The sequence below is a fragment of the Chiloscyllium punctatum genome, chromosome 1 (genome assembly GCF_047496795.1).
Source record: "Chiloscyllium punctatum isolate Juve2018m chromosome 1, sChiPun1.3, whole genome shotgun sequence".
Taxonomy (NCBI): Eukaryota; Metazoa; Chordata; class Chondrichthyes; order Orectolobiformes; family Hemiscylliidae; genus Chiloscyllium; species Chiloscyllium punctatum.
In genome coordinates, this window is record NC_092739.1 from 48375975 (window position 1) to 48520153 (window position 144179).

The window sequence follows — 144179 nt, forward strand, 5'->3', positions numbered from 1 at the left end:
GAAGCTTACTGAGATATTAAAAACCAAAACAACGGCCGATGCTGTAAATCAGAAACTAAAACAGAAGTTGCTGGAAAAGCTCAGCAGGTCTAGCAACATCTGTGAAGAGAAATCAGAATGAACGCATTGGGTCACTTTTCTCAGAAGGGTGACTGGACTTGAAATGTTAACTTTGATTTCTCTTCACGATGCTGCCAGACCTGCTGAGCTTTTCCAGCAATTTCTGTTTTTGTTTACTAGAATAATGCCTGGATAGGAATGTATTAGCTATAAGGAAAGGTCGGACAAACTTGGATTGCTTTCACTTAAGCTTTGGAGGCTGAGTGCGGGGTGGTGGGGGGGGGGGGGGGGAGGTGGTGCCGTTCGCGACCTGATGTAAAATTATGATGGGCAAGGATAGGGTGAATAGAGTCTTTTTTCCGAGAGTATAAATGTCAAGTACTAGAGGTTATAGGTTTAAGATGAGAGGGGAAACCTTTTACACAGAGATTAGTAGTTGCCTGGGACACAGACCCAGGATTGGTGGTAGAAACAGATACAATAGCAAAGTTTAAGAGGCATTTAGACAGACAAATGCACAGGCAGGGAGTGGACTGATATGTACCACGTGCAGGCAGATGGAATTAGTTTAGAATAGCAACATGGTTAGCACAGACATGATGGGCTGAAGGATCCGTACCTGTGCTGTACTATTCTGTATTCTACGTTCTAACTCCTAAGATTTCAAACATCTTCAAGATTAGACATCAAATCAAATGAGGCCCTGTCATGACAGGGGCTGCTTTCAGCACAGTCAACCTATTTTCACCTACTTATGGTCCCATAATCAGCTTTTCTTCCTTCCTGGCTTACTATCAACCATGGCCTTAGCTACCTGACTCTTCCTCTCTCTGGGCTCAGTCTCCACTAATCCACTCACTTCTTTTTCCCTCTATCATTTGTTATCAACATATATACCGCCTTTTCCTAATTACTATCAGTTCTGAAGAAGGGTCATTGGACTCAAAACATTAACTCCACTTTCTCCCTACAGATGCTGTCAGCTCAGCTAAGTTCCTCTAGCAGTTTCTGTTTTTGTTTCAGATCTTCAGCATCCACAGCTTGTTGTTTTATTAAATCAAATGAGGTACAGGCTAGCACCCTTCTCTACTATTTGAGTAGAATACCAGACAATAATGATACAAAGACAAGTGGAGAGACAGGAAGTGTTGAGGAACCGGCAGGCTGCAGAGGAAATGGTCAGGCTAGGAGACTGAACAAAGAAGTGGCAGATGGAACACAATGTGGGAAACTGTGAGGTTATGCACTTTGATAGGAAGAATAAAGGTGTAGACTATTTTATAAATGGGGAAGGCTTCAGAAATCTGAAACATAAAGGGACTTAGGAGTTCTAGTTCAGGATTCTCTTAAGATTGACATGATGGTTCAGGTGGCATTTAGAAAGTCAAATACAACATTAGCATTGATTTTGAAGGCTAGAACACAAGAACAGGGATGTACTACTGAAGCAGTATAAGGATCTGGTCAGGCCACATTTGGAATATAATGAGCAGTTTTGGGTTCCGTGTCTAAGGAAGCCTTGGATGGGCGCCAGAGGAAGTTCAAAAGAATGATCCCGGGAATGAAGGGCTTGTCATAGGAGTAGCAGTTGAGGGGTCTGAGTCTGAACTCAATGGAGCTTAGAAGGATAAAGGGGGATCTCATTGAAACTTACAAAATACTGAGTGGACGTGGACAAGATGTTTCCACCAGTTGGAGAGACTAACACCCAGGGGAACAGCTTTAGAGTAAAGGCATGACCTTATAGAACTGAGGTGAAGAGTAATTACTTCAGCCAAAGCTCATTGCTGCAGAAGGCTGTGGAGGCCACCTCATTGACTGTCTTTAACACAGATATACATTCTTGATTAGTAAGGGGATCAAAGGAGCAGGCAGGAGAATAGAGTTGAGAAACATGTGAGCCATGATCGAACCTTTTCACAGCAGAGAACGGCGGGAGCTGGGCGGAAGTAAAGTCGGAGCGCAAATCCAGTCGGGAAGGTAAGTGATTGCTATTAGAGTGGGTGTGTTCTAGACCTACAAAGTAGGGCCTCCCCCCCCACCCTCCTCCTTTAACCTAAATTAAAAGTCCACAGACTTGCCCCAAAAAGAGGGTCCAAGGAAGTTCCTGTGGATTGAAGAGTGAGGCTTTAGCTCAGGAGTCTTTGACAAGGAGGCTGAATGAAGTGATTATGCCACAGTTGAAGAGGGTGAAGACATGACTGCCAAGCTGGTTCAGTGTGCTACGTGCTTGATGTGGGAGGTCAACGACTCTGGTGTGTCTGGCTCGTATAAGTGTGGAAAGTGTGTGCACATTCAGCTACTGACAGAGCATATTGCAGCACTGATGAAAGAACTCGAGGACCTTAGATACATCCGAGAGAACGAGATCTTTCTGGACAAGACCTTCAGCGAGGTTATTACATCTACTATGCCAGAAGAGAGCAGAAGATGAGGAAGGCAGGGAGAAGACAGGTGCAAGAGACCCCGGGGGAAGTACCTGTCAGGAACAAGTTGAATCTTTTGGAAACAGTAGAGACAGATGACACTGCCAGTCCGCGAGGCGGCCAGGTCTGTCAATCAAAAGTTGGCGTGGAGGCAGAGCGGAAGAGTCGGACATCGCACAGAGCCGTGGTAATAGGGGACTCCATCGTGAGAGGAACTGACCGGGGTTTTTGTGGCAGCAGGCGGGACTTAAGGATGGTGTGTTGCCTTCCTGGTGCCAGGGTTAAAGACATCGCAGACAGAGTGCAGGAAATCCTCAAGGACGAAGGTGAAGAGCCAGAGGTAGTGGTACATGTCGGCACAAATGATGTTGGGAAGAAGAGGAGGAACATACTACAATGGGACTTTGGAGAACGAGGAAGAAGGCTGAAAAGCAGGAGTTCCAGGCTGGTTATCTCCGGTTTGCTTCCAGTTCCTTGGGCTGGTGAGGCCAGAAACAGATAATGGACTTGAATGTGTGGCTGGGGACCTGGTGCAAGAAGCAAGGATTTAAATTCTTGGATCACTGGGGTATATTTTGCGGTAAGCATAAATTATATAAGAGAGATAGTTTGCACCTTAATAGGTTAGGGACCTGCATTCTGGCAGGCAGGTTTGCTACTGCAACACAGCTACGTTTAAACTAAGTAGCGGGGGGGAGGGGACAAACTGGATGTTTAAGAAGGAAATTGAAGGGAAAGTTAGAACAAGGGAAGTCAAGAAAGATAACTGTATCAATAAGGCAGAAAACTCAGAAAGGGATCATGCTGTAAGGTTGAGTGAAATAGGAGTTGATGGGAAGGGTGAGGGCAGTAACAAATTAAAAATACTATACATGAATGCACGAAGCATTAGAGATAAGATGGATGAGCTTGAGGCCCTTTTGGAAATTGGCAGATACGATATTGTGGGGATAACTGAGACATGGCTTCAAGTGGACAGGGCCTGGGAAATGAATATTCAAGGCTACACGTGCTTTCGTAAGGACAGACTGACGATCAGAGGGGGTGGGGTGGCCATGTTGGTAAGGGATAATATTCAGTCCCTTCTGCGGGGGGACCTAAATCAGGGGATGCAGAGTCAGTGTGGATAGAGCTGAGAAATACTAAGGGTAAAAAGACCCTCTTGGGAATTATCTACAGGCCCCAAACAGTAGTCTGGATGTCGGATTTAAGTTGAATCAGGAGCTGAAATTGGCCTGTCGCAAAGATGTTACTGCAGTTGTTATGGGGGATTTCAACATGCAGGTAGACTGGGAGAATCAGGATGGTATTGGACCTCAAGAAAGAGACTTTGTGGAGTGCCTCCGAGATGGATTCTTAGAACAGCTGGTGCTGGTGCATACCAGGGAGAAGGCAATTCTGGATCTGGTATTGTGTAACGAACCAGAATTGATCAGAGACCTCGAAGTGAAGGAGCCATTGGGAAGTAGTGACCATAATACAATAAGCTTCAATCTGCAATTTGAGAGGGAGAGGGTACAATCGGAAGTGACAATATTTCTGTTGAATAAAGGGAACTATGGAGCTATGAGGGAGGAACTGGCCAAAGTTCAATGGTGCAATACCTTAGCAGGGATGACAGTGGAGGAACAATGGTGGATATTTTTGTGTATAATGCAGAAGATGCAGGATCAGTTCATTCCAAAAAGATCCTAGGAGGAGGCATGGGATGCCGTGGCTGACGAGGGAAGTTAAGAAAAATATAAAGTTAAAAGAGAAAATGTATAACATAGCAAAGATAGGTGGGAAAATGGAGGACTGGGAAGCTTTTAAAGAACAATAGAGGATTACTAAGAAGGAAATACGCAGAGAAAAAATGAGGTACGAAGGTAAACTGGCCAAAAATATAAAGGAGGATAGTAAAAGCTTTTTTAGATATGTGAAAGGCAAAAAAATGGTTAAGACTAAAATTGGGCCCATGAAGACAGAAACAGGGGAATATATTATGAGGAACAAAGAAATGGCAGAAGAAATGAATTGTTAATTCAGATCTGTGTTCACTGGGGAAGACACAAGCAATCTCCCTGAGGTAACAGTGGCTGAAGGACCTGCACTTAAGGGAATTTATATTTGCCAGGAATTGGTGTTGGAGAGACTGTTAGGTCTGAAGGTTGATAAGTCCCTGGGGCCTGATGGTCTACATCCCAGGGTACTGAAGGAGGTGGCTCAGGAAATCGTGGATGTGTTGGTGATTATTTTCCAGAGTTTGATAGATTCGGGATCAGTTCTTGCGGATTGGAGGATGGCTAATGTTGTACCACTTTTTAAGAAAGGTGGGAGAGAGAAAGCAGGAAATTATAGGCCAGTTAGTCCGACCTCAGTGGTGGGAAAGATGCTGGAGTCTATTATAAAGGATGAAATTATGACACATCTGGACAGTAGTAACAGGATAGGTCAGAGTCAGCATGGATTTATGAAGGGGAAATCATGCTTGACTAATCTTCTAGAATTTTTTGAGGATGTAACTCTGAAGATGGACGAGGGAGATTCAGTAGATGGACTTTCAGAAAGCTTTTGATAAAGTCCCACATAGGCGGTTAGTGAGCAAAGTTAGGGTGCATGGTATTGGGGGCAAAGTACTAACTTGGATTGAAAGTTGGTTGGCTGACAGGAAACAAAGAGTAGTGATAAACGACTCCATTTCAGACTGGCGGGCAGTGGCAGTGGGGTACCGCAGGGATCAGTGCTGGGACCGCAGCTTTTTACAATATATATTAATGATATAGAAGATGGTATTAGTAATAAAGTTAGCAAATTTGCTGATGATGCTAAGCTGGGTGGCAGGGTGAAATGTGAGGAGGATGTTAGGAGATTACAGGGTGACCTGGACAGGTTAGGTGAGTGGTCAGATGCATGGCAGATGCAGTTTAATGTGGATAAATGTATGCTTATCCACTTTGGTGGCAAGAACAGGAAGGCAGATTATTACCTAAATGGAATCAATTTAGGTAAAGGGGCAGTACAAAGAGATCTGGGTGTTCTTGTACACCAGTCAATGAAGGTAAGCATGCAGGTACAGCAGGTAGTGAAGAAGGCTAATAGTATGCTGGCCTTCATAACAAGAGGGATTGAGTATAGAAGCAAAGAGGTTCTTCTGCAGCTGTACAGGGCCCTGGTGAGACCACACCTGGAGCATTGTGTGCCGTTCTGGTCTCCAAATTTGAGGAAAGACATACTGGCTATTGAGGGAGTGCAGCGTAGGTTTACGAGGTCAATTCCTGGAATGGCGGGACTACCTTATGCTGAAAGACTGGAGCGACTGGGCTTGTATACCCTTGAGTTTAGATGACTGAGAGGGGATCTGATTGAGACATATAAGATTATTAAAGGATTGGACACTCTGGAGGCAGGAAACATGTTTCCGCTGATGGGTGAGTGCCGAACCAGAGGACACAGCTTAAAAATATGGGGTAGACCATTTAGGACAGAGATGAGGAGAAACTTCTTCACCCAGAGAGTGGTGGCTGTGAAGAATGCTCTGCCCCAGAGGGCAGTGGAGGCCCAGTGTCTGGATTCATTTAAGAAAGAGTTAGATCGAGCTCTCAAGGATAGTGGAATCAAGGGTTATGGAGATAAGGCAGGAACAGGATACTGATTAAGGATGATCAGCCATGATCATATTGAATGGTGGTGCAGGCTCGAAGGGCAGAATGGCCTACTCCTGCACATATTGGCTATTGTCTATTATCTATTGAATGGTGAAACAGACTCAATGGGCTGAATGGCCTAATTGTGCCCTTATACCTTATGGTCTTATGGTCATATGTTACGTAGAGAATAGATTGATGAGAAGCTAAAGGAGAATAGGAATTGGTGGAGAAATTGAATCAGTACTTTGCTTCAGTTTTTCAGTAGAAGACCCTACCTAATAGCATTCAAGAAATGCCAGCAATCAAATGTCAAAATGGGGAGAGGAAATAAATACCATAACTTTCACTAGAAAAAGTACTAGGAAATTTAATGGGGCTAAAGGCCAATACGTCCCCTGAATCTGACAAGTTGCATCTTACGATATTAAAGGAAGGAGCTAAGAGGTAACAAATGCATGACTACTAATCCTCCAAGAATCCTTAGAGTCTGGAAAAGTCAACAAACTGCCAATGCAACACCCCTATTCAAAAATAAAGGAAGGAAACAAAAAAACAGAATGATAGGCCAGTTAACTTAACATTTGTCATTGAGAAGGTGTTAGAGTACATTATAAATGATGTAATCAAGCAAAGTCAGAATGGCTACATGTAGAGGAAATCATGCCTGACCAATTTATTACTATTCTTTGAGGAGGTAACAGGCAGGATAGATAAAGGAGAAGCAGTGGATTTAATAAAGTTGAATCACTGCAAGTAAGCCTATTTGATAAGCTAAAGGCCCGTGGTGTTGGATATGAGGGGCATTTTCAGGTTGATAATCTGTAACTAGTAGAGTGTCACAGGGATCAGTGCTGGGGCCACAATTATTTACAATATATTAATGACTTGGATATGGGGAATTAATCTACCATCACTAAGTTTGCAGGAGACAAAAATTGATGGGAAGGTAAGTGGTGAGGGTGGTACACTGATGCTGTAAAAAAAAAGTAAACCTGGGTAACTCATTTGAGAATGCACATAGATTTTAACCAATCTTTATGATGGGAGGGATTAGCTTGGGGAAGGCTTGCTGAATGTTGGGAAGTGCTTAAAGACCCTGGAATAACCTTGCAATTATGACACAGAGGTGCTCCTCACTGGACATAAGTCTCAAATTATTGCCATGCCTCATTCAAATCATCTTGTGCTTAGTGGATGACTCCAGAATGCTAATGATCTGGATTCTACTGATGATGGTGCTTTAGAAAATTGGGTGAGATGACAGGCTTTTTCTTGTTAGAAATGTTCATTAGCTACAATTATTAGACATAAAGGTTAACTTGTGTTTCCTGAATGTTTTTTGTCAGCTGTAGCTTAACTGTTATCCAGATCTCGCTGTGAGTTGGCAAGTACTGCTTCACTATCAGAGGAGTGATAGATGGAACTGGACACAGTAAAATCACCAGTAAACATTTCACGTTTGACTCTACAATGAAGGCAAGATCATTAATGAAGCATGAATTGTGCATTCATATAGACTCCTTGACATTGTGTGCGGTCTTCGTCTCCTTATCTGAGGAAGGATGTCCTGGCTTTGGAGGAACTGCAATGAGGGTTTTTCTAAACTGACGCCTGGGATGGTAGGACTGAGGTACAAAGTTAAAAATTAAACAACACCAGGTTATAGTCCAATGTGTTTAATTGGAAGCACTAACTTTCAGAGTGTTGCTCCTTCATCACGTGGTTGTTTCCAAAAGCTGGTGTTTCTAATTAAACCTGTTGGACTTTAACCTGGTGTTGTGTGATTTTGAAGTTTGTACACCCCAGTCCAATACCGGCATCTCCAAATTGTGAGGACTGAGGTAGGAAGAGAGATTGGATTGGTTAGGACTGTATTCACTGGCCTTTAAAAAATGAAGGGGGGAATCTCACAGAAATGTATAAAATTCTAACAGGGCTACACTGGGTAAACACAGACTAATAAGCTAGGAGTCCAAAACTGGGGATCGCAGATTAAGGATATGGGGTAGATCATTTAGGACTGAGATGGTGAAATTTCTTTGCACATAGAGTGGTGAGCCCATTGAATTCTCTGCCACAGAAAATGGTTGAGACCAACACACGGCATGTTTGCAAGAAGGAGGTAGACATAGTTCTTAGGGCTAAAGAGATGGAAGCATATGAAGAGAAAGTGGGAACTAAATTTGGTGATCAGCCATGAGCATATCAAATGTGGAGCAGATGCAAAGAGCTGAATGACCTACTCTCATTGCTGTTTCTATTTTTCCTTTTTCACGAAATTGGTTTGGCATTTCTGTTTTGAAAGTAATGTGCAGCATCCAGGACAAGGGCAGCAGATTCATTTGGATACACCAACTGCAAATTCCCCTCCAAGCCACTTACCTTCCTGACTTGGAAACATATTGCCATTTCTTCAATATCACTATGTGAACATCTTGGCACCTCCTGTCTAAAGGCATTGAGACTGTACCTACACCAAATGGACTACAGTGGTTTAGAAGGAGGCTAACCACTATTTTCTCAAGGGCAATTAGGGATGGGCAATACATATTGCCCAGCCAGCAAGACCCACATCCCATGAATGAATGTTTAAAAATGGAGTTAGGCAAGATGGTACAAACTGCTCTTATGCCTGGTTTCTCAAGATTTCAGGTTCTTTTTAGATTAGATTACTTACAGTGTGGAAACAGGCCCTTTGGCCCAACAAGTCCACACTGGCCCGCTGAAGTGCAACTCACCCAAACCCATTCCCGTACAATTACCCCTTCACCTAACACTACGGGCAATTTAGCATGGCCAATTCACCTAACCTGCACATTTTTGGACTGTGGGAATCTTTCAAGAGATCTTTCAAGAGATGTAGAAAATATATTTTAAAAAAACTAAAATCTAGCTCTTTTAGAACTTGAGCATATTTTCCATCTATGATGTCAAAAGTAGATGCCAGCTTCATTGCTGCAAAAAGCAAATTGTTTTGACATGTACCAACATTACTGCAGCACTAAACTACTATCATCCTCTTAAGTCAATATCTCTTTTCCTTTCATGGTACTAATGCTTATCTATTAACAGGACAAAGCTGAAGACATCCTGTGCTGCCACTGTTCTCCCTTTTACATTTCTTTCTCCGGAAAAATATCCTCTATCTACAAGCTTTTACTTTAACATTTGGTCACGGTGGTTATCTAGGAGCCATCACAATATACTGTGCTCCCAGCACTTTATGCAATAAAGTGAGCCAGTGAATTTGTATGCAGCTCCTGAAATCAAACCCCACTGCGTTGCACAAGCTGTGGTGACTTCAGCAGGCTCTGTGAGCTTCGAGTATTGAGCATGTGTGAATGTTTATACTCAATGCCACAAGGCCATGTTTGCCTAGAGCTGATAGCATGCAACAGCATATTTACGATATAGAATTGTGGAAGTTTACAGCACAAAAACTGATTGTTTGGTTCATCAAGTTAATATAAATGTTTTCTCCATGAGCTACAAGCTTAATCATACATTCTTACTCATTCCACAAACCTTCAGTACATTTTTGGTATGCTGCACTTTCAAGGAACTATTTAACCGCCTTTTGAAAATACAAATACGCTCTGTATGAACAACAGTGGCACTGAATTTGACATTTTAATTACCCTCTGTAGCTTTCCATTTGAGCCTCTGGTTGAGTTCTATTTAAGTGGAGCAGGATTTCTGCCTGAGCCAAGATACCTCCTGACGTTGGCTGTATTTCAGAACTTGGAGTACTTCCTGGAAAATGGCTTCCAGCATCTACAAGGTTTAGCTACCAATTTGGCACTTCACAATGTCCTGACAATAGGTATTTGTTCAACCAAACCAATCATGAAAGGACAGATGTTTGAGGAGGGTGTACTCTTCGTAAGCTCCCTAATTAGTGTAACAGGATAGGATAGCAAGATTTTTTTCTTGATTGTCCTCCACAGTACTTTTGGCAGACAAACATTAAAAAAAAATTTGATTGGACACATAAACATAGATCTTCTACTGACCATATGGCAGATGAATGTCATGAAATCAAGAAGGAATTTCTTACCAAATGATAATGAGAACAGTCTGAAAAACGGACCATTGTCAGAAGGAAAACTAGGTTCTAGTAACAACTGCCACTAAATTGTTATGAAAATCGACTTGTTCTGATAACTTGTAGTGACATTTTTTCAGGGCCAAGCCTTCTTGAATTGGAGTAATGCCAAATGATAGGCTGAATTAGAAGCATTATATGATCTCTGTCTGCTGATACAAAGCAGTTTCATGAGTAATGTGCAGGAAGTCACAGTTGCATTCTGCTGTATAAATGGTACTAAATTAATGTGTGCGGTGTTTACAGATTTGTTTCGGGTCCATATAGTACCTCCATGCCAGAATGATGGTTGCCTTTAGTTGAGAAAATGGCCGCAGAGCCAAGGGATATGAGACTGTTTCATTTGTAGTTATGGAGAGGCTGTAAATAAATAAACAAGAGGTAATTACACAAAGACCTTTTGTTTCTACAAGCTATTTAAATTTGTTAAAACAAAACCAATTCTAAAATAGCTTGCACTGCTAAACGACATTGTGTTGCCAAATGGATAGTAAAGAAGCCAAAGCTCTAAATGTAATTATAATTGTGATGGCAGCACCAGGTGCTGCTGCACTGATACTTGTCTTACTCTCTCCATAGCAACTGCAGCAGTCTGCAAACATCCTGTGCTATCACCATTAAAAAGAGACAATATAATGTTTTGGTTGAATGCCACACAACTGCTGACTTGCAACAGAGCAATAATAAAAAAGAAATCAGCCTCTTGTCTTTAGTAGGGAATGAGTTAAAGCTGTCAATAAGAGCAAAGTTTGTTGGGGGTGTTGGTGGAGGGGACGGGATGATTAATTTTCTGGTAAATCTTACAACATGTTTTGTCTTTAAAGGACAACTGTCTTCAGTGCTAAACGATCATAATAGAATAAACAGTCTGCAGCAGCAAGATTATTCAAATGTAGTGATTCTTATCCCCTTTCAATTATAAATTGTCATTACTGCACCAATAGGTCTCTAAATGATAAAATATTTTTGATTCCATGGCTATCTATCAGGTTGTAATGGTCTCATACGAAATGACAAAACACTTATCAACTGTGCATTTAAATGTTTAATGAACTCTTAACAGCTGGTGCAGTTTGGACCCAATTGATAACAAATGGGTCCATAGGGTAGCAGAAATCACTAGCTTTAATGTCTGTGGAGAGACCTTTGAAGTGCCAATGAAGCACACAGGATTTTTATTAAAATAGCTCTAATGCAGTCCTGTCATTTATCCAAGGATCACCTTCACTGGTGTATCAGAGAACAAATGTACTGAAATTCTGAGCAATAAAACTGATACAATGTAACAATACTACAGTATACTTGCAGGGTGAAGGAATAAGGAGAGATTGATATTTTGACGACGAGAGGTTAAGAAAATGTAGAAAACCAATCATATTTGAAACATACTGGAACTCCGAGTTGAGGTATAACTGGACATTTTGGACCACTATGTATCATTTGTAAGTCTTACTAGTTTTGCCTACTGTGAGTGCTCCATTTGATCAGTAGAATTTTTTTTCACTGGATACCCAATGAACTATTTGTCTTCACTGTGAATTTTATATGCAGATACACAGTCATATTTGGATTGGTGACTGTAATACCACTAGGGAACTTTGGCGTAATGAATGCTTTGAAGTAAACTCATCTTTCAGGAGTTTAAATTCACATGAGAGTAGGCCTGGGAGATATAGATTAAAATGCAAGTAGCCATGTCTAAGCCAGGAATCTGCTGACAATGTATGATAATAAAATATACAATTATTGTTCTTACTTATTGCTGCTGTATGAATTATTTTCTTTGAACTGAGCAGGTATCATTGTCAGATTAAACTGGTAGATATTACTTATGGATGAAGGTAGTAAACTTGACTGAAAACTGACATGAAAGTAACAGTAGAAGAAGAAAAATCAGAATGCTGACAATCTCAATGTAAATTCCAAACAATCTTACCTCATTCAACCAAGACAACTAATATGAGGATAGGAGTTAAGAGTCAAAATGTCATATAGCATGGAAACAAGCCCTTCAATCCAACTCATCCATACTGACCAAGTTTCCCAAACTAAACTAATCCCCCTCACTGTGTTTAGCCCATATCCCTTGATACCTTTCCTATTCACGTGCCTGTCCAAATGTCTTTTGAATGTTGTAACGTACCTGCATCCACCACGTCTTTTGGCGGCTCATTCCATACACGAATGTTAGCTCTCAGGTCCCTTTTAAATCTTTCTCCTCTCACCTCATAAATTTGCTCCATGGTTTTACACTCACCCACCTAGGGAAATACACCTTCTCTATTCACCCTATCATGTTTTTATAAACCTGTATTAGTCACCTCTCAACCTCCTACACTCCGTGAAAAAAGTTCAAGCCTTTCTTCAATGTATGATTCTCTGATTCTATCCAGCCCGTCCTCATAACTCAAACCCTGCAGTCCTGGAAACATCCTCATAAATCTTTTCTGAACCATTTCCGATTTAATGATATCCTTCCTTTTGCAGGGTGACCAGAACTGTACACAGTACCCCAAAAGTGGCCTGTACAACATTGACATAATGTACTAACACCTATACTCAATGCTCTGAGCAATGAAGGCATGCTAAATGCCTTCATAACTACCCTACCTGTGAAGCAAATTTCAAAGAACTACAGACCTGATCCCCTACATCTCTCTGTTTGACAACACTACCCAGGGCCCTACCATTAAAAGTATAACTCCTGCCCTTGTTTGTTTTACCAAAATGCAATACCCTGCATTTATCCAAAGTGAACACTTTCTGCCACTGTTCAGGCCATTGGCCCAATTGATCAAGATCCCTTTGTACTCTTAGGTAGCCTTCTTTATTGTCGACTATGCCATCTGCCTATGTATTACTAACCATGCCTCCTAAATTCTTATACAAGTTGTTTATATAAATTCCAGACAAAGATGGACCCAGCACCAATCCCTGTGGAATACTGCTGGTCACAGGCCTCCAGTCTGAAAACAACTGTCCACCACCACTCTCTATCTCTTACCATTAAGCCAATTTTGTAATCAGTTGGCAAGCTCTCCCTGAATCTGATATGATCTAACTTTACTAATCAGTTTATCATGGAGAACCTTATCAAAGGCTTTACTAAAGTCCATGTAGATAACATCTACTGCTCTGCACTCCTCAATCTTTTTAGTTATGTCCTCAAAAAATGTAATCAAGTTTGTGAGACATGATTTCCCACGCACAAAGCCATGCTGACTATCCCTAATCAGTCCTTCCCTCTACAAAGTCATGTAAACCCTATCTGTCAGAACCTCTTCCAACAATTGACCCATCACTGATGTCAGACTCACAGGTCTATAGTACCCCAGCTTCTCCTTACAACCTTACAACCTTTCTTAAATAAAGGCACATTAGCCACCCTTCACTCCTCTGGCACCTCATTTTTGGTTGCAGATGATACAAATATCTCTGCTAGGAGCCCTGCAATTTCTTTTATTACTTCCCACATCATCCTTGGATCAGGCCCCAGAGGTATATCCGCTATTAAGTTTTTCAAGACCTCCAGCACTTGCTATTCTGTAATGTGGACTGTTTTCAAGACATCAATTTTTATTTACCCTCATTTCCTAGACTTCATATCCTTCTCTACAGTAAAAAATTAATGCAAGACATACATTTAGTACCTCTCCCATCTCCTGTGGTTCCACACATAGACGATCATGTAGGTTTCACACACCAACAATCATGGTGATGTATAAGGGGCCCTATCCTCTCCCTAGTTGCTCTTTTGCTCTTAATGAACTTGCAGAATCTCTTTTGGTTAGCCTTAATCTTATCTGCCATGGCTATCTTGTAATCCCCTATTTGCCCTCCTGATTTCTTCTTAAGCGTGTCCCCACACCCCCTATAGTTTTCAAGAGATTCACTTTATCAGTACCTAATATTTGAGTCCTTACTATTTGGATTATTTAATTTTATAATATTATGTAAAGATAAGCTAATTCATTTGGTACTTAATCATATTTGTTGCTATGCAAGTTTAATTTACTTGTCTTGACTTTTGCAACGCTCACCTGGTCAAACTCTCACATTTTATCATCTGCAAACAGGAGATTAGCAAAAGCTCTGCTGCCTAAATTCTTACTTGCCTGTTTATCCATTAATCCTGTTCTCACTGGCTTGTATTGGCTCCCAGTCAAGTGACACCAAAATTCTAAAATCCTGATTCTTGTTATCAAATCCTACAATAGCCCAGCTCTCGCTCCCTAACTGTATTGTGGTTGTACCTGCACCAAATGGATTGCAGCAGTTCAAGAAGACATACTACCAAGTGCAATTAAGGCTGGGCAATTAGTACCCGCTCAGCCAGTGAAGCCCACATCCTATGAATGAATAACAGACAATCCAGCTGCAAATCACTCACATTATTGATGATTCTGCCTTTGGCTTCACAGCTCCAAAGCTTTGGAATTCTCTTTTTAAACTCTCTATCTTCCTACTCCCCACTTTTTTCTCCCTTAACCTGTTCTTTGAAATTTACTCTTTGAACTAACCTTAAGGCCATCTGCCTTGGTATCACTGCACGTGGATAGATGTCAAATTCTGCTTTGTAGCTTCCCTTCCAAGAGCCTTGGGATGTCTTTTCATGTTAAAAGTGTATAAATGTAATTTGCTGTTTGCCTGTTGATGAAATATATAAATAATCAGTTCAGGTCACAGAGAGATACTATTTCTACCGCTCAGGTTTTACTATCACAGAACATGTGGAGGTTCTGAAGAAGGGTTACTGGACCCAAAATGTGAACTCTGATTTCTCTCCATAGGTGCTGCCATACCTGCTGACCTTTTCCAGCAACATCTGGTTTTGTATGCTATCACACAATTAATGTTTGGGAATTTAAATCCACCGACATAAAGATAAATTTCTTGATAACTAAAATCATTAAACCTCAGAGGGTATCTCTGTGGTTGTGTTATGCCAGGGTATTTCAAGAATTTTCTTGAACAATACTTTGAATTCCTGGCCTGAATTTTGGCTGGTGGGTATTAGACACCAAGCTGGGAACAGCCTTGACTCAGCCAATCTGATAATGGGAGAAAGTGATCTAGATGTTCTAATATGAGTTTTGTGGATGGAGCTGGAGGTTTTGGGCAGTTGTTAGCAGAAGGCAGATCAACTGCTTTTAGAAAGACTTTGGAGGTAGATGCAGGAACTGCCATTTGCAGAGAAAGACCATTAAAAAAATCAAAAATTTCCCTCCAAGCCTAACCTCTCACATCCTCTCAACCCATCACACACTCCCCTTGCCCTATTCTTGCCAACTCAAAACCTCAGAACTGAAGCCAGTCAAACCTTTGCCAATGTAAACTCCTCTACCCACCTTCATGGCCCTTTACAGCTCCAATGTCACTTCACCATAGACTCTACAAACTAACTCATACCACTTCACCAATCACCCTTTATATTTACATCCTCAATTCAATTTCACCCAGTATCCACAATAAAAAACATTTCATAAGTCATGTTGAGATGTTCTAAGTGCCTTTTGATGAATTCACATTTTAAACAATACCATGTTGCAATATAGAACAAAGAACCACCAATAGCAGTGAGAACAAATGAAATCTTGGAAAGATCATGAAATTATACCATACGGATAAGAGTGAAAAAGCACAAAAACTGCAAGCACACTGCTAAGTGTATATTACACACTCCCAAACAGTCAGGGAGACATAGAGGGTCAAATATGTCATCAAGTTTCAGAGAAGTAGATGAATTGTAAAATAAAGAACAGCAGATGCTGAAAATCTGAAATAAAAACAGAAATTGCTGGAGAAACTCAATAGATCTTACAGTATCTGTAGAGATAAAATAGAGTTAACAGTTCTGAAGAAGGGTCACTGGACTCGAAAAGTTAAAGTTAACTTTTTCCCTCTTTCCATGGAGAAACCAGCTGAATTTCTCCAGCAATTTCTATTTTTGTAATAGAACAAGAAGGCCATAATAGCGGAGGATTTTAACTACCCTAATACTGAGATAGTTACAGTGTGTGAGGCAGAGGAGAGAACAAAACACTTGCATTGAATCCAGGACAACCTTTTTTGGCCAGTATGAAGAAAGCCCAACAAGAAAGGGGGCAGTTCTGGGCAAAATATTCAGAAATGACCCCCCGGCCAGTAAAATACCTATCAATGGGGGATCATTTTGGAAATGTGATCATAACTCTAAGGATAAGGATAGACTGGAAATAAAAGTTCTGAGGAAGGGTCACTTGAACCAAGATGATAATTGCTGATTTCTCTCCTCAGATGCTGCCAGACTTGCTGAGTTTTTCCAGCAATTTCCGTTTTTGTTTCTGATCTACAGCATCCACAGTTCTTTCGATTTTAATAAAAGTTCTAAACTGGGGAAAGGCTACTTTAACAAAGTTGGGTCCAAGTTGACTGGAAGCAGCTACTTGTAGCTAGAACTGTGTCAAAGCAGTAGAAGGCATTCAAAGAGGAAACCAAGAATGCAAGGTTGATATGATTGTATAAAGACAAAGGGTGTCACAAAGGATAAAGAAGCCTGGATGTCAGGGGACATAAAGTTTAAGCTTTAGAAAAGAATGTGAAACTTACAGCAGACACTTGGTGCTCAGTGCACCAGAGCCCCAGGAGGAGTACAAAAAGTGTGTGTGTGTGTGTGGGGGGGCGGGGGTTGTATCTTAACAGAGAAACTAGGAAAGAGAATGAAAGCTTCAGAAAACATTGGCAGATAGAATAAAGTAAAACCAGAATGAGAATTTTTAAATATGTAAAGAGCAAGTGGGATATCTAGGAAAAGAACAGGGCCACTGCTCCTTGGATGCTACCTGCACTGCTGTGCTCTTCCAGCACCACTAATCCAGAATCTGGTTTCCAGCATCTGCAGTCATTGTTTTTACCTATTTGAGGTAACCTGTCTCGGGACCCAGAAGACATGGATGGACTCTGCAATGAATACTTTGTGTCACCCAGCACAATGGTAAAGGACCATGTTGGTATTGGCATTGGGATCATGGATTGTGAAACGTTACAATAAGTTAATGCATGTGTGTGTATGTTTGTGTGGGCAGGGGACTCGTCTCTGGTACATTTAACGACCTTAGAACTGGATAAATCTGCAGGCTCAGATGAGATTAATCATAAATTATTCAGGAAAACAAGAGAGGAGATATCAGAGACCCTGGCAATAATTTCTAAATCCTCTCTGGCCACAAATGAGGTGCCAAAGGACTGTTAAAAAAGGGAGGAAGGGATAAACCGGGAAATTAAGCCTAATCAGCCTAACTCAGTGGTGAGGAAGTTGAATGATAGAATTCTGAGAGTCACGGTGGCTCCGTGGTTAGCACTGCTGCCTCACAGCACCAGGGCCCTGGGTTTGATTCCAGCCTTGGGTGACTGTCTGTGTGGAGTTTGCATATTCTCCCTGTGTCTGTGTGAGTTTCCTCCTGCAATCCAAAGATGTGCAGGTCAGGTGAATTGGCCATGTTAAATTGCTCACAGTGTCAGTTGGGGAATTGGGTCTGAGTGGGTTGCTCTTTGGAGGGTCAGTGTGGACTGTTTGGGCCAAATGGCCTATTTCCAAACTGTAGGTAATTTAATCTAATATATTGGCACGTGGAGAGGCACAGATTAATAAGAGATAGTTAGCATGGATTTATTTGGGATAGTCGTGTTTGACGAAATTGAATGAATCTTTTTGAGGAGGGAACCTGGTGCATTGATGAGGGTAATGCACTTGATATGCTCTACATGGATAAAAATCCTTCATAGGAGACTGGTCAAATAAGTAAGAGCACTTGGACCCATGACAAAGTAGTGCATTGGATTCAAAGTTGGTGAGAGGTAGCAAGTTGCGATTGATGATAAAGGGAGTTTTGTGACGAGAAGTCTGTTTTCAAAGGGAATTGACAGGGCTTAGTGACGGGGACTCTTGCTCTTTGTGGTGTGTATTAATGACTTGGACTTAAATATTGGGGGTATGATCAAGAAATTTGCAGATGGCACAAAAATTGGCAGTGTGCTAAATAGTGTGGAAGATAATTGTAAACTGCAGGAGGATATTAAAGGACTGGTCAACTGGATAGAGCGGTAGTCAAATGGAAATTAACCTGGAAAAATGTGAGATTAGAATTTGTAGGGCTGAAAAAACAAGGGATTACACTATAAATGTAGGACCCTGGAAAGTAGTGGAAATTAAAATAACCTTGGTGGGAGTATCCACAGGTGCCTGAAAGTAGGGTAGATACAGATATTAAGAATATGGGTCATTTGCATTTATTAGCCAAGGCATAAAATACAAGAACAATGAGGTTATGCTTGAACTATGATAAAACAGTGATTAAATTACAAATGAAGTCCTACTTGCAGTTCTGGTCACCACATTAGAGGAAGGAAGTGATTGCACGAGATAATGTGCGGAGGAGATTTACCAGGATGCTGCCTGAGCTGGAGGTTTTGAGCTAGAAGGAAAGATTGGATAGGCTGCGGTTGATTTTCTTGAGCAGTGGAGATTGAGGGGGAAGCTGGTGGAGGTGCATAACATTTCGTGGGGCGTAGCTAGAGTGAATAAGAAAGAACATTTTCCATTGGTAGAGGGGTCAAAACCTAGGGGACATAAATTTATATAAAGATGTAGAAACCTCATAAGACAGTTGAGAAAATCTTATTTTCACTCAGAGGGTGATGGCAGTTTGGAAATCAATGCCTGAAAGGGTGCTTGAGTTAGAAACTCCCACAATATTTAAACAGTTTTTGGATATTTACTTGTAATGTCATGCTCATGGCCCTGGAAGCTAAGAGCTAGAAAATGGGATTAGTCAGATGTTTGTTGACCAGCACACACACAATTTGCCACATGGCCTCCTACTCTGCTGTAAACATTCATGAGTTTGAGTGTATGCGGCTCTGAAAAATTATCTTCAGAAATTCTGGTCAAAATATCCCTATATAGTTTTTAAAAGTATATGTCATGAGGGCTGCACCTTTAATCTTGACTCCTGTCTTAGTAGATAGTGAATGATCTGCAGATTTTTTGACCAGAGTTGTATTTTTATTCACCCCTACACAATATCATCATATGGAGTTGAGTTAGACATATTTTCAATCTAGAACAAAGTTAAGAGTATGGGAGGTAGGCAGGAAAATGGAATTAAGGCCACGTGCAAATCAGCCACGACCTTATTGAATAGTAGAGCATGTTTGATAGGCTGAATGACCCACTCCAGCTACTATTTCACATGATCCAAAGTCTTACAATCTTTTATGTAGCTGTACATAAAATAGAGGGGCTGTATATATTAATCAGGAAAATGCAACATGTTATATTCATCCCATCTACCTACTTATTTCGGCAAGGGACCATAACCATTTTTGTGGGAGGCCCAACTTAGCAGGTAACTGGTGAACTGTGAATGCAACTTACTTGCTTGGGGCAATTGATTAGGCCTTTTGCCAAGTTGATAGACCGTCCAACCTGAGATATCTCCACAGAGGCAGGTATCCCACCTCCAAGTCACACTTTATTTACATGTGGACAATCCTTCACACTGATCCAGTTCCCTCAGAGCCAGGTCTTGGAATGAACAGGATACCTGACACTCCTGTACTTACCTGTCCAGAATAACAGCCCCAGTCAGGGAACTTACATTCTATGATGTCCAAAATCAGAAATTGCTGGAAAAACTCAGCACGTCTGGCAGCATCTGTGCAGAGAAATCAGGAAGGGTCACTGGACCCCGCAACATTAACTCTCATTTCACTTCACAGATGCTCCCAAATCTGCTGATTTTCCAGCAGATTTTCCAGTATTTTCCAGCAACTTCTGTTCTTGTTTTTGATTTGCAGTTCTTTTGGTTTTTATTCTTTTGGTCAAAATGGCTGACTTTGTTACAATCACTATACAACCCATGTGCGGCTACGAACTGACAGGGAACATGATCCAAGTGTAAGTACAGGGCCTGGATGTCAGCCAAAGAATTCTCTAACGCAATGAAGAAAATGAACCTTTGGTCTACAATTTAAATATTTTTATTTTAAACCTAATGCTTTTAGAATAGGTTGCAGTTGTTGCTTTAAGGGTTATTCCATAGCAGGGACAGAAATGTATCAAACAGGCATGGGACTCTGATTTAAATGGTTAAATAAAGCTCCTATTCATTTTCAGTCAGGAGTCTGGCTGCTTGCTTCATGATCTATTTGTGAATAATGTCAGATGAGGCTTGAGTAGCCAGCAGGCAGAAGATATTTCAAAGGAATGTTATATTTGGCCCATTTTCCAGTACAGCCATATGAAAATCACCCTTGGTGTGTTTGAAGGTGATTATTCTGTATGATCTATGCTCGCAAAGGATCATTAAAATAGATATGTATGAGATTGTGTCAGAGATGACCTCAACCAGCAAATGTATGATTGGGAGCAGAACACTAATTCATTTCAATTACCAAAAGACATAGATTAAGCCTCTTGAGTCATATTGCCAGGAACTTTCGTAACCCAGATAATCAGGGTTACATCTTCAACATTATTTTCTAATTTGATATATTACTATAAAGCAATCAGCTTTTATGGTGCTGCTTCGTATGAGTCCATTGTGTATAAAATCTTAAATTGTCATATGTTCCTATTATTAATTGCTATACGTTTAGCAGCCAATATTGGGCTAAAATTATGGTTTAAACTTTTAGGCATTGCTGAGATTGGGAATGGATATGGAGAGGTATTAAAAATAGTGGTGCTGGCCAGCCTAACAGTTCCTCAACTTCATTTTACAATGAGCTCATTTTTTCAGAAGCAGGTTGTAAGATGGGTAGAGAGGTGGTGGGGTTTGGGACAGAGTGGATGGTGTTGGGTGGTAGTAGGAATAGCTTGCAGCAGGCCATTTGTCATAAGTGGCTGGCACGCAATGAATTAAAGGCCTAATGAGGTCTATGTCAGAGACCGGATAAGATTTTCCAGTAGGTCTCCAGTTCCTGGTCCAGACAATGATGTAAAACTAATACGGTACTCTTTTTGACCTCAGCATTTTAAAATCTCAAATGTGTTAACGTGAACTGTGATTGTTTTGGGAGAATTAGCACTGTAACTACATGACTATAAAAAGACTTTAATCTCATTAAATGGTGAAGGATACAGAATTCTTTACAAAGACTTCCATTTGGGACAAGCAGAATATCAATTCATAGATCATTTGCAGCTAATGTTCAGTTACTGCACATAAGATATTTTGAATAATTTATTAGGAAATAGCATTAAAACAAACAGAAACATTCATCCAAGAGGCAATTAGGCACTCAAATCGGTGTTGTTTAATAGGATTTTGATGCTCACCAAACTTTATTTTTGCTGGGAAGTGGTTGCCACAAGCAAGCCTCTGTTTTCTTTTCCCTTGGCCCTAATGCTCCTGAACTGAATAGCTTGATAGATCATTTCTGAGGACAGTTAAGAGTCAAGACATTGTTTATGGGTTTCAAGTCATATCTTGGCCAGCTCAGGTAAGGACAGCAGATTTCTTTACTATACATCACATTAGTAAACCTCACAGGCTGTTACAGCGGTCACAATTGAAACAAACTTTTAATTCTGAAGTTTTCCTTTTATTCATTGAATTTAAATTTCTGCCAACTGCCATGGTGGTGTTTGAACCTACATCCCCACAACTTTAGCCTGAGGCTTCTCTATTACTAATCCAGTGTTATTACAAATTGGCAGATAGATTCAGAGTCTGTAGCTATAATAGGACAGCTGAGCTAGGAGAATGGCAAGTTCTGGAGCACAAGTCTTCAGTATAATCATGGAATATTATTTTATTTGTTTACAGGATGTGGACCCCACTGGCGAGACCAGCATTTAATGCACACCCCTAATTGCCCAGAGGGTAGTTTAAGGGTCAACCCATGAAACTTTCAGAGCAACATCTTACAAAACAGCCCAATATAGATTTGTGTGACCTTTTTAATGAGCTATTTCTGCAGCTCAGCCAGTGGATGGAATCCCCCTCTGCAACGATGACCTGGCAACTGTGACCACAATATATATTTTTTTAGATTAGATTACTTACAGTGTGGAAACAGGCCCTTCGGCACAACAAGACCACACCACCCCGCCGAAGCGCAACCCACTCATACCCCTACATCTGCCCCTTACCTAACACATCTTTGGACTGTGGGAGGAAACCAGAGCACCCGGAGGAAACCCACGCAGACACGGGGAGAACGTGCAAACTCCACACAGTCAGTCGCCTGAGGCGGGAATTGAACCCGGGTCTCTGGCGCTGTGAGGCAGCAGTGCTAACCACTGTGCCACCATGCCGCACACATTTTATACCACTTACAAGTCTTCACCTCCATGTTGAGGTGATCCACTTTGCCTCGCTCTCTCTCTCTCTCTCTCTCTCTCTATTTTTGTCTTTCTCTCTCTCTCTCTCCCTCTCTCTCTCTTCCCCCCCCACCAAAGACGCTGCCTGAGCTGCTGACTGCTTCCAGCTTTATTGATTTCCCATTTTCCTGTGTGTTTCAGACAAATTCGCAATTCCTCTGCCATTATGCTTGATTTCATTTCCCAATGCACATAAAGGTTTCAAGCTCAGAAAGTTAATTCCACTGCTTTGGTAGACTACCAAAATGATGATATGGATAAACAGGGTAACTCACTTCCTTGATCTCAGATCATCACATCTTCTACCTTCCATCAGTTCTAAAGAAGTAAGTTTCAATTCAAAAGATCAACACTGTTTCTCTCACAGTGGATAGCTACAGATCTACTGAATCTTTCCACGACTTTCCCTTCAAACTTATAATGACAGTGAGGTCTGAGGCATTGGTGGCATATAATTCTGTGAATATATCAGGGCTACTGCTTGGCTAATCTGTGGAACAAATCCTGCAATGTAGGCACCAGCCCATAGATGTCAGAGTCGACAGACTGGTTTTGCCGATGATGTGGTATGAAAAACTACCCGTCAGGATCACGGTTCTATCAATCTGGCCTATTCTTTACAGAAAATCATTACAATTTACACAGCTTTTTGTCATTCTGTTATTTTGTTGTACATTTCAGCATTTATTGTAAACTTATATGAAAATTAGAACTTACAACAACAACTCTCAGTTATATAAGGGGAATTTGATTCTTGAAACATATAGCTTTTGACACACTTGGGTTTACTCATGGCTAAAATTAAATAGATTGAACTTATTCTTGTAATAGAAGTTTACAGTAATAACCAATCTATCTTATGATTATTTTAGTATTTATGATACTGTGTTTTGAAATATAATATCAGTATGAAGTATATAGATACACATACTTACATACAAGTGGAAACTTTCAAAATATTGTAATACGTAGTGTTCGAAATGGACAGCAAGTCAGGCAGCATCCAAGGAGCAGGACAGTCAACGTTTCGGGCATTCCTGATGAAGGGCTTATGCCCAAATTGTCTTTCCGACTCTGACTCTCCCACATCTACAGTCCTCACTTTCTCCTAATATTGTAATATGTTTGAAATGTTCAAATATTCCTGGGATTTGGGCAGGTCATGATTATTTGGCAATTTGACCAGGTCACTAAGCTAGAGACATGGGTTAATGTCCAGGGTAACATGGGTTAAACATTCTTGATGGCAGTTGGTGAAACTTAAATTATTTTAAAAAGATCGATTTGAAAGGACCACAGAACAACCTTTGCTGAATTTTGGAAAACAATTGTCTGGCCTGGCCAATACGTGACTCCAAACCGAGTGAAATATGTGGTTGATCCTTCATTTATCTGTACAAAACTGCCTCAGAAATTCAAAATTGGGATGGGTACCAACACATGCTAAGCACCAGGAACAACAATAGCAATGCCAGTCCTCTGAACCTAGATAGGTACTCTTTCCTAACATCCAGAGCTTCATTCCAAAATATGAGAAGTTTCCCACAGATTAGTCAAGCAACAGCCTTAACGTAGTGAGAATCACATTTAGGCAATGCTCCTGATACTACACAATTAGCTTATGCCAAGCCTCCTGACTCCCAAAGCCTGCCCATCATCCATAAGGCACAAGTTGGGAATGTGATACAATATTTCTATTTACCTGGATGTGCACAGCTCTAACAGCACTCAAGAAGCTTGACACTTTCCAAGACAAAGCAGCCTGATTGATTATCACCACATCCACAAACTTTCACTCCCTCCAACACTGATCTCTACAGCAGCAGTGTGTACTATCTACAAGATACGCTCAGAAATTCACCACCGCTTTTCAGACAGCACCTTCTAAACCTCTGAACTCTATCATGTAGAAGAACAAGGATAACAGATGATGGATCCATTGGCATGTGCAAGTTACACTTTAAGGTAAAAACAATGACTGCAGATGCTGGAAACCAGATTCTGGATTAGTGGTGCTGGAAGAGCACAGCAGTTCAGGACACTTTAAGTCAATCACCATCTCTGTCAATATATATTGCTTCCTTCAATGTCGCTGAGTCAAACTCATGGCTACATTGTGGGGATACCTCCATTAAATAAACTTCAGTTATTCAAGAAGGCAACTAGGATTGGAGAATAAATGTTGGTCCAGCCAGCAAGACTCACATCCCATGAGTGAATTTTAGAAACTGAGTTAGTGTGATATATTACAACTAGGGATGGGCAATAAATGCTGGCCTGGCCGGTGGGTCTCACATCCCTGAATGGATTTGCAAAAAAACAAACATACCTGAACAGCTAATGAATCAATTTTTGTCACTTTTGCCACAAATAGTAATGACAATGTTGGGCATGATATTGGTCAGTAGATGAGGGAAGCTTCCAGCATGGCTAAACATAGTTATCATCTTTATCCAGACTGAGGATCCAGGCTGATCACAAAAACTGTGGAGGATGAGTTTCTGGAGTGTGTGCGGGATGGTTTTCTACAGCAGGATGTTGAGGAGTTCGCTGTTGGCCAGGCTATGTTTATTTGAGGTATGGATTTTAAATTGAGTTTTCATTAATTCTCCACAGGCTGCCTTGTGCTAATGCAATAAATCATACCATTGGAACTGAGCATAGATTAGGTGCTGGTAGATATTGTAATTCTTGTCAGTTGACTTTATTCTCTAAAAGACCTTCTGCTGAAAGATTTTTGAAGATTTCTCATTGTAAATCCAAACTCTCAATCTCTCTGATTACATTCTTTAATAAGGACAAATCTTTAGTTTTCAATATCATTTTCTTTAGTTTGTATTTTATTTTCATTTTAGTTCGGTCTATTTTTTGAGTCATTCATCTTTTCTTTCAGGAATAAGACAGTGCTATTTTCTGAGTCTGCAGATTGGAAGAAGCAAAAATGGCTTTTAGCAGAGTGATATGCTCTTCTTGTCAGATGTGGGAGTTTAGGGAGAGTTTATGTGTTACTGAGGATTATATCTGCAATAAATGCCATTGGTTGTGAATCCTATCTGATCGAATCGATCGGCTGGAGAGTCAGTTACAGGCAATGAGGAATTTACAAGAGCAAGGGGGTGATGGATGGCAGTTATAGGAAGGGTTGAAAGTCTCAGATACAGTCACATTGATGGGTTAACTGCAGGAAAGATAAGAGAGGTAGGCAGCTAGTGCAGGAATCTTCTGTGGATATACCCATTTCAAACAAGTATGATGTTTTGGAAAATGTAGGGGTGATGGATTCTTAGGGAAATATAGCATGAACTGCCAAGTTTCTGGTACTGAGACTGGCTCGAATGTAATGAGAGGTGCATCGGGTTCCAAGTGATCGATTGTGTTAGGGGACTCCCAAGTCCACGGTACAGTTTCTGTGGCCAGCAGTGAAAAATCTGAATGGTGTGTTGCTTTGCTGATGCCAGGATCAAGGATGTCTCTGAGAGGGTGCAGAATGTTCTCACAGGGGACAGGGGCCAGCAGGAGGTCATTGTCCACATTGGAACCGACGACATAGGAAGGGAAATGGTTGAGATTCTGAAGGGAGAATATAGAAAGTTAGGCAGGAATTTAAAAAGGAGGCCCTCGAGAGTAGTAATATCTGGATTACTCCCAGTGCTACGAGCTAGTGAGGGCAGGAATAGGAGGATAGAGCAGATGAATGCATGGCTGAGGAGCTGGTGTATGGGAGAAGGATTCACATTTTTGGATCATTGGAATCTCTTTTGGGACAGAAGTGACCTGTAAAAGAAGGACAGATTGCACCTAAATTGGAAGGGAACTAATATACTGGCAGGGAGATTTGCTAGAGCTGCTCAGGAGGATTTAAACTAGTAAAGTGGGGGGGGGGGGGGGGGTGGGACCTAGGGAGATAGTGAGAAAAGATTTCAATCTGAGACTGGTACAGCTGAGAACAGAAGTGAGCCAAACAGTCAGGGCAGACAGGGACAAAACAGAGAACAAGGTAAAACTAATGAATTAGACTGCATTTATTTCAATGCAAGGGGCCTAACAGGGAAGGCAGATGAACTCAGAGCATGGTTAGGATCATGCGACTGGGATATCATAGCAATTACAGAAACACGGCTCCGGGATGGACAGGACTGGCAGCTTAATGTTCCAGGATACAAATGCTACAGGAAGGATAGAAAGGGAGGCAAGAGAGGAGGGAGAGTGGTGTTTCTGATAAGGGATAGCATTGCAGCTGTACTGAGGGAGGATATTCCCGGAAATACATCCAGGGAAGTAATTTGGGTGGAACTGAGAAATAAGAAAAGGATGATCACCTAATTGGGATTGTATTATAGACCCCCTAATAGTCAGCGGGAAATTGAGAAACAAATTTGTAAGGAGATCTCAGTTATCTGTAAGAATAATAGGGTGATTATGGTAGGGGATTTTAACTTTCCAAACATAGACTGTGACTGCCATTGTGTTAAGGGTTTAGATGGAGAGGAATTTGTTAAGTGTGTACAAGACAATTTTCTGATTCAAAATGTGGATGTACGTCCTAAAGAAGGTGCAAAACTTGACCTACTCTTGGGAAATAAGGCAGGGCAGGTGACTGAGGTGTCAGTGGGGGAGCACTTTGGGGCCAGTGACCGTAATTCTATTTGTTTTAAAATAGTAATGGAAAAGGATAGACCAGACCTAAAAGTTGAAGTTCTAAATTGGAGAAAGGCCAATTTTGATGGTATTGGGCAAGAAATTTCAAAAGCTGATTAGGGACAGATGTTTCTCACTTTCCCTCTGACTATTAGGGGGGTAATGCTCTTCCATATCAAAAACACCACTCCCCCTCCTCCCTTGCCTCCCTTTCTATCCTTCCTGTAGCATTTGTATCCTGGAACATTAAGCTGTCAGTCCTTTTTTTGGATTAGTGGTGTTGGAATAGCACAGCAGTTCAGGCAGCATCCGAGGAGCAGCAAAATCGACGTTTCGGGCAAAAGGCTTTTCCAGCACCACTAATCCAAAATCTGGTTTCCAGCATCTGCAGTCATTGTTTCTACCAAGCTGTCAGTCCTGTTCATCCCTGAGCCATGTTTCCGTAATTGCTATGATATCCCAGTCCATGGTCCTAACCATGCCCTGAGTTCATCTGCTTTCCCTGTTAGGCCCCTTGCATTGAAATAAATGCAGTTTAATTGATTAGTCCTACCTTGTCCCTGCCTGCCCTGACTGTTTGATTCACTTCTGTTCTCAACTGTACAAGTCTCAGATTGATCCCTTTCCTCACTATCTCCCCGGGTCCCGCCTCCCCACCTTGCTAGTTTGAATCCTCCCGTGCAGCTCTAGCAAATCCCCCTGCTAGTATTTTGGTCCTCTTCCAATTTAGGTGCAATCCATCCTTCTGGTACAGGTCATTTCTACCTAAGGATGTTGCCAGGGTTGGAGGACTTGAGTTATAAGGAGAGATTAAATAGGCTTGGGCTGTTTTCCCTGGAGCGTTGGAGGTTGAGGGGTGACCTTATAGAGGTTTATAAAATCCTGAGGGGCATGGATAGGATAAATAGACAAAGTCTTTTCCCTGGGGTGGAGGAGTCCAGAACTAGAGGGCATAGGTTTAGGCTGAGAGGGGAAGGATATAAAAGAGATCTAAGGGTCAACTTTTTCACTCAGAGAGTGGTACGTGTTTGGAATGAGCTCCCAGAGGAAGTGGTGGAGGCTAGTACAATTGCAACATTTAAAAGGCATCTGGATGGGTATATGAATAGGAAGGGTTTGGAGGGATATGGGCAGGGTGCTGGCAGGTGGGACTAGATTGGGTTGGCATATCTGGTCGGCATGGACAAGTTGGACCGAAGGGTCTGTTTTCATGCTGTAAATCTCTATGATTCTATGACTGTAAGTATCTTGTTCTCTTGATGAATCTTTGTTTGTTATCTTGGTGATGTAGAGAAACAAATATTTGAGTCTACATTCAAAACTACAAAGAAATCTTCTAATTTGTCTCCTATCTTATGTATCAGCCTTGATTCAGTGTTGACATTCTTGACTTTGAACTACCAGGTTATAGGTTTAAGCTGGAAATGTAAGCACATAATTAATTGATATGCAAAGTGAATACAAATGATAGAAAAAAAGCAAGACACGGTTAGTTACTTCCAATTGCTCTCAGAATTTGTCTGCTGTCTGAATCGTCCTCTCTAAATTCTTATCTAACTTTTTTATGTGATAGCGTTAATAGTAAAAATCTTCGGCTGATAGAGGGGATATCTTACAAGTTCACTAGATGGAGAATCCTGTTTAGCTGGATTCCATTTCTAATGAACCATCATTGCTCTAGAATTTATGGCAATGAATTCCAATGGGATCCTATGAAATCCTGGCACTACAGTACACTGTGGACAGACTGGCATCTCTTGATATCTGAGGTATTAATAAATCCCTGAAGAAGAGGAGAGAGCTACGAGATAGAACAGGCGCAAGTGGTGGACAGTAACAATCTTCTACACTGAAACCTCTGATTTCATGGTTTGATGCTCACAGCAGACAAGGGGTCCGGCTGTGGGATCTGTGCTACCCAAGACAAGGCTACACTAATTGGTTGCTGGAAAAGCGCAGCAGGTCAGGCAGCATCAAAGGAACAGGAGACCTGCTGCGCTTTTCCAGCAACACATTTTTAAGCTCTGATCTCCAGCATCTGCAGTCCTCACTTTCTCCTACACTAATTGGTTGCCAATCCTGCTGAATAAAAGCTTACTGTTGTAAATGGGAATATTCATGGACACGCTTTAAGTACCCCTGACACTGTGCAATATCTCCATGCACTTGAATGTGCTGCTACATCCAGAACCAGGTATCCAGCCTGTGTCTCCTGCTCAATCACTGGAACTGGAAATTAGTTCAAATGTCATCATTGTGTTGTGCTCCTAGTTGCCACCACTCCTTTGCTGTCCCACTCACAACCCCATTCTCCCCTTCATTCCTTGATCACACTTACCATTCCCCTTACCATACTACTTACCTCTTCTCTCACTGTCCCGTCATCTCTCTGTCATTATCCAAATTGTATCTCTGCTCATTGTTCCACTCTCTACCCCCCTTATCATCACTCACTGTTGTCATTAGCATCCCTCTGCACCCACCCCTCAACATCCAGCTTTCCTCTCCCTTTGCTACCCTGTTCTCTGCTCCTTCCACTACCCTGTTGTTTGCACCCTTCACCTACAAAATTTGATTGTACACTCCAATCATGATGGGATCAGATAACTCTCTTTGTGTACAGAAAAGAAGATTCCTCTCTCTTAATGTGCAACTAATATGTAACCATATTAGGCAGCACTCCAGGTTTGCACACATTATTCAGGAAGCTTCATGCTTCCTACACCCTGGAGCAGTCACAAGTAGCCAAAAGATTTTAATGGCCCTCCTGGGTTATAGGGCGGCATGGTAGCTCAGTGGTTAGCACTGCTGCCTCACAGCGTCAGGGACCCAGGTTTGATTCCCACCTTGGGCGGGAGTTTGCACATTTCCTCGTGTCTGCGTGGATTTCCTCCGGATGCTCCAGTTCCCTCCCACAATCCAAAAATGTGCAGATTAGATGAATTGGCCATGGGAAATTGCCCATAGTATTAGGTGCATTAGTCAGGGGTAAATAAAGGATAGGAGACTGGGTTACTCTTCAGAGGATTGGTGTGGACTTGTTGGGCCGAAGGGCCTGTTTCTATACTGTAGGGAATCTAATCTAATCTAAATCTGACTGATGCCACCAGTGAAAAATCCTCAGACTTTTGCCCAGGAAGGGACAACGCAGCACATGGGCTGATAGTGGGCAGACGATATGATTGCCACAAATGAGATTCGAATGTCTGGATTGCTCACATGTATTGCAATATTCCCCAGTTTCCTGCATCATTGTAGTGTGCCGCTCCCACTGCAACCTCACTCAACAAACAAGGGATGTTTTAGTAAAGAGGAGTTAGAGATCTGAGAGATCTGCTCCTACAGAGAAGGAGAAGGCAATAGGCACCATCTGGTTCAAAGGTTGCTTACGGATAGGAAGGAGCCGACAATGGTCAGACAAGGCAGACAAGCCCATACAAACCTCATTTCTGGCTGAGTGGGGTTACAAATGCTTGTTTTCTTTGTTATGCGTTTTTTTAAGACCTGCTTGCCAATATGCTTTTGTTACCCTTTGGGATATATATCATTGAGTTATTTTCCTATTTCATTAAATTAAGCATCCTCTTTTACTTGTTACGTACTGACAGTGTGATCTGTTGGATGTCACAAGCCGTATAGTAAAACACACTTTTATGCTGATTTTCCATAATAATACCTGCACAACACTTGCAAGTGCAGACTTCGACTTATTTTCTGAAATCTTTGTTTGGCAGATGTAGGGACATATGAAGAGAAAGAGGAGGAACCAGAATAAACTAATCAGAGGTGAGAACATACTTCCATAGTTGTCTTACATTGTGTCTACTGTGACTCTTCACTTTATCCTCTCACTAATGTATAGTCCTGGAAATTTGTCTCTTCCATGACTCAAAGCTTACATTAGTTGAAGAACCTCAGTGACTGTGCCTCCACTTATCTATGGCTGGGGCAATTCTAAACTCTTGCATCCAATCCTACTGAGAGAATAAAGTAATTTACATCTTAGCAGCTTGACTTAAGGTGCAATATATATAGTTTGAGACTTGAGTTTCAAAATAAAGAGAATGGGCTCTGTGAAGTAATTGTTTTAAAAGATTAAAATATCAGGTAGGAACTGTGACCTAAATACATTAATTCCAAGACAGCATGTAACTGTAATAGAGTGCCTGGGTGAACCTCTATAGTTGTTAAAGGATAAAATATTTATACTGTTAAGCTCATGACAGTACATAAATACTCTAAAATAAATTAATTTAGCTTTTACCTTTGAGCAGGAGGTTCAAGATTTTGCCCAGAGCAACCCAGCATTCAGTTCATAAGAGAGAAACATGCCTACTTGCAAGTGAATCAAGTCAGTTCACTGCAGCAGAATCAAGATTTCTAGTATCAAGAGCTTCTAAGCCAGGAGAATTTGGACAGAAATCTTCCCATTGTTGGAAGTTTAGGTCATCAGAATTGTGAGATGTTCACGCCAGTGGATTCAGAAAGGAATCATAAAATTGTCTTTACAATTCAAAACAACCTGTGGGAAGTCAGATAAGTAAAGATTTAAGAGGCTTAGTTAGAAGTGATAGTTCACTAGGATTGATTTACTATAATGGATGGAGTTGGGAAAAAAGTTGAAACTTTGTTTCAGCGTTTATATCAAGATATTTCTAACTTCCTTCTAGACGCATACACAGCTTTTGTTTGTTTATATTTTCTTCTGTGTAATAAACTTCTGTTCTATTGTTAAAGAGCATCTGTAGCTTGACTTAAATATGTTTCAGTGACTAACCACCATGTTAATTAACTGCACAAATTAAATCTATGATTCATCAAGCCAGGTTACATTCCAGGATCTGATTTGTTTAGAATTACTACCAGTGGAATTATTATAATAGCGTATTGTCTATCTTTTATGCTAAGTATGTTTCCCCTGCCTATGGAGATGACAACCAGGGAAAGGCCTTTCCCTCCTCCACCCTTGAGGTTCCTGCTACATTTCTTAATTTGCAACATGCTCATTCTTCTTGCTCACACCTCATCTTACCATTTACCACTATCCCTGAAATCAGTCTCATGAGCTTTGGCTAAAGTCCCTTTTATTATAAGTGTTCTTGTCTTGCAGACCGTCAAAGAGAAGGATTGAGTGCCATTGAAATGGGTGCAGAGTTCACAAACATGCACAGCCATGTCATGTCCTGAGCCATTCCCAGTAAGTGCTAAGGAAGCACACTGTCCTGCATCCGGTAGAACATCTGTAAAATGTGAGGTGGCTGTCACACACTCTATGGTATATTCCATCTGGTGCTGAGGCTTGTATGCAAACCTCCTACTTTATATCCCTTTGCGGTAGGAAGCTTGGAATGAGTGATAGCTTGCAGTGAGTAAATGATTCCATTTCCCCTTAGGGAGTGCAACAAATCGCTCATCTTTTTTTCCAGCACTTGATCACGATTCTTTTCAGCAGCTAATGAGTATTGATTTGTACTGCCACCTCATTCCCAGGCCACCTTGGTTAGCTGAGAGGGCCTCCAGCAGCCATCCCTGAGAACAGTTTGACCCTTTCTGGGTGGCCTGGAGGAGGACTTCCAGTGACATTTTGCTGAACTATGAGGCGAGTTTCTGTTTTGTCTTAGACATCTCTGGGGTTAGGTGGAATGGGAGCTGCAAACACAAGCTCCATTGATGTTGGCAGCGAAGAGCTGTCTGAAAGGCCTTTAAATATGGTGCCCAGATCTTCATCCGGGGAAGGTCCCAACAGTGGTGAAAACTTCCTGTCTGCTCCTGTCCCATAAGATTCACTTTCTTCTCAGACAAAAATGAGCCTGTGCATGTAATCACAGAATTATAGAAGTGTTCCAGTGCAAAAGGAGGCCATTTGGCCCATCATGCCTGCATCAGCTCTGCAAAAGAGCATTGTTACCCAGTGCCAATCTCCTGTTTTTTCTCCAGACCCTTACAAACTATTTCTATCCAAATAATCTCCAAATGTCTTCTTAAATGCCTCGACTAAACTTGGCTCCATCACATTTCCAGGCAGAGCTTTCCATATTAGTTGGTGGGTGAAAATTTTATTTTCCTCACATCACCTATGATTCTCTTGCAACTCACTTTGAACACTGAGAGTGTTATGATCACATTTTAAAAAATCTTGCCCCTGAGTAGAAGTGACTTCCACTTCCAGACCCATCTCTGGACTTCAGACATCGTGATGGAGGTTTCTCCCCTACTTCAAAGTCTCTATATAAGTGCACATTTTTTTTGTACTATTATCAGCTGCCTTTCTGAACTCCAGTTTCTCTGTACCATTTACAAGGAAGAATTATATTTGGCTGAAAACATTGATGCTGTTTCACAATGGATGCTGCTGAATACTCAAATTTGTTTTCACGTTTTCCATTTTTATCTCTGTACCTTTCCTTGTTTCATGTCTATGTTTTTGTCTTGGCTAGGGTCAACTAAGTGAGTACATACCAAATACTGAATCAGTGGTAATTGGGACTTTACATGTCAATAACACACCATAAGTACAGTGACTGGATTGAGTTGGTATATATTTTATTTGTCTCAGGGTAATGCAGAGATAGTTCTAAATTCAAACAGCTTCATATATGTTTTTAAAACATCTTAGATCTTTACAGAATTTTCAATATGTCATCATAGCTAGCAGCAGCGTGTCTATTCCTTCTCTATAATTTTCTGTCTCAAAGACGCAAGTTACTTGAACCAGTGGCTCCACCCACAGGCTAAACCAATCAAGTACTTACCACGGAACCTACAATCAGGCAAGCTGAGTCAAGCACTACATCAAGATACTTTGAGACCCACTGAACTTTGTATAGCATTGCTCTGCTGTTTATCACTCCCATGACCACATGAGACGGGTTATCCTCAATTCTCTAAATCCATTGCTATGAAATGCAACTTCCTTCAGCGATAAGTACACTTCTCCCAATCCCCTGCTCAACACCAGCTTAAAACAGATAACTCAATTGCCTGGTGGAAATCTACTGACTTTTGCTGGCAAATTTTGGTGAGTGGTGAAGAGGGGTGATGATATTTTCCAGGCTTGTATAAGCACCAAAGCTATTCAGCAGATGTAGATAAGCATGGACTTTTCTTACAATAGTCTGAACTGCCACTTAGCTCTGGCAAACAGCTAGCCATTTCTACCTACTGGGAAGATGTTCGAGTATAGGACTCATATAGTACATAATAAAACAGATCCTCTTGGCTTAGATCACTTCCTACCTTCGGTTTTGCTCTTCTTGGACTCTATTTCTGTGAGGAACCTGATGATAATGTGTTTGTTTTGTTGCTTTACTTACGTTTATTTATTCTTCTTTTGAAGAATGGTGCAGAGCTGTTGGAAAGATTAAGAGGCTGTTTAATACTGATATTCTTCCCTGACTGGAAAATCTTGGAGTGGGATTTGAACCTGGAACTTCTGGCTGAGAGGTGGGGATATTACCCATTGCATTACATAGCCTCCTAACTTACATACGTAAACATATTTGGGATTATTTTACTTAATAACTCCCTGTTTTCAATGTAATGGAGCAGTAGCAGAAAGAGAATATAATTTTAAATGCTTACCGCTCCCCTGAAGCCTGAGGCCTGCCTGATTCAATTTTGAGAATGGGACATGAATTTCAGATGATAATGCTCTTACCTGAAACAGTGCCCTTAGTAATATATTTCACTTGGCGTCCTAAATGTTGAAGATATGAATGGAACGTTTTTATGTTTCCTAGGACAGGGTGTGCACACGCTCCATGCAGTGAAACTGATTTGCAAAGTGGCCAAAATAGCGATCATGAAGAGATTGCTGCAACTGTTAAAAACCTGTTATTCTTTTAGTGAGAGTGGGCATTACTGGCTGGCCAGCATTTATTGCCTATCCCTATTGCTGCTGAAATGATGGTGGTAGCTGCCTTCTTGAACTGTCACAGCCCTTGAGGTGTATGTGCATGCACAATCATATTGGGAAGGCAATTCCAGGAATTTGACCCAGCGATAGTGAAGGCGTGGTGATGTAGTTCTATTGTCAGGATTGGAGAGGAACTTGCATTTGTTGCCCTTGCCCTTCTCAGTTGCAAGTTTGAAAGAAGTTGTCGAAGGAGCCTTGCTGAATTGCTGCAGTGTATCATATCAATGATACAAGCTGCTGCCACTGTCAGTCAATGTTGAAGTGAGTGCATGTTTAAAGGGGCATCCATTAAGTGGGCTGCTTTGCCCTGGATAGTGTTGAGCTTACTGAGTGTTGTTGAAGGCAATTGGAAAGTATTCCATTACACCACTGATTATGTGCTTTCTGAGAGGTAGTTTGGGAGTCAGGAGGTGGGTTACTCAGTGCAGAATTCCCAATCTTGGACCAGCTTTTGTAGCCATCTGTCTTGATGGAGATGGTCATTGACTGGCACCTGGCATGAATGTGACTTGGCACTCATTAGCCTCAGCCCGGATGTTGTACAGATCTTGCTGAATATGTCCATGGACTGTTTCAGTATCCAAGGAATTCTTAATGGTGCTGGTTAGTGTGCAATTATTGATGAGCATCCTCACTTCTGACCTTATGATGGAAGGAAGGCCATTAATAAAGCAACTGAAGATGCTTGGGCCTTGGTCACTACTCTGAGGAGCTCCTACAGACAAGTCTTGAGGCTTATAAAATTGACCTCCAACCACTTTCCTTTGTATTAGGTACTATTCCAACCCATGGAGAGCTTTCCAGATTGCAGTTTTACTCGGACTCCGTTATGTCATCTGTGTTTAAATAGTGCCTTGATGTCTTGAGCGGACATCCTCACCTCACTTCTTAAGCTCAACTCCTTCGTCAATATTTGGAACAAGGCTGTAATGAGGTCAGGAGTTGAGTGACTCTGGTAGAATGCAACCTGAGTGTCACTGAGTGTATATAAGTATCTCAAAAGCACTAATGACTGACACTTCCATAACTGTTAGTTGTGAGTAGACTGATGGTGCAGGAATTAGATGGTTAGATTTATTCTGATGTTTGAGTGTAGGACATTGCTGGGTGGAAGTCAGAGTTGTATTGGCTCTGGAATAGCTTGCCCAGGGTGTGCAACTAATCCTGGAGCTCAAATATTCAGTACAATTGCTATTGTCAGGGTCCATAGACTTTGCAGTGTTCAGTGCTTTCAGTCATTTATTGATATGATTTGCTAAGTATCAAATTGATTTAAGACTGGCATCTGTCAAGCTGAGGAGATTAGAGGAGGGACGAGATTAATCATTTACTCAGTTCTTCTAACTGACCGTGGTTACAAATGGTTTAGCCTCGTCTTTTCATACATTGGGCTCCCCAACATTGAGGATAGGGATGTTCATAGACCTTCCTCTTCTGATTACCTGCTTAATTGTCCATTCACAACTGGATGTGGCAGGACTGCAGAGCTTAGATATGATCTGTCAGTTGTGGGATCTCATAGCTTTGTTCATCACATGATGCTTCTGCTGTTTGGCATGCAAGATGTTTTGTGTTATGATTAGAGTCATAGAATCACAGAGTCATAGAGTCCCTCAGCACGTTGGCCCAAACTGGTCCAAGTCAAACAAAATGTCTGTCCATGCTAATCCCATTTCCCTACACTTGACCCATATCCATCTAAACCTTTCCTATCCATGTATTTGTCCAAATGCCTTTTAAATATTATTAATGTACCCACCTCAACCACTTCCACTGGCAGCTCATTACATATATATACCATCCTCTGTGTAAAAAAAGTTGTCCCTCAGGTTCCCTTTTATTCATTCCCCTCTACCCTTAAACTAATGCCCTCTAGTCCTCGATTCCTCAACCCTGGGAAAAAGACTGAGTGCATTCACCCTTTCCATTCCTCGCGTGATCTTATACACCGTTATAAGGTCCCTCCTCAGTGTCCTATGCTCTAAAATAAAAAGCCCTAGTTTGTCCAACCTCTCCTTAACACATGGAGTCCAGGTAATATCTTGTAAATTTCTTCTGCACTTTTTTCAGTTTAACAACATTCTTCCTATAACAAAACTAAACGCAATACTCCAAGTGTAGCCTCACCATGGTCCTGTATAATTGCCCATAACTTCCCAACTAATGTACTCAATGCCCTGACAGATGAAGGCCAGTGTTCCAAATCCTTCTTCACTGCCCTGTCTACCTGTGACTCCACTTTCAGAGAACTGTGAACCTGAACACCAAGACTGTTCCACCACACTCCTTAAGGCCCTACCATTCATTATTAAATTCCCACCTTGATTTGACTTTCCAAAATGCAAGACCTCACACTTATCTATATTAAACTCCATTTCTCGGCCCAATTCCCCAGCTGATCAAGGTCCTGCTGCAATTTCTGATAACCTTTCTCACTGTCCATGATACTGCCTAAGTGCCATCAGCAAACTTACTAATCATATCCTGTACATTCTCATCCAAATCATTGGTATAGGTAACAAACAAAAATGGGCCCAACACTGACCCCTGAGGCACTCCACTAATCGCAGGCCTCCAGTCTAACAAGCATCCTTCCACTATTACCCTCTGCTTCTCACCATCAAGCTAATTTTGTATCCAGTTTACCAGCTCACTCTGCATTCCATGCGAACTAACTTTCCAAAGCAGCCTACCACACGGAACCTTATCAAAAGCCTTACTGAAATCCATATAGACTTTGCCTACTGCCCTGCCCTGATTCTTATGAAAAGCATTCCAAATGATGTTTGTATGGCCAGGAAGAGGGAGATTTAATGTTCTTTTGGTCTCACAAAATCTTACAGCTTACAGCAGCATCAGTTTTCATCCCTATGAGACTGCCTCTCTTTTTCTCTGTTTGTGATTTCAGCCTGATTTCACAAAGGGGCTGCTGGATTGTCAGATTTCTACTGTCACAATATGTTACTCTGATTTGGAATGTGACAAAGTGGCTCCAAATATCCCTGTGAGGACAAGACCTCATGCTTCCATGGCCTTCAGTGCTGTTGATGGAGACCAAGCAAAATTACTTGATGTTATGGGTTTCTTGTCTTTCCAAACAACCAATGGTCTGAATCTTGCTCTTGTAGAATATATTCACACCATTGGTTCTTCAGCTAATGTCTCAAATGTCTGTCAAGTATTTTGAGATATTTTTGTATCTTGAATGTGCCAAGTTGCTGTTGCTGTTGCTGCTAAGTGTTACACAGAAGCTACAGATCAGTGTGTATTCGTACTGAAGCTTTTCAGGCCTTCACTAACTGTAAAACTGGTTGACTTATTACTTTGACACTGAATTATTACTGTACCGTTAAAATAATTCATCACTTCCTTTTAATAATTAGTAGGAGTTATTTATCCATTTTGGCACCTGTGAAGAGAATGTACATTTATATGATGTTTTAGCTGAGGTGTTGCCTGTTAACATGGATTGTGAAACACCAGGCCACACCTTCTCGATTGTTATTAACATGTTGTGCAAACTGTTTTAATGACTCCCACTCTGTCATGATCCATGCAAAGCTTCTTGCACAACCTTCTGGTTTTCACCTCATTAATTTTGTAACCAAGGTGCCTACTTCCGCACCTATTGTCTATTGAGATGATCAGTGTGGTTGGTGAAGAATCTCATGGCAAGTGCTCACCACTGCCAGGACCTTTGATCATCCTTGCTTCTTGCACCATATTAACAGCCCAGTTACAAAGAAGCATAGAAACTGGCAGCAAAAATAGGCCATTCAGCCCTTCAAGACTGCTCCACCAAACATTATGACCATGCTGAACCTCTATACAAAGTCCTGTTCCCACTCTTTCTCCATGTGCTTTATTGCCTTTAATATCTAAAGAAAATCAATCTCTTTTATGAATATACTTAATGACCTGACCCCCACAGCCTTCTGTGGAAGGGGATTCCACAGGTTGACCACCCTCTGAGTGGAGAAATGTTTCCTCGTCTCAGTCCTAAATAGCTTACCCCATATTGTGTGGCTTTGACCCCTGGATCTAGATTCCTGAACCAGGAAAAACATGCACCCTGCATCTAATCAAAGCAAAATACTGCAGATGCTGGAAATCTGAAACTAACAGGAGAAACTCACCAGATCTGACAGCTTCTGTGCAGAGAAAAACAGTTAACCTTTCGAGTCTGGTATAGTATGGTGTGTCTCCTGGCATCCAGCCTGTCTAGAATTTTATATGCTTCAATCATATCGCCTTTCAGAATTCTACACTCTAACGAATACAAACCTAGTCGAATCAAACTCTCCTTGTAGGACAGTCCTGCCGTCCTTGGTATCAGCCTCATGTATGTTTGCCGTCCTTCCATGATGACAAGTTAATCCTGTCTTAGGTAGGGAGGCCAAAACTGCACACAATACTCCATGTACAGTCTTACCAAACCCCTTGTATAGCTACAATAAGATAACCCAATACTTGTACTTAAGTTAGCTTGCAATGAAGGCCATAACACAATTTGTTTTCCTAACTGCTCTCTACATCTGTCTGTTTACTTTCAATGACTGGTATACAAAGAAATCCAGATCCATGTTTGTACATTCTGTTTCCCAGTGCATGTCCTTTTAATTAATACTCTTCCTTTCTGTTTTTCACACAAAAATGTACAATTTCTTTTGTATTATACTGCACTTACCATAAGTTTGCCTGCACCCTCAACTTGTTTAGATCATACTGACACTTCCTTGCACTCTGCTCATAACTCACAATCCCACCTAGTTTTGTGTCATCAGCAAACTTGGAAAAATTGCATTTGGTTCCATCATACAAGTCATTTATATATGTAAAATGAATAGCTGGGGCCAAGCACTGTTCCCTAGTTGCACACCAGTAGTTATCACCTGCTAGCTGGAAAAAGGACCCATTTATTTTCTGTTTGCAGTCTGTCAACCAATTCTCAATTCATGCAAGTCCATTACCCTTAATTCGGTGTGCTTTAATTTTGTGCAGTAGTCTGTTATGTGAAACCTTATCAAAATCTTTCATGAAATCCAAATGCACAACATCTACTGGTTTTCCCTTGCTATTCTACTCATTACATCCTGTAAAATCTCAAATAGATTTGTTAAGCATGATCTCCCTTCATAACCATCTGCTAACTTTGTCTACTCCCATTAATGCTTTCAAAGGATTCTATTATCGCATCTTTTAAATAGACTTTTCACGCAGAGGGTTGTGTGTGTATGGAATGTATGGAGCTGCCAGAGGAAGTGGTGGAGGCTGGTACAATTGCAACATTTAAAAGGCACCTGGACGGGTATATGAATAGGAAGGGTTCAGAGGGGTATGGGCCAAGTGCTGGCAGGTGGCACTAGATTGGGTTGGGATATCTGGTCAGCATGGACGAGTTTCCTCAGTGCTTATGTTGATGTTAGGCTATCTGTACTTAACTTCAGACTCTGTGTTTATCAATGGCCCAGAAGAAAGGCAAGCTCACTTGATGCTTCATGGACAGAGATTGGGAGATGTTGGTGGATTGGGTGGTGGACAGGAGGTCAGTCCTCTTCATTTCACACTGCCTGAAGAGGCCACACCAGGAGAGTCAGCCAGCCTGGATCCAGATTGTAGCTGTGTCCCATGTAGAGAGGGACTGCCCAGTTGTGCAGCAAGAAGGAAATGATCTTATGCATGCTCCAAGGGTAAGTGTCACCATCTTTCCTCAGTTACTTCATATTCAAAGGATCATCACTCACTCTGACCTGCCAGTGCACACACATTTCATAAAGGCTCATGGATTATGAATCTCAATATTGCATGCATCCACTTGAGGACCCACTTCATTCTCCCAAACATCCTTCCTCCCCTCTGAGCCTCCTGTCCACTCATGAGGCATAACACATCAACTCTCCTGCTCCTGCGTTGGCACCATTCCCTTCATTAGACTCAATTCCTTCCTTTCCCTTATTGTGGGGAAAAAAACTGCACCGAGAGAGACACAACAAGCGACATACATCAGGCATATTCCTCACTATCCAGGGTGCAATAGTGGAGTTAGCTGGAGAAAGGCATGTGGGAATGGACAGACATCAATGAACAATCAACCCATTAAGCTTTGACTGCTCTCCGAATACATTCAGTACAAACTCATTTTTAATCTGCACAAGTTTATTTGCTTTTTCTCCAACTAATTCCCTTCTCTTCTGCAGGCATAATTAGCTCAAAGAGGCCAGCACCGGAGACCCTCAACTCCATCTCCATGATCTGTCGGAGCATGACTCACCTAACTTTGCATCAGCACCCTCCACCAGCTCAGAGACTTTCACCACTTTGTAGATTAGACCCGGGGTCACAACCTGGTGAGCACATCAATGACACATCTCTGCAGCCAGTCAAGGAAGAAATGCCCCAGAAGATTGCCAGAGAGCAGGCATCTGCTTTGCCCCAGGCACTAGACTACTCTTAGACATAAATGGCTTGGTCAGTCTGCAGAGACACATACAGGAATATCAGGCAGGTTTGGCAGAGGCAGCCAGTAAACTGGAACAAAGGATGAAGTCTACCAAGATTCTCAGGACTGAACTGACTTTGGTATGCAAGTGCCTGGTTGTCATCATGGTATGTTTGTCAAATGCCTTGGAGACCCAAGTCCAGCACAACACCGGATATAAGCTCAGACTTGTTCTTCATCACTTTAGCCATGGGAGTTTAGTATCAATGGCAAGACAAAAGGGGACAAGGCAGCCTCCCCTCACTCTAGGTGTTCCTTCCTCTCAGGGATATTGGGTGGTACCAGCTGTCTCCCACAGCAGTGACAAGTAGCACACTCCAGAGATGTCTGACCCCTTCACGTTCCACCATCTGTGATCCCAAAGCCTGAGAATGATGAGCCTGTATCTGGGCAGGAGACTCTCAGCAGCCTGGGCTCTCCATACTCAAAAAGTACCAGGTGATTACTGCCCAAGTCTTGCAGGTGAACAGGGCCAACCATAGAGTAGGCTTCCTCCACACCAACTGTGGATGTCAGGCATGCTCCTAGATGCAGTGGAAAGGCGAGCAAAAGGAAAATATACTGAAGGCACATAGGTGGCACTGGTGCTACATCATTGTAAATAACATCTCGTGTTTAGAAATATGTCTTCACTTGCAGTATTAAAATGCATGCTGTGGTATAACTTTCAATGTCATAGCTGATTAAATTGCACCCATGTGAAAGATGAGCACCGACTTCAGACATCCCAAGGATGAAAGATGTTGTAATGGCCAACATTGCTCATCTCTCACAGACTACTGACTTTTTGACTGCAGATAGCCTCAGATGCAGGGGTCCTTGAACATAAGGACTGCAATCAAGGCGTTACAATTTAATGTGGAAAATACTGAGTTCAAATGCAATGCCTAAGGCCTGACTTGCACGTATCATTCTATATTGAGTCAACATTAGAGTAGAGCTGGAAAAGCACAGCAGGTCAGGCAGCATCCGAGGAGCAGGAAAATCGATGTTTTGGGCAAAAGCCCTTCATCAGCCTGTCCTGATGAAGGGCTTTTGCCCGAAACATTGATTTTCCTGCTCCTTGAATGCTGCCTGACCTGCTGTGCTTTTCCAGCACCACTCTAAGCTTGACTCTAATCTCTAGCATCTGCAGTACCCACTTCCGCCTCATTCTATATTGGCACCTACCTTATGAGTGACAGCGTGGAAACAGCAATGATCCCACACATCTCCACAGGGAAATGTGCATTCTATTTAACAGATGTTCAAGGGAGTGCATTGACATTTAAAGTTCGGAGGTGTCCAATGGACAGATCACAGGTTCACTCTCAATAAAACCATAAGACTTAGGAGCAGAAGCAGGCTGTTGAACTTATCATGGATGATCTGATATTCCTGAACCCCCGCTTTCCTGTTATCCTCCATAACCCTTGATTTCTTTCCTGATTAAAAATCTGTCTATCTCAGCCTTGAATATATTTTAAAACCCAGTCTCAACAGCCGTCTTCTGTAAAGACTTCCACAAATTCACTACACTCTGATAGAAGAATAAAATCCTCCTCATCTCTGTCTTAAATGGGTGATCCCTTACTCTGAAATTATACATTCTGGTCCTAAACCCTTCCACACATGAAAATAATCTCTTACCATCAAACTCTGACAATCTCTCTACAAATCTGTCTCTCATAATGTAGTGCTCTGCAGAGAAAAGCTCTTCAAAGCACCACTGCTCATGGGTTTACTGCTCCCTTTGAGAATGGATAAGTGTTTCAAGTTAATCTAGCAGTATATGTGCACTCTGAATCATTGAAAGATGATTGTAATAGAAAGGTCAAAAGAAGCATCCTCAGGACTCCTGGTAGCTATTGTGAAGAAGTCACTGCACTTCACTCAGATAGTATATCCTCATGAATGTCTCATGAGCCACCTAATGTTAGTGCTATATGTTGGTAGTACTCTGTCTCACTGCTGTTTTTATCCCTAAGGGTCATGTAGGGCAGATTAGGTGTAGTGAGATCACCCAAAGATATCATGCATACATTCACATAGATAATATGGTATTTATTTGAGAATATAAAAGGTGAAGGACTGCAAAGGTTAGCAAAGCCCACGTGACCTTTGCATTAAGCAGGGGCTGCAAACAGTGAAACAATGTCTGAAGTTAATTCATTTAATTGGGAGTTGTGGAGAAGAGGGTATCTTGTGTCTCAAGACACGGCAAAGCATTGATTTAACATGTTCTGTTGGATGATCTTTCTTCTTAATGGCCTCATTATCTGTTTAACCTTCATCCTAAAAGGATTGCTGCCAATCCCCCTTTTTGACTGCATCCAAGATAGCCTTCCTTTGTTGGACCCACTTGAGAAGGGCGTGCTGCAATGATGTAGAGCAGCCTTTCTCACTATCCTGCTTGGCACTGCCAGAGCAGTCTAGACATTGAAGTCTCATCTTCTTGAAGCCTATGGTCTGTTCCATTGTGATCATCCTTTGACCAGGGTCAATTTCTTCATTCTGCATCACACCCAGATTTGTAAAGATGTGATAGACCGTGTTCAGAAGTACCTCTTGTCTCCCAGCGGCTATCCAATGTGGGCTGAGAATGTGGCAGGAAACTGTGAACTCTCCAATATGTAAGAATCATGGCAGTTCCCAGAATATCTGGCATAGGTCTCTAAAATTTGGCATCAATGGTCACTCAGAATTTGAATATTAATGGAATGCAAGCTTTTGCTTTTAAACAAACTGCAGGAGGCTGGTAGGTGCTCTCAAAGCAACGTTGGCACTGTAGGGTGTTGCACCTTACACCAGCAGGTGGAGAATCCCAGTGACTGAATTGTTTGACTATCATTGCCAAGTGATGTGCTCTGAGAAAAATGGTATCAGTGGCATTCCAGATGCATTAATGTGGAGATGATTAGTTGACTGCATACATGGTCGCCTATAGTTCCCTGAAAGCAGCCACAAGCATAAACACTCAGGGCAGTTGTGATCTTGATGACCACAGGGATGGGATTATCACTCAGTCTTGGTCAGCGCAGGTCCCTCTATAGAGTATTAGACAGTTTTAGTGATGATGGCCTGGGACATATTTAACCTTGCAGAGAGTTGAAGTAAATGACAGTGGGGCCTGCAGATCTAGGGGATCATCATTCACCTGTGTCTCCTTGGGGAATCTTATCCTCTTGCCTATCCTTCTGGAAACTGTCTAGCAACTGCTGGAGCTTGTGTTTTTGCTGAGCTTGCTAAAGATGTTCGAAATGCTGTTTATTTCTGCATTATCTTTGTCATATCCTCAAGGCCACAATTACTGCAGTGTTGATATTCTTCATGTGAGCTCCATCAGCAGATTGTCTGTGAGGAGTGTTAGAAAGATATTGCAATTTTATTTTTAAAAAAACTCCTGAATCCCATCACCTGTAATTTTCTATGCGATGTGAAATTATCCAATTGTATAATTACAGCTTTTATGCTACATTGTGAATAAATTTCTGCTAGAGAACCACCATGTAACTCACCTCGCCCATGACAAAATAAAAGGTTTCTTTCCCCTCCTGGCCCATGTCTTAGCATACATTCAGCTTATTATGAGAATCTGGAAGCAATGTCCTCCAAAACCTGATGTGGAATGTGTTAGGCAAATGAAAACTTTAGGTTTCACTTTTAATTTCCTTGTTCTCTTGACACTGGCTTAGTTATTAAATGTTTAACCTCATCACCTCGGGGAATCTCCCACCCACAGCTTCCATCCTTATAGTCCGGGAACCCCGCACCGCCCGATTCTATCTCCTACCCAAGATCCACAAGCCTGACTACACCGGCCGACCCATTGTCTCAGCATGCTTCTGGTCCACCGAACTCATCTCTACCTACCTTGATACTGTCCTATCCCTCCTTGGTCCAGGAACTCCCCACATACATTCAAGACACCACCCACGCCCTCCACCTCCTCCAAGAGTTCGGTTTCCCCGGCCCCCAATGCCTCATCTTCACCATGGACATCCAGTCCCTCTACACCCTCCATCCACCATGACCAGGGCCTCCAAGCCCTGCGTTTCTTTGTCTCCTGATGTCCCCAACAGTACCCTTCCACTGACACTCTCATTCGTTTGGCTGAACTGGTCCTCACCCTCAACAATTTCTCCTTCCAATCTTCCCACTTCCTCCAGACAAAAGGGTAGCTATGGGCACCCGCATGAGCTGCAGCTATGCCTGTCTCTTTGTCAGCTATGTAGAACATCTTTCATAGTTAGACTGGCACCACTCCCCACCTCTTCCTCCGCTACATTGATGACTGCATCGGTGCCACCTCGTGCTCCCATGAGGAGGTTGAACAGTTCATCAACTTAACCAACACATTCTACCCAACCTTAAATTTACCTGGATCATCTCTGACATCTCCCCTTCCTGAACCTCTCCATCTCCATCAACATTGACCAACTCAACATTGACATTTTTTACAAACCCACTGACTCCCACAGCTACCTGATTACACCTCCTCCCACCCTACCTTCTGCAAAAATGCCATCCCGTATTCCCAATTCCTCCGCCTCCGCCGCATCTGCTCTCAGGAGGACCAGTTCCACCACAAAACACACCAGATGGCCTCCTTCTTTAAAGACCGCAATTTCCCCTCCCACGTGATTGAAGATGCCCAACGCATCTCATCCATGTCCCACACCTCCGCCCTCGAACCCCACCCCTCCAACTGCAGCAAGAACAGAACCCCCCTGCTCCTCACCTTCCACCCCACCAACCTCTGCATAAATCGCATCATCCGCTGACATTTCCGCCACTTTCAAACAGACCTCACCACCAGAGATGTATTTCCCTCCCCACTCCTTTCCACTTTTCACAAAGGCCGTTCCTCCACGACTACCTGGTCAGGTCCACGCTCCCCCACCCACAACAACCCACTCTCTCTTCCTGGCACCTTCCCCTGCCACCACAGGAATTGCTAAACTTGCACCCACATCTCCCCCCTCACCACCATCCAAGCCCCCAAAGTAGCCTTCCACATCCATCAAAGTTTCACCTGCACTTCCACACATGCCATTCACTGTATCTGTTGCTCCTGATGTGCTCTCCTCTACATTGGGAGACCGGGCGCATTATCGCAGAGTGCTTCAGTGAACATCTCAGGGACACCCGCACCAACCAACCCCACCGCCCTGTGGCCCAACCCTTCAACTCCCCCTCCCACACTGCCAAGGACATGCAGGTCCTGGGCCTACTCCACCACCACTCCCTCACTACCTAATGCCTGGAGGAAGAACACCTCATCTTCCGCCTTGGGACCCTCCATCCCATGGCATTAATGTCGACTTCACCAGTTTCCTCATTTCCCCTCCCCCCCCACCTTACCCCAGTTCCAACCTTCCAGCTCAGCACTGTCCTCATGAACTGTCCCACCTGTCAATCTTCCCTCCCACCCATCCACTCCACTGCCTCTCTGACCTATCACCTTTACCCCCACCTCCACCCACCTATTGCACTCTCAGCTACCTTCCCCCCAGCCCCACCCAAATCCCATTTATCTCTCCATCCCCGAGGCTCCCAGCCTCATTCCTGGTGAAGGGCCTTTGCCCGAAACATCGTTTTCCCTACTCCTCAGATGCTGCTTGACCTGCTTTGCTTTTCCAGCACCACTCTAATCTTGACTCTAATCTCCAGCATCAGCAGTACCCATATCTGCTTAGTTTTTTACATAGCAAGCAAGCAATTAGTGTGCAGAATGTATTGCTTTCATGCAGAGAGTAGTATATGTATGGAATAAGCTGCCAGAAGAAGTGGTGGAGGCTTGTGCAATTACAACATTTAAAAGGCATCTGGATGGGTATATGAATAGGAAGAGTTTAGTGGGTAATGGGCCAAGTGCTGGAAAATGGGACTAGATTAGGATATCTGGTCGGCATGCACAAGTTGGACGATAAGGTCTGTTTCCATGTTGTACATCTGTAGGACTCTATGATCCTCTCAAGAGCAACCCACCCAGATTCACTGCTCCCCGCCAACAATCCCCCACATCGCACCCCCCGCCCCCTGCCCCCCCCCCCGCCACCACCACCACCACCACCACCACCACCACCACCACCACCACCACCAGTCTGTCCCTATCCCTGTAATCCTGCATTTCTCAAGGGTATCTCACCTAGCCTGTACATCTTTGGATTGTGGGAGGAAACCGGAGCACCCGCAAACATGAGGCGAATGTGCAAACTCCACACAGACATTCGCCTGAGGGTGGAATCGTATCCAGGTCCCTGGCACTGTGAGGCAGCAGTGCTAACCACTGAGCCACCATGCCGCATTCTTGGACAATTACTCAGCTAATGAAGAGGTGAAAATTGAAATCAGACAAGTCGCATTACTAAATTGGTGGAAGTATAATTACCGCAACTGCCCTTAGAGGGACTTCAAAACCAAACTTACTTACTTGGCCCTTTTATAGAACATTACAGGTGACAGGGCTCAGGAGTCTTTTTTTGACTAAAACTGGATTAACTTTCTAATGGAGCACATTTTTAGGGTGAAAGGAGTAAAAAAATAAAAAAGACATTGGGGCAATTTTTTTATACAGAGAGTAACTTGTGCGTGGAATGAACTTCCAGAGGAAGTGGTGGATGTGGGTACTAGTACAGTGTTTAAAAGATATTTAGATAAATACATGAATAAGAAATGTTTGGAGGAATATGGGCCAAGCACAGGCAGGTGGGACTAGTTTGATTTGGAATTATAGTCGGCATGGACTAATTGGACCAAATGATCTGTACGACTCTACATGAAACAGTAACTTACTTTACCCACTTTGCAACCAATTTGTGAAGTTATTGTACTGTTGACTTTTGATCTGATATGATGAGGTTTCAATTTCATGTTCACATGAATGACTTGCCTGTGACCACATGGCCAACCCCATCTTTTACATTCCTTTTGTGTTGCCGTCCATTAGCTATTGGTGTCAGTTTTTCCCAATTTCTCTTGAGCCCCTTTACATAACTACTCCTGTGCCCACTTTACTCCCACTTGACTTTGGAAATTCCCAGGCTCAAAATCCTCTCACGTAGAAGCTAGAGTTACATGACCTGTTTGAATACCCATGTCAAGAGCATCCAGTCCGCTCCCATTCACTACGAGGCGCTAGTCTGCTCTCTCTACTTAGCCCCTAACACAGTGGCCATTCTCTCAGTACAACAAAGACCATCCTCAGATTTAAATTGCCTTGTTTCCTAAGCTTTCACGGTTTCTCCCTGACCATTATTGACCAAACACTCATGGCTGCCTGTGGCCCATCCCCAAACTGATATCTCAACAGTACTCTGACTGGCTTGCACTCCTGAAACTGCATATACTTGAACCTGAAGGCTCAATTCCTGGACTGCAAGAACACAGATTCCTGGATTCTTGTAGGACCACGTACCGAACTGATTGTAGCAATCCCTTAGACTGTAACTGGGCAACCTGACTTTACTGACTCTGGCAGTGCATCCTGATTGACTGTAGTCCCCCTTTACTCCACTCCACAAATTGCCTCGTCCTTTGCAACAAAAAGCCAGCTAAACTGCAAAAGCTTGCACCCTGTAACTCAGAGCTCAAAACCTTGGGCACTAATAACAGTAACGGTCCCCATACAGAAGCTAACAACATGTAACCTGGAGCTAAAATCAGCGTGCAAAATTTGGGGCAGCATGGTGGCTCAGAGGTTAACACTGCTACCTCACAATGTCAGGGACCCAGGTTCGATTCCAGCCTCAGGTGACTGTCTGTGTGGAGTTTGCACAATCTCCCCGTGTCTGTGTGGGTTTCTCCCACAGTCCAAAGATGTGCAGGTTAGGTGAATTGGCTATGCTAAGTTGCCCAAAATGTTCAGGGATGTATAGGTGAGGTGCATTAGTCAGGGATAAATGTAGAGTAATAGGGTAGGAGAATGGGTCTGGATGGGTTACTCTTCGGAGGGTCAGTGTGGACTTGTTGGGCCAAAGGGCCTGTTTCCACACTGTAGGGATTCTATGAAAAGATTCTATAAAAGCAACAAAGAGGCTGAATGAGTTCCAAATAAGCATTAAAGTCAGTGAGTGCTAAGAAAGCAAGCTAAGGGCTATAAGATGCATATGTCAATTTAGAATCAAAGCATCCTGCATGCTACATCAGATATTTGGCTTATGTGCAATAAGTCCTGGAAGAAGCATGCAAGGCATCAGTGTCCCTGAGCTCCAAGTACAATGTGGGATGTGTTGACTAGAGTGTGAGTTGGTCTGAGAGCAGGCATGATGATGTGGTGAGGCTGATGGTTTCTCAATGCTGAGTTGTGAGGAGGATGGTGGCCCTGGAGCGTGAACGGACACTTTGCAGAAGAAAACATGAGACATTTTAGACAGCTGCATGTGTCTGCTATCCACTTTCTTTTACCTGTCAGGTTTTTGTACTATCCAGTTTCTTGTTACTGGACAGGAGAATTAGAAATACAAAGTTGGACTACTATTGATATTCAAATACATCGACATAAGTTAGTTGGCTCTCGATTCTGAAGTCACCATTTAGAGCCTGAGGAGAAAAATAATTTTTGTTTTTCTCAATTTCAAGAATCTGACTTTTCTCATTCTCGAACTATTTACTCACCTCCCACATCATGACTCTTGCCACAGCAGGGAGGAGAAATTCCTGTTCATAGAGAAAGACAAAGGGTTCATGTTAAATTCAATCTGGCAAATTGGTGATGGATGCATGCATTGTCTGATTCTTTTATTCCTGTTATTTTCAAAATGTCATACTGGAAAGTTCACAATACATTTGAAACCTAAATCATTCTAACGGTCTGAGTTCATCAAGAGTAGCCTGCACTGGAATAAGCAGGCTGTCTGAAGAAGGAAAGATTATTGGGAGCCTTCACTCTCAAGTGAAACATGTCTCATTTCCCAGGCAACTATCATTGCATTGAGCGCAAACAATTCAGTACTCTAAAATAAATCATATTTAACACAAGTTCTATTAAATTACATAAAACCAAAGTGCAGTAGATTCCCATACTGTGATATTGTCAGCTATAAAAACAAAATTTCATTTTAAAAAGGGAAGCATTCACACATCAATGATTTTTCAAATGGCATTTGTGCTCTTCAAACTTAATCTTTCTCAAATCAGCTCAGACCCTAACCAATTTTCAGCTGCGGATTTACCGGCAGCAGTCACCATAGAAACTGGAGTTTGGATTTGGTAGAAGAGCTATAGCAGAAAGTCAAATCTGTTCACCAATCCATCACAGATAGTATAGAAAATAAAAACTACTCTTGGGCACCAAATTAGATGGCACTCAAATTGGGGAACAGAGATTCTGAAGTCAGATTATTCCCCAATCTGATAAAAATGAACTGTTGCATAATTTCTGCACTTTCTTGACGGTTTTCAGCTCTTCTGTAACCAGGAGCAATTTCTACCGGACTTTACTTTAAGAGATGTTGTTTTAAATTATACAAAGCTTGCATTCAGCTCAGTGATTGCACATCACAATCATTAAAACCTGTGAACAGTGCATTGTTTGTGTGCTGCCCTCTATCATGTCCACTGATACAGTCCTGGTGATCTTGGCACAGGAACTGCACAGGAGAAGTTCCTCTTCCCTCAGGGGGCCAGGAGGCTAACTGGACAGGTACTGAGGAATTAGTGGAAACAGGTTCCCATTGTGGTGAATGCAGCAGCTTATTCCAAGGACTGCACAGAAAGAACTTTAAAGATCTCATATAAATGGACATGGTCAGTAAGTGCATCCTCAATTGATGTATTCCACCAAATGCACAACCAATCATAGAATTCCTTGGAAACAGGCAATTTTGTCCATCGAGCTCACACTAATCGTCCAAAGAGCATCCCATCCAGACCCAACCCCACCCCCCCCCCCCGCCCTCCCCCTCACCCCCCCACCCTATCCCTGTAGCCCTGCTAATCCACCTAATTTACACATCCCTGGACAATTCAGCAGGGCCAATTCATCTAACCTGCACATCTTTGGACTGTGGGAGGAAACTGGAGCACCCAGAGGAAACCCACACAGACATGGGGAGAATATGCAAAGTTCACACGGTCACCTGATGCTGGAAATGAATCCAGGTCCCTGGCGCTGCTTCGGTGCTGTAACGTACTAAGATTCTATGTGCCAGGATTTCAAAGGGCTGAGCAGTCAGGACGTGTGCTAGTGGGAATTTGAAATCACAGTCTCATTGGTCAACTTGTGATTCTAACACCAGCAAGTCAATTTTCAAAGGCCCAGTGATTTGATTTGATTTGATTTAATTTGATGTATTACTGTCACGTGTACCAAAATGCAGTGAGAAGTATTGTATTGTGTACTTTATAGGCAGATCGAACTGTACAATTGTATTAGGGTAAAAGAACAGGGTGCAGGATACAGTGTTATAGCTGCCTAATAGTGAATGGGAAATATACTGATCACATGGAAACATAGAATAAAGGAACTGGGGTAGGTCATCCAGCCCTGCTTCCTTTCAGTGACTGGTATATAAGATATCCAGATCTCAACGTAGCTCCATTTTTCTCAATCTATCACCATTCAGATTGTAATTTGTTTGCCTGTTTTTGCCAGCAAAGTGGATAACCTCATATTTATCCACATTGTACTTCATCTACCTGTCCAAGTTACAATAAAGTTTTCCTGCATCTTCCTCACAGCTCACCCTTTCATCCAGCTTTTTGTCATCTGCAGACTTGGAGATAGGACACGTAGTTTCCTCATCTGAATTATTAAAAATATTGTGAATAGCACCAATGAACTGCCCCCTAAGTTTCTTAAGGAGTTTGTTAATTTGCATGTGCATTCGCGAATGTTATTTCTGATTCATTTTTCTGTCTAGCCCATTGAGTCTTGTGTACTTTATTGCATAGCTGTGGGACAAAGTGGGGTTGCTTTTATTTTTCAAATTCAAATTTAAGGGGCCAGCTAGTGGAGGGATTATTGCTGCACTGTAATCTGTGACCCAACAGCCATATGCCACTGGATTTGATTTCTTGACCATGGGGCAAGGTGTGTGCTTTATCCCAAACGTGCTATTTTTTCCCTTTGCTGTTGTTGTCAGACAGTCTGACCCAGGCTCCTGTCGTGTTCAGCATCACTAATTGAGCACCCAGTTTGCCTTCTGTCCAATTAGAACACCAGTTTGTGAAAACAGCTTGAGGCACATTCTCAGGAAGTAGAAGTCATCTTCTGTTTGCCGAGCACCTCAGCCAGGCCCTCAGGGGTTGACCGGACCTCCCAGTCACCGCCCACTTTAATTCCCTTTCTGACATGACTATCCTTGGCTTCCTCCATTGCCACAATGAACCACATGGCAAATTGGAGGAACAAAACCTTCTCTTTGGTCTGGGTAGCCTACAGCCCGGAGGACTCAACATTGAGTTCTCCAATTTCAAATAACCTCCCTTCCCATTCTCTACTCCCTTCCCCGTCCCACCCCTCCCTTCCAGTCTTCCCTGTAACCAACTGGATTCATTCGCCCCATTGACCAACCAGCTCATACCCCCTGCCTATCTTCACCTATTTGCACTTCACCACCTTGACCCCGTCATCCCCTTTATCTGCAGCTCCCCCTACACCCAGCCCCAGTCCTGATGAAGGGTTACACCCAAAACATTAACTTCTCCACGTCCTAATGCTGCCTGGCTTACTGTGTTCTTCCAGCCTCCTGCCTGTCGACCTTGGATTCCAGCATCTGCATGTTTATTTTGTCCCTAGAAGTCATCTGGCTGTCAGATTTTCAATCCTACTTTCAAAGTCCAGCCTCATGAGTCTATGATGATAGGTGGCAAAGGCAGCTAACTAGCAAGGGCAGGCAAGACTACCTGTATCCATTCCATGAAGGTCCCATGGATTGGAAATAATCTGGATTGATGTCTCTGAGGTGCAACCTGACATAGGCTAAAATTATTGAGAATGATGGTATGTCTCAATGTAATGCACCGTGCCAGATATTTCAGCCCTATCCACACACTGTCGTAGTGTCCAAGCTGCGTATGCATTTAACATGCAGCATTTTGTTGCTGCTTTTCTTCACTCCAACCCTGCCCTGCAGCTTTAACCTTCAGATACCAGTAATTACCATAAGTCAGGCAGGCAGTCATGAGGGGAAATATCGGTCTGGAGAGGGAGGGGAGAGTGAAGAGGAAGAAAGACCACCACTCAATCTAGCACATTCAGCTAGCAGCTCAAATATTGCTATAATGTCTACCCTAGACAGCAAAATAGAGCACATGGGATGCGGAATTTTACATGGGGCTCAAAAGGCCATTTTCAATTGAGCAATGATGCAGGAAGAAGGTCTTGGAGGTTCTTTAGTAGTTTGACATAGGGAGTAAAGAAATATTGGAGGTTTTGGTGAACGGAGAATTGGACAAATCCCCAGATCCAAGTGAGTTGTATCCCAGAATGCTGTCGGAGACAAAGGAGGAAATTACAGGGGCTCTCTGATGGCTGGGCCCTCAGTACAAGCTCCTTATGCACTTAAGGAGAGACACAAACAATGCTGCAAAAACCAACAAATGAGGAGGTTTTTGCTTTGCTCTTGAGATTTACATTTACTAAATAAGTAAAATCATTCAAGCTGCTTCAGGTACATGGTATTAGATATTCATAGGATTCTGCTGATTTGCAACTTGTACTCTTCTACCATTTCTGAATATGAAACCAGTATCACCCTCCATGAAATAAATACAAAGTAATTTCTTTCTCCAGTGTAGATTGTGAAAAATTCATCAGCCATATTTCTACTCTTCCCTTTCTCATGATCAAGACATATATATTGAAGTATTTATATGTTGCTTTAAGCAAGGAATGGAAACAGTCTCAATGGGACATCTTTTTTAATAATTAAAATCACACTTGTTTTTAAAATTATGACACAGTAATCTTCTCTGATCTTCCTAATGCAACTATCCTTTCCCTGTGATTCAGTAATCATTAGAAACTGGATTTTAAACTTGGTGAGCTAGTGCACAATACTTTCACACCTAGGACTACAATTTAAATCAAGTACATATCGTAGGAATACAAATCTCTTGCGATTTAGAAATTAGTTTATAAAAGGTGAAAAAATAATCCATGAATACCTTAGAGATTTTATAGAGTTAGGCAAGGTAAGGACGTGTGGTGATCAATGACCAATGGAATTTAATGCAGATGAGTTTACAATTGTGCTGGAACAATAGACAAATGTATTCAGTCATGATATTGAAATAACCATAGGTGAAGTTGCAATAGATCTATGTGGGATTGTGATTTTTGAAAAGGACATAAGGGAGCTTCAAGGTAATTTATACAATTGAGTGGGTGGGGAAACACATGGCAGATGCTTTATTATGTGGGTAAATGTGAAGTTCTATGCTTTGGGTTTGAAAAAAAGGCAGAGTATTATTTAAGTTGTGATATATTGGGAAATGTGTTGAAGGAATCTGTGTGTCCTTGTATACCAGTCAGTTAATGTAGACAAGCTGGTGCAGCAAGCAATTAGGAAAGCAAATTGTATTGTTAGAGGATTTGAGTACAAAAGTAAAGAGGTCTTACTGCATTCACATAGGTCTTTGGTAGGACCACACTAGTTTATGCACTTTTAGTCTCCTGACCTGAGAAAGGATATGCAGGCCTTGGTGCACTCAAAGTTCTACCAGGCTGATACCATGGATGGCAGGACTATTGAATGAAATTGATTGGACTGGGCCTGCATTTCTAAATAGCCTTATAGTGGAGATAGACAGATTTTAAATTAGTAATAGGCTAAAGGGTGATAGGGAGTGGCCAAGAAAGTGGAGTTGAGGCTGTGATGAGATCAGTCATGATCATATCAAATGGTGGAACAGTCTCAAGCAGCTGAACTGCCTACTCCTGCTCCTAGTTGTTATGTTCAGTAGAGTTTAGAAGGATGAGAGGTGATCTGATTGAAATGTATTAAATTCTATAAGGACGAGACAGATTAGATGCAACAAAGATGTTTTCTCTGGTTGGAGTATCTAGAACCAAGGGTCGTAATCAAGTGTATGGGATTGAGATAAGGAAACATTTCTTCAAGCAGAGGGTGGTCAGCCTGTAGAAGTCTTTACCACAGAAGGCTGAGAGTTATAAAGAAGGGCTAGAGAGGCTAGCAATTTTTTGGAAGAAAATGTCTAATAGATGATCAATTAGAGATTTTTAAAGTCAGAAAACTGAGGAAAATGTTCATTTGGAAATATTATCTCAAATTAAACAGTGAGAATAGGATTATAAGTAACACAAATTGAAATTAAGAAAATGTAACTTTACAGCTGATATTAGAAAAGATTTCTTCACATAGAGCATATATTGAACTTGAGATAGATTTTAGAGCAGAATGGTAGAGATACAACTGTTGGATGCACTTAGGAGATAATTAGACATAAGAAATGGGAAATGGAACAGAGAGCTTTTCATGGCAGGTTACTAACAAGAATCAAATTACCCTCCTAATGCATAATTATTTTGAGACCTTACATCAATAACAAGCAGAATAATGGGATTGATCATTAGAGGAGGCAGTAGAGTCTAAGGAACAGAAGTTCTGAAGTGTCAGAAATAACTGGATAATATTTGTATGTGCAAAACTAAGGCAAACTTGATTAAATACAGGTATTGGCAAAGGACCTGCATTTAAGAAAAGAAAACTGAGATGAATACATAATGGAAATGAACTGGTCAGTGAAGGGTTTGAAAAAGAGCTGGAGCTTAATAGTAGATTCAAAACATTGATCGTGTCTAGTCTCTGCACAGCATCAGTCCTAGAGAGGACAGAAGGTTGAGCTTTGTTGTCAGGAGGATGAAGATATAAGCCTAAATCTCACATACTGAAAGACTGTAGTTCTATTGTCAGTCTGCACCTTCATTCAGGTATGGTCACTGAAGCAGAAAGGAAACTCTAGAAGATAAGCAGGAATGAACTATAATGCAAGGATAATCTTTACTTAGAGAGGACTGAGCAATGACAAAAGAATTCAGCTTTTGGGGTGTCCTTGATTTCTTGTTTGACACTCCAATATTTCTTTTCAAAATTGTTGCTTTTACCCAGAAAGGCTTTTTTTTCTGGTCTTTTGGTGTTTCCATCTTTGGCTATGCCTTTGCTTTAAAGATTTTTACTTTTGCTTCCCAGTTGTCTGCATTTTAGATCAACATGCTGTTTTAAACTGACGCATTTTTCCACAGTTGTGGGTAAAGAAATAGATAAATAGACTCAAGTGTAGGTCCATTGAGTCTGCTCTGCCATTCAACATGATCACGGTTGATCATCTAATTCAGTACCCTGTTCCCAGTTTGTCCCCATACCCTTTGATCACCCTTAGCCCTAACAGCTATATCTAACTCCTTCTTGAAAACATGCAGTGTTTTTGGCTCGAATGGGCTCTAAATGGCCAACCCTTAGATTCTGGCTCCTTTTTCTAGATTCCCCAGTCATCGAGAACACCTTCCTGTATTTACCCTGTCTAGCCCTGTTAGGAGTTTATAGGTTTCTATGAGATTCCCCCTTATTCTTCTAAACTCCAATGAATATAGTCCAAAACAATGCAGTCTCTCTTCATATGTCAGTTCTGCCATCCCAGGAATCAGTCCGGTAAATGTTTGCAATCCCTCCATAGCCAGAACGTCCTTCCTTGAAAATGGAGACCAAAACTGCACACTGTACTGCTGCTGAGGTCTTCCCAAGGCCCTGTATAATTATAGCAAGACATCCCTGATCCACAAATTCTCTCACTACGAAAGCCAACATATCATGTGCCTTCTTCATTGCCTGCTGAACCTATACGCTTATTTTCAGTGACAGGCGTATGAAGACAACAAGGTGTTATTGCATTTCTCCCTTTCCCAATCTTTCACCACTCAAATAATAATCTGCCTGCCTGATTTTGCTACCAACATGGATAACCTCATATTCATTCATTTTATGCTTCATTGCCCTGCATTTGTCCACTCACTCAACTTGTCCAAATCATACTGAATCATCTCTGCATCCTCCTCACGTTCACTCTCCAACCCAGATTTGTGGTAGCTCCAAACTTGGAGAAATGACATGTAGTTTCATCATCTAAATCATTCATATATATTGTGAATATCTGGGGTCCAAGCACTGATCCCTGCAGATCACTGGCTGCCACTTGAAAATGACCATGAGGGGCATGGATAGGGTACATAGACAAGGTAAAAACAAGGACTGCAGATGCTGGAAACCAGATTCTAGATTAGAATGGTGCTGGAAAAGCACAGCAGTTCAGGCAGCATCCGAGCTGCTCCTTGGATGCTGCCTGAACTGCTGTGCTTTTCCAGCACCACTCTGATCTACATAGACAAGGTCTTTACCCTGGGGTGGGGGAGTCCAGAACTAGAGGGCATAGTTTAAGATGAGGGGGACAAATTTATAAGGGATCTAAGGGCAACTTTTTCACGCAAAAGGGTGATGTGTGAATGGAATGTGCTGCCAGGGGAAGTGGTTGAGTTAAAAGGTGTTTGGATAGGTATATGAATGGGAAGGGCTTAGAGGGATATGGGCCAAGTGCTGGCAAATGGGACTAGATTAGGTAGGATATTTGGTCGGCATGGACAAAAGCACCGAAGTGTCTGTTCCCATGCTGTATATTTCTATGACTGTATGACCAACCATCCCTATTCTTTGTTTCCTGTCTGCCAACCAGTTCCCTATCCATGTCAGAACATTACCCCAATCCCATGCTATAATTTTACATGCTCACCTTTTTGTGGAATATTCTGAAAGTCATTTCTGTGCTCCCCGTGTTGAGTGGTCTACCAATTTTTCATGGCTTTGTTCCTTTTGCATTGAGAATACTCAGTATTGAATCCTCTCTGGTTGGTAAAGTGCTATAAAAGGCCTCATCCGTACTTCAACTGTGATTCAGTCATGAATTACTTCTGCCTTCAACCCTTTACAATAGGAACTTTCTGCCAACCAATAAAGATCATTAATTGTGTCCTTGCTTTCACCTTGCCTGTGTTTTCTTCTACTAAACTTTGCTTGTTCAATTATTTAAGCTTTGCAACACTGAACTAATCAGCAAACTCCTGCAATATCCCTTCATATGATATTGGATTTTCATCAATTGTGCACCACTTATGGGCACCACTTTGTAGAAATGATGTGAACACATTGAATTGAGTACATGGGGAAAAACCATTCCTCTCATAAAGAATCAAGAACCACTTCACCCAGTGGTTAAGGCATGGAATGCACTGTCTGGAAACGTGGTGGAAGCAGGTTCAATAGAGGCATTCAAGAAGGCATTGGAAGATTGTTTGGATAAAAAATAATGTGCAAAGTTATAGGGGAAATGCAGGAGATTATACAAGGTAATGATGTTAATTTATTGAACTGGTGCAGACATGATGGGCTGAATAGTCTCCTCTGTGTCGTGATACTTTTGTGATTCTATAGTTCCTATCTTGCTAAAATATCATTAGCAATATTTCCAACAATGTTAAGCACTGACCTGGTCCTTTTTTCAAATTTTACCTTTCCTAAATATTACCAGTTCAATATCTGGTAATCCTTCACTTCAAGTTCTCCCATTCTGGAGCCTGGTGCAGTCTCTCAACCAGCTGGACTAGCTCTGAGAGTGTTTGGACAACTTTCACGCAACCATGCCTTAGTCCAGGAGCTATTTCTTCATCTGTGATTGTGATTGTGCCACTGCAAGAGGTTTTGGCTCAATGTTCATTTCAGTTTCCTGTTCCGTTCTCCACATCTACTTTTCACACCTACATCTGGGATATCCCTGACATCCTGATGAGTCTTGGAAAAATGTTCCCTTACCTTCTTGCTCATGACTTATTCAGTTGCTGACTTTGATGTCTCTTTTAGACTTCACTGCTTCTGCCTCATTTACTCGCTCAAATTATGAATGAGTGCATGAGGCTTGCTGCAAGAACTCTTAAGTTGTGCCATGATCTATGCAGCTATTCTCTCAAGCTACTGTCAGAGTTTCTTTTGCCTTACAGCCTTGTTTCCAGTGATTATTTGACACTGACATTATTATTATATCATTATTATACAAAATCTAAAGCAAGGAATGAAACTGCATGGACTATCAAGCATCAACCTAGCCACCAGAGATGACAACAGCAAACCAAGACCTATTGATCCTGCAAAATACTTTTGCTAATATCGAAAGCTTCTTGTGTCAAAATGGGGAGAACTATCCCATAGACTAGACAAGCTACAGGTTGACATGGTCATACTCATAATCAGACCTTATAGACAATGTCCCAGACACCACCATCATCATTTCAGGGTATATATATCCACTGACAGGATAAATCCAGTAGAGATGGTGGCACAATAATATATAGAGAGGAGGGAGTTGCCTTGGGAATATTCACCACTGACTCTGCATTCCAAGAAGCCTTATTGCATCATGTCAAATATGGACAAGGAAGCCTCCTACTATTACCCCAACAGCCCCCTTGACTGATGAATCAGTATCCCCCCATATTAAGCAATACGTGGCAGTAGCATTGAGGGTAGGAAGGATACTGAATTTACTCTGGCTGGAGACATTGTCATTACCAAGAGTGGCAGCACCCGGATTGGCCAAGCCGGCAGAGTCCTGAAAGATGTGGCTGCTGGACTGAGTCTGCAGCAGGTGGGAAAAACTTAGTTTACCTCATCCTCTATTGCAAGCACACCTGTCCGTGCCAATATAAGTAGCAGTGATCACTGCACAATCCCTCTGGACAAAGTCTTACCTTCGCATTGATGATGTCCTCCATTGTAATGTGTGGCACTATCACCATGCTAACAGGGACATCCTTCAAAAAGATCTCAAACCTAGGCCATTAGCAGTAGCAGACCTCCTTGTGAATTAAATGCAATCTATAACCTCATTATTTGGCATATCACCCATTTCACTATCCGATTAACAGACCAACTGTGGTTCAATAAAGAGTAAATGCCAGAAGCAGCATCATTCATAAATAAAAATGAGATGTCAATCTGGTGAAGTAACAACACTGGGTTATACCAAACAATGTACAAAACATGCAATAGATATGGTTAAGCAATCCCACAATCAAACAGATTAGAGCTAAGCTTTGCAGTTCTGCCACATTTAGTCATGAATGGTGATTGTCAATTAAACAGTGAACAAGAAGAGAAGGCTTCACAACTATCTTGATCCTCAATGCTGCAGGAGCATCATACATCACTGTGAAACACAAAGCATTTGCATTTATCTTTAGCCAGAAGTGCAAGTGGATTACTCATCTCTGTCTGCCCTGAGCCTGCCAACGTCATAGATGCCAGTCTTCAGCCAATTTTATTCACTTCAAGTGACATCAAGGTAAGGATGTGGATTCTGCAACGTCTATGGAATCTGACACAAGAAGAGAAATTGCTGGAAGCTCCACAGGTCTGGCAGCACCTGTGGAGATAAATCAGAGTTAACATTTCAGGTCAAGCGACCCTTCGTCTGAATTGGACATTTGGCTCTAGAATTTGACATTTAGCTCAATGGATCAAATTACCTACTCATGCTCCTATTTTCTATGTTTCTATAATAATTAGGATGGCTAAGAAATACTGGCTTTTCCAGCAATGCCTATAGCCCATGAATGAATTTTTAAAAAAATCATCTCTCCAAAGAGTAATCTGATCAGTATCATTCTGCTCTGCAGGTTTTGCTCCCTTATCCAGCTTACTTTCTAAAAGCATTGATCATCTCTGCTTCCACCACCCTCGTAAACAGTGTGTCATTAACCACTCACTGTGTGAAAAAGGTCCTCATCGCAACTGCTTTACATTTTTGTGAATTGTCCTGATGAGTACAAGATGAAAAACTTCAACAAAATCTGTCACTTTTTTCAGTAACGCTCAGTTTCCGGCAGAAACTGATTATTACAAATTGGCTACTCTTGTAGAGAAGTAGGAAGTGCAGAGACACCTTTTATTGAGTTATATGACCAGGTCAAAAGTTCAGGGTGAAAAATGTGTTGTCTAAGGATAGATGTTTTGTAAGCGATCTCTTAGTTCCGACGCAACATCACAGAATCATAGCGTCACATACATAGAAATAAGCCCTTCGACCCACTATGTCTATCCCAAATAACAAACACCAAACTATATTAATCCCATTTGCCTGCATTTGGTTCATAGCCTCGTATGCCCTGGCATTTTAAGTGGTCATCCAGATGCTTCTTAAATGTTGTGAGTATCTGCCTCCATCCCCCTCTAGGGCAGCACATTTCATACATCCACCACCCTTCTGGATGAAAACATTTCTTCTCAGAGCTCCTCTAAGCCACTTACTCATCACCATAAGCTTATGCCCTCTGGTTCTACACATGTCTGCCATGGAGAAGAGATCCTCACAATCCACTCTGTCTTTCAGAATATTTTGAGAAGATTTGTAGCTCAGGTTGAGGTTCTGAATGTAGGTTTGCTCACTGAGCTGGAAGGTTCATTTCCAGACATTACGTCACCATATTAGGTAACATTTTCAATAGGCCTCCAGGCGAAGCACTGCTGCTGATTTCTGCTTTCTGTTTATATGTTTGGGTTTCTTTGGGCTGGTGACGCCATTTCCGGTGATGATGTCATTTCCTGTTCTTTTTCTCAGGGGGTGGTAGATGGGGTCTAATTATATGTGTTTGCTGATAGAATTCTGGTTGGAATGCCATCCTTGTAGGAATGCTCGTGCATGTCTCTGTTTGGCTTGTCCGACGATAGATGTGTTCTCCCAGGCGAAGTGGTGTCCTTCCTTATCTGTATGTAAGGATAATAGTGAGAGAGGGTCATGTCATTTTGTGGCTAGTTGATGTTCATGTATCCTGGTGGCTAGTTTTCTGCCTGTTTGTTCAATGTAGTGTTTGTTACAGTCCTTGTACGATATTTTGTATACGACGTTAGTTTTGCTTGCTGTCTGTATTGGGTCTTTCAAATTTATTAGTTGCTGTTTTAGTGTGTTGGTGGGTTTGTAAGCCAACATGATGCCAAGGGGTCTGAGTAGTCTGGCAGTCATTTCCAAGATGTCTTTGATGTAGGGGAGAGTGGCTAGGGTTTCTGGATGTGTTTTGTCTGCTTGTTTGGGTTTGTTGCTGAGAAATTGGTGGACTGTGTTCATTGGGTAACCATTCTTTTTGAATACACGGTGTAGGTGATTTTCCTCTGCTCTGTGTAGTTCCTCTGTGCTGCAATGTGTGTCGGCTCATTGAAATAATGTTCTGATGCAGCTTCTTTTGTGGATGTTGGGATGATTGCTTCTGTAGTTCAATATTTGGTCCGTATGTGTTGTTTTCCTCTAGGTACTGGTTTGAAGTTCCCCATTGGCTGTTCGCTCTACTGTGACATGGCAGTTTGTTGTTGCTTTCCTCCTCTTTAGTGAATGTTATGCCAGTAAGGATATTATTGATGGTCTTGAAGGTTTCCTCTAATTTGTTTCATTTAGGGATGACAAAAACGTCATCCACGTAGCGGACCCAAAGTTTGGGTTGGATTGTTAGCAGAGCTATTTGTTTGGGATTAAATTCCATCTGCCACCATTCTTCCAAATTTACCAGCTGATAAATATCAGACTGTGGCCTGAGACCACTCTTATCATTATCAATAACAACTCTAACTTTGCATCATCTGCAGACTTAATAACTTTATCTTCTCCCTTTTAAGTCTTAATGGATATAACAAATAGCAAGAATCCTTGCATTAATCCCTGTGGTACACTGCTAGCTTCACCCAGATCCATTGGCTCCATCCCTTTGGCCTCTAATAGGTCCCACTCTTTCTCGATAATCCTCTTACTCTTGATGTGCTTATAAAAATATTTGTGGTTTTCATTGACCTATTTGCCGTATTTTTTAGCCCCTCTTTGACCTCTAATTTTTTTCAAGTAACCCCATACATTCTCTGTACTTTTGAAGGGCCTCCCCAGTTTTTAATGTGTTGTACCTGACATACGCTTCCTCTCTTTTCTTTACCAAACTCTCAGTATCCCTTGACATCCAAAGTTCCCTGAACTTGCTGCCCTTAGAGGAACATCCTGGCTCTGAATTCTCACTATATTATTTGTAAAAGATACCCACTTTCCAAACATGGATTTACTTCCAACTAATAGCACCCAATCTATGTTTGCCAGATCCTGTCTAATGATATTGAAATTGGTCTCCCCCTATTTTAGACACTTAAATTCTGCACTCTCCTTAACCCTTTTCATAGCAACTTTGAAATTTATGGACTTATGGTCACTATCCTCAAAATGCTTGCCCACTGAAACTTCAACCACTTGACCAGCTTCATTCCCCAGGATTAGGTCTAGCCACTGCCCCAGCTGTAGAAGGACTATCTATGTCCTCACACTAAAAACTTTTCTGGATGCACTTCAAAAATTCAACCCCATCTAATCCTTTCACACTAAGTTGATGCCAGTTAATTTTAGTTAATTTTGAAATCCTTTCCAACTATAGCCCTGATTCTCTTATACATTTCTGTGATTTGTCTATATATCTCCTCCTCTACCTCCCTCTGACTGTCGGGAGCTCTGTAGTACAATACCAGCAAGGTAATTGCCCTTTTTTCCATTGTTGAGATCTATCCAAATGAGTAATTTGAAAAATCTTCTTAGGCCTCCTCCCTCATTAGTGCAGTCATGGTTTCCTTTATCAATGGCTCTACTCTCTTACAGCTCCTCCCATCACGCCTGAAACTTCTTAGTCTGGAATGTTGAACTGTTAGTCTTATCCTTCCTTCAACCATGTGATTTCAACAATTTCATAATCCTATGTGCTGATCTACACTCTAAGTTCATTTGTAATAGAGTCATAGAGATGTACAGCACGGAAACAGACCCTTCGGTCCAACTCGTCCATGCCGACCAGATATCCCATCCCAATCTAGTCCCACCTACCAGCACCCAGCCCATATCCCTCCAAACCCTTCCTATTCATATACCCATCCAGTTATTTTCCCAAGAAATTAATATTGCCTGCAGTGTCAAGATTTTACGTTATTTATAACTCTCCACATCCAACTGATGATAATAATCTTCTACTTGTCTTACCAATCAAGCTCCTTACATTAAAATACATACAATTTAGCTTTCTAGACCTTCCATAAACATTATCCTAACCATGTCTTCTCTGTTTACTGGACTGACCTAGCATTCCTTCTCCATCCAATTGGACCTTGCTCCCAACTTTCCATCTACTCTCCGCCCTATCCTACTTCCAAATAAGTTTAAAATCTCACAAGTAAACCTCCTAGCAAGGGTATTGGACCCATTCCAGTTCAGATGCAACCCGTCCGATGTGTGCAGGTCCCACCTACTCCAGATACTGTCTCAATGATCAAAAATCTAAAGTCCTCCCTCCTACATCATCCTTTAGTCACATGTTCATCTGACCTACCTTGCTATTTCTGTACTCAGCAGCGTGTGGCACTGAAAATATTCCAGAGGTTACAACCTTAATCGTCTTCCTCTTTATTCAAGTACCTGACTCTCTAAAACTTCTGTAGCAGGACCTCTTTTTTTAAACAATGTTGTTGGTACTGACATGGAACATGACCTCTGGCTGTACACCCTCCCCCTTCAGAATTCCCTACAGTCGCTCTGAGGCATTCCCAACTTTGACATCAGGGAAGCAACATACCATTCGAGATCTTGTTTGTTGCCACAGAATGGTCTGTCAACTCTCCTTACAATTGAATCCCCTACCACTAAAGATCTCCTAGTCTTTGTTCACTCCTGCTGTGCAGCAGAGCCAAGCATAGTTCTGCAGACTTAGCTGTTGTTGCTTTCCCATAAGAAGACATGCCTTCCAACAGTATCCAACATGGTATATCTATGTGAGAGCTGCAGGGCCACAGGGAATTCCTAAACTGCCTGCCCAGTCTTCCTAGTTTTCCTGGTAGTCACTCAACCCCTTTCTGCCTGTGTAGTCCTTACTGGTGGTGTGAGCAACACACTAAATGTGCTGTCCACAACATCCTCAGCATCATAGTGAGTCCATGTGAATGTCATAGTGAGTCCATCTGCATCTCCAGGCTCTCTATGCAGTCAATCAGGAGCTGCAAGTGAACACACTTCCTGCATATGTGGTCACCTACAACAATGATTTTCATAATTTTAATAATTAAAGCATTAACAAGGGACACTGTGGAATCAAATATGAGGTGTCATCCACTCTTTATTTATCAGACATTGACCAAAACAAAAAAAAACTGCATCAACATGCACAAGCTGGAATACTTCAAAGCACAAAGCCTTCACATTTTTCAAGTAATTTAAATAAAACAAAGGGTAAGACAAGTAGTTCTCATAATAACTTATTCATCAAAGATGTGTCTCCACATGGAGAAGATTGGGAAGCATCACAATGACATCTATGGGGAGAACTTCATTTTGTAAAGAGGTATCCTTCACTTTTTTTGATTGAAGACTGAAATGAGAAAATAATGTGTTAGAAACCAAGAATTGCTGTGCTTTTTAAAAGCAATTCACCTAACACTCATTGTAAGTGTTGTTTACACAGCTGCTTGTTCAAGCAGCAGCAGAAGCCTACTCTGCAGACAGCTGGAGCCAAGGGTTGTGTTTAAATGAAGCTTTGGATGACAACAACTAGCCAATAGGTCTGTGAACTAGTAACTAATTATTGATGGCAAAGGCCTTTGGCTTGCCAACAAGTATGTAATTAGCTCCTTGGTATCTGAACAGCTTTGGGCATGAACGTTTGGGCAGAAACCATCAGAGGTTCCATGGAGAATGAGCTGAGCTTGCATTTTAGTAAAAGGTATCTCAGACCTGAAGATAACCAGTTGATTTCTTCTTTCCAGTTGATGTAAGCTGTGATGTTAAATTGATAAGTCAAAGACCTTTATCGGTGGGAACTAGTCAAACTCTGTATCCTGCAAATAAGTGAAAATATCTAGAGGGAGAAGACCAAGAAGCAGCACAAGAATCATCTCAGCAAACCCTGTATGCCTGGACCAACAAATTGCCTTCCCAGACTTCCCCTCTATTTATCACTGTACAGACACTGGTCCGTGGTTTCTGTCAACCTGGCTCTTAAAGACACACACCTTGGGGAATTCAGCCTACATTTTAATATCTTTATCTTTTGTGACGACTCCAGGAATCATGTGGGGTTTGATTTCCAGCATGCTACCCTAGTGATGTGTGACAATTTGTGCAGTAACGGTGAAAGTCCATTCTCAGTTTTGGTTGTAAGAACAACCTATGAAAGTAGAGAATATGTAGAGAATGTTAATGCACACGAACAACAGCAGATACCAGAAGATTATTCAACCATGTCAGTTTAAAAGTGTGATTACCAAAGATGAAGTTTTGCATTTCATAACGTGTGCAGTTGTGGTGGAAACCTGCAGGCTTTTAACTTAAGGTTAACATTTTTGATGTACGCACAAGGTCATGCAGTTTGAATGTATTTTTGTGTAATCCTTTGAGAAAACATCAGTGAGGTTTAAATGTCAAAATCACCAATAATCACAGCACATACTAAACTCACATTTGCAGGATCACTGATCAGAAGATTTCATAAACTGATTTGAAAAGTGCTGGAATATTCCATTGGTACTGTTGGTTACCTCTGAGCACGGAACTCCCTTTACTGCTATCAGAAAATAAATGAATTCAAAGTAGAATCCATTTGCTCTTTCTCACTTATGATTTAAAAAAGAGTACCTTTTAATACTTTAAAAAAGAGTACCTTGAAACTTTCTGGGAGAAATGAAATATACCAAGCTTAATTGTACAAAACCAAGCCACAAGCTACATTTTGTGTTTTGAACGTTTTTGTGAAATTAACAGCCTGTGTTTTCTTTTAACTAAAAATATGCCAATTACACTTTAGTCGGCACATGGCTCATTAGTTCACGTTCAGTTACATCTCATCTGAAGCACTGAAAGACAATAGCTTGAAAGGCACTTTCAATAACAATTAGCTCATTGTTGGTTTAGCTGATTTAGTGGCAAGGTGCTGAAATTAAATTCATCATATGAGCCTACTCCACCAATAAATAATGATCCTTGCTAATCTGATTGTAACCTCAAATGTGCATTCCCGATGATACTTAATAACCTTTCACCCACTTGCTTGACAAAGATCTATCAACCTTTGCCTTCAAAATAGTCAAATTGATTCCAGTATCTTTTCAGGAAAAGAATTCCGAAAACACATGACTGAAAGAAAAAAAAGTCACCTCATCATTGTTTTAAATTGGATGACACCCTGAATTTAAGGATTACGTATTGATTTTTGGATGCTCCCATTTTAAATTCTTTCACAAAAGGAAACATCTGTCAAGATTCCCCAAGATCTTATACGTTTCATTCAAGACACCTCCTACTCGCCTAAACTCCAATGAATACCAGTCTCTACTCCTCAATCTTTCCCCATAAGACAATTCCTGGCTTGGCATCATTCTGGGTATTAGTCATAAATAGTTATGTGGTAGTCAGTCATAAAGAAATTATCTTCCATGAATTTTCAATCGGTGGAAGTGGTCGGTTTTTAATGATGCAAATTTATTATTAGGAGTGTGGTGCTACACTTCCCCCAAAACAGTGCAGTTGATGATTTGCCAGTTTGGGCTCCGTAGTTGTGTCACAATGCGAGTCAGTACATGTCAGGTGAAAAAATCCAGAATTTCTCTGTTGTGTTTTTGTGCATTAGGATTCTGTGAAATACTTTATGGAATATAGCCAACTGAAATTCTGAATTAATCTGCGTTGGGTGTATTGAAGAAGAAGCTGACAGAGTAATGTAATGTTGTAAGACAGCAGCAGAATGTTCTGAACATTCTAAGGGAAGACAATGGTGGGAATGGAACATTGTAACCTACATTGGACACCGAGCACCACATTCGCAATTTATAAACATTACATAGTTGTAAAAAACAACTGGGACGTGAATGAAGCAGTAGGTACTTGCGTACAAATTGCTTGGCTGACTGCCCTTTTGGACTAGCAACTGTGTCCTTTTGTAGTTGCTCTTACGAATTCTTTTTGAAATGCAATTGCTTTTCCTTTCGCAGCAGTTCTTGTGGTGAAAGAAATGTAAACACATGGTGCAAGATTTACCCTGAGCAGAAATTAAATAAAATACTTGTCTCTGAATTGCAGTGGAAGATTACACCAGTCTAATTGTTACGTATTCAAATATGATCCCTTTGTTTGAATGGCAAAGTATTTAATTAAACCCCGTCGAAAAATTGTGTGTTAATTAAAAGAAAGTAGTTCAAAAAACAATATTAGCAATAAAGCTCCATAATAAAGGTTTATTAAAATATACCACAAGTTTTGCAGTTTTAAAGTCTTTGACATTACCTTTATCCTTCCATATTTGTATCTCTGCAAAGCTTATCCTTTGCTGGAAACAGATCATCACGTCCAAACTTGCTCTTTCTTATTATCATGCGTGAAAGAATGAAACTACTCATTTTCATATTAATTGCTTCAGTTAACTGAGATAATGTTGATGCTGAAATGAGCAACAGTATCAATCACTGAAATGCTGTCATGTTTAGCTAAACAAATTTCTCAGGGGCCACACAAAAGACTGCTTTAATTTGACTTTATATAGTTGCTTATCATTAAGCCCAGCAGCTCTGTGAATTGCCTTTATTTGTTGAAGTCTGCCGTGAACCTTGCTTCTGACTTTGATTGAAAATTAGTGAACCTCATATCAGGAAATGCACACTGTTGTCCTAACAGGCAACTTAGCCAATAGATAACCATGAGAATCCCAGTGTAGGAAAGTTGATGTGACTGTTGCATATCAAATAGAGTAATTAAAGTTGCTGCTGTATTCTATAAAACCCAAGAGTTATTCACAAGACAAAATCTAACAAAACCAAATTGCTTTTATGAAAAGTATCTTGAAGGAAAGTCGTTTGTCTGAATTCCCTCTTCCATTTCAAAACTACTGGAACCATCTCTGTCACACCTTTGCAACAATTCCTTACGTAGCTGCTTCAAATACTAACTTTAGATCTTGATCGTAAGCCTCTGAATGTGGAACTTCTGATATATTGTTGAACTGGGGTGTTTGCAGATTTTGAGTAACAGAACCTAAATTTTGATTTTGTACAAGTCTAATTGAGTTTGTTTATTTGACATTAAGACTGCACTTTAAATTCTGTGGTTGCTATCCTTATGCAAAGTTTTAAGGCCTCTGATAAAAGAGCAGCTTTAACAGCTGATCTTCATTAAGTGGAGGAGCCGGTGTTGGACTGGGGTGTACAAAGTTCCAAATCACACAACACCAGGTTATGGTCCAACAGGTTTATTTGGAAGCACTAGCTTTCGGAGCGACGCTCCTTCATCAGGTGGTTGTCAAACACCTGAAGAAGGAGTGGCGCTTAGGAAGCTAGTGCTTCCAAATACATCTGTTGGTGTTGTGTGAGTTGTAAGTTTGATTTTCATTAAGTGAGCCAGATAAGCCTATTGTTTTGGGACATAAGAATTAGCTAAATTACTGTGACTTCACACTTGAGTGTGACTTTGAATCGTTCAATGATTAAGTGAGTTTGGGAAAGGAAGGGAAAGAGGTGTTCTGTTGCTTTTGCTTTTCCTCAACATTTTTAGTTTCAGGAAGTAATTCTTCCTCTGTTACAGGCGAAGCTGGTTATTTGACGAGTAGGTGGTATCAGACTAAGTGTTATTCTATTCTTCTGGTTCAACATAGTGTAGCAACTGGTGGTAAGGTTATATAAACAAATATGTAATTGAATTAAAAATTAAGTAGTTCCTTAGAAAACATCAGGGATTGCAGGACCTGGTCTCTCACAGTTGTAGCATGTAGGAGTTCCAGGATGCCAGTTTGGCCCAGAATAAGCACATACAGTTCTAGAGTCACAGAGCACAGAGCCATATAGCACGGAGACAGGCCCTTCGACACAGACTGGTCCATGCCGTCCAAAATGTCCATCCATGCTAATGCCATTGCCCTGCACTTGGCCCATATCCTTATAAATCTTTCCTATCCATGTATTTGTCCAAATGCCTTTTAAACGTTGTTAATATACCCGCCTCAACCTCTTCCTCTGGCTGCTCATTCCATATGCGTACCACGCTCTGTGTAAAAAAAGTTGCCCTTCAGGTTCCTTGTTATTCATTCCCCTCTCCATAAGACCATAAGACCATAAGACATAGGAGTGGAAGTAAGGCCATTCGGCCCATCGAGTCCACTCCGCCATTCAATCATGGCTGATGCGCATTTCAGCTCCACTTGCCAGCGTTCTCCCCGTAGCCCTTAATTCCTCTAGACAACAAGAACCTATCAATCTCGGCCTTGAAGACATTTAGCGTCCCGGCTTCCACTGCACTCCGTGGCAATGAATTCCACAGGCCCACCACTCTCTGGCTGAAGAAATGTCTCCGCATTTCCGTTCTGAAATGACCCCCTCTAATTCTAAGGCTGTGTCCACGGGTCCTAGTCTCCTCGCCTAACAGAAACAATTTTCTAGCATCCACCTTTTCAAAGCCATGTATTATTTTGTACGTCTCTATTAGATCTCCCCTTAATCTTCTAAACTCCAACGAATACAATCCCAGTATCCTCAGCCGTTCCTCATATGCTAGACCTGTCATTCCAGGGATCATCCGTGTGAATCTCCGCTGGACACGTTCCAGTGCCAGTATGTCCTTCCTGAGGTGTGGGGACCAAAACTGGACACAGTACTCCAAATGGGGCCTAACCAGAGCTTTATAAAGTCTTAGTAGTACATCTCTGCTTTTATATTCCAACCCTCTTGAGATAAGAGACAACATTGCATTCGCTTTCTTAATCACAGACTCAACCTGCATGTTTACCTTTAGAGAATCCTCGACTAGCACTCCCAGATCCCTTTGTGCTTTGGCTTTATTAAGTTTCTCACCATTTAGAAAGTAGTCCATTCCTATATTCTTTTTGCCAAAGTGCAAGACCTCGCACTTGCTCACGTTAAATTCCATCAGCCATTTCCTGGACCACTCTCCCAACCTGTCTAGATCCTTCTGTAGCCTCCCCACTTCCTCAGTACAACCTGCCTGTCTACCTAACTTTGTATCATCGGCAAACTTCGCTAGAATGCCCCCGGTTCCCTCATCCAAATCATTAATATATAATGCGAACAGCTGTGGCCCCAGCACCGAACCCTGCGGGACACCGCTCGTCACCGGCTGCCATTCTGAAAAAGAACCTTTTATCCCAACTCTCTGCCTTCTGTTAGATAGCCAATCCTCAATCCATCCCAGCAGCTCACCTCGAACACCATGGGCCCTCACCTTGCTCAGCAGTCTCCCGTGTGGCACCTTATCAAAGGCCTTTTGAAAGTCCAGATAGACCACATCCACTGGGTTCCCCTGGTCTAACCTACTTGTTACCTCTTCAAAAAATTCCAACAGGTTTGTCAGGCATGACCTCCCTTTACTAAATCCATGTTGACTTGTTCTAATCAGACTCTGCTCTTCCAAGAATTTAGAAACCTCATCCTTAATGATGGATTCTAGAATTTTACCAACAACCGAGGTTAAGCTGATTGGCCTATAATTTTCCATCTTTTGCCTTGATCCTTTCTTGAACAAGGGGGTTACTACAGCCATCTTCCAATCGTCCGGGACCTTTCCTGACTCCAGTGACTCTTGAAAGATCTCAACCAATGCCTCTGCTATTTCCTCAGCAACCTCTCTCAGAACTCTAGGGTGTATCCCATCGGGGCCAGGAGATTTATCAATTTTAAGACTTTTTAACTTTTCTAGCACTATCTCTTTCGTAATGGCAACCATACTCAACTCAGCCCCGTGACACCCTTTAATTGTTGGGATATTACTCATGTCTTCCACTGTGAAAACTGACGCAAAGTACTTGTTAAGTTCTCCTGCTATTTCCTTATCTCCCATCACTAGGCTCCCTGCATCAGTTTGAAGTGGCCCAATGTCTACTTTTGCCTGTCGTTTGTTTCTTATGTACTGAAAGAAACTTTTACTATTGTTTCTAATATTACTGGCTAGCCTACCTTCATATTTGATCCTCTCATTTCTTATTACACTCTTTGTTATCCTCTGTTTGCTTTTGTATCCTTCCCAATCTTCTGATTTCCCACTGTTCTTAGCCACTTTATAGGATCTCTCTTTTTCTTTAATACATTTCCTGACTTCCTTTGTCAGCCAAGGTTGTCTAATCCCTCCCCGGTTAATCTTTCTTTTCTTGGGAATGAACCTCTGTACAGTGTCCTCAATTATACCTACAAACTCCTGCCATTTTTGCTCTAGTGTCTTCCCGGTTAGCCTCTGCTTCCAGTCTATTTTAGTCAGTTCCTCTCTCATGCCCTCATAATTACCTTTATTCAACTGTAACACCATTACATCAGATTTCGCCTTCTCCCTTTCAAACTCCAGACTGAACTCTACCATATTATGGTCGCTACTTCCTAAGGGTTCCCTTACTTTAAGATCTTTTATAGAGTCTGGTTCATTGCAAAGCACTAGGTCCAGAATAGCCTGCTCTCTTGTGGGCTCCATGACTAGCTGTTCCAAAAAGCCATCCTGTAAGCATTCCATGAATTCCCTTTCTTTAGATCCACTAGCAACATTATTTACCCAGTCCACCTGCATATTGAAGTCACCCATGATCAATGTAACCTTGCCTTTCTGACATGCCTTCTCTATTTCCCGGTACATGTTGCGTCCCTGGTCCTGACCACTGTTAGGAGGTCTGTACACAACTCCAATTATGGTTTTTTTGCCTTTGTGGTTCCTCAATTCCACCCACACAGACTCCACATCATCCGACGCTATGTCATTCAATACATAGATTTAATTTTGTTCTTAACTAACAAGGCAACCCCACCCCCTCTGCCCACCTCTCTGTCTTTTCGATAAGTCGAAAAACCATGGAGGTTTAACTGCCAGTCCTGACCCCCCTGTAACCAAGTCTCTGTGATGCCTACTACATCATAATCATTCACTATTATCTGTGCCATTAATTCATCGGCTTTGTTATGAATGCTACGAGCATTCAGGTAAAGTGCCTTAATGCTAACTTCCTTATTAGAGATGTTGTAAGTCATATGTCCTAAGTTATCCTTGCTTTTTTCTGCATTCTCAGTCTGCCTCAATTTTAAATCCGCCTGGAAACATGCTATCCTGCTGCTTATCTTTCCATTTACCTCCATACTCCCTGTTGCTTTCACTTTCCCTTCCCCCCAACTCAGAAGTTTAAAGTCCTACTGACCACCCTATTTATCCTCTTCGCCAGAACATTGGTACCTGATCGGTTCAGGTGGAGACCGTCCCAACGGTACAGATCCCCCCTGTTCCAAAACTGATGCCAGTGCCCCATGAAGTGGAATCCCTCTTTCCCACACCAATCCCTTAGCCACGTGTTTACTTGCCTAATTTTCTTGTCCCTATGCCAATTGGCACGTGGCTCGGGCAGTAATCCGGAGATTATGACCCTTGAGGACCTGTGCTTCAATTTCCTGCCTAGTGCTTCGTAATGCCCAAACAGGTCCTCCACCCTAGTCTTGCCTATGTTGTTGGTACCAACGTGGACCACAACAACTGGATCCTCCCCCTCCCGCTCCAATATCCTTTCAAGCCGGTCAGAGATGTCTCGCACCCTGGCACCGGGCAGGCAACACACCATGCGAGACTCCCGATCCGGCTTGCAAAGGATACTATCTGTCCCCCTAATTATAGAATCCCCTATAACCACTACCTGTCTATTAGCTCCCCCCTCTTGAATGGCCTTCTGCACCATGGTGCCTTGGTCAGTTGGCTCATCCTGTCCAGAGCCCTTTTCCTCATCCGAACAGGGAGCAAGAATCTCGTACCTGTTGGACAAGGTCAAGGGCTGAGGCTCCTCCACTCCTGAACTCTGGGTCCCCCTACCTGCCTCAATTACAGTCACACTCTTTAGTGCCTGATCACTAGCTGAGTGGGAATTAATTAATCTCCCAGGTGTGACTGCCTCCTGAAACAAAGCGTCCAGGTAACTCTCCCCCTCCCGGATATGCCGCAGTGTTTGAAGCTCAGATTCCAGATCATCAACTCTGATCCGGAGTTCTTCCAGCAACCAACACTTGCTGCAGATGTGGTCACTGCCGTTCACAATGGGATCAGCCAGCTCCCACATCATACAGCAACAGCACATCACCTGCCCAGCCATCTCTGTTTAGTTAGTTAATTACTTACTTAGTACAAGTATGAGTTAGAATACCTTCTGATACCTCTCTGCTATAGTTTTTTTTTTACCCTACGTAAGGACTTGATGTATACACACAAAAAAAAAACACGAAGTAAATTTTTTAACTAGTCCCCAGTAAAGGAATAAAAATCCTTACCTTAAAAGAAAAAGCAGAGTAGTTAAGAAGGTTAGAGGAGGAGGGCGGGTGGGAGATACTACAGGTGTAGAATCTCGGGTTTAGCTGATGGTTTAAACTGATGTCCTCCCGTCCTTGAGTCCCCAACCACGGAAAAAAGACTGAGGGCATTCACCCTATCCATGTCTCCCATGATCTTATACACCTCTATAAAGTCCCTTCTCAGTCTCCTACACGCTAAAGAAAAAAAAGTCCTAGTTGTCCAACCTCTCCCGATAACTCAGAACATTGAGTCCTGGCAACATCCTTGTAAATTTCTTCTGCACTCTTTTCAGTTTAATAGCATTCTTCCTGTGGCAAGATGACCAAAATTGAACACAATATTCCAAATGTGTCCTCACCAACATCCTGTACAACTGCAACATAACTTCCTAAAGTCTATACTCAGTGCCCTGACTGACGAAGGCCAGTGTGCCAAAAGCCTTCTTCACTGTCCTGTCTACCTGTGACTCCATTTGCAGAGAACCATGTCCCTGAACTCCTCGGTCCCACTGTTCCACTACAGACCATACACCATTAAACTTCTGCCTTGACTTGACTTTCCAAAATGTAAGTCTTCACACGTATCTATATTAAACTCCATGTGCCATTTCTTGGCCCACTTCCCCAGCTGATCAAGGTCCTGCTGCAATTTGTGAGAACCTTCCTCACTATCCATGATACCACCTACTTTAGTGTTATCTGCAAACTTACTAATCATGCCTTGTGTTCCCATCCAAACCATCAATATAAATAACAAATGGCAATGGGCCCAGCACCGACCCCTGAGGCACTCTGGTAGTCATAATCTTGCACTCTGACAAGCGTCGTTCCACCATTACCCTCTGCTTCTCCCATCAAGGCATTTTGTCTTCAATTTGCCAGCTCCCCTTGGATTCCATGCAATCTAACCTTGCATGTAAAGAGCAGCCTACCTTATGGAACCTTATCAAAGGCCTTACTGAAATCCATATAGACTATGTCTACTGACCTGCCTTCATCAACTTTCCCACTCACTTCATCAAAGAACTCTAACAAATCTGAGGCAAGGTTTTGAAGTTTAAGCAGCTTTGCCTCAGAGGCTATGAGCTGGAGGCTGAAATACAGACAGTGCAAAGCCTCAAAGAGGGGAAGCGGCCACCCTGGATCCTTTTGTAGCAGGAAACAGGGTTTTGTTAGGGATTTGATTATCTAATGCAGTCAGTGTTCAGAGAGTTTGAATGAATTAGGTTAGGAGAGGACAGGAGAGCAGGAGTCTCAGCCTTTGTAACTTTCCAATAGGTTTGAGGTTCTTGCAGCTTATCTTGATGAGAATGAGGGCTGCAGCAGAGAGGCTTCATGAAGAGGCTATGTTGATTGCCCAGTATGAAGTTTCTGTATGTATGTATGGGGATGGGGATGGAGAGGGAGTGGGAAGGGGAGGATCCAGTCATCATGGTCCATGTAGATATATCGACATAAGCAGAGCAAAGAAGGAGCTTGAGGCTGGTCAGGATGAGGAGCTCAGTATCAAATTAAGAAGCAGAATCTCAAAGCTCATAATCTCTGTATTGTGCCTAAGCTGCACACAAATTGGTGCAGGGCAAACTCAGATTAAAGAGATGAACGCATGGCACGAAAACAGGGGTAGGAGAAGTAGGTTCATGGGACACTGACACCAATATTGGGAAGAGTAGAAGCTGTACCAATGTGATAGTCTCTACCTGAACAGTGGTGGGGCTGGTGTTGTTGCTAACCGCATAGCTGGAGAAGTAGAGAGGATCATTAAAGGATAAAATAATGTAAGTTTGCCGAAAGACATGTCAAAGGTCATGGAAGAAATTAACCTACATATAGACTGGAAAGGTCAGATGGGCAACTGTAGCCTAGATGAAGAGTTTGCAAAATGTTTTCAGGATAGTTCCTTAGAACATCACATTCTGTAGCCCAACCAGAGAGCAGGCTACACTAAACCTGACATTGTGCAATGAGATAGATTAATTAATGATCTCATAATGAAGACACTCCTATATATAGCATCATTTATAATCTAATTTAATTTTGCAAAAAGTTTGAGAGAGAAGGGAGTGGTCATAGACAATCATTTTCAATGTAAATAAGTTGAATTATGAGATCTTGAAAGTAGATTTAGCCAAAGTGATTTGGCAAGTTAGGTTAACGAAAAATTAGTAGAGATGCAATGGCAGATATTTAAGGGGTAATACCCCTTTTAATTAACTAGCAATGTTAAAGACAGTGTCAAACAAAAAGAAAAAGAACTAACTATGCAAAGACAGGTCAGGAAATGGGAGCGAGTACAAAATCTAGCAAAAACACATTCAAAAGTTAGCTAGAAGTGAAAAATTAGATTATGAGAGAAAACTAGCCAGAAATATAAAAATAGCAGGATGTTTTAAAAAAAATAACAAAATGAATTTTGTGCCTATGGAAAGTGTGATGAGAGATTCAGCAATGGGAAAAAAGGAAATGGTACACGAACTGAACAGATACTTTGCATCCGTCTTCACTGTAGAGGATACAATGTCACAATTCACCAGGGTAACACCCTAGAAATCAAGTCGTGCTATTCCCAGAGTTTTCACAACAATTAAAATGTTCATTTGAAGGACACAGTTTACCCGTCTCATTGACCCAGGTTCACAAAAAAACAGGAGTGGCTGTTAGATACCAGATCCGATCCCTAACTTTTTGTCATCATTCGGATGGGAATCACCAAAGTATATAATTAACCCCAAACAACACGGGCAATATTATGTGACAGAAACAGAAATTACTGGAGAAACTTAGCAGGTCTGACAGCATCTGTGAAGAGAAATCAGACTTAAGATCGCAAGTCCAGTAACTTCTTCAGAACTGAATGTACTAATGTTATGTAATAGGAAAGTTGCACATTGCTTATTAACACCTTGTATTTAATACATTTTGATTTGGTGGACGTTTTGAAGGTGGTTCATATCGTTCCTAACATTAAGTTCTGAGCTGAGCCAGTATCTCTCAGGATAACAATTTGCTTTGGACTCTTCCTTGGTTAAAAACAATGCAATGAGTTTTTCTTTAAATACAAGTACAAAATATATGAATCTGTGAAATCTCTATGTGTTCTCACTGAGAAGACATTAGACAAAATTGGTGTCTTCCAAGCTTCACATTCTGATACTACTTTGCTAATGGAAATTCCTGACACTTGCTCCAGTGCCATTGGTAACAATTCATTTCCTTTAGCAGGACTATATTTTCTGAAGATTCCTGTAAGTATTCCTATTAATCGTAGAAGTTAACTTTCCTCTCCTTCCCTTTAGCCGACTTTGGCTTAATTTTGTTACTTTGTTATGTTGCATCTGACTTTGACTTACTCCTGTTGTTTAATAACACACTTCCATAATTTATAGCCATTTACAGATAATCCTGAACAGAGGTTTCTTACCAGTTAATGAAACTGGAGATTTTTTGTGATGTGACTTGTTGTTTTTTTTCAACATAAACTGATGGAAGACCACTTTTCCAGTGCATTTTTTTAAATTTCAAAAATGTGCTTTTTTCACAAAACAAATCATCAGTAATTACAAACAATGGTCTATATCGGTTCAGTACAGTCTTTGCAGAAACAGAAATCAAACAAAACATCGGAATGTTTGACAGCTCTCAGAGTTTCTCTAAAGTTGCAAAAACAAAGATATTTTCTATTCATGCAGGAAACTATTTTCATTTTGAGGTTCTAGGAGGGTCTGACAACTGAATGCATTCCTGTCGTCTTTTGGCTGAAAGACCGTGGACGATGGTCTTTCCCCACTGCACCCTAGCAGCAGCTTCCACAAACTTTACTGCATCCCTCAGCATTTAGTCACCCACCTTGGAATGTGCCAATCTGTAACACTTGGTCAAGACCAGCTCATTATATTGGAAAACTAACAAGTTTCAGGCAAACCAAAGAGTTTCTTTCACTGAATTGATAGTCCTCCAGCTATACAGAGTACTGAATGGCCTGGTCAGAGTAGATGTTAGGAAGATGTTTCCGTTGGTAGGAGAGACTAGGCCTTAGAGTAAAGAGAAGACCTTTTAAAACAAAGATAAGGAGAAACTTCTTCAGCCAGAGAGTGGTGAACCTATGGAGTTCATTGCTACAGAAGGCTGTGGAGGTCAGGTCATTGAGTATATTTAAGACTGAGGTGGATAGGTTCTTGAGTATCAAGGGGATCAAGGGTTCCAGGGAGAAAGCAGGAGAATGGGGTTGAGAAACTTATCAGCCATGATTGAATGGTGGAGCAGACTTGATGGGCTGAATGGCCTAATTTCTGCTCATATGTCTTATGGTCTTATGGTCTTTACTCTAAGGCTGTGCCCTCGGGTCCTAGTCTCTCCTGCTAATGGAAACATAAGGCACAGTGGCTCAGTGGTCAGCATTGCTGCCTACAGCACCTTGGACCCAGGTTCGATTCCAGCCTTGGGCGACTGTCTGTGTGCACATTCTCCCCTTGTCTGCGAAGGGTGTCCTCCAGGTGCTCGGGTTTCCTTCCACAATCCAAAGATGTGCAGGTTCAGTGAATTTGCCGTGCTAAAAATTGCCTACATTGTTCAGGGATGTGTAGGTCCATGCATTAGTTAGGGCTACATATAGGACAATAGGATAGGGGAATGGGTCTGTGTGGTTACTCTTTGGAGGGTCGGTGTTGACTTGTTGGGCCGAAGGCCCTGTTTCTACACCGTAGGGATTCTAGTATTCTATCTTCCGGACATCCACTCCATCCAGGCCTTTCAGTATTCTGTAAGTTTCAATTAGATTCCCTCTCATCCTTCTCAACACTCCATGGAGTATAGACCCACAATCCTCAAATGCTCCTCATATTGTTAAGGCTTTCATTCCTGGGATCATTCTCATGAACATCCTCTGGACCCACTCCAGGGCCAATATATCCTTCCTGAGATATGGGGCCCAAAATTGCTCACAATATTATAAATGTGGTCTGACTAGAGCCTTATAAAGCCTCAGAAGTACATCCCTGCTTTTATATTCTAGTCTGTTAAAATAAATGCCAATATTGTATTTGCCTTTACCAACTACCAACCCAACCTGAAAGTTAACTTGAACAGAATCTTCAACTAAGACTCCAAAAAACCCTTTGCACTCCAGATTTCTGAATTTTCTCCCCATTTAGAAAATAGTTTATGCCTCTATTCTTCCGACCAAAGTGCATAGCCTCACGTTTTCCCATGTTGTATTCCATCTGCCACTTCCTTGCCTACTCTCCTAACTTATCTAAATCCATCTGCAGCCTCTCCACCTCCTCAACACTACCTGTCCCTCTACCTATCCTTGTATCATCTGCAAACTTAGCCAGAATGCCCTCAGTTCCTTCATCTAGATCAATAATGTATAAAGTGGAAAGTTGTGTTTCCAACACTGACCCTTGTGGAACACCACCAGTCACTGTCTTCCATCCTGAGAAGGACTCTTTTATCCACAGTCTCTGCTTTCTGCCAGACAGCCAAGCTTCTATCCATGCTAACACCTTGCCTCTGACACCATGAGCTCTAATCTTATTCAACAGTCTCCTAATCGGCACCTTGTCAAAGGCCTTCTGGAAGTCCAAGTAGATAACATCCATTGATTCTCCTCTGTCTAAACTGTTCTTTACCTCCTTAAAGAATTCTAGCAGGCATGACCTCCCCTTGATGAAACCATGCTGACTGCCCTATTTTCACATGCATCCTTCACAATAGGCTTTAAAATCTTAACAACGACCGAGGTCAGGCTAATTGACCTGTAATTTTATGGCTTTTGCCTTGCTCCCTTCTTAATTGGGGGGATTACGTTAGCAATTTTCCACTCCTTTGGGACCCTCCCTGGCTCCAGTGAATCTTGAAAGATCACCACGAATGCCTCAACTATTTCTTCAGCTATCTCCCTTCGAACTCCGGGCTGCAGTCCATCTGGTCCATCTGGTGATTATTCCATCTGCAGAACTTTCAGTTTTTCTAGCACCATCTCCTTGGTGATGGTCACCATACTCAATTCTGCCCCCCGACTCTCTTGAATTTTTGGGATGTTACTTGTGTTGTCCACCATGAAGACTGACGCAAAGTCCTTTTTCAGTTCCTCCACCATTTCTTTGTTCCCAGTACTACTTCTCTAGTGTCATTTTCCAGCGGCCACTTTTTTCTCTCTTTTGCTCTTTATGAACTCTTGAAATCTTTTTTAAAATTACTGGCTAGCTCACCCTCATATTTAATCTTCTCCTTCCTTATTTCTTATTTCATTGTCCTCTGTTGGTCTTTATAGGCTTCCCTATCCCCTGGCTTCTCACTGACCTTCACTGCATTATATGTTTTCTTTTTTGCTTTATGCCTGACTACCCTTGTCAGTCATGTTTGCCTCATTCTCCTTTTAGTATGGTTCTTTTCCCGAGGGATGAATTACTCCCAGAAACTGCTGCCATTGCTGTTCCAATGTCTTTCCTGCTAGGCCCCTCTCCCAGTCAATTCTAGCCAGCCCCTCTCTCTATAACTGCCTTTATTCAACTATAATACCATTATATCTGATTCTAGCTTCTCCCTTTCAAATGTCTCCCAGACAAACTACATCTTGTCGTTGCTGACTGCAGGATATCTTTCAGGAATATTCCATTGTGAAGCTGAATGCAGGATACTCTTCAGGACTGTTCCACTGTGATGCTGAATGCATGATACTCTTCCCAAGAAGATCAAGCGATTGTCTCCATCCACATGAGATTCTTTCTGTGCCATGGACAAAGGTTGCCTCCAATATTTTAAGTTCCCTTTTTGCAAGAAATGGAAGAACCAGGGAATATTGGGAGCAGTTTTGAGTCCCGTGTCTATGGAAGGATGTACTGGTCTTGGAGTGAGTCCTTAGGAGGTTTACAAGAATGATCCCAGGGATGAAGGGCTTGTCATATGAGAAGAGGTTGATGACTCTGGGTCTGCACTCGATGGAGTTTAGAAGGATGAAAGGGGAGTCTGATTGAAACTTACAGAATACTGAGAAGCTTGGATAGAGTGGATGTGGAAAAGATGCTTCCACTAGTAGGAGAGGCTAGGACACAGCTTCAGAGTGAAGGGATCATCCCTTAGAACTGAGATGAGGAGGAATTTCTTCAGCCACAAAGTAGTGAATCAGTGAACTCATTGCCGCAAATGATTGTGGACACCAGGCCATTGAATGTACTTAAGATGGAGATAGATAGTTTCTTGATTAGTACGGGATCAAAGGTTACAGGGAGAAGGTGGGACAATGGGGTTCAGAAACATGTTAGCCATAATCGAATGGCAGAGCAGACTCGATTGACCAAATGACCTAATTCTGCTCCTATATCTTTTGGTCTCGCCATCTTGACTGACATATTCAATATGTTCACTGTTCCCTCAATAAATTGTGTCTGACAATGGTCCACAGCAAATTCAGTGCACCTTTCCATTGAATGCAAGAAATGAGGTGCTCAACATATTACCTTTCTCCTCACTACTATCAATTGAATAATCTCACAAAATGCTCTCCTGATACTGTAAAATCCACAATCATTAAATGAAAAGCGGCTTGTCAAGATTTTCAGATGTTAAAATTAATGCTATATTAAAACTATATGCTGCTCCTGTATTTAATGGTTTACCCTCACCAGCACTCTCATGTCGAGAAGGCATGCAATTCTCCCCTCCTACGTTCTCACCATCTACCCACATACGTACAATACATTGTTGGACTGAAATGAGAAAATGGCACAAGAACATAATCAATGACCATGCAGATGGTCATCCCCCAACTTGAACTAGGACAAAACATACAAGTTTATAAGTTTGAGATATTTGCAGAAAGACATGGTTTCTTAGAAAGGTGATGTCGTGAGCAGTGGTCAAGTCCTGTGAAGAAATAAATTATGCATCTGGCTGAAATCATCAACTACCCATCACACAGGATGATAACTCAGATACTAGAAATATTTGTGCCAGGTAACAAACACATCTATGTGAAATGATATACATTCAGCACCACAATGAGTAAAACTATACTTTCAATTGTAATACCTATCTTAGGAATACGTCTGATTGTACCAAAAGGCATCATATGAATGTTCAGAAACAATATATCAAAACGTATCTTTTGGAAAAGGCCTCCCATTTTTTAAAGGGGAGAGAAGGGATGTTGTATAATGACATAGATTTCAGACCAAAGAGTCTTGTATATTTAAGGCAGCTATAACATGTGACACAATGTTGCAACATATACAGTTACCTACTCACTATTAGTCACTCTCACTAGATAATGCAGTCAGCCTTCAGTCAGTCAGAAATATCTCTGTAATGTACAGTAACATCAGTAAGCACAGAACTCAGACTGTGTGTTGGCCTATGATATGGTGGCTATGGAAATAGTTATTGTTACTAGACAAGGGAAACATAAGGAAGATGTTCCCGATGACCGGGAAGTCCAGACCAGGAGTCACAGTCTAAGGATAAAAGGTAGGCCATTTAAGATTGAGATGAGGAGAAATGACCCTGTGGAATTCTCTGCAACAAAAAATGGTTGAGGCCAAAATGTTTAATGATTTTAAGAAAGAGTTAGTGCAAAGGGGATCAAAAGATGTGAGGAGAAAATGGAACAGGATACTGAGTTGGATATTCAGCCACGATCATGTTGATTCATGAAGCAGGCTCCAAGAGCAGAATGGCCTACTGCTGCTCCTGATTTCAATCCATTGGACTGGTACAGATCCCACCTTCCCCAGAAATTGCACCAGTGATCCAAGAATCTAAAGCCCTCTCTCCTGCCTCAATTGTCCAGCCACATAATCATCCCCCTGTTTGCCTATTGCTAGTCCCATTGTGTTACTGGGAGATTACAATCTTTGGCATCCTGTATTTTAATCCTCGCTCCCTAAATTCCTGTGGAAGAACCCTCATCCTTCATTTCACCCATATCATTGGTACATTGTTAACCATGGCTTCTCACCGTCCCCCTTCAGAATGCCCTACATTCTTGACCCAGGCTCCAAAAGGGGCATTGCACCATTTTAGGTCCTGTTTGCAGCCACAGAAGCACCTGTCCGTACCCCACACTATTGAATCCCCAACAACTATAACTCTCTCTTTCTTCTTCCCCTCATCAGCTGACCTCTGGCTGCATTCCCAAGTGAAACTGTTACTTGTGCTTATTTCCAGCACACAAAAAAAACTGTTCTAGAGTGAGGTGTGCTCTGAAGCTTTCCAGCCTGCTTCCCTTCTTCTGACTGATGGTCAGTCATTCCTTTGTCTCCCTGATGCTGCGTGGTGACCACATCTAGAATCATGCTATCCACAGAACTTGCAGGCTCACAGATACAATGCTGTGCCTCCAGACAACATGCAAGCGGATCAAACCAGTGACAGTTCTTGCTGATATGGTCATCCAGACAGCCAAGAGCATCTAGGAATTTCCGACATACTGCAGACTTTGCAATTCACAAGGCTCAGCTCCCCTGTCATAACTTAAGTTAAATTCTCTTAAATATTTTTTCACTTGACATAAATTTTGTATAAATATCTTTTACTACTGACTCTAAACAGTAGATAAGTAAACATAGAAGTTCTTCAACTTGACAAATTAGCCTCTAAATTAGCCTATAAATCTTTCTTTCCCGATACTAATTTAGAAATTTATGTTTTTCTAAATTCTTGGGGTTAAATCACAATTCCTAATAGCAGCTGCTCAATGACCAAATTGGATACAAAATTGGCTTGATGGTAGGTAATAGTGGAAGGATGCTTGTTGGGCAGGAGGCCTGCGACCAGTGGAGTGCCTCAGGGGTTGGTGCTGGGCCCGTTACTATTTGTTATCTATAGCAATGATTTGGATGAGAATATCCAAGGCATGATTAGTAAGTTTATTGATGACACTAAAATAGACAGTATTGAGGACAGTGAGGAAGGTTATCAGAAATTGCAGCAGTACCTTGATCAGCTGGGGAAGTGGGCCGAGAAATGGCAAATGTAGTTTAATATAGATAAGTATGAGGTCTTGCCTTTTGGAAAGTCAAATCAAGGTAGGAGTTCCATGGTAAATGGTAGGGTCTTAAGGAAAGTAGTTGAGAGTATGGTGCTGGAGACGCACAGCTGGTCAGGCAGCATCTGAGGAGCAGGAGAATTGCCATTTCGAGCTTAAGCTCTTCATCACCTCCCTTGATTCACAGCCCTGGATTGTGCTCCCACACTGGTTCAACTCCTCTCACACCATCCTTATGTAGAAGTGAACCCAGGTGACAGATCAGTGCTGTTTTTATTGGAATGTCCGTCCACTACATTTTTGCAGCTTCTTTTTCCCATTGGATCCAGAGCCCAGTGGCTGAAGTTTAATTGTGTTCTTAATATCATTAGTTGCAGATTTTCAACTTGACAAACTTGCTTTAATGGGAAGACTATGTGAAGGTTGCTGCCTCTTTCACCAGGAGAGGCTTCATTCCTAATCACAATACAATTGTTCACAATGTATCATCTGAAGCTGTTGAAGGCATTTTTAATCTTGATAATAAATTATAACTATTTCCTTGGCCATCCAAATAAAAATTAATTCCCCTGTGCCATGGAATGCAGGGATTTAGATACAAAGAATGATAGGTTAAGGATTCATGTTTTTCTAAATATTGGATGTTATTTTTACTTTCATGATGTGGCCAGCAACCTTGGGGAGACAATTGCTTTTTGTAATTGACTGTATCCAAGGAAAGTACAAACCATTGCAGTCTTGAAATAAATGTTATCACTAAGATCCAGGGCTTGATAAATTGTGAGAGCCTTTGTGGTTCAGGAATGTGATTTCATGCTGCATATAAGAGTGGAGAAAAAAATTTAGAAGGAGATGCAATTTCTTAGTCTCTCAACTGTTCTGAAATTGTACAAGGTTACTCCCAAGGTGTGTCTGGAAGAGCCAAGATTATCTGAATAATAGTCAGGGTCTTAAATCACTCAAATTTAACTTCACTTGTCTCAAAAGCACTGTATGAAGAAAATGTACGGTGTGTTCTGGAATGCATTACAGGGGTAATGAGGCCCAGCAGTTCTTCATATGCTTTTGAGTTAGGACAAATGAAAGATCTGGTCAGAATAAATGTCTAACAGCCAGCATTGCTGAAAAATCAAGGTATTTTGCAGTGCATCGGCAACTTGGTTCTTTAAAATCTTACAAGTTGTTGTAATATACTCTTACACACTTTAGTCATGTGATTGTTCTTTGGAGTTAGGAAGTTACTTTAATCCTTTCTTCCCCTCTCAACAATTAGTCTCTGAGATGTTTTGTAAGCTTTTCCAGAATATCTTGATTGCAGTAATCAAAAAAAAGTATGTTAAGTATATCTCTCAGGTAACGGGGAATAAATTCGAATTAGAAAGGAGAAAAACTTTGAGATGATCATTTAATGTGAGAGATTGAGGTTATAGATTCCATGCAAGAGAATCTTATGAGAAGAATTATGATGACAGATTTCAGATGTAGGAAATAGAACCACTGATCCAGAGAACACTCTGAATATTTGTAGCTTTCAGGTATTAAAGCAAAAGATTCATTGAAGGAGGAAAAGTCATTAGTGGATGGGACCTCTTTATTGTCAATGTCAAAAAAGCTGGTTTCAGTACATTAGCTACTTTAAGACCATTAAGGTTTATGTGAAACTGTTCTGTAGTGTTGAGATGGCACTCCATATGATATAAAAATAATCTTCTTCACTAGTCTCCTTTCATGAAATCCCAGCAGTCATTTTTCCATTGGAAAGTCTCATGAAGAACGTCCTCAAGGAGGACAAACCCAATCTTTTTTATGCTTATGCAGCTCCTCCTTGAAGCTATTCATTTGCCGGTTGATGCTTTCTAACTTTAAGACTGATTTTTTAAAAGTCACTGAGGAGGTTTCACACCAAGCTACATTCAGCAATCTGTTCTGAAAACCCTGCTCAAATTTTGACAACTGTGACAAATTCCACCACTATAGCTGAGGTAATCCACAATATTCTGAATAAAATTTGTGATGTTCAAAAAGAAAACTTAGTTTGTCCTGTTAAAGGGAAGTTTTAAAAATTCCACAATACAAATCAGGATTTATACCGCGCCAAAAACAGTTCCTTTTTGGGCCATACCTATTCTGTGTATCAAATTTCATTTAAATCCATCCATTAATTTTTGAAAGATATTGTCTTGAGACAAAGAGACAAACGGCCTCAAAAACAGTGGTGAAAGCATTGCCTTCTCACATCTTCAGTGAAAGTACTTAAAACAAACTGCAAATATAAAGCAATTTTAGTGATGTAAAATACTGCAAAGCAGTTCCAAGAAGCCTTGTCAGACTAATCCTGAGACAGAAGGAAATTTTAGGACATATCACCAGATTTTGTCACCAAAGAATTACCTCTATACCTTCACAACTTATGTTCTTCTTTCTGAAATGACATTTGATGCTGAGTTATATGGTGGAATGAGAAGGTTTCTGCCTCTTTTTGTACTTAGAATTGTTTCAAACCCTTTTGGCATAAACTGTGAACAAATACCTCTGTAAATCCATAAATTGTGAACAAACTTTTCAGAACTTCATTTACATTGGGACTTGTGAAGTTGGTATAGACTCAACATTTATCCACATACTACACTCAATCTGCTTCTACTTCAAAGAAATTGACACGTACTCCTTATCAAGCTTCTTTGTGTTTGATCACAGAATGAAAGGAATCTTGATTGGATCATTTCCAATTCTGAGACATACTTCTCACCTTTTCATCAACTCAATAGCTCCATCATCTTTTGATATCAAATTAACCTCTTGGTATTTTCATACAGCCTATCCCTGTGAGCTCTTGATAAAGTTTCTCGAATAATATCTTTCTTAGTCTTGGTGGAATAATGATTCCTAAATGCTGTAGGAAAGTAGTATTGATTTACACTTAATTCTTTTCTATGTGTGAAATTTTACGGAATTTCTCATCATTAAACTCCTTAGGCCAGCTATTTATGAAATAACTGAACATTCTACTGAGCGCAATTGCCTTGAGTTTTTTTTCTAATTTCTCTGACAGAAACTGATGAGAGTGTAAAACTATTCAGAAGTGTCTCTATGACAAGAAATGAGTCAATATTCATACAAAATCTCAAAAGGACTTATGCATTTGCATGATTTGCTGACTTGCAACATGAAATCTCGCACTGATGGATTGTCAAAATCAATCTTCATATCTGAAGTTCCCTTCTTTGAGCTAAATATGATTGAATGATTGAAATATGATTATTCAGTTAACAAAGTGAATTTCCTTCAAAACCTATACTTGTGGAACTTAGCAATTGACAATATGATCTCAACTTCTGAATAATTCTGCTTTGACTTTATTAAAGTACATAATACATACATAACAGGCTTTTCCACACCATCTCCTTGTCAGATAATGTGACACCTAATTCCTATTGTGGGGCATCGCAGGCAAAAAACATTTTTTTTAATCAATTGGGTGAAAACAGTGTCTCTAATAAGTGTTTTCTTACTCCTTCAAATATTTTCCAATATTACACAGAACACTCCCAAAGTTACTCCATCTTTGAGTAGTAGATACAGCAAAGCAAATCTTTTTGTAAAATTTGGGATTAACTTGGAATAATACACAATAATCCCCATTAATGTTTTAAATGCTTCGTTGTTCTTTGGTCTCTTTGCTTTCAATATCATCTTACCTTTCTCCTGTGTTGAGTGGATGTCTTCACCATCTATTTGGTGACCATATTATGTTACACTTGATGTCATAAAGCACAATTTGTATTTAACTTTTGATGCCATTGTCTTGAAGTCAATCTAGGACTTTGTTCAACTGCGCTCTCTTTTTGTTTTAATACTAATTCTAATGTTATCTAAAGAGCACCATATCCCTTTTAGCATATTTAGTACTTGGTCCATAATGCTCTGGAATACTGCAATAGCAGTAAACACCTTAACTGATAACCTTCCATCCAGGTAAAAACCCTTAGTGTGTATAAATGGTGAGAAGTTTCTTGCTCTTGCCAGTTAATTCTAATTGCAAAGATACATTTGACAAATTTTACTGAATATCTTTTCACTAGTTACATTAGAAAACAAATCTTCACTGGATAATATTCATTTTTGAACACTTACTTACTGTTTTTAATCTCTACAAATCCAAATGGGCCTGTCTGCTTTCTGAACTACCACAATGGGCGCAGATGACTCACTTCTCCTCACCTTCATTAATTGCCATGTTCTTTCTAATCTGTTTAGTTTTTGCTGCTTCTCAGGCACTGCTCTGGTCTTGCAAACTGTCACTTGTCTGTTGTCCTTATTTTGACTTCAAGCTTGTGATGCCATCTTACCATCTTCACTCAAACCCCCCTAGGGCTCATTCAGCGCTTCCTCAGTGACAGATGTTCTCTTATTGATTCCTACTGTAAAGAAGTCATCCCAGTTTAACTTTATCTCTTACATCAATTCCTTCCTATTTCATCTGTCTTACCAATACTAACAGAAAGTAATAGGATATATTGTCATATACCAGTCTAAGATTAACTTCACCTAATATGGAAATACTTTTATTAAAACAACTAGTAAATTTCATAAATGTAAAGAAATGTTACTGGGAGGTTTCTTGTCATCTATAAGATTACAGGTGCTTTTACAATTGTATCATTGAAGAATTTAAGTTATAAGTCTCTGATTTTCATTTTTATTATGACCTATCTTCAAACCTTTGAATTTGAGTTGGGTGTTCATTACCTCAGTTGGCTGGACAGCTGGTTTACAATATAAAGTGACACCAATAGTGTAGGCTGAATCCCAACAGCAGCTGTGATTACTATGAAGGACTATTCGCAATCTTTCCCCTTACCTGAGGTGTGGTGACCCTCAAGTTAAACAGGCACCAGTTATCTCCCTCTAATAAGAGAGCAGTTCCAGGGGATTCAAGATGGCGGTGACCCAGTAGGTCTGAGTCTGCTGAGCTCTGCCCAGGACCCAGGCAAAGTGGGGTATCTACCCTCCCCACACTTTTTAAATTTCTAAAAATAGCTTTTTTCCAGCAGCTACAGTCATTCTGCATCAAATTTTTGAAGTTTGATACATTTGAAAATGACCAAAGGCAAAGGACCACCGAGTTCGCAACAGGCAGGGACCCCTCCCCCACCCCGCAGCAACAGATGCGTCTGTGGCCACCCCAGGGAACATACCTGCAGAGGTGAGCCTGATCTCGGAATTTGTAAAGCCCCGGGAGAAGATCAACGCACCGATTGAAGGGACCCAGTCCAAGTTGGAGTCGATCTCGGTCATGCTGCAGAAGCATGACCGAGAGATCAAGAAACTTGAGCAGCGTGTTGGAGGGCGGAGCAACGGGCTGCGGCCTCCGAGACTGCTGCTGAATCCTCTGTGGGTCAGGTCCAGGCTCTGGAACAGAGAGTCCGAGCCTTAGAAGAGTATATCGATGACCTTGAAAAATATTCAGTTGCTGGGCCTTGCTGAACGGGAGGAGGAGGGCCAGCTTGTTGATTTTTTGGAGCAATGGCTCCCACAACTGCTGAAGCTGGAGTCTAAGTTAGGCCGGGTGGAGGTTGAGCGGGCCCATCGGGTTGCTGTGTGCAGCCGCAGTGCCCCGGCCCAGTCCTAGTGCGACTCCAGCACTACAGGGAAAAACAAATGTTGCTGGAGGCTTCCAGAGTTTTGGGGAAGGATCCCCAAGCCATGGTATACAAAGGATCCAAAATAATGCTGTTCCAGGACTCTTCTCCGGTTGTGGTACACAAGAGGAAGGCATTTGATGAGGTGAAGAAGCGTTTTAGGGATTTAAATATTCAATATTCCATGTGATACCGGCAAGGCTGCGCTTCAGTCATGGACGGTCTGTGCATAACTTTGGATCGCCGGAAAAAGTAAAAGAATTTTTGGATGCTCTCAAATAGCATGATAGACTTGAACTACATGAACAATGACTTTATTTTATCCCTTTTTGTTTTTCTCCTCCTCTGTTCCCCTTTCTCTCTTCCCTCCTTCCTCGGTGGTGGGGGGGTGTGGTTGTACTTTTTTAAAACTCTTATCTTAATTCGCTTGGTTTATCTGGTTGTCGGGAGATGTTTCTGGGTCTTTTTTTCCTTAATATTTGTAATTTTATATATTCTATTTTATGTTGCTGTTTTGTTAAGAATGCCCAGGTAATAATATGGAGTGGGCGGGTTGGTTGTTCACTCCCAACTCTTGTATTATAAGATATTGGCATTTGTTTATTTTACTTCGTAATGTCTGGGCTGAAGGCATAACTCTAGCTGGAAGGTGTTATGGTGGGGTTACTGGAAGGTGGGAGTGCCCCCTATGGACAAGGGGAAAAGTCTCCTTTGAATTATGTATTTTTTTAGGAATAGTTCTTCGTTGTTTTGATTTAGTTGTTTTAAAGGTTGCATTTTTTAATTTATATGAATTGTTTATGGTCTCTACTCAATGCCTTTTGAGTGGGGTTCTTCCTCCTGGGTTTATATCAGAGTGATGCTGGAAAAGCACAGCAGGTCAGGCAGCATCCAAGGAACAGGAAAATTGACGTTTCGGGCAAAAGAATTTCATCAGGAATAGAGGCAGGAAGCCTCCAGGGTGGAGAGATAATTGGGGAGGGGTGGGGGGGGGGGGGGGCGGCGGGGGAGAAGGTAGCAAAGAATACAATAGGTGAACAGGGATGGGGATGGGGGTGATAGGTCAGAGAGGAGGGTGAGGGAGGGTAGCAAAGAGTACAATGGGTGAATGGGGGTGGGGATGGAGGTGATAGGTCAGAGAGGAGGGTGGCGGAGGGTAGCAAAGAGTACAATGGGTGAATGGGGGTGGGGATGGAGGTGATAGGTCAGAGAGGAGGGTGAGGGAAGGTAGCAAAGAGTACAATGGGTGAATGGGGGTGGGGACGGAGGTGATAGGTCAGAGAGGAGGGTGGGGGAAGGTAGCAAAGAGTACAATGGGTGAATGGGGGTGGGGGTGGAGGTGATAGGTCAGAGAGGAGGATGGAGCTGATAGGTGGGAAAGGAGGTTGGCAGGTAGGACAGGTCATGAGGACAGTGCTGAGCTGGAAGTTTGGAACTGAGGTAAGGTGGGGGGAGGGGAAATGAGGAAACTGGTGAAGTCCTATGGTTGAAATGTTCCGAGGCAGAAGATGAAGCGTTCTTCCTCCAGGTGTCGGGTGGTGAGGGAGCAGCAGTGGAGGAGGCCCAAGACCTGCGTGTCCTTGGCAGAGTGGGAGGGGGAGTTGAAGTGTTGAGCCACTGGGCGGTGGGGTTGATTGGTGCGGGTGTCCCGTAGATGTTCCCTGAAGCGGTCTGCGAGGAGGCGTCCAGTCTCCCCAATGAAGAGGACACTGCATCGGGAACAACGGAACAATAAATTACATTGATAGATGTGCAGGTGAATCTTTGATGGGTGTGGAAGGCTCCTTTGGGGCCTTGAAGGGAGGTGTGGGAGGAGGTGCGGGCGCAAGTTTTGCAATTCCTGGGGTGGCAGGGGAGGTTGCCAGGATGGGATGATGGCTTGTTGGGGGGCGTGGACCTGACCAGGTATTATCTTCCTCCTCGGAACACCAGTGGGTCGCAGTATTATATAATGAACCTAAAGCAGCAGTGATTACCAATGGCATAAGATCGGATAGGTTTAGATTAGATTAGATTCCTTACAGTGTGGAAACAGGCCCTTCGGCCCAACCAGTTCACATTGACCCTCCGAAGAGTAACCCACCCAGAACATTTCCCTCTTACTAATGCACCTAACACTGGGGGCAATTTAGCATAGCCAATTCACCTGACCCGCACATCTTTGGACTGTGGGAGGAGACCCACACAGACACAGGGAGAATGTGCAAACTCCACATAGACAGCTGTGAGGATGACGTTTGTTGGTTCGGGGGTCCCTGGGAGGAAGAATCCATATAAATACGGGTTTTGTTGTGATTTGATATAATTTTATTTCGAATGTGTATTTATTTATTTATTTGCCTTTTTTTTCCTTTTTTGTTGTCAATAATGTACGATACTGTGGGGTTTTTTATACTTAGAGTTTTCTTTCTTATATCTTAATTTGTGTTTTGGTAGTTTGTAGAATAGATTAGTAGTTAGTTTTCTTAATTTTATATTGGTGCTGTTATTATATTGTAAAGTGGATACTTTAGTTTGTATTAATTTTGTAATTTTGTAAAAAAAACTCAAATTGTTTTGTTTTCTTTTCAATAAAAATATTTACAAAAAAAGAGAGAGCAGTTCCATGGTTGTTTTGCTTCCAATTCCATGTGCTGCTTTTCTTGCTGTCTGAATGAGTAGAGTTCCTGGTCTTCTTGCTTGATAATTTCACCTTCCACTTCCATATCCATTGCTAGAGATTCAAGGACTTTCAGGTTCCTGAGCTGGCTATAGATCTACCACAACCTTAACTTGGTGCATGGTTGCAGTCTGGAGCTTTACTATGACCTGCAGCATGACTGCTTCCTCAAGTCCTGGGAGAAGGTGGTAATGTCACTGAATCAGTAATCCAAAGGTCCCAGATAATGCTTCTGGGATAGTAATTCACATCCTGCCATTGGTGGAGTTTAAATTCAATTCATTGAATCTGGAACTAAATGGCAGTCTAAGTAAGCACAATCATGAAACTGTCGTCATTTTTTGTAAAACACCATCTGGTTCACTAATGTCTTTTAGGGAATGAAATCTGTCATCCTTCCCAACTCTAGCATACACATGAGTTCTGATCTGCAGCAACATAGTTACACTTAACTGCTGTCTGATGTGGCTCTAGCAAGCTGTTCAGCTCATGGAACAATTAGGGATGGTCAAAGACAACTGATATTGCAATGATGCCCACAACCCATGAAAGAACAAAGTAAAAAAATCTAGAAATCTAGATATGACAAATCTAGAAATGACCAATGTTCCCAAAGTCATAGCACTTTGACTGCACTCAGGGCAGTTACCCTCGGTGGCTACCATGCCAATGGTAGATTTTTATTTTAAAAAAGCATAATGAGAAGAGAATTACAAGAGGGACTGACCACTTTTAAAAGTGGATCACTCACCAGGGCCAAATAATTGTTTCCTTAGCTATTAAAAAAAGGCAGCAAGGAAACAATGGATGCTGTAAGGATCATATTTCCCTTGTCACAGGATTCAGAAGAGGTGCCAGAAGATTGGAGGTCTGTGAATAGTTTACATGCATTCAAAAAAGGGTGCGCAGGATAGGCCAAGTAATTATAGGCTGATCAGTTTGACCTCAGTGCTAGTCCCATTTCTGAATGATAGGATTCACTGTTACATAGAAAAGCTTGATTAGTCAGGAATGGTCAGCATGGTTTTGTCAAAGGAAGATCATGTTTTATCAACATATTTGAATTTTTTAAGGAAGTAATAAGGAGAATTGATGGGGTTGTATGGTGGATATTGCCTATGTGAACTTTAGGAAGGCATTTGACAAGGTATCACATGGCAGACTGGTTAGAAAAATTAAAGCTCATGGGATTCAGGAGAACACAATGAGTTGCATTCAAAATTGACTCAGTGACAGAAAACAAAGTTCATGGTCAATAGGTTTCTCTAGAAATGGAAAGTGGTTTCCAGTGACATTCTACTGTATTCAATGTTGAGATCCTGATTCATGTTCATGATATATATTAATGATTTAGCTAGAAATGTAGGAGGCATGACTGGGGAATTTGTGAAAAAATTGGTTAGTTAGTTGACAGTGAAGAGGGTGGCTGTTGGCTGCAGGGACATATCACTCACTTGATTGAGTGGACAGAAAAGTGGGAAATGGAAATTGAAGCTGAAGAAGTGCAAAGTCATGCAACAATGGAGGACAAATAAAACAAGGGAATACATCACCAATGGGATTGCAATTGTAGGGATAGAGGAAGTGACAGAATTTGGCGTGCATGTTTACAGATACCTGAAGCTGCCAGTGCAGATATTTAAGTTGATAAAGAAGGCATTTGGATACTTTTCTATATTCTCCTTCATTGGGTGAGGCATTGAAAAGAAGAGTGGGGATGTAATGCTGGAACTATCAAAGATATTGGTTAGGCCTCAGCTAGAACCTTGTGCAGAGGTTGGTCAACACATTACAGGAAGGACATAACTGGTCTAGAGAGAAAAGAGAAGAGATTTCGAAGAATGTTGCTTAGGCCTGAAAAATTGTAAGTATGAGGAAAAATTGGCTAGGCTGCGATTGTTTTCCTTAGGACAGAGAAGGTTGAGAGGTAACTTAATGAGGGTCTTGAAAAGATTGGACAGGGAAGGCCTGTTTCTATAGGATGAGAGGTCAATTATCAGAGGCTGTAGATTTAAGGTGATGATAGAACAATTGGTGAAAGCTTTTTTCACTCATAGTCTGATGGGTATCAGGAATTTGTGCCAGTTTGGTGGTTGAGATGAAAATCCTCAACTTAGTTAAAAGGAACCTGGAACTGTACCTCAGGTGCTGTAAGATACAAACCCTAGGGATCAGGTTGGAAAGCAGGACAAGAATGGATGGCTATTCATTCAGCAGGCACAGACATGATGCGATGAATGGCCTCTTCCTGAGCTGTAACTCTTTCTATTCCATAGTATTGGTTTCTCATGGGCAACATTGGTTGGATAATGCAACAAAATACATTTGCTTGTAATTACATCATCCTCTTTTTCAGGCTGAATGGCCCCATTATCCCCCAAATATGCCTTCAGAGCCATTTTATTTTAAGTAAGTACCAGAATGCAATGTGCACGTGGAGAAATCTTTCAGATTGTTCGAACATACTTAAAATCAAGTTTAGGAATTTCAAAATGTGTCATAATTTTCTTCAGTCCTTAACTTCTCAAATGAAATGTTAAAGAAAATGTTGCCCCAGTCTGGCCACTGTCTGTTTGGCATTACCTTGAGTAAAATTGATGCTTACTCAGATTTAGGTAGCCATTATTGAGCTAATGTCCTTTATAGTTCTGAAACAGACTGTGCAGTAGAGAGGGCAAAGTAACAAAATGCTCAGATCTTTCAATATACTACACAAATGTTCCTGTCGAACTGCCAGGTTCCTGTGCTAGTATCCTGAATAGAACTAGATAAAAGGAACCTGTTTGCTGAAGTTCTTATTGTACAGACTGTAAGAACGTAATGTACTCTTGATTTAGTGTTCTTGTCTAAACAGAAACAAGCTGTAAAGGACATAACCACTGCCAGTTCAGTAATTGTGTGAAGGTTTGACTAGCAGTCATTCTAGGAGGTTTGTGGCTGACTGATTAGTGAAACAGAAAAGAAATTAGGTGCTTCTGAGGCAAGGTTTTCAGTGATGAATTGCAATTGGTGATGGAGGGAATGTGACTCCATCCTTCAAACAGCATGAGCAACAGGGCATAATGTGAAAATTTTGCTACATCATCATATAGCTTAGAAATAAAATATTTCAGCATTTAATAGGAAAAAAATGTTTCTGTTCAATGTTTCCTAACTCATAGGCATGCATGTTAAATTTGCTCTTTGGTTGTCAAATTTCGCAAATTCTCTACATCAGTATTCTTTTCAATACATTAAGCTAAAGATTAAAAAAAAGAAGGACCTGGCTAGATAATGAATCCATTCTGTAGTGTGAATTTGACAGCAATTCAAATGAAAATTTCTCTGAGTGTAATTAAATGTGCTCAGAAAATCTGATCACAGATTGCAGCAGCAAAATCTGCAAGAAATTTGAAAATATGGTGATTTTATTCTGAACATATCACAACTACAAAAGGCATGTTCTTAAAGTGGTTCTTGATTTTCAAATTTATAGAACTCATTCTGCCACCTTTTTATTTTGGGGGGTGTCAAATTTTAAAATAAAACAATAAATAAAATCAAAGGTAGTTTTTTTATTACAGAACTATTATTGAAAAGTTACTTAGTAAGAAAATGATAGTTATTAGATAAAATACAGATACACAAGTTATAAGTAGATATAGAACATAGAACAATACAGCACAGAACAGGCTCTTCGGCCCGACCTGTGTTGCGCCGACCTGTGAACTAATCTAAACCCATCCCCCTACACTATCCCAACCTCATTCATGTGCTTATCCAAGAATTGTTTAAATCTCCCTAATGTGGCTCAGTTAACTGCATTGGCAGGCAGGGCATTCCACGCTCTTACTACTCCCTGAGTAAAGAACCTGCCTCTGACATCTGTCTTAAATTTTTTCACCCTTTAATTTGTAGCTATGCCCCTTGTACAATCTAACGTCATCATCCTAGGAAAATGACTTTCACTGTCTACCCTACCTAATCCTGTGATCATCTGCTAAATCTCTATCAAATCCCCTCTTAGCCTTCTTCTTTCCAATGAGAACAGACCCAAGTCTCTCAGCCTTTCCTCATAAGACCTTCCTCCAGATCATGCAACACCTTGATATGGATATGGATAAGATATATTTAAAGATGAAAGTAAGATCAATCTTTTATCACTGCAGGCCTGTTACCTCTATATAGATTTTCTTTCCAAAGGTGAACGGCTTGAAAACTTGATGTCAGAATTTAGTAGCTGCATTGGCTTCTGTAGTCAATTGGTTAGTGGCTTCTTCTATAAGTAGACTCACTAGGTAGATCAGACTTTGATAGGAACAAAATGTTTCATATTCCTCACTAGTTCTGTGGTTAGGATACTTGCAGATTACTTAGATTACATCAGCATAACTGAGTTTGATTTCAAAATTCTCTTTTCCCTGAGCTCTCTTTGGCTGAGAAATCTCTCTCTGATAGTATATATTTGAGATGCTCCTGGTGACTTCTGGTTTAATATGCTACATCATAGAATCTTATTCAGAAGCAAAGTATGAAGGCTGTTTTGTTAACTTTTGATCAATCAAGGTTTTAAAAGTAATGTTGATTAGTCGGAAAGTCCCTGCGAAAGCTCTTCTTAGTCTCTTGCTTTGATTTTTTGTTTTCTCTGAAGCTTTGAATTCTCACACCTTGAGGATGATTGATTGCATTTCTGAGGACTAAGATTTACAAGGATGTTGCCAGGGTTGGAGGGTTTGAGCCATAGAGAGAGGCTGAATTGACTGGGGCTATTTTTCCTGGAGGGTCAGAGCCTGAGTGATGACCTTATGCAGGTTTATAAAATCATGAGGGGTATGGATGAGTTGAATAGTCAAGGTCTTTTTTCCAGAGTGGGGGGAGTCCAAAACTAGAGGGTATAGTTTTAAGGGGAGAGGAGAAAGATAAAAAGGGGACCTAAGGGGCAACGTTTTCATGCAATGAGTTGTCAGAGGAAGTGGTGGAGGCTGGTACAATTACAACATTTAAAAGGTACCTGGATGGGTATATGAATAGGAAGGATTTAGTGGGATATGGGCCAAAAGCTGGCAAATGGGATTAGAGTAATTTAGGATATCTGGTTTGCTTGGGCAAGTTAGACACAAAGGTTTGTTTCTGCTTTATATAACTCTATGACCAAACATTCTAAATGGCTGCCTTTCTGGTTGTTGCTGGGATACATAATAGCCTGTCTGCCATTCTTGCTGAAATGAATCAATATTGATAGCCATGTAACTCCCGGTAGTCATTTCTTTAAAACTGTTGTGTTTATTTAAAGAAGAACTGGCTTTTTAACAAAAATATATAACATATAATTACATGGTCAAATGATACCTAATTGTTGAACAAATGCAGTGAGACAGCAGATTTTTTTTTGTTCAGAACATTGAGGCCAAATACATTAACCCAATTCTAGCTCATGAGTTTGATGTATTTGCTGTTAAAAATGAGGCTATAAACTATTCTTTGCAAAATACATTTACTATATATAATGTAATTTTATACATTATATTAGCAAAGCACACAAATTACACTGAGTAGAGAAACAGTGCTTTTCAATAAAATACCTTAGACATTTTATACTAAATGCATTTAAAATTCCAACAGGACAAGTAAATGCAAGAAAGATGTTCCCAATGAACTGGTGAGTCCAGAACCATGGGTCACAGTCTATGGGGTAGACAGATACAGGGCAGGCCCTTTAAGACCAAGATGAGGAGGACTTTCTTCACCCAGAGATTGGTGAGCCTGTGGAATTCTCTGCCACAGAAGGCAATTGAGGACAAAACATTGAAAGTTTTCAAGATGGTGGCAAATATGGTACTCAGGGATAAAGGGATCAAAGATATGAGGCAAAACAGGGAAGATTCCTACTGAATAGGAAAAAAAGCCACTATCATATTGAATGGCAGAGCAGCGTCGAACTGTTGAATGGCCTATTCCTGTTTTCAATGTTTCTTTGTTTCTAATTCCAAGTCTTAAATGTCTGAATGGAAATTATTCCATCTATCAGCGCTGATACACAAGCTGTTTCCACCCTCAACAAAAAAAAAAGCTGCAGATGCTGGAAATCAGAAGCAAATACAGAAGTTGCTGGGAAAACCCAGCCGGTTTAACAGCAACTGTGGAGACAAAGCAGAGCTAACATTTTGGGTCCAGTCACCCTTCTTCAGAACCGAACTGGACTCAAAACGTGAATTTTGCTTTCTCTCCATAGGTGCTGCCAGGCCTGGTGAGTTTTCTCAGCATTTTAAGTGTTTGTCTCTTCCCAAACCCACCTGTCCCCAGCATTAATAAGCACAAATATCTATTGTGTTTTTTTCAAAAGTAAATAAATCAACAGGATTAGCTAAGAGCGTAAAAGACCAACATTGCTCCTTAACTACCTGATTGACAATACCAAAAAAAACTATCATATTGTCACTTTGGTACTGAAAATGTCTTATTTCTATAAAGTGATTATTGTTTTATGCATAATTTGCTTTAATCTTCAAAGCACAAACAATTGTCTCAATATTTAAAGGGGTGCAGAGAGGTGCACAATCAATGAAAAATGCAAAAGTAAATCTGATATTGAAGACTTCTTTAATAGCAGGACTTCCGCTGGCATTTTCAAGCTCATTTTCCATCAAGCAGTCAGCAAAATGGACTGCCTAGTTGATGCCTACAAGAGAATTCCTAAAGCAAGAGGCTACGTCTGCAAACCATTGGGTAGGGTCTCTGTAAGTCAATACTGGGGAGAGACCTACAGAAGACTTCGATAGGAGTAACTAGTGATCAGTACTGGGGTAGGCTTGAGGGACCAGGGTAAATATTCCTGCTCACTTTGGCTTACAAAGAGTGTCAGTGTTGTTTACCCACTACTAGGAAATCGGCACAGCAACAGGGACATTGAGATCAGGTTCTGAATAACACTGTGGGAGCCCAATTTAAATATGTTAATTCAAAAGTGTCCTGTCTCTCCATGGGAAAGAATGCTCCAATAACTTTTATCTATTAAAAACTTGAAGCAATGTGAGCAGACCATTATGTTCATACTCTGAAAATTAACTCTTCGATGCCCCCTCCCACTGTCCCTGGCCTGCCAATGCTCCCAAGCTTATACACAAATCAGGCTGTGAAGAGACTGATGGAAAGTAGAAATTTATTGAAATGTTCAGTATTAAAATATTGAAATTATGAAAATTTATTGAAATATGAAACTGCCATATTTCTGTGAGAAACATGGACTGGAATATGATTTCCCAGCTATTATTTGTGATTGCCTATGGTATCCATTCCACTGCTGTAATGATGAGTTGATAAAGTGTGGCATTTGAGAAAGTACAGCAGGTCAGGCAGCATCTGAGGAGCAAGAGAGTCGACATTTCGGGCATAACCCATCATCTGGACTGGGGATGGGGATAGGGGCTGAGAAATAAATAGGGTAAGGGGGTGGGGCTAGGGGAAAGGTAGGTGAGAGGGCGATGGGTGGGTGCAGGTAGGAGGTGATTGCGATAGGTCGCTGGGAAGTGTGAAGCTGATAGGTAGGAAGACAGGCAGGTAGGTCAGGTCAAGGTGGCAGTGCCGAGTTGGAGGGTTGTATCTGGGATGGGGTGTGGGGGTGGGGAGATTTGGAAACTGGTGATCAGGCCGTGTGGTTGTAGTCTCCCAAGGCAGAAGATGAGGTGTTCTTCCTCCAGTTTGCAGGTGGCCTTGTTGAGGTTGTACATCTCTATGACCCCTTTAGAGTGCAGATTGTTTTAAAGTAACATCAGGAATGACTATTGTGCTAGCACCCATCATGTGAGCTGCTAAACAACAGTGTGAGTCTCGCTGGCTCACATGATGAGCCACGTGCTGTCTGCACAGAGATGTTTCTGGAGCCTAAAAGGTGTTAAGATTAATTCTACAGCAAGAATGTTAATGTTGATGAGGAGAAGGAAATATAAAGTATGCCAGAGGTCTGACGTCTAGAATACAATGCATCACTACTTAGATATCTGAGGTTGGATTTTAGTGACCTATAGCGAATGTTACAGATTAACGACTCTATTATACACAGCCTGGGAACTAGTTTGGATGGTTCAGATGAGTCCACTATTTTGATATTCATTGCTACTGATGCCATGAGGAATTTAGGTTGAAATAGCAAATTATGAATACAGCACGCATTAAATGTACACCCATTGAAAGAGGAACATTGGTGAATGGTTACGTAGTAAATGGATATTAATAGAAATAGACACCACAGTTGCATCCTAAACAGATTCCACAGCAAAATTTTCTAAGATGCCCAAGAGGAGGTATTCTGCTTAGTGTATAATTTTAGCTCACAGACAGTTTTTTAAAAAGCGCTCTGGGTTTCATCAGACTTTATAGGCACATGATAAAGGGAAATAGAATTTATTTAAATATATTGACACTGCAGACAAATTCCCCTCCAAGCCACAAACATGCAGACATAAAACCAGGAATAAGATTAGGCCATTCGGCCCTTCAAGCCTGCTCTGCAATTCAATAAGATCATGGCTGATTTGATTTTAAACTCAACTCTACATTCCTGTGTATTCTCAATAAATTTTTTTTCAACTCCTTGGTCATCACGAATCTAACAATCTCTGCCTTAAAATTATTTGTAGATTCTGCATCTGTTGCCATCTTGAGGAAAAAAATTCCAAAGATTCAACCATCTGAGGGAAAAGAAAATTCTCATCTCTGTCTTAAATGGAAAACCTTTTGTTTTTAAACAATGACCCCTGGTTCTCAATTCTCCCACATCCTTTCCAAATCCATTCTGACTTATTACTATATCTTTAATTGTTGCGAAGTCAAAGCCTGGAACTTCCTTCCCAGCAGCTAACTAGTAACTCCCACAGCCAGGAAAGAATTTTAAAAATGGCAACCCCATCTATGCCCTCAATACATCTACATGTTAAATATCTATGTGTGTTCTCCTGAACTACCTCTATAATTTTGGTGAAACGTCACAGAACATGTAGAGTGATTGCTGTCTCCACAGCTTTTGAAATGGGCCCATAACAGATTACCATTGCCTCTAGAAATAGTGATGTGAGTCACATGAATGAAAATATTGTGACAGTAAGATAGCTCCTTTCCTGGCTGCTAGTAAATTGAGATGTGCAGACCACCCGTATAGGTCAGCGAAGCAGTTTCTGCTTACTGTCCTGTACAAATCTACCGTGAACTGCTCCAACCCACAAACGTTTAAACAACTGTGCATATCCAAGGAGTTGATTTACTCAGCTGCTCTTTTTACAGTTGAACCGAATACATAGGACTGGTGTGAAACTCTTGACATGCAATGGTAATGCCCCTATCTGTGGGCCAGGAGGTCTGGGTTTAAGTCCCACCTTCTCTGTATGTATGTAACAACATGTCTGAAGGTATTGATTGAAGTAAATTCTTCAAATGCAGTTAACAGCTCTGTCCTCCAAACAATTGTAAAACTTGCACTTGAAAATGATCGACTGACAAATCTCCCTCTAGAGCAGCAGTAATTCTAAGAAAAAAAGGTTGTCAGCTCCACTGTATAACAAGGATCCCTCTGGACTCTGAATCCAGTGATTAGAATTCAAATCTAGGGATCCTTTATGGTGCAGTGATAATGTTTCCTTCTCTGGGTCAGAAGGTCTGGCTTCAAGTCCCACCTGCTGCAGAGGTGAGCCATACCATCTCCAAACAGATTAGTTATAAATATCAATTGGCCTGGTGCTGCAGGACCTAACCTCTAATGCAATGTCATTGAATCATTTCTTGAATCTGCTCTCTAGTATAAATGTGGGATTAAAAGTTGTATCTTGTTATAAATCTAGTCTTAAAATATGTAGAATGATATAGTTTATATATATATATCAAAATATAAATATATATATATATATATATATATAAATACTATATCAAACTGAGATTGAATGGTGAACTCTTCTGTGTGTGAGAAATAATGCGTACTTGCAAAATGGCACCACAATGATTGTGTTAATTCTTTAATGCAGGAAATGCATAATTAAGCCAAAGAAAAATATTGTGGATGCTCAAATTCTGAAAATAACACACAATCAAGTTGGAAATACTCTGACAGGTTTGCAGCATCTATGAAAAGAGAAACAAGATGAACATTTCAGGTTAATGACTTCATTGAAATACTGAGTCAAGTTTAACAATAGGATTTTGAACTAAGATGTCAAAACCATAGAAGGCTTGAACTCTATCTCAATGTTAAAACATGGGTGCAAAGGTAGATTAAATTCAGTGGCTAAGGGAAAAAAAATGACTTTTTTGCCTCAATTAAAGTTACCCAAATTCTTCCTCATTAACTTACCTCTAGTTGGGTTGCTCGTTAGAATGATGTCTGACACGTTAGTGCTGTCACATGCCCAACATACTATATTCCTTCCACTATAATGGTAGGTAAATGACTACTGCCTATTGAGGAAATTGCAACAAACTACAAGGCACTGTTTTATTTCAACACTGTCATTATCTAGTAACGCCATGGAGATAGTCCATAATGTTTGTCTAATGGAGAATAACCAGTCCTGGAAGATTAGTGCCTGATGTCTGAAAGTCTTTGTGGCAGGATGTATATTTTGACAACTATATTCTTGCATGTCTCACAGTAAGTATAGCTTTTCTTCCTAGTCTATTGTAGTTAGGCGAACATTGTCTAGACCAATATTTCCTGTATATCCAGTGAAATTTCAACCCTATCATCAAGAAATGACATGTTGTATATGTATGAGGAAATACACCCATAAATGTTAGAACTTAAAATTAAAACCATTTCATATTCTGAAGTTAGAGCCAGGCCTTTCAGGATTAAAGTTAGAAAATATATCTTCTTACAAAAAGTAATAGAAGTCTTTTTTACAAGTGGCAGTTGATGCGCGATTAAATGTTCAGTTTGAAAACTGAGGTTCATGGACTTTTGCCAGATGAAGGTATTAAGGAATTTGGGACAAAGATGAGAGATGTTATGTCACAGATCAACCGTGATCTAATTGAATGGTATAGTGAACTGTGGATCTAAATGCTCTCCTTTGTATTTTATGTTCTGAAAATTGGGATTGCCCTGAAATATTGACTCCGTTTTCTTTCTCTCCACATGCTGCCTGACCTGCTGACCATTTCCTGTACTTTCAATTTTTATTTCAAGTTTCCAGCTTCTGAAATATTTTACTTTTGTGCTTGCATGAGGGAGAAGAAAGGGTAGCATACTGCAGTATTTGCAAAAGTCCCTTGGATGCTGCCTGAACTGCTGTGTTTTTCCAGCACCACTCTAATCTAGACTCTGGTTTCCAGCACCTGCAGTCATTGTTTTTACCTTGCAAAAGTGAAATCCCAAGGCTCTACAATATCATAACATGATGCAACCAAAAACTTCAGTTAAAAACCTGATAGTTAAGTTTGAATTAAGTAGGTTGGTTTGTTCTGATAGAATAGTAGGTAGTTTATTATTAACAGTATTGTGATAGGACATTTTTAAACTACCTCTATCGTCTTGTACTTTGGTATTGTTTTTTATATGTAGTTGCTTTGTAAAAGTTTTTAATAAAAATATTTATTTAAAAAACCTGGATAGTGAATCTCAAATGTCTGTCGCAAAATTTTTGTTTTACTAACGAACTGAAGAAATATCACCAGGCAAACTCAAAAAAACAAACCAAAAAGCCTTGTATTCCTTTGTGCGATGTTGTTCCATTGTAATTTCACTGTACTATGAGTCCTGAGCACCCAGCCAACATTTTCATTGGGAAAATTCCAGCAAAATACAGCAGTATTTGTTAAAATTCTGTCACTTGAGAGGGAAGTAGAGAAACTCAAAATGTGAAAATCATAGTTAGAAGCCTCGACTTCACATGATAGAGTTTTAAGACAATTTGGGTCATTTTTCCATAGAAAGGTTTTGAAAAAATGTTACTTCTGCTGTTAATCTTTTATATGCTTTTCTTTTGTTACATGATTAACAAAAGACTCCAGGCCAAAAGTGGCCCAAATGGAAATTGATTTCCTGCAGCAAAGGTTCTTCCTAGTTTGCCACAGAAATAAGAAGAAACTTACCACCATTCTGCCAAAAATGTGGTTGATCACTGTGCATCTCTGAACAGAGGAAAGATAAAAAAAAAGACATTTTCTTGGGAAGCCATGACAATTGTAAGGGGAGCTGAGGTATTTAAAAGGATGACTTCAAGACCTTTCAGGCAGCTCAAGAAATCAAAAGTGCTGGAGGAACAGTAATTAAAACACAAGGGCAACTTTCAGGAGCGACAATATTCTGAAGTGGCCAAGTTGGGATATTGAGCTGAAATATTGGTCGAGTTTATCATATGACACATAATCTTGACAAGGAATCCCCTTGCAAAGCAGTTCTTTGTCACAAAATAATTTTTAATGCTGGATGACATATCTGTGGCTCATGGAGTCATAGACTCATACAGTCATACAGCACAGAAACAGACACTTCGTCCAACCTGTTCATGCTGAATCTATTCCCAAACTAAACTAGTCCCACCTGCCTGCTCCTGGCCCATATCCTTCCAAACATTTCCTTTTCATGTATCTATCCAAATGTCTTTTAAACATTTTAATTGTATCCGCATCCACCACTTCCTCAGGAAGTTAATTCCACATGCGAACCATCCGCTTGTAAAAAAAACACCTCTCATGTCTTTTTTAAATCTCCCTCCTCTTACCTTAAAAATGTACCAGCTAGTCTTGAAATTCCCCATCTTAGAGTTGTAGAGTCATAGAGATGTACAGCACGGAAACAGACCCTTCAGTCCAATTTGTCCATGACAACCAGATATCCCAACCCAATCTAGTCCTACCTGCCAGCACCCAGCCCATATCCCTCCAAACCCTTCCTATTCATATACCCATCCAAATGCCTCTTAAATGTTGCAATTGTACCAGCCTCCACCACTTCCATCTGGCAGCACATTTCATACACATACCAGCCACTGCATGAAAAAGAGTCCCCTTAGTTGTCTTTTATATCTTTCCCCTCTCACCCTAAACCTATGCCCTCTAGTTCTGGACTCCCTGACCCCAGGGAAGAGACTTTGTCAAGTTATCATATCCATGCCCCTTATGAATTTATAAACCTCTATAAGGTCACCCCTCAGCCTCCGATGCTCCAAGGAAAACCGCGCTAGCCTATTCAACCTCTTGCTTTTGCTCAAATCCTCCAACCCTGGCAACATCTTTGTAAATCTTTTCTGAACCCTTTCAAGTTTCACATCATCTTTCCGATAGGAAGGAGACCGGAATTGTATGCAATATTTCAAAAGTGGCCTAGACAATGTAATGTACAGCTGCAACATGACATCACAACTCCTGTACTCAATACTCTGACCAATAAAGGAAAGCATACCGAACACCTTTTTCACTTTCCTATCTTCCTGCAACTCCACTTTCAAGGAGCTATATACCTGCACTCCAAAGTCTCTTTATTCAGCAACACTCCCTAGGACCTTACCATTATGTGTATAAGTCCTGCTAAGATTTGCTTTCCCAAAATGCAGCACCTCGTGTTTATCTAAATTAAACTCCATCTGCGACTCCTCAGTCCATTGGCCCATCTGATCAAGATCCCGTTATAATCTGAGGTAACATTCTTCACTGTCCATTACACCTCCAATTTTGGTGTCATCTGCAAACTTACTAACTGTACCTCTTATGTTCACATCCAAATCATTTATATAAATGACGAAAAGTAGAGGACCCAGAACCGATCCTTGTGGCACTCCATTGGTCACAGGCCTCCAGTCTGAAAAACAACCCTCCACCACCACCCTCTGTCTCCTACCTTTGAGCCAGTTCTGTATCCAAATGGCTAGTTCTCCCTGTATTCCATGAGATCTAACTTTGCTAACCAGTCTCGCGTGGGGAACCTTGTTGAACGCCTTACTGAAGTCCATATAGATCACATCCACTGCTCTGCCCTCATCAATCCTCTTTATTACTTCTTCAAAAAGGTCAGTCAAGTCTGTGAGACATGATATGCCATGTACAAAGCCATGTTGACTATCCCTAATCAGTCCTTGGCTTTCCAAATACATGTACATCCTGTCCCTCAGAATTCCCACCACTGACGTCAGGCTCACTGGTCTATAGTCCCTGGCTTGTCCTTACCACCTTTCTTAAAGAGTGGCACCACGTTAGCCAACCTCCAGTCTTCTGGCACCTCGCCTGTGACTATCAGTGATACAAATACCTCAGCAAGGGGCCCAGCATTCACTTTCCTAGCTTCCCATAGAGTTCTAGGGTACACCTGGTCAGGTCCTGGAGATTTATCCACCTTTACCCGTTTCAAGACATCCAGCACTTCCTCCTCTGTAGTATGGACATTTTCAAGATGTCACCATTTATTTCCCTCCATACTATATCTTCCATGTCCTTTTTCACAGTAATCACTGATGCAAAATACTCATTTAGTATCTCCCCCACCATCTCCTGTCACTCAGCACAAAGGCCACCTTGCTTATGTTTGAGGGGCCTCTCCCTAGTTACCCTTTTGTCCTTAATGTATTTGTAAAAACTCTTTGGATTCTCCTTAACTCTAATTGCCAAAGCTATCTCATGTCCCCTTTTTGCCCTCCTGATTTCTCTCTTAAGTGTACTCCAACTTCCTCTGTCTTGTCTATACCTAACATATGCTTCCTTCTTTTTCTTAACCAAGCCCTCACTTTCTTTAGTCATCCAACATTCCTTTCACCCCAGCAGGAATATACTTTCTCTGGATTCTGGTTATCTCATTTCTGAAGGCTTCTCATTTTCGAGCTGTCCATTTACCTGTGAACATCTGTCCCCAATCAGCTTTTGAAAGTTCTTGCCTAATACCATCAAAATTAGTCTTCCTCAAATTTAGAACTTTTAACTTTTAGATCTGGTCTTTTCCATCACTATTCTAAAACTAATAGAATTATGGTCGCTGGCCCCAATGTGCTCCCCCCCGACACCTTAGTCACCTGCTCTGCCTTATTTCCTAACAGTAGGTCAACTTTTGCACCTTCTCTAGTAGGTACATATTGAATCAGAAAACGTTCTTGTAACACTTAACAAATTCCTCTCCATTTAAACCCTTAACTCTGTGGCAGTCCCAATGTTTAGAAAGTTAAAATCCCCTACTATAACCACTCAATTGTTCTTACAGATAACTGAGATCTCCTTACAAATTTATTTCTCAATTTCCCTCTGACTATTAGGGAGTCTATAATATAATCCCAATAAGGTGAACATCCCTTTCTTGTTTCTCAGTTCAACCCAAATAACTTCCCTGGATGTGTATCTGTGAATATCCTTCCTCAGCACAGCTGTAATGCTATCCCTTATCAAAAACGCCACTCCCCCTCATCTCTTGCCTCCCTTTCTGTCCTTCCTGTAACATTTGTTCCTGGAATATTAAGCTGCCAGTCGTGTCCATCCCTGAGCCACGTCTCTGTAACTGCTATGATATCCCAGTCGCATGTTTCTAACCATGCCCTGAGTTCATCTGCCTTGGGCCTCTTGCATTGAAATAAATGCAGTTTAATTTATCAGTCCTACCTTGTTCTTTGCTTTGTCCCTGCCTGCCCTGTCTGACTTGCTTCTGTTCTCAACTGTTCCAGTCTCAGATTGATCTCTTTCCTCAGTATCTCCCTTGGGATGACCCCCTCCCCCCCCCACATCACTAGTTTAAATCCTACTGAGCAGCTCTAGTAAATCTCCCTGCCAGCATATTAGTCCCCTTCTTGTACAGGTCAAAGATAAATGCCATCAACTCTATCTGTACCTCTCATTATTTTATAAACTTCTATCAGGTCACCCCTCAACCTCCTGAACATTCCACCTTTCCAGCCTTTCTATTTAACTCAAACCTCCCATACCCAACAACATCCTGGTAATCATGTTTACCCTGATACCTTCTCTTAATGTAACCACCTATTTGTGGATAAAGCTCGTGGATACAGTTCATTTCAACCTGTACTTAAAGGGATCCTTATCAATCCATGTCTGCTTGCTGCTGGAGCTATGATGAATTGAAGTCTAAGGAATTGAAGGCAAATTATTGACCTGGTTGTGCAATCAGTTGAGTGACATGAGCCTGAGAGCACAGCTAATGGGCAGATGCTCCAACTGGCAAGATATGACTCATCTGTGTTGGGACTTCAACTATTCATTTTTATCATTGCTGTCTTCAATGATGAGATAGAAAGTCACATAACTAAATTTATTGATTATGCAAAGATAGGTACTACTGTAAGCGGTGCTGAAAATGTGTTGCTGGAAAAGTGCAGCAGGTCAGGCAGCATCCAAGGAGCAGGAGAATCGGCGTTTTGGGCATGAGCCCTTCTTCAGGAATCTTGAAGAAGGGCTCATGCCCGAAACGTCGATTCTCCTGCTCCTTGGATGCTGCCTGACCTGCTGCACTTTTCCAGCAACACATTTTCAGCTCTGATCTCCAGCATCTGCAGTCCTCACTTTCTCCTACTGTAAGCAGTGTAGACTGAAGCATATAACTAAAAGAGATATTGATAAATTAGGTGAATGGGCAAAACTGCTTGGTAAGTTCTGTTGTGGCAAGTAACATTTGCACCATACAAGTGGTGCAGCTATGAACATCTCTTCCCACCTTCCTTTAACCTTCAACATAATTGCTATTACTGATTCCTCTATCAGCAATATTCTGGTGGTTACTATGAAACTGAAGAGGACCAGCCAAATAAATACTGTGGCTACAAGAGCCAGCCAGAGTCTAGGGACTGTGTGGTGAGTAAGTCATCTTTTGATTTCCCAAAGCCTGTCCACCATCTCCAATGTACAATAGGAATGTGCTGGAATATTCTCCAATTGCCTGGAGGCAGGCAATACCAATGGGACTTGTGAAGTCCATCACCAGGACAAAGTAAGCCAATGGATTGACACTCCATTCATCATCTTAAATTTTTGTACCCTCCAAGAGCACCTGAAAGTTGCCCTCCAAGCTGCATACTTGCCTATCTTGGCACTGTATTAATGTTCCATCACTTTTACAGGGTCAAAATCATGGAATTGTAATCAAATAGCATTGTGGAAGTGTCTAAACTGCAACAGCTCAAAAAAACAGCTCAGCACCACCTTCACAAGGGCATTTCGGAATGGACAGTAAAAGCAAAGCTCATATTCCACAGAGAAACTGTTCCTCTGAAGGATCATCTTACCATGACAGAAAGCAATTTAATTATTCTTGACAGCCTTTCCTCACCAAGAGGTAACTTGGTCTGCCTTCAGAGAGAGTGAAGAAAGATTTCAACACTACCCAAAATGCACATCTGATTTAGTCAACTGAAGGAAGGTAGTCTTATGCTTCTAGGTTGCAGTATCATTAAGTAGATTTATGGAAGTGTAACTCAAACCTAATATAAATATAAAGTAATAAGATTACTTACAGCAGTCATTGACCTCTGATGTTGAGGTCACATGAATGATGGACATGAATTTTCCTGAATGTTGGGGAAGCTTTAATATGGAGGAGCCCATGAGTTTGGGAGAAATTGGTCTTTAAAGTCAGTGAAGTTAAAAGTGTGTCAGATGGTCATCTCCAACTCATCAAACACCATGTTTCACTCCAGCACTTTATGTTGTCTGCATTCAATGTGTCTGGCTGTGGCAAGTTGACATATGAAGGAAAATTATTGTTCATTCAGAATAACATTGACACAATTCTTTTCAGCTTAAGGTGTGATTTACAGGTTTCTGGAACTTGCCAGTGACAGCAGTGCAAGAATACAGTAGAAATTGTAATGGCCAATTGATCCCAGGGAAACAGCAAAGCACACTCAGTACTCACAGTTGTCTATTTGACTGCTCATGAGATAAGATGTTCAAAGTAATTGCTGAGAGTTAAACTATACTTGAGAAACCTTTAGCACTTTGGAAATTTAACTGAGCAGACCAGAATGGATGTTACTTTTGCTGTCATTAGTCTAAGGATTGCCCAATGCAGAGTGAGAAATTTTAGTTGCTAAGATTTGTGATTCTGACACCATTGACCCTGGCAGTTGAGCAGTTAGTTTGGAGAGTTTGCAAGTTGGCTGAAAGGATCTATCCAGTTTTTTGATCAACTGTCACTTTCAACTGTCAACTTGGCTCCAACAATCTGTGAGAGAGAAAGAAAGACTTTCTCTCTTTTTCCTTTTCATTTACAAGCATAACGGTGTCCAGTATATGTTCTCAACTGTAACTATCACAGCACACTCTAGCTCAGTTATTCTAGACTAATGCATACATCAGAAGTGTATTTGTTTTTACACTCCTTCTTTTGTATTTTCCTGGTAGGGGAAAACACAGATATTTATTCAGGCTGCTTTCTTTTACAACATGTTATGTCAGCAGTCTGGATTTATGATATATGGGAAAAAGATTGCATTGATTCTTTTCCTCTGAAGTATCTTATTCTCTGAAACTCCATAATGACTTTCTAGGTGCAACATTCCATACCCTCACTTAATACTGAGTATCAGCACACTGGGATTTTCCAGAGTCACTGAATTATAATCTCAACCATGTATACCTTGTATGTCCTATTTTTAAACACAATTTGTCCTTTAAAAGTGCCATAAGTAACCCAGGGGCATGGTTCATTGTATGACAATATATTCCTGGAAAGGCGAACACTGGGGGTATGTTGAACAGCATAGTGGCTCAGTGGTTAGCACTGCTGCCTCACAGCACCGATCAAACCCAGGTTTGATTCCAGCCTTGGGAATTGACTGTGTGGTGTTTGCGCTTTCTCTTCGTGTCTATGTGGTGGGCAACTTTGAATATCGTTGTGGAGCTCTCTTGCTACAGCACAGACAAAAAGGGATGGTGGGAGCAGTGCCCTCTTCCCCTTGTGGCTGCTGTCTTCCATTGCATTGGTATCCCTTTGACAAATTAAGTGAACTGAGTGAGAATCAGTTAAGCTGACCTCAGGAAAATGCATTGTTCCCAAGTAAAGAAGTCTGTTCTTTGTCTAGTTGGCAAGCTGCACTGATTGTGGTAGTAGAAGATCTTTAGACTGTAAAATCTCTGAAAGGGTTTTATCCTGCACCCCACTACAATATGGCCCCCTATGAGTTCTTCTTTCAAAGATCCATATTGCAAAATATCTATGAGGTGGTATGAATTGTTCAATAAAGAATCAACAGTTCCACTCGGCTCCTGTTTGCATTGATTAAACCTTACTCAGTCTACAATGTGGTTTCACTTTGAACTGAAAAAGGAGTGGAAAGCTTTAGTTACATTGTCTTATGTTGCAGTTTATCCTGCCATGACCTGTCTGGTAAGAATAAGATTGACACTGCGTGGGTCTCCTCTCTTGTGTGGTTATCCCTTTCTGTAAAGCTTTCTGGTCTACAGGAATGTATTACTCAGTGTAGCTGAATGTTATTTTTTTCTTATTGCTTGCTGCTTTCTCTCCTGTGGGTTTTCTTCTGCATTTTTTTGGCATTTGTGCAGGATATCTCACTCTCTAGTTCAGTGACTTTGTGGATCTTGAAGTTGGTCACTTAGTTTTTGTAGCCACCTCTGAATTTCCCTTCAGGTGTGGCTCCCCCACTTCTAGGATTACATCACTGGATTGACCTCATCCGTCACCTATACACTCTGCCATCTCTGGACTTCACTTCAGGTGCTCCACGTCACAGTTCTCTGTTTACTCAGCTTTTCCACTTAGTAAGATGAGGTCTGAACGTCAATAAGCTTTAATTGTTTATAGCCAGTGATTAATTGTAAAAGAAGGCAACATCTTCTGGAATCTTACAGACTCAGGTTCCAGTTTCATGTGATCTGACATCACTATGCCACAGGTCCTTTTGTACTTCCTCAGAAACTACTCTTAGAGCAAAGATGTAATTGTCCCTTGGTTCCACAAAGGCTGGAAAATGAGACTGTTTCCCTCACCTGGGCGCCTCTCTGTTATTTAAATAAGATGAGGTGACCAACGGGGAAGGACCAAGGTCAATTCAAGAGTGTGGGTTCAGCACTAAGTGTTCTAGTTTTCTGTTTTCCTATTGCAATGTCCGGAACCATCCAAGAACAGGCATTTTGCGAGAGGTAAATCCAGTCTTCTTTATCTTGTCAGGGCCCAAATTATCTTTCCTGTTCATACTTCAATACTTTTTACTCTGTTCCAAAGTCTCTGCCTTTGAATTTATAAGCAACATTTAGGCTGTGACTTAAGTTGGCTTTCATTTTATAAATCCTATATCTTTTCAGTGTCTTGCCGACTGCTATTTATTTATCAACACTCTAGCTACAGCAGGTCCTAATAACCAAAATGTGCTTTTCTCTCAACAAACATTTTATTGCCACTGATCCAGATGGTGACATTTCTGCTCTATGTGATAAAGAGGTTTTGTAAACAGCAGAATCAAGAAAATGAACTTCAATGTGAAACAATTGGTAACCTTAATTTTGAGACAAATAGATGCTGTCTCCTTTATATTGCTTTGGTTGGAAACTCATAGATTCTGGGAACTCAGGGTCATGTTCCTTTAGTTGAAACCTTTCACTTTCTTCAGCAATTTTGATTTGTTGCATAAATGGCCTTTGATAGACTAACCAATACTCATTGTCTTTGGAATGCCAAAATCAAATGTTTGCAATAAACTAAAGCATGGAAAACTTTAGTCTTAACATTTGTTAGTCTTAGGCTTAATATTTGTTAAACATAATTATTGAAAGGTCAGCGAGAGAGAAAAGATATGGCTGCTTCCTTCCGCAAAGAGAACATACCTCAGCACAGTTACTGAGCACATGGGGTTTAACTAGTTTGGGCTGCAAATGGAGCAAAACATTATGTTCCTGCTCAGCCAGCATATTTTGTTATTAACTTTGATGTACTGCGCAAGGACTGTGATCAGCAGTTTGCTTCAGGCACAGGACAAGCCATCAGTCTTTCAAAGAGTTCAAACTGCTTGCCAAAATGTTTCTGCATGAGGAGATCTATTAACAAGCATCATGTGAGTGAATATTTATAGAAGTTCAGAAAGTGCTGACCTTAAACAAGGAAAATGCTGCAACCTACCATTTTCACAGCTGATTAACTTGATATATCAATGAGAAAATTCTAAACAAAAGATGCATTTGCAGTATTAAGATGTGAAGCAATACGAGACCTATCATCTGATTTCCTTTGCCAGTATTTGACAGAGAAGTTGTAATTCCACCAAAATAATGATGAAAATATAACTATTCATTGTAACTTGCAAAGTTTTGCTTTATGATTTGATGAATCATTTTATTGTTTATTTCAGAGGTTGACTTATTCTCAATGAACTCTGATAAATTGTTGATGCTAATTCGCTTAAAAATGCTCAGATAAACCAGTCATTGTAGATTGGAAGATACTACCATAGATAAAATCCCTCTCATATTTATGTGGAGGTGGGAGACAGCAGGAGACCATAGCAGCCAGTGTTGGGGTTAACCCTAAAATCAAGTATGTTGGAAGACTTGCCAAATTCGGTAGCGTGACATTATGATCAACTTTTTCCATTTGCTTCCTGGAGCAAACCAAATTTGGAGATTGACAAAGGAAGAGAAGGGTGGTGGGGTCATGGGGGAGATCATATTCCAGCAATTGGGAAGCTCATTATTACAAATTAAGGAGTATGAGGTTCTTCAGATAATGGTGCCCTTTGCTACCGTGGTGAGATCTCTCATGTACCCATAATCAGGAGGATGCCCCTCACTTCTCCTCAACGCCCCAAGGTATACCTGGTGATCTACCCATATGGCAAAGGGCTACCCATTGCTGCTAAAATATTTGTGATTATGGGAAAAGGCCCTCATGTGGCCCATTGGACCAGCCACCAGCTTCTCTGTTATGAGTATGAGGGACAGTGGGAAACCTACAGGAATGCTAGCTCCAACCATTCCACCCAATTCCCGATTCATCCATCTTCATCTTCCAGCATGTTTCCTGTAAACTCCCAGCACATTTGTTGCAACTTGTAAACAGGGTCTTATTTGGATTTAGCATCATTGAAAAAGAAGTACCTCAGTGAAATTCCTGACAATGATGTTCAAAGATCCCTTTTATCTTTGACAATTTGATGTTGGTGTATTCATGGGGAAAATTAACAGAATGATCCCATGAAAATAAGGGACTAAAGTGGTGAGAGTCTTTTGAAGGCAACAGCATAGATTACACGAAGAAACATTGTGCTATCACAATCAAATTAAATCATTGTACCAAATATAGTTCCTCACTACATGAAACTATGTAAAAAGAATTGTGTTCTTTGCAAAACCTTTTGAAGTTCTGCAGGAACCTACCAAGAATCTAGTTATTAGTCCTGAATTGATTTTTTTTTGCAATCGCAAGTTGTGTTATGTATATGGAACTGTGTTCCAGATAAAATACAAGCAAAACCATTTGTTTAGCAAGTAGTGCTGGGGTTGTTACTTATGGGAGTATGGGATTTTTCAATCTGTATAGCCACATACACTATACTACTAATTAGCATTTTCAGCTCACACTTGATTCATTTTAAAAGTAACCCAAAATTGCAAGTAAGCAATATTATTATGACAGGAGAAAGTGAGGACTGCAGATGCTGGAGACAGAGTCGAGAGAATCGACGTGTTGGGCATAAGTCCTTCATCAGGAAACAGCGATTCTCCTGCTCCTTGGATGCGGCCTAACCTGCTGTGCTTTTCCAGCAACACACTCTCAAATGTTATTGTGATAGTCCTATATAATTATCATGGAGACCAAGAATTTCCCAAGCAACAACTGCAAATTATTTCTTGTTAAACTTTCACTACTGATAATCATAGCCATCAATCCTCCTGTGTGAATATCGTTACCTAACCACTGGGGTCAGCGCTGACAGATTCTAACAGACATGAAACTGATTAAAGCTAACTTTATAATGACACAATTTTAATGCCGAATCAGGGAGTGCAGCCAGGTTCTATGAAGCCGGCTCCTCGGGTATATACAGTTAAATTTGACCCCATTCCCCAGGGGTGAGACCATCGACCTGGTGTGTGAGTGTTTTATTAAGATCACAAGCTGAATTTTGGGTTTTGGATTGGGTTCGTGATTTTAGGGTCAGATGTAGGCTCCATCCCCAGTGTGGGGAACAATCATCCAACAGAAACAACATACTTACAGTATAGGAAGTGCACTTGAGGTTCTTTAGTCTGATGTCAGAGATGCAGGAATTACCCACGAGGAGAGGTTGGTTCACTTGAGACTGTATTCACTAGAGTTTAGAAGTCAGAGGGGCGTCTAATTGAAATATATAACATTTTAACAGGGCTGGGCAAACTTGATGCAGGAAGGATGTTTTCCCTGGTTTGGGAGTGAGTGGTGGTAGGGTGCCTAGAACCAGGAGACACAGTCTCAGGATATGAGATAAACCATTTAGGACTGAGTTGAGGATATGTCTTTTTCACTCAGTGGGTAGCGAATCAGTATAATTATAAAGCTGAAATTATAAAATATATTTGGAATTGAAGACTGTGGAAGCCAAGTCTCTGAATATATTTATGAAAGAGCTGAATAAGTTTCTAGTTTTTAAAGCATGGAGGGGTATTAGGAAATAGCAGGAATATGGCAATGAGTTCAAAGATCAGCCATCTCATTCCTGATGAAGGGCTTATGCCCAAAATGTTGATTCTCCTGCTCCTCGGCTGCTGCCTGGTCTCCTGTCTTTTCCAGCACCACACTCTCAACTCTGAATGGCAGAGCAGGCTCAAAGGGCTAAATGGCCTACTCCTGCTCCTGGTTGTTATGTTTCTAGCAGTGTTTTTTGCCTTGAATGATAGATCAGTGGCCAGTTAATGATGGTAGGTAGGATCCAGAAACTAAAAGTGAATTATGAAGTACTCTACAAAGGAAAGTGCTACAGCCTACGTAAGAGAAGGTACCTTCTCTAAGAAATTTAAGAAAGACCATCATTGTGGAGGGAAAGCCACTCCACAGAACAGTTTACAATCAAAGCTGATACCACACAGGTCATGGCAGAGTGGGAGTAGAGGTCTTCAAAGGCTTCCTGATGCACTGACACATGATAAGTTTGAACTGGAGATGGACTCCAGGTTAGTGCTATCCTATTTATTTTGCAAAGGGCCCACAGGCTGATGGCAAATTTCTGATCAATTGCCTAAATTGGACTTTAGATTAAGCTACCTGGTGTTTGCAGGCAGGTAGCCATTGTGTCCTGATCTGGTCTCCATTACAGTAACTCTAGGGCAGGATAATGCTATCAAACCAGCTACCATCTCTCTCATCAACGACATATTGAGGTGAAAATTCTGTCCTGTGAGAACTGGGTACAACCTAATGGCATACTATAAAAATGAAACATGTACAATTTTGGAGCAAACAGCAAAAAGTGAGGGAATGGTTTCAAACTTTCAACTGGAATCTTTGCTATCACTCCATTATGCCACTTCTAACTATTACACCTGTTATGGACCAGGCCAGACCCCTCAAAATATTTCAAGAAAGTAGCCCTGATCCTAACTTTGCTATTTGATTTAAACAAGTGTACAGTGGATATTCCAGGAGAGAATCAGCTGGTCAGACTACTTTATTTTAAACAAAACAGAATTTATTTACAAGATTACTGAATGAAACACAAAGAACAGAAAACAGAATACTGAATAACTCATCCTAACTAAATATCAAACAGACTATCCCAACTTAATGATGCTGTTCCAAAATACTTACAACAATCCCCACAAATACCACTTGGCACAAAAGGTAAAATCAAAAAAGTCCTTACAGAAAAGAAGTCAGAGAGAGAGAATACCAGGCTGGACTTGCTTCCAGCAACCTTTTCACTACTGCCAAAAAAAACCAAACCAGAGATTAGCTGAGCTGGGAGAACTGGTCACTCTCCTTTCATTAGACAGGTTTTTTTTAAACTTGAAAGCCTTCTGCTTGAGACAGTATCTGTTAGCTGTAAACAAATTGGCTCTAAAATCCATCCAAACTCAGACTTTTCAGAACCTGTGTCATTTACAACTTCTCTTAAAAAAAAACAAGGACAACATAACCTTGTTAAAAGAGCAGCTTCGTCGCACACTGATCAGACTTGATGGTATAATAGTTGCAATTTTATGGCTAATTCATTATGCAACAGGCACAAGACTCTAAATAATTAATCGTTTTAGTTTAAAGGTTACAGAGATCAGCGATTTTATTAACAGTTTGCATCAGTGTGGCATTCTGTCACTGAAAATAACCACCAATGATTATAGCAGATGAAAAAAATGCTAATAACATTTCTTCAGAGATTGACTTTAAATTCTTATCATTTTACACCTTTTATGATTTTGTTGTAATCCTTGGTGCCAATTAACTTTGAACCTTGAGATATTTAAAGGGTATGTTTTATGAATGCATATAAATTCATGAGCCATATTTTAAAAATGCATGGTTTTCATCAGATAAAAAGTTTAGACAAATGTCAAACATTTTCACTGTGCTGAGCCACAGCTCGATGTTTAACCTTCTGCTGCACAGGAGTTATGTCAAAAAATGTTGACATAGAATTTAGCCACAACTTGACTTTGTGTTTTTATGTAAATTCCTGAATGGTGTGCCAAAAAGGAGAGCGAGATCATCACACTTACAGGCTTGACAGTAATTAAGATAATCAACTATTGGCACAGGTTTTAAAGAGCATGGAAACAGACCATATAGACATATATCAAGCCTGAAAATCCAAAGATCAGCAATCCATGAAACTCTTGGCAGGATTGCACCTGCTGGAGATCTCTATCCTGACCCAACTGCAGGGTACAGGGTCTGAAAGGTCACCCAATTCAAATGACCCCAGCAGCTGTCCACAGCGGTAGGAATGTCTTTTGGGCACCTGCTTTCTCTGTTTTAGTAACATTTGTAACAGGACAGACATCTCAACAATTATATATTTTTTTCCCTACAAATCATTAAACCTCTCAGCTCAGCTGGTTCTGTGACGTTGTGTACTCCTACACCACCATCTGCTTCCAGATGTCTGCATGTCAAGTACTCCATTTTTTTTTCCTTTTGCCTGCAGCTTAGTTTTACATTTCAGCTCTGCTGCCCATTTATTTTGTTTCACAAAAATGCCCAACTGTATGTGCTCTGCTCCTTTTTCTTCCTCTTCCGGCATATGACATCTTGCAGCTTTGTAAATCCAAGTCAAAAGTGGACATTGGGGTCATAGATTGCTGCAAATGTTCAGAAACTACAATATAACAAGTGCTTTGATCAAGTTATTTGTTGGCTGTTCTAGTCATTATTTAGACTTGCAAAACCTCTCAAGAGTGATCTGACAAATGATCACCAACTCAAAATGATAACTCTGTTTTTCCTCTCCATGGATTGCTGAATTTCTCCAACACGTCATATTTTGCTCATTTCAGATCCTCAGTATTTTGTTTTCTTGTATTTGGATCTGATGGAGCAGTTCCACAGTCAAACTGCTTGAGATTGGAGGATTGTTCTGTTTGGTATTCAAAGGTGTCTGCCCACAGGAAACTTTGCAGACCCAAGAGAGGACATGGCATTGAAAGTAAATGCCATCTAACCAATAATGGGACCTGGCGCCAGATGATAAAGTGTTTGTTGATCTCAAAATATCTGTCAAAATAAGGCTATCTACTGCCAGTTTTAGTTGGTTCCTGCACCATGTTCTCTCACATTGGATTAAGCAAGCAAAACAGCCACACTACCTCATAAAAGAAAAATGCTGCAGATGCAAGAGATCTGAAATAAAAACAGAAGGTACAGGAGAAAATCAGCAAGTCTGGCAATGTCTGTAGATAGAGAAATGCAGTTAACATTTGAAGTCCAGACATGCTGAGTTTCTCTAGTTCTTTCTTTTTGTAAATCATAGTTATGATTTTTTAATCACACATGCTCTTTTTGAGAAAGGACACAAATTCTATATGTAATCTGTCAAACTTTGAGAAGGACTTCATGCAGGAAAAAAATCCCTCTAACCCAAGTATGCTGTAGAAGATGTGTTTATTTGTTAACATATAGTGGTCTGCAGGATTGGCATTCAGGTGTCACTCTGTGTTCTGTGACATTTCAATTATATGAATGCTGTTTCTCTCTGGAGCAAAATGTGGTACATTACCATATGTAAAAGCATATGTAAAAGGGTGGGGTCCCTTAAAGTAAAAAAGTTTCAAATCCCTTTGAAAGTATTTGAAACGGCAATGTTGAAAATTGTTGTTCATCAAAACACAGAAGGATGGAAAAACTGGAACTCAACCAGGGCAGGACTGATGCCTTTGCTGTGCAAGATCAGTACAGAGAATTGGCTGGAATGTAGAGATTGAAAATGTCAGCAATGGTATCATATAAGCTTTGCGTACTGATTGATGTCAAAATATTCCAGCTCTGCATGCTGCCCTCTGGGTTGGGTCCAATTTTCAAGAGTTAGCTTGGTGCATAGCACCTAAAATCCAGTGCTCCGTTGCACGATTTAACCTCACTCGGGTGTACAGAACAGTCATTTTGTGAAGCCAAGTTCCAGCTCACTTTCTAGATTTCAACTCGGTCTTGTAATTAGTATTCATGAAGGCTGTGTTTGTTGTGAATACCACCAACAGGTGAAACATTGAGTGCGCATGTTTAGGGACACAGTGCAGCATCATTGCCCATCATGACAGCAGCAGCAGCAGCAGCCATCAGTCACAAAATTGGCATTGCAATAATGTGAACAGCACATGTGCAGATCCATCCTGAAACTTGTCACAGCTAACTCTCAACACCGGCCCTGTCTATACATTTGACAGAGGCAGCCATTTTATCAGCCATCTTGGCCAATGGAGTAACCACTCTGATTCCTGAAATTGAATTTAAAAGTTAACTTAAAAGGATTATTTTTACTAGACATATGTGTGTCCCATGCTTGACTGGATTCTGTTTATCACAGCAACAGATGTATGCTATACAGAGAATTGTAATTGCAGTTCAATGATTTGGTTTTACTATTCTTTAAATGTGATCTTAACTTGACATTAAGATGGAAGGAAATCTGTTTTCATACCTTTATTTCAAACTAAACAAAAAATGAGCTTAACTACAGAATGAGAGGGCACTGTTTTAAAATAATTGGCATTTGGATTAAAGCGGAGAAACTCTTTTAAGCAGCAAGTGGTTAAGGTCTGAAATGTGCTGCCTGAGAGTGCAGTGAAAGTAGATTCAACTGAGGCATTCAAGAGAGAATTGGATTATTATCTGAAAGGAAAGAATGTGCAGCAATACAGGGAGAAGGCGGGGAATGGGATCGAATGAATTGCTCAATCAGAAAGCCAGTTCTGCCAAAATGGTGAACGGCCTCATTCAGTGGTGTAACAATTTTATGTTTCTCTGATTCTGTGAACACTATCTTTAGGTTATTGAAACACTCATTGTATCATTAGAGATTAGGGAGTTATTTTAAGCTCTTGCTTCACATTGTTGCTTGCAGTAAAAGGTCACATACTCTCAAATTGCTGGTCAGATTATTTATTCAGGAAGCAAAGTCCTCTGGCTGCAGATGAGTGAGCCCAGCTATTGAAAGCAAACACTCCAAGGTTAGTTCAAGAATATTATGGGGTCTAATGTAAATGGCATGGTTTTGCATACTGCAGCAAAAGCTCCTGACTAGTTCACTTTACTCAATGCAAAGGATAATAGTCAATTGTCCAAATCTTATCCCCAACAAACTCTACAAAGTTGAATTAACTTTCACACCCATAAAATCAACAACAAGATCCTCAGAAACAGTATATTTCTAAACACAATAGATTAACGATATACCCTTACAAACATTAACTTAGAAGCATTTCGCAATCGGTACCTACAAGCTCATATCCCCGAAATCCTAAGTGTGCTCTGAGTGGAGGTGGTGCAATGTCAGTTGAAAAATGCAGCACATTTTTGCGTGTCCTCTTTGCGTGTTTGACATTGAATTATTTTGACAGCAAGAATGAAGCAGACGGATGGGGCACACGCTCAACTAGAGCAGTTAAAGGGAGAATTTGGAGAAGTTGGCATTTTTCATAAAGAATGGGAGAAGTTTCACCTTGGATTCAGCATGGACAAAGATTGTGCCAATAACTTGACAAGAATTCACTTGAACTGGTCAGTGAGGCTGAGAGAGAGAGAGAGAGAGAGAGAGAGAGAGATTCTTTCTCAGCATCACAAAGAAGATGAGGTTGAAGCTCACCAAGGAAGTCAGAAGAAGAATTATACCTGGGTTCTGAAGTCAGTTCAGTGTTTCTATCAGAATCTAAGCATGCTCGGAAAGGAGAGAACAGGTGCAGACTCACCTATATCCCACTGTGCATCTCATCCCACATTTTATATTGTCTTCTCAAAGCCACTCCCTTACATCACATCTTAAACCACTTACTTTACAAGTGCACCTATCATTCTCTTTTTCTGTCCCTTCCTCAGATTCTTATCAATCCATCCATCATCTGTATGATCAGATGTGTATTTGCCAGGAAAAGGGATGAAAACTATGCTGGCAGTTTGTGGTAAAGTAGATGCGAAGTAGTAAGGAGATGTACAGATTATAATCACCATCTTACATTAGCTAAGTCAAATGGCCTGTTTCTGTGCTGTATAGTCAGTATAGTTTGTGTCATGAATCATTCAGATCCTACTCCATCCCTTCTCACGCAATCCACTTCCATCAAATCTTCATTTGTGAATACATGACACCACTGTCACTGTTCTTTGCTTCATTGAAAGAGAAAAGAATGCAAGGAATGAGGGAGAGGATCTGAGATGACCCCCAATAGATTCTGCAGTCAACAGCTGCAGAGAAGCAAGTGTTAGAGATCAGTGGGGTTTCAGGTTGCCCGAGATTGGAGGTGCAGGGATTTGGACCTCCAAATATCTCCTAACAGAAATAAATTCATCAACCCACATTTCAGAGAACATTCAGTCATGTTTAGATTTCAATCATAAATGAAACATGACAATCCACAATGCATAGGCAGCACAGTGGCTCAGTGGTTAGCACTGCTGCCTCACAGCACCAGGGTCCCAGGTTCGATTCCAGCCTCGGGTGACTGCCTATGTAGAGTTTGCACGTTCTCCCTGTGTCTGCGTGGGTCAGGTAAGTTGGCCATGCTAAATTGCCCATAGGGCTAGGTGCATTAGTCAGAGGGGAAGTGGGTTACTCTTCGGAGGGTTGGTGTGAACTGGTTAGGCCAAAGGGCCTGTTTCCACACTGAAGGGAATCTAAGTTGCAGTATTTTTGTAACTAACTGTCCTAAATTCATATTTTTTTCCTCTGCCAGGGTTTTTTTTAACATCAGTCTGCAGGTCCAATGATGTTGGGGGATTTGGACCACTTTGAAATGAAGACAATTAACAACAGCCTGAGGACCTGGCAGACAACTGCTTGAACCTTTTCTTGTGGTTTAACCAGTTAAACATTGATAAATAAAATTCCTTGTGGTTTACAAACACTCTTGCTTGTTCTGGGAGGTGCTCTGTTTACAGTGTGTGTTTGCGTGTGCAGGTGGTGCTATCTGGTACTAAGGGAAACCTGCCAGAGCCATGACTATTGTACATGAACAAATTCAACACACCAAGCATTTCTGAGTGTTTAAAGGAAACATGTATTGTTGTTTAAAATTTTTAAAATATCTAATGAGAAACAGCCTAATTTTAAGTCAATGTAATTTTTTTAGTAATATATCTTCACTTCCAATTGCTCAAATTCTCGATTAAGCAATCTTGTATGATATGAAATGGGCTGTATTTCATTTACAATAATCCCAGGAAACTGTTACACCATTGCACCAGCTCTGGCTATGTTCTGATGCATTGGCAGTTATCAGCTTTATTCCTACATTACCTTGTCTGTTGGATTTACTCTGGATATCAATAACCTGAGACAGCTCTAACAATGGAAGACATTCAGTGCTCTTTATCAAAGCACAGTACATTACGGAAAATGCTGCAAAAATCTTACCAAAACAATGCATTGAATCACCGGTGAATATCAAATCAAAACAGATGATCAGCCCACTCCATCTCAATTTCTAGGCATTGATTAAATATTTGTTGTGAGGCTGGGATTTGTTTATTACTCTTTCCATGCAAAGGAGCTACACATATACATTCTTGACACTATTCAACTTCTAGCAAATGATCAGTTTGATAATTGGCAAACATCACAAACGTGTCATGTTTTTTACATTGGTTTCATCAATTACCACATTAAGACTTGTCTGTGTCTCTTTAGAAAGAGGCTTATCTCTTGTTTTTGATGAACTTTGATATAAAACTTTAACTTGCACTCACTGTGCACCACTTTTATGTCATCCAGTCAACTGTATGATATTTAAACAGTGCAATTCCATGACAATCACAAATTTAGCAGATAAATAGTCCACATTACCAAATTTGATTCACCATGCCTGCTTTAAATAAAACTGCAGCTTTTTTTCAGAGTTACGGTGATAGTTCCGTGCATTACCGCTGAGTTACAATACTTCAAGCTACGCGCACAGATTCCTTCAGCCTAAGACAAATATTTAAAAAGCCTTTCTAATCATTAGGTCATCACTAGATTTAATATATTTTTTCATTCTTATTTCAATTAACCTAATTTTATTTAACTTGATTTTGGCTAGACCAGCAAAATTTAGATTAATAAAACTAGAGAGTGCTGGAGAAACACAGCAGGTCTGTCAGCATTTACAAAGACAAAAACAGAGGGAACATTTTTATTCCAGTAAGGCTTCAACAGAACTGATTTTAGGAGGTTAATATCCACAGCACCTTGATACAAATTGTTCATTTGATCAGAAAAACGATTTCTACATGAGGATTCAATTGATATTTACATTCCAATTTTAGTATCTCAACCCATTTTAAAAACCAAATCCTGGAAAGTTTGCCAGGGTTATCATTCGTTATGAATTTTGTCTGATCAACAGGCTTAGAGGCCTGATCCCAGGTTAACTGAATTACCCTAAGGTTACCTTAGGGCGATCATTCATTGCACACCAAGCTATTAATTAGTTAAAAAGCTAAAAATGGCAAGGAACTCCCCTTTGATGAAGGAGATATTTAACCGGTGGTCCAAAGTTTTGCAGATTTTTGAAAACTAAAATCGGAAAGGAGAGGACTCCCAAGCTATTCATTTGTACAGAAAACCTTTGGTCTGACATTAATGAAGTCCACACAAAGATATATTACAAATGAATGTCAGAAAGAAAGCAAAGAAGAATTATGTACAACTTTTCAGTTAATCTCTGAAAAAAAATGTTTAATGTTGCTGCAGATCAATGTCAATCTGAGATCATTTAAAAACTTGCTACATAAGAATTGAATAGTTGCCAGGAGCAGGAAATGGGGTACGCAAGGTGACTTAAGCAAGTGGGAGCTGCTTTGCTTTGCTTCTTTGCTTTCAGATAGAGGGTTGAGCTTAAGCGATGAAGTTGGCAGTGTTTCAGTGGTGGGGCAGGACTCACAACATTCTGTAGGGCTTTTCCGTGGCCTCGTTTCCACATTATCTAATATCTCTGCATGGACTAAAAACAGGAGCCCATCATCAGCCTGAAGCCCAGCAGAGACTAGCCCCTGAAACTTCCTCCAAATCAAAGACCTCAGCTCTTAGCTGCTGGAGTATGTCCCCTAGAAGTGCCACAATTCTTCATGTAACTTATCCAAACGAAAATTAGAACGTAAGAACTAGGAGCAGGAGTAGTCAATTCAGCTCCTCTAGCCTTCTCTGTCATTTAGTATGATCATGGCTTATCTCAGCCTAAGCTCCACTTTCATGTCCACTCTCCATAAATTTTTGAAATCATTACTAATAAATAATCTGTACGTCTCCTGGCATCCACCTGGCATCCACCGCACTTTGGGGTAATGATTCCACAGATTCCGGACTCTTTGACGGAAGTAATTCCTTCTCAGCTATGTTTTAAATCTGCAATCCCTTCCCCTAAAACAATAACCTCTCATCCTAGATTGCCTAGCAAGGGGAAACATCTACTCCACATCTACCTTGTCAATCTCCTTTAGAGTCTTACATTCCTTGATTAGATTGCCTCTCGTACATGAAGTTCACTGGTGGAAGGCACTGGATTCGCAGGTGATGGTGGATCCTCTGGGTCATTTAGTTTATTGCTGTCTGAGGTGGAGTGATCTATTTTGTGTAAGAGATGTGGTTTCAATTCTACATTGCAAGGATCTGACAATGAGCTCATCCCATTTTTACATTGTCTCTGCGTGTCTGTGTCTTATTCAAGATATTCTTATGCTTAAATCTGGCTACCTAGCCTCACCATTGGTGTTGACATGGCAACACTACTCTGATGTTGGCGATCTTCACTCCCTTTTCCTCAACTTAGGGTCAGAACCTTTAGCTTGTGTGAACAAAAATAAATCAGGATAGGTGGCCTAGCCATGACTAACAGAGGAGCAATGGATGGTATTAGACCAAAGGAAGGGGCATACAAATTGGCCAAGCAGAGTAGCAGAACTGAGGTTTGGAAGCAGCTTGGATTGCACAAAGGGGACAAAGGGATTTATTCACTGCAGGAAAATAGAGCATGAAAGTAGGCTTGCAATAGATGTCAAACCTTTACAAATGGAAATAGAGGAAGTTATAATGGGGAGCAAACGGATGGCAGACTAACTTAAGTACATTTTTTGGTTCTGTCTTCACAAAAGAGGACATAAATTATGCCACCAAAATGTTGAGGAAACAAAGTGAGAGGGAGGAACTAAAGGAAATTTGCTGTAGCCTCTGTTTGGTCTCGCCAATGTACCATGCTTCAGGGCATCCTTGCCTGCAGCATATGAAATAGACAATGTTGGCTGAGTCTCATGAGTACCTGCCACGTACATGGTGGGAGGTGGACCCGTTGGACTATCACCTGGTGTTGTGTGATTTATAACTTTGTAGACTCCAGTCCAACACCAGTGTCTCCAAATCATGACTACATTTTTATATGTAGATTACATCTTGGCAAGGCAAAGAGTCGATGAGCCTTTGACATTATATGAGAAGGTGTTAAAAGCGTTTGACATTTACTTGAGTCCAAAGAAGATTTAACTATTAACTGGACAAGGTTCAATGAGATTAGTAAGAAGCCAGGTGGATCTGCTAATGTGGCTATAAACGAGCTCTATAGATTAGTAAACAAATGTCACTACAGAGATTTAAAAGATGAATTAGTCCATGATAATCATTGGTATAATCGATAGTCCTATATCAGACATGATGTAGACAAAGTTGGATTGAACCTGAGAACAGGCCATAAATTATGCAAAATAAACCAAATTAAGAAGTGTTAGTGATAATGCATTGTATAGAAGTGTTCTTGTGAGCTTGGTGCCAGAATGTCTCGAGGTCTGTTTTTAATGAAGTTTTACAGATAGAGATTGGGGCTAGTAGCTCAGGGTAAAAAAAAGGACATGGATAGGAAACCTGTGCTGTTGTCTGGCAACAGGAAAGCAGGAACAGACAGAGATACAGAAAATTCCAAAGGAAGATCATTCAGTCAGTGTGTGTATTAGAGAGTGGAGCTGAGTGCGTAAAACTCCCGAGTAAGAAACCTTCCTGGACGCTCAGTTTAGTGAGTTAATGTTTATGTTCTGAAGTTGAAATAATAGTGCATTTAATTTGCAGTTTTTCTTCGGTATCTTAAGAAGAGATATCACCTTAAGAAAAAGGATCTCATGAATGCAGACATTTTCTATAAACAGATTGCAGTTATGTCAGCATGAGCAAGGAATCACTATGACAAAATAGTGATATCTCTTTATGGGTGTTTCAGGTGTTTGTAAAAATATTTCTGGGATAAAAGGGATTTTTTGAACTTGAACCCTTTTCTGATGACATGAAGTGCTTTCAACCTTTTTGTCCTGAATTATTTCATTCTTGTTTCTTTTCTTGTTTAATAATTTTTTCTTTGTTTTTAAAGAATGCTGGCAGACTCTTATAATATGTTCAATAACTGACATCCAGGCTTAAAAAAAAACAAATTTTAGCCTGTCAAGTCAAGCGTCACTCAAAGAATTGACTTGTCCAGTATTAATATCAGCTAGGATCACAACAAAAGGCAATAGCAGGGCATTCTATGGGGAAACACCAGAACTCCGGAAGGGACCATCTATGCAGTAAGTCCATGAGATGGGTTATGCTTCCTTTGAAAAGCCTGTTTAAAAAGCTCACCAAAACTACTGAAAATGTGGAAACAATTGGCCCTCCATTTTGACATCGTGGTATGTGAAAACACATGGTAGGGAAGAATGTCCTGAAGGGTACTGACACATTATCTCTGTGGATAAGAAAGGCAATTTTAAATAACTTTGCAAATTAGCAAACATTTTAAAAGACAGACTACAGGCACAATCTTCTAAGGATATAAGACTCCATGTAATAACAAATAAAGAAAGCCAACTATTAATTTTTCAAGGAAAAAATGAGGATCCTAATAAGCAGTTTGGACAGTGGTATGTCTTGAAGAAAGGCTTATGCCCAAAACGTTGATTCCCCTTATCCTTTGATGCTGCCTGACCTGCTGCGCTTTTCCAGCAACACATTTTTAAGCTCTGATCTCCAGCATCTGCAGTCCTCACTTTCTCCCAGTGGTATTACATATAAAAGGTTTCAAAATAGAATTTAAGCTAAATACAGGAGCTGCAGGGTCTGCTTAGCAGATCTCTCGAGTATCTTAACAAAGCTGAAATTCAGTCAACCAATATAAAACTTCAAGGGCCAGGAGATATATACTTAGAAGGATTTTCAGTATAAAAATAAGGAAAATAGTGAACCCCTTTATGTGTTGCAGAACCAACAAATGTCTTTTCTCGGAACTGCATTCAAACTGGGTCTTTCTCAGAAACTTGGAAACGTTATACAAGACTACAATAAGAGAATTTCCAGCAACAAATTCCTAACATTGTTCCAAGGTCTGGGAGAGCTGAAAAATGTATATCATGTCACATTACCCCAAGTTGGCAAACTTACTTTTGTATTAACTCCCAGCAGAAATAGGCAAAGACAGAGTGGAAATTAAGAAGATGCTAGATTGAGGAGTAACTCATCAGTTTCATAACCAACAAATTAATACTCAGGACAAGTGACAGTTGACAGGATGTGATTTGTATCAACTTGTCGCAGCTCAACAAAAAAAGATCCATACAATGACACCCATAGATAACAATCTGACAAAATTGTTACAGAGTGAAACTAGATGCTGTCAGTGGATTCTGGCAAATTCTAACTGAACTAGCATCAACATTGTTGACCACATACTGAAGCAGAAGCACATTCTTCCATCAAAGCAAGTAATTTACCAGGTTCAGTGAAAGAAAGAGCTTGCTAAAATCTGACCAGTTCAATTAAACGATACAGATTGGATAGAAGCCAAAGTTTACCACCAAGGTATATGGCATGGCTACCTTTGAAACCATAGAGCTTAAGACAATGGCAGTGACAACATTTAATGAACAACTGATTGACTGATTTATTGTCATGTGTACTGAAGTACAGTGAAAAGTTTTGTTCTCGAGCTGTACAAAGTGATCATAGTAAGCAGGGATGTGCAGATCTAAAAGATTTAGACAAAGGCACAGGGATTGCACTCAGTGAGATCATCATTAGCAAGATTAACATTATTTGAAGTTAGAGAGTTCATTCATTAGTCTAATAATGGCCAGGAAGAAGCTGTTCCAGAATCTGCTGGTGCATATGTTCAGGCTTCTGTATTTTCTGCTTGAGGGAAGAGGTTGTAGGAGATCATTACCAGGATGTGATAGGTCTTTGATGATGTTAGCAGCCTTTCTGCAGCAGTGAGACATTTAAGTGGAGTTCATGGATGGAATGTTGGCTTCCATGATGATCTGGGCTGTGCACACAATCTTCTGTAGTTTCTTACGGTCCTGGGCAGAGCAGTTGCCGTACTCGGCAGTTATGCACTCGGACAGTGTGCTTTCAATGATGCATCCATAGAAGTTGGTGGGGACCTTGTGGACATGCCAAATTTCTTGAGTTGCCTGAGGAAGAAGAGACATTGTCGTGCCTTCTTGACCATCACATCTATGTGGGAAGTCCAGGACAGGTTGTTGGTTATTGCCACTCCGAGGAACCTGATGCTCTCCATCCTCTCAACCTCAGTTCCATTGATGAACAAGGGGATGTGTTCTCCTCCTTTATTTCTGAAGTTAATGATAAGTTGTTTAGTTTTGCCAATGTTGAGAGAGAGGTTGTTCTCATTGCACCACGTCACCATTTCCTTCTGTATTTTCATTCGTCATTTTAGATATCCGTTCCACTACAGTGGTGTTGTCAGCAAACTTGTAGATGGCGTATGTTTGGCAACACTGTCTTATTAGACTTCAATGATAGATCAGTGATCCTGAGGTCAATGAGAGATGACATTTCTTGCAGCACTTCACAGTGGTCACCTGACATTGCAAAATGCTGAGCAAGAACACAAGAATCAATGTGGGGCTTTAGATTCCCAGCAACTACAGGGGATTTTATCACAGCATTGCCAGAAGGATGTGATCAACACTGAACTTCTGATGCCATTAACCTTTCCAGCTGGAGGTTGGAAAAGGATTGGCTGAAATGCATTTGATTTCAGAGAGTAAATCCACCTCATTTTTGCAGGTTATTATTCTCCTTTGATGGAGATTTGCGAACTTCATTCCATAACAGCAGATGCGATTATAAAATCTTTGGAAATGATTTATTCAAGACATTGAATCCCCAATGAAGTAAATTAAGATAATGATCCACAGTTAGTGACAACTTTAGACTATTTGCAGCAGAATACGGTTTTCCCCATGTAACCAGTTCACTACACCATCCACAAGTCAACAGTGAAGTAGAAAAGGTGTAAACACTAAAATGCTGACAGTAAAAAAAAATCAAGATGTGGCACTAGGTTTACTCAACTAGCTTTCACCAGTATTAATAGCTGAAACTAAAAACCCAAATCCCATGATCACAACAGTAACCCAGTCTGAATGTTGCATCACAAGAACATGATCACATAAAGAGCCAAAGAAGTCAGCGCCTGAGGTGGTACAACCGCAGGTAATGAGCTAGAATTGTATCCACTTTGCTGCCAGGGCGGCAAGACCAACAAGCTAAGATGCAGTTACGGAAAAAAAACGGCAATCATGTCTTGTCGAATAATAGTTGGATTTTCCAGAAGTAACAGAAGAGCTTTGATACTGTTGTAAAACATGAAAAGTGAGTCAGGACATTGGTTAGGACACTTTTGGAATACTGTGTTCAGTTCTGGTCTCCCTGCTATCGGAAAGATATTGTGAAACTTGAAAGGGTTCAGAAAAGATTTTCAAGAATGTTTCCAGGGGTGGAGGATTTGAGCTCGAGGGAGATGCTGAATAGGCTGGGGCTGTTTTCCCTGGAATATTGGAGGGTGAGGGGTGACGTTATAGAGGCTTATGAAATCATGATGGGCATGCATAAGGAGAATAGCCAAGGTCTTTTCCCAGCATAGGGGAGTCCAAATCTAGAGGCTTAAGGTGAGAGGGGGCCGATTTAAAAGGGACTTAAGAGGCAACCTTTTCACACAGAGGGTAGTGCGTTTATGGAATGAATTATCAGAAGTGGTGGAGGCTAGAACAATTACCACATTTACAAGGTATCTTGATAGGTACTTGAATAGGAAGAGTTTGAAGGGAAATGGGCCAAATGCTGGCAAATGGGACTAGATTAATTTAGGATTTCTGGTCAGCATGGACGAGTTGGACTGAAGGGTCTGTTTTCATGCTATACAACTCTATGACTCTATGTGAGTACTATCAAGATTGGAAGGTGAATTACATTCTACAGTAAATTTCTCATTGACTGTGACCAGAGTCCAAGAGTTGAGAGTAATCCATCAATCCAGACCAACAGCATGGAGAACAAGATCAGAAAGAACGGTGAAACCATCAGATTCTCAACAAATGAAAGTAATGACTTTTTTTGGGGGGGTTGATAGTAGGAATGTAAATAGTTTAATAACTGGTAGGAGATGTAGAGTGAGAAGTTAATAGTCAGTAATGTTACTGATATGTAATTATGATACAAAAACAGAAGTCAGGGAGATATGTCTGAGGGCAAGACAGAGGAAGGCTGTGTACTAGACTATAATGAGACTGAGAGAGAAGCAACACTCTGTACTAGACTGTAACGGAATGGGACTATTTGGTGCCGATCATTTGACCCCACCATTTTGGCTCGAAACTGTTTTGGCGCTCATTACTTTGGCGCTGAGCTGTTTGGTGCCAATACATATAGATAACCATTGTGTGAAAATTTTGGTTTGTCTCTCTTGCTTAGAATGTTTTCAGCCACTTCTGATATGGCTCATTTTGGCTCGAAACTGTTTTGGCGCTCATTACTTTGGCGCTGAGCTGTTTGGTGCCAATACATATAGATAACCATTGTGTGAAAATTTTGGTTTGTCTCTCTTGCTTAGAATGTTTTCAGCCACTTCTGATATGGCTCTACAAGGAAATAGAAAGAAAATTGCATTACAGCTTTCCAATGTGAAGACAGAAGGGCTTAAGTATCATCAAGGCAGTAGATGACTATTAACAATTGTTAAATGAGAAAATGATTACAAAACGAGATTTGAATCTACAGCAGGTCATTACAGCTTTGACTATCAACTCTTGCTAGTTGAGAAAATTACATCGGGTCGTTAGTCATCCTCGCTTCTTTAACCAAACAAGACTTTTTTAAAATTCTGAATTGGCGCCAAAACTCAGCGCCAAAGTAATGAGCACCAAAACCGTTTCAAGCCAAAACGATGGGGCCAAATGATTGGCACCAAATGGGCGGCGCCAAAATGTACCTAACCCAACTGTAATGTATATAGTTAGATATAGAGTTGGACTTACTTGACCATGCCTATGTTCAGGTTATTAGTAGAACAGAGCAAACAAGGATTACCAACTGAGTCAACTCTACAAGAGAATGGGATAAACCTAATCTAAGAATAAGCGCATTCTGGACCCTTCTGCGGATCTCTTTTTCATGGTCAACCCCATCCCGTAACACCAGATACGTCAGACTTCAAACCTGACCGGCAGCATTCTGTTTGGCTCTTGGGAAAACTGGCTATCGAAGGGAAATATAGACCGCTGTGAGGAGGTGGTGCATCTTTTTCCAGAACATCTAGACAATCAGGAGTTGAGTTCTTTCTACAAGCACCAAGCTAGCATGTTTCCTCTCTCCAGCATCAATAATTATGTTTCCCAGTAACCACTAATACCATTTCACCAACAAGATCAGACCTGCTCCAGGATTCCAATATTTACCCTTGAATTTCCCCGATGAGCCCACTCTCCCACATCCATGAGTGGATTACTCAAATCAAAGTTTGATGATCCAGGCTAACTGCACAATCAAGACTCTTTCTCACATGGCACCACTAACTCAACTGCAGGTTTATCATCTGCTCCTGTCCCACAGACTTTGCCATCTCCAATCTGTGCTGTTAAGGAAACTAAGCCTTATAGATGGGGAACCTGCAGTGAAAACAAATGATGGACATTACAGAGTGAACACTTTTGTAGAGAAACATAGATTTCCAGATTTACAGATCACTGTTCCTTCAGCCTACAAAATGCACCATCAGCGCTTGGAAAACCTATCACAGACTAGGATCCAAAATACCCTTATGAAAGACTTGCACGGCATACCATCAATTAATCGTCAGTGATCTTCTGTATGACTAAGGGGCTAATCTGTGACCATAGCAACACGATGGTTGGAGGAAGAATGCCTCATCTTCTGCCTAGGAACCCTCCAACCACAAGGGATGAACTCAGATTTCTCCAGTTTCCTCATTCCCCCCCCCACCCCACCTTGTCTCAGTCAAATCCCTCAAACTCAGCACTGCCTTCCTAACCTGTAATCTTCTTCCTGACCTCTCCGCCCCTGCCCCCACCCCTACTCCGGCCTATCACCCTCACCTTGGCCTCCTTCCACCTATCGCATTTCCAACGCCCCTCCCCCCAAGTCCCTCCTCTCTACCTTTTATCTTAGCCTACTGGACACACTTTCCTCATTCCTGAAGAAGGGCTCATGCCCGAAACGTCGATTCTCCTGCTCCTTGGAATCTGCCTGACCTGCTGCGCTTTTCCAGCAACACATTTTCAGCTCTGATCTCCAGCATCTGCAGTCCTCACTTTCTCCTCGCTAATCTGTGAATAGTCATGTTGTTGTGACAAAGCATTGGTACAATTTTATAAAACTTAATAGGATGAAAGCATTATATAGATTATATGATAGAGTGATCCATGTTTCATTAAACTGGAAGAATTTATCCTGAAAAGGGAAGGAAGATTTATTTCAGAGAACTTAATGAAGCAAAAAGTGGTAAGAGGCCCATCTGAGAAAAGAAATCTTTTTCATAACTATCAAATGTCTTATAGCACTTTACAGACAATACAGTACCTTTTGTTAAAATCAAAGTACTGCAGATGCTGGAAGTCTGAAATAAAAACAGAAAGTGCTGGAGAAACTCAGCAGGTATGGCAGGTCTGTTGTTTACATGGATTTTAGTCAGGCATTTGACAAGGTCCCACATGACAGACTGGTCAAAAAGGTAAATGCCCATGGGATACCGAGTAATGTGTCGAATTGGATCCAAAGTTGGTTTAGTAACAGGAAACCAAGGGTAAGGTCGATGGTTGCCCTTGTGATGGAATGCTGTTTCATGTGATATTCTGCAAGGCTCACTGCTGGGACCCCTTCTGTTTGTCTTATACATTAATAAATTGGACTTGAATGTATGGGGGCATACTTGGCAAATTTGCAGATGACACAAAAATTGGCTGTTTAGTGTAGAAGATAGCTGTGACCTCCAAAAATGAATAAATTGTTGGATTGCGTAGGAAAGAGTCAGATGGAGTTCAACTCTGATATGTATGAGGTGATGAATTTAGGGAGGTCAACCAGTAAAAAGATGACACAATAAATGGGAATATACTGAGAGGGTTAGATAAAGTGAGAGGTCTTGGTGAGCAAGTGCACAGGTCCCTAAAGGTAGCAGTAGGTCAGTAACATGGTATAAAAGGCTTGTGGAATGCTCTCCTTTATTGCCAAAGGTATAGAATACAAAAGTAGGGATATGTTGATAAAACTGTATAAGGAGGCCACAACTGGAGTATTGTGTGCAGTTCTGGTCACGACATTACAGGAAGGACGCGACTGCTTTGGAGAGAGTACGGAGAATATTTACTCAAATGTTACCAAGGCTGCAGAATGGCCAGTTACAAGGAGAGATTGAAGAGTTTGTTTTCCTGGGAACAAAGAAGGCTAAGGGGTGACATGACAGGTATATAAAAATGTGAGGGATAGAGAGAGAGTAGACAAGAGGAACTTGTTGCTCTTGGTAGAGAATTTGAAACCAGGGGTCATAGATTCAAACGAAGTGGCAGGACAGTTAGAGGGATCATGAGGAAAAACTTTTCTACGCAAAGGGTGATGGTCATCTGGAATTGGCTCCCTGAGTTAATGGTGGAAGCAGAAACCCTACACCCTTTTATAAAGTAACCTTATGTAACACCTTAAGTGCTGTAAGCTCCAAAGCTATGGCCTGTGTGCGGGAAGATGTGATTAAAAAGGGCACTTGGGCATCTTTGGGTCAAGATGGACATGATGGGCTAAATGGTCCCTTTCTGTGTTGTATCTTTCTTTGGTTCTGTGGCAGCACCAGTGATGAGAGAAAAATAGTGTTGACATTTCAAGCCCAGTATGACTCTTCTTTGGAACCTTTTTAAAATACTTTATGAAGTTATTGTTCTGTTATAGAAAATGCAGTAGCTAATTTGCACATAGCAAATTCCGCAAAACGGTGATATGATTAATGACCAGATCATCTATTTTTATAATGTTGATAGAGGGATAAATATTGGCAGGACAGTGGGACTAACTCAACCGTACTGCTACAAAACAATGCCATTGGATCATTTACAACCATGCCACCATCTGCGACCTATATGTAATATCTCATCTGAAAAGCAGCATCTCTGACAGCGTGTGCTCCTTCAGTACCGCAATGGAGTGCCACCATCCATTTTTGAACTTAAGCTCTGGAATATGACACTGTAGCTATTAACAACAACAGACAGGCAGTGTAACCATTACTGGTTAGCTCATAACTGACAGAGAAATACTTAAGTTCAAATGTGAAAAAGCACTGATTTAAAATTAATATTTAGTGACAACAGATTTGATGATTTGAACCTTTTACATTATGAAGTCAAAAATACTAAATTATGTTGTCTGAACAAGTGTACAATTGAGGTATTATAGCTTCCTTTGTAAAGAATAAAACGAAATGTAAAATTATTAGTATGGTCTAAATCTTTAAGATAACCTTAAATCCTAATGATTTTGCCATCCTTTACAGACAACACCCCCTCCCCGCCCCCCGCCACCCCCCCGCCACCCCCCACCCCCCCACCACCCATTGGCATAAACTAAGCTGAATGATCGTAGAGAAACTAAGCACCTATCGAGAAGGCAACATATGCACATGGTTATTTATGACATAATTGTTCTTGTTTATTATGCGGTACAGTTAGTGTCTCTTCTCTAAGCTCACATTGTTTTGCAATTGGACAGTCATGCTTTCAAAAAAGTGGCTATTCAAAAATGTCAGGTGCTGCAAGCTAATACAATAGTGACGTTATAATAGTATTTGTAATGTTTAATGTTTGGGAACTAAATGCACTTAATGGCAATTGAATCTTGTTTTATTTAGTACCTCATTATCTCCGTACTCAGTGCTATAATCATTCTTCAGTATGAGGTTGTGCAGAGTCACTGTATCCCCAGATCTAATTCTGTGCTAAAGAGCGTTATTATGCAAAGGTGGATTGAGAACAAGGAATCGTCTGATGAAGGAATATAGGATAACCTAGAAGATTAGCAAACGCTTACCATTGACTCCAAACAGCCAGGCACAACATACGATCTTCGAAAATAGCACACAGACATCTGAAAAATGCACAATAGTGGCAAATTCTGGCAAGAGCTGCAAAAGGTTCCTTTATTTCTTGCAAAAGAATGTTAAGGCTTTGTGGACCATCTGTGGGAAACATTGATGCTTGTTCTTTGGGTGAAAAGGAAATTTCTTGGTGCAAGTGTACATATTGAGAGGAAAGCGTAAAAATGTATTGGACAGTAGATAATCAATGGAAGTCAGAATTAGTTAGAGATGAGAGCAGGTGAGTTTATAAGGGGAGGACCAGAAATGTTCATATACAATGTCATTTGTATGCTTTGCTATGCTAGCCACTACACCTTAGATTGGGATAGTTTGCTGCTACCACTTTGTTTCCTAGGCTTAGTATAACAGCCTACTTGGTTGATAATGTGGGAAAAGATCATGGGTGAATCTTAACGAGAAGATGGTCAAGCCTTAAACAAAATGTCATTTATTACATGATAGCTATCAGGTGCAAGTTACCTCAGTAAGTTAGACACGATCACTAAGGAGACTAAGGAAAACAGTTCTGTCCACTTTGAGATTCTAAGATGTCCTACTTTTCCTGATTTAAGTCCTTACAATATCTTCTAACTTGGTAAACCTTAATGCAGTCTCCAATATTAACTCTTCCAGCACCATTATCTTATATAAGATAAAAAGCGATAAGATGCAAAGAGGTTATGAGTATGTGAGGAACATAAATCATTTTCAGATCTATCTTGGCACAGTTTTGTTTTGCAAAGGAGTGATTTTGTGATGATCTCATCAAGAAATAGAATTGATTAAACTTATTCAAACAAATTATTGACAATAGTATTGGCTCAAATACTAGAAGCACTAAAATTGGGAAATGAAGAGTTAAAGCAGACAGAACTCTATGACATAAATGACAATAGAATTGTGTGAAAAGGTCTTCAAAATGAAATTGTATATAAATGTATTCAAGGGACAATAAGGTCCAGTTCTCTGGAGAAAGAGAGTGTGTTTTGGGACACTATGATGGAGGTTTACTGACTTAGAGAAGAATTAAGAAAGGGCAGGTTTCTTGGCCCAAAATTCAATCTTTAGGACTGATCTTCCTTTCTCACCACTTATCACCCATTGTGTGCCAGTTTCTTCAAGCCTAATGTTACCTAGGCTGGATGACGATATCCATTTTTCTAATCTATGTAGGTGAGTTGTTGAGTAAACAATTTGAAGTTAATTGAATTACTGCACGTATTTACAGATTATATGGATATGACCTACATTACTACAGAGGCAGTTAGGAGCCCACTAGGTCCAGGTCTGTCTCCTACAAGCTCCTTCTTTACTCAAATCAAATCCCCATCATCACAGTGGGTGGTATACTCATTGTACTGTATAAACCTTTCATATCCTTTGGGACCTATATAAACAATCAGCCCACTCCCCTCAGTCTCTGTTCCTGTATGGGAGTGCTAGGTTTATGGAGACTGAAAGCCAGCCTACAGAATTTAGGACTAGAAGTGCAGACATGAAAAGACATGATTAAGAAAGCAAAGGTAATGTTGTCATTTATCTCAAGAGGGTTGGAATATAAAAGCAGGGACTTGCTTCTGAGACTTTATAAAGCTCTAGTTAGGCCCCATTTTGTGTCCAGTGGAGATTCACATGGATGATCCCTGGAATGGTAGGTCTAACATATGATGATCAGTTGAGGATCCTGAGATTGTATTCATTAGAGTTTAGAAGGTTGAGGGGAGATCTAATAGAAACTTACAAGATAACGCATGGCTTAGAAAGGGTGGATGCTGGGAAGTTGTTTCCATTAGACGGGGAGACCAGGCTTAAAATTAGAGAGGGTCAATTTAGAATGGAAATGAGGAGACATTTCTTCAACCAGAGAGTGGTAGGCCTATGGAATTCATTTCCACGGAGCGCAGTGGAGGCCGGGACATGGGTGTTTTCAAGGCAGAGATTGATGTCGCAAGGAATTAAGGGATATGGGGATAGTGCAGGTAAGTGGAATTGAAATGCCCATCAGCCATGATTGAATAGTGAAGTGGACTCGATGGGCCAAATGGTCTTGCTTCCACTCTTATGTCTTATGGTCTTATGGTCTACAATGCTGTTGCAGATCTCCAAGCCCTGCAGACTATTCAGAATCTAAAAATAATGTTCTCAGCTCAAATCTTCAGATTATTGAGGAAATCCTGCAGGTGGGACAGACCGTGTTTTCTGGGAATGCCTATGAACAGTATGAATGCCAAGGCAGGTAGGGAATGAGGGACTTTGAGCAGAGTCCAGCCGCTCCTTCCTGTAAGAGAGGCAGGGTGGTGCCAGTAGACACCCCTAGAGAGGAGGATCCACACACAGGCCTTACACCACGCAAGCCATTCTTGAGGTACCCAGCTCCTCAGCCTCCCCATGTCTGTGATCCCAAAGCCTGTAGAGGTTTAAGCTGAGGAGGGTGGGCCAACAGGAGTTCTGGGCTCTCTTCATCCAAAGGTCCAATGGACAATCATCCAAGCCTTCCAGATGGACAGAGCCAACATGAGAGATGGCTCCTTCCTCCTAACTGCAGAAGTTGGGACTCATGTAGACATAAAGAGAGGCCATGGAAGAGAAATACCAACCGTGGGCACGTAGGTAGCATGAGTGATGTCATTGTAAATAACCTTCTACTTTGGTAAATATAGCTTGCATTGTTAGAAATGTCAGCCTTAGTGTAATTTTCACTGTTGGACCTTGTTAAACCACACTCATTTTAGAGATGAACAGCTTCTTTGGATGTTCCAGGGGTGCAAGTTGTTTGAATGGCAAAGCATTGCTCATCACTCGGAAGCAACCAGTTGCTTGACTGCAGGTAGCCTCAGATGTCGGATATCCTTGAACCAGGATGTTGGTGATTGCCATTGCACTTTATTGTTGTCAATGCTGTGGTTAAATAGTGCGCAAGGTTTATGCTAGGGCTTGACCTGTGTACATCATTCCACACATATCCTGTTTGTGAGTGAGAGCAAAGAATTACACATCTCTGCAGGGAAACTTACATCATATTTATCAACTCTCTATGGAACATGCTGTCATTCAAAACTGGGAGATGCACAACGGATGGCTCACATGTCCGCTTTCCCTCATACTGCATTAGAAAAAGACTGCCCATCCATTGCCTCTTGCAGATTCAATGTTGTCCAACAAGTTGTTGATGTATTTCAGGGCAATATAGCAGTCCACAAGCATTCAGAAATGTTGAAGGTTTACCAATGATGGAAAGGTCAAAAAAAGATGCCTCAGGATTCCTCTCAACCTGCTGTCTGTCTTGAGCAACTTCACTGCACAATATGAATGCTGACTGAAGCCTTAAGAAGTACAAAACCTTATCATCATACAACATTGTGAATGACTGCTGCATTTTCTTCAGTCAGTCAAGACATGTAATATGTCAATATTCAAAACTGGGAACAATCACAAATACCAGGCACACAGTTAGATGGATAGCCACTGAACCAAGCATTTATTCAGCAAGAAGGTACTGCTAAAATAACAATGTCCCTCTATACTTTGCAAAAAAGAGTGAGTGCTAGCCAGATTACCAACATTATTTTAGACAATTGAAAGAAGTCCAAACCCAGCTGATACATCCTGGAAGGAGATTTCAATGAGGTTCTCTTTGGCTTCTTGCACTTGATGGTATATTGCTCTGTCATAATCTGTTGGACAGTCCTTTTATTCAATGTCCTGATCCTCATTTTCATCATTCTCAGCAGATGGCTGCAACTATTTGGATATTTCAGGCTTGAAGTGTCTTGAACATGTGATTTATCAGAGATTAAAAATCAAAAACTCAAAGAGAAATGTGGATTATCCACTGTTTACTGAAATAGCAACTAATTTTGAGAGAAGAGATCTATTGAGCTTCTGAGAAAGATAAGAGGTGAATTTTATGGCCTTTAAATGCTGGACAAACAGACTTAGAAAAAGCTTAGGATCTATGCTGTTTGTTGCCTAGCAACAGCCTTGGCAGTCTGTGCATTTTCACAGACCTGGGATGTGAGTTGTTGAAGAAACTTACAGCACAAAGCAGCTCTGTTTCTCTCCAGTAAGTGACAAACTTTAAAACAAAACCAGCACAAACTCTCTCTCTGTCTCAGTGAAGTCATTTGATAATTTGATAATGTTTCAAAATATTCATGACCCTAACTGTTTCTCTATTGGAATCTGAAATCTGATCCTAAGATCTTCCATCATCCTGTGAGTGTCAGCTATCAGATCTCATTAATGAGATATCAAAGGAATCATGAGAAGGCAACCCATTCTATCTTCTGAATTTGTTTCCTTTACCCACAGGGATATGTTCCTTTTTAACCTATTTTTCCAAACTGTCATATATCTGCAGAGATATCTGTGCCATGTCATGTGTTTATATGAATGTGTGCATTGCAATTAAGGGAATATAGGTCAATTCTGAATAGTAGTTTAGATATTACACTTTTTGTGACTACTTTAAAGAATAGGCCTTGTTTACAAGAAATGAATTATTTTGGGTTCATGAAAGACATCTGGTGAATATTAACTCTGGTAGTGGTACAAAACAGAGAAAAATTGACCATTTGGTGATTCAGCAAAACATTTATAATTTTGCTATGGCTCATGGAGTGATAGAGCTTGATTTCCAGCTCATTCATCCTGTCAGGTCCTAAAAGGTGGAAGTATAAAGCCAAAGAATCTTTCTTTGAAAAGCTAGTAGCTGATGATAAGTGAGTGAAAGCAGGAGGCAGTAATTGGAGAACAGCAAAGAACAAAATGTGATAAGATAAAGAACGGAACAAGAAAAAAAGGATGCAAGTCAGGATTCCTGTAGTCAAGAATCTCGGACATGTGCTGACTGCAAAAGGACTTCAGTGGATCCCGAACAGGCAGAGATGCGGTGACCAAAGATATGAAGACGATAACAATGATTTGTGATCTCACAAAGTTCTTGCCTATTTGTCATCTGCATGTAAGCTCACTGTTAAGGATGTGCAGCAGAACTGGGACAAAGTCCAAGTCACAGCTTTTCACTCAAATCAAGATCCAGAATAAGAAAGATAAATTTTTTGCTCTGACTGTGGGATTGACTCTCCGTGGGAATGACAATCTCCAAGAAAGGAACACGGAAATGAGCAGATGTCAGGTAAACTGACATGAACAACTCACACACATGTCATTGAAAGATCGAAACACTTTAGAGATAATGGCTGGAATGGATGTGCAATACTGATGAAAGTGGGATAGACAAGAACTATCATAGTTTGATCACGAATGATAATTTTTTTGTTTCATGAATAGGAAATGGACATCAGTGGCTGGGCCGACATTTATTATTTGTCGCTAGCTGCCCAGGAGAAGGTGGTGGTAAGCTACCTTCTTGAATTGCTGCAGTCCTTTTGGAGTAGATACGCTCACAATGTTGTCAGGGAAAACATTCCAGGGTTTTGACCAGTAATATATTTCCAGGTCCGGACGGTGACTGGCTTGGAAATAAACTTGCAGGCTGTAGTTGTACCTTATCCTCAGAGATGGCAGTGGTCATGTATTTGGAAGATTGTGTCTAAGGAACCTCGGTGAATCTTTGCAGTACTTCTTGTAGATGGTACACACTACTGCTACTGAGCATCAGTGGTGGAGCGAGTGAATGTTTGTGAATATGGTGCTAATCCAAACAGACTTGAAGGTCTTGGATGTTGATGGGGCTGCGCTCATTTAAACAAGTGGAGAGTATTCTAACTTGTCCCTTGTAAATGGGCTGGCTGTGAGGAGTCAGGATGTGAGTTACTTATTGTACGAGTGCTAGCCTCTGACCTGGTCTTACAACCACAGTACTTATATAGCTGTTCCAATTTTATTTCAGATTGATGGTAACCTCTAGGATATTGATTGATCATGCATTTTGGGAAATTCAGAGAAACTTGTCATTGCAGTTGACATGTAATTTGTTTGTGAAATGGGGATATGTGGTCAAATGTATTTGTGCACTGGCTGGCTCGCTGTAGTCATGTGACCTCTATCTCCACTGTAGGTTGCTTTCATTTTACTTGGTGGCAGCATTAAACACTTTACATGAAACAGATTCAAAAGCAGAGAAACTTTTTTTTTGGGCTACACCTTAAGAAGAAAAATTAAGAACCGCCATTTTTTTGTTACAAACCAGCTGCTTCAACACCAATTAGGGATCAACCAATGGCTTTATTGCTATCTATTGTTTATTGTTAGAGCAGTAATGGTAATCAGTGAGGCTAGGTTACATCTTTTACAACACATTTAAATATGTGAACATACGAATTCAGAGCAGGAGTAGGCCTTCAGCATCTAGAGATTGCTCAGATAAGATCATAGTTAAACTCATTGTGGCCTGAACTCCACATTCTTGAATACTCCTGAAAGTATTTGACGCTCTTGCTCGTCAAGAATCTGTCTTTTTCTGCCTTAAAATATTCAGTGATCCTGCCTCAGTTACTCTCTGGGAAAGAATGTTCCAAATAGCCATGGCTCTCTGTGAGAATAAATTCTCCTCATCTCTGTTTCAAAAGAAAGACTCTTAATTCCATACTGTGTACCTGTCTTATCCTTTGTACACACAACGATAGATTTATCTCATGATTAAAGTTACTAAACTATGAGTGAAATAACTTGGGTGAAAATAAATAAATAATCTGCTAAATTGCTTATGTTTGTCACAATAACCCACAAGCAATGCTTTCTCCTTTTCAGATTTCAGTGTATTGCTATAGGTTGTTCAAGACATCCAGTGATGAGAGAAATGAAAACATAATTTTCCACTTTAACATCAAAATGTACCACTTGACCTCTGTTAAGTTTGGCTGTATTTCCAATGAGTGGTCAATGTGACAAAGGCTTGACAAATGTTTAGTGAAAGAATAATTCAAAGGTTAGGGTTAAGGAGTTGTACACAGCATTCAAATGGATTTGCAAGCCCATAGCTGGCTAAAGGTTTAAGTG

At 40.9% G+C, this 144179-nt stretch overlaps 1 long non-coding RNA gene across 1 annotated transcript; it reads right to left on the reverse strand.

Moving 5' to 3' along the window:
- Window positions 1-5937: 5937 nt before the first annotated feature.
- Window positions 5938-50277, reverse strand: LOC140462066 (uncharacterized). The gene is made up of 3 exons (XR_011954529.1): window positions 50238-50277; window positions 14741-14867; window positions 5938-10580 (listed from the first exon to the last, which is right to left on the reverse strand). It is a non-coding gene; the product is annotated as an uncharacterized lncRNA (long non-coding RNA).
- Window positions 50278-144179: the final 93902 nt, after the last annotated feature.